This window comes from Capricornis sumatraensis, chromosome X (genome assembly GCF_032405125.1).
Source record: "Capricornis sumatraensis isolate serow.1 chromosome X, serow.2, whole genome shotgun sequence".
NCBI lineage: Eukaryota > Metazoa > Chordata > Mammalia > Artiodactyla > Bovidae > Capricornis > Capricornis sumatraensis.
Genome location: NC_091092.1, coordinates 14,283,415 through 14,427,593, shown reverse-complemented (window position 1 = coordinate 14,427,593; position 144,179 = coordinate 14,283,415). Strand labels below are relative to the sequence as shown.

General features: G+C 37.2%; 1 protein-coding gene across 1 annotated transcript; it reads left to right on the top strand.

Moving 5' to 3' along the window:
- Positions 1-29,892: 29,892 nt before the first annotated feature.
- On the top strand, positions 29,893-97,129 carry RBM41 (RNA binding motif protein 41). Its single transcript, XM_068962530.1, has 8 exons — positions 29,893-30,119; positions 32,661-32,777; positions 33,328-33,524; positions 33,985-34,185; positions 36,040-36,111; positions 69,745-70,148; positions 94,617-94,764; positions 96,963-97,129. Exons 1-8 carry the CDS (start codon positions 29,893-29,895, stop codon positions 97,127-97,129), a joined length of 1,533 nt encoding a protein of 510 aa, XP_068818631.1.
- The last annotated feature ends 47,050 nt before the right edge of the window (positions 97,130-144,179 follow it).

The window sequence follows — 144,179 nt, the reverse complement described above, 5'->3', positions numbered from 1 at the left end:
TTAAGGTTGTTAGTGCTACCAAGAACTTACTGTATTATGTAAATGAAGGAACTGTGGGTCAGAGAGGTTAAACGACTTCCCTAAGAACCCACAGTTAATTAGTGGGAGACCTCGGACCAGAATAATAATCAGAATAGTATTCTTTCTATTGGTATGCTCTTAAAACAATTCTGTGGGCATCACTGGATATAAAAACAAATCCCAATCATTTACTTAACAGTAGAGGTCATGGGTTTTCAAAATATAATGGTAGTACTTGGGTAGGATGTAAATTCTAGTGGTTTGGGTAAAGCTTCAGTCAACACAGTAAAAAAAAAAAAGGTAAGACAATAGAGAGTAATGATTACTTGGAGTTACTTTTCTGCTAAAGTTGAGTTGAGCTGAAGAGGCAATGAGAGCTCATACAGGTTCTCAAATGAGATGGAGAGGCCATGATAATGGAAAAAAGCCTAGAGATTATTGATACTGTGGGCTCCTTTTTTCTGTTCCTTCAAGAAACCTTTCTTTTTCATATCAGGAAAAGACATGATCAGAGAATGGAGAGTAGCAGGATTTAATTATGCTAAGAGGGTTTTTTTTTTTTTTGGTGGTGGTGGTGGTGGTTTATTTTACTTCTTAATAATTAATGGCATCATGTCTGCTGAAATGGTCTGTGGATTAAGAAATTTAAAGGTTAAACTTTTCAATGAATCTCTTTATTCACATCCAAATAATAGTTTTTAAAAAACCCAAAACATATGTTAACAGTAGAAATAAAAAAATTGTAAACAGAAATCTCTAACTGGCAGGTTTATCTAAAAAATATTTTAAAGCTGAAATCTATATTTTGAAACATTTCTGGGAAATATTTTTAGGATTTGGTATCTTTAATGACAGTACAGAATTTTTTTCTGCTATGAAACATAACTGTTGTGCTATATATTTAACTTAAAAATCAGTTTATCTTTAAAAGCGATTTGAAAATCACACATTACGCTTTATATAAATAAATTACATAGAACTTCCTTTAAATTACATAGAACTTCACTGATGGACCCAAACCAAGAAGAGGTAAGTATAAGAGTTTTGAGTGAGAGAGTGGCTTCCCAGGTGGCTCAGTGGTAAAGAACCCACCTGCCCAGTGCAGAAGACACAGGTGACACAATTTCGATCCCTGGGTCAGGAAGATCCTTTGGATGAGGAAGTGGCACCCACTCCAGTATTCTTGCCTGGAAAATCCCATGGACAGAGGAGCCTGGCGGGCTACAGTCTATGAGACACAAATAGTTGGACACAACTGAGTGACTGAGCACACTGAACATATATGCTGCTATTGTTGTTCAGTTGCAAAGTCGTGTCTGACTCTTTGCCACCCTATGGACTGCAGCATGCCAGGCTTCCCTGTCCTTCACTATCTCCTGGAATTTGCTCTAACTCATGTCCATTGAGTCGGTGATGCCATCCAACCATTTTGTCCTCTGTCATCCCCTTCTCCTCTTGCCCTCAATCTTTCCCAGCATCAGGGTCTTTTCCAATGAGTTGGCTCTTCTCATCAGGTGGCCAGAGTATTGGAGGTTCAGCTTTAGCATCAGTCCTTCCAGTGAATATTCAGTGTTGATTTCCTTTAGGATTGACTGGTTTGATTTCCTTGCCATCCAGAAGACTCTAAAGAGTCTTCTCCAGCACCACAGTTTGGAAGCTTCAGTTCTTCAGCACTCAGCTTTCTTTATGGTTCAACTCACATCGTACAGGACTACTGGAAAAACCATAGATTTGACTAGACGGACCTTTGTCAGCAAAGGGATGTCTCTGCGTTTTAATACACTGTCTGGTTTTGTCATAACTTTTCTTCCAGTTTTTTCAAATTTGATATTTATCTATTTTAGAAACATTTTCTATGCCTCTTTTCCTCATGATTAATATAGCTAACTGAAAATTAATAGTAACTATAGTCAAATACTGGTTCCTTCTCTTGTCTTTCTCTTTGTGCAAACTTATGTCATTATTTCAAGATTGGCTTGATGGCAGTGCTGCAGTCACACATCTGTCTTCTCAATTGTCAGTCACTGAAACTGCAGCAGCTCCAGCTCTGCTGGGACCACTTATGACAGGGTTGGCAATCAATCTGAGCCAACTTGTTATTCATTTTAAATGTATGAAGCTACTTCTTTTAGACCAGGTAGGTAGGGCTGAAGGTTAGGTGTTTTGTATTTCTTCATATAACTAACCTTGTCTTGTCTGTTAATATTTATCAAACACCATAATAAAGAGACAGGCAGTGCAAAATCTTATGCTTGTCATTATTTGAAAGTTCCTTGAGTATTTTGATGGCATTTGCTTCTTTCATGAAGTGTCCCAGAGCTTTATGATAATAATAAGTGACTAAAACATATTTTACCCATAATCATTGTAGTCTCTCATGGATTACCCCATAATTATTTAATAGTTGCTCACAACATTGAGACTGCTATTTATGACAGAAAGAGAAGAATCTTTAGAGTAACTAAAATGCCATAAGGAGTTTTGTGATATTTCTCCAATGTAGTTCTATTAGCACTGATCTGTGAACACCTTAATTATTTATTTTTGACATAAAACATATTTGTTCATCTAGCATGATTCTACTATCTTACATAAAATACCCTCAGGATCATTTTAGAGAAGCAACTTTTTGTGGTATGTCATAATCATACTTCACTTTTACCCAATATTAGCAGTTATTGTTTGAGAGATTATTTTAAATTGGATTTTTCAGGTCTGGGCATGTTTTTATCTTTTTAAAAAAATTGAGGTATATTTGACATGGAGCATTATATTAGTTTCAGATGTACCACATGATTCAATATTTGTACACATTACCAAATGATCACCACGACGTCTAGTTAACATCCGTCTCCTTACACAGTTACCAAAACATTTTTTTCTTGAGATGAAAACTTTTAAGATCTGCTCTCTTATTAACTTTCAAATATGCAATACAGTATTAGTAACTATCCTGGAGAAGGAAATGGCAGTGCATTCCAGTATTCTTGCCTGGAAAATCCCATGGACAGAGAAGCCTGGTGGGCTGCAGTCCATGGGCTCGCAGAGTTGGATGTGACTGAGCACTCATGCATACACGCACTAACTATAGTTACCGTGCTGTGTTTTTTAAGAAGCTTTGGCCCAGATAAGGAATGGTTAAAAATTTTTTTATTTATTACTTTTAGCCCTCTCATATCTGAAGCGTATCTAATGCTGAGATACCAAAAGACACCTTTGAATTCCAATCAAAGTGTCTTTTTCCTATTTCATCTTCTAGAGTAGAATCTGATTTACAGATTGAGCTGGTTTCTTTTACCTCTTTTTCTGAAATTCCTTGAGAAATCTTGGTGACGCATTAGTTGATTGATGAAATCATCTCTTGTGTTCTGGAGTATAATGTTCCACTTACATTTTAACGCAAAACCATACTGGGTGTCTATAGACATTGCCCCTCTTACTAGGGAGCTACTCTTTTTTTTATTTTTATTTTTACTTTATTTTACTTTACAGTACTGTATTAGGAGCTACTTTACTCTACAGTACTGTAGGGAGCTACTCTTAAGAGGTGGTACGCTTTATATTGAATGGCTTACAGTCCTTCTGGAGTCTGTGAACCAGAATTGTATAGCCTTCAGGTAACTGATTTAGTCAGTCTGAGTCAGTAAAATTCTCAGAAGAATATATTAATTTGGATTTGGGAAAAACAGCCTGTAGAGAGAATAAGGAAATGGCAACCCACTCCAGTATACTTACCTGGAGAATCCCATGGACGGAGGAGCCTGGTAGGCTACACTCCACAGGGTCGCAAAGAGTTGGACACAACTGAGCGACTTCACTTTCACTTTCAGATACTTCAGAGGTGAAAGCTCTTGATCTGTCAGAGATGTGGCAACAACACAAAGACTCACTTTAAAGGTCTCTTTAAGCTCATCAGAGACAGCTACTTACTTGCTTCTTCCCATTGCCTATTAATTGAAAGGTATTTTATATCTTTCCATTGTTTAATGAGCTACCCACTCATCTCTGTTCCCCATTACAGACAAAATAGATTTATTGTCACACGATTTCTCCTTGATTCTGAAGAATTTCTTGTAGGTTAGATTAGAGTACTAAGATTAAAAATGATCAAGTCTTCAGCTCCTGTTACCAAAGAATGCATGATGGTTAACATTCTCAGAGCTCCTCTTCCCAAACTTCTTTTCTATATGTAAATCCAGATTTGAAATACACTCAATACATCTGCAAAATTAGATTTCCACTAATCCTCCTTGTGTACATTTTGTGCCCAAGTGAATTTCCTCAAGCTGGAGCGTTTCCTCAGATGAATTATATGTAACATCATTTAAATCACTCCCAAATAGCAGAATTTATATTGTTTGTGAGATACAGATTTTTCTCCAAAGCAATTTTCTTCCTGTTAATGACTAAAAACTATAAATATACTGGAGCCTTGCTATAATGCAGTTTAGGGGCCCACACTCCATGGCTACCTCATCTATGAGGTAATTTATTTGTGTGGTACTTTATCTATAAAGTGGCCTGGTAGTATTTCACCAATGAAATCTCCCCAGTTGGAGTTTAGATAGGACTGCCCTATTTGGAGCACTTCAGTATGTGAAGGAATAACAAATAATGTTATGTTGTGATTTCAGTTAGTACATTTTATTTAAAATTTTCATAGCATTTGCCATACAGATGCATTGTAATAGAAAAAGCATTCTTAGATGGGCATATGAAGATATGAGTCGTGTTATCGATTTTCATTACTTTTGGCTTTTGGAAAGCCACTGAGCGTTCTGGAGTTTTTAGTTATTCTCTTCATCCTAAGCTGTTATGGGAATCAAATAAGGTAATATGCATAGGCATTTTGCTCAAGAGCTATATAATGGAAAGTGTTCTTTTAGATGCAAGTCAAAACCACAGAGTAGTGATTCTCAATGCAAAGCACCTACTATGTGTCAAGGTGTTCTCTTAAATCGGTGTAGGAGATATAAATATCAATGGCATACATCTCTGCCTTGAAAAGTTTCAAAGTGCAAGTGTGGGGTCAGTAAAGAAAGAGAAATCTATCTTCTGTTGGTTTCCTAGAAGAGCTAGAATTTGAAGTGAGACTTGAAGACTAAGTAACATTTCAACAGGATGACTGTCTGAGGACCACTTCAAATGTAATAATTCTACTATTTTTCTCCCACCCTAGCCTCCAAGAATTGACAATACCTTTACATCTTTTGTTTTTATTCCTTTCCTTGAAGTATATTTTTTATTTAATTTTGAATAAGCAGTAGTGCTATATATAAGCAGACTGTGTTATCATCATCACCATAATGTATCAGTGATAAGATCAGGATGAGAATTCTCATGGCAGAGTTGAGAGCTTTGTACATCCCTATAAACACTCTTCTTTCCATCAGGCCATAGTTAGCACTAAGAGTTCAAGTGTATTTATTCTGAGTGTTACTTTAGTTCAGTTCAGTCGCTCAGTCGTGTCCGACTCTTTGCGACCCAGGAATCGCAGCACGCCAGGCCTCCCTGTCCATCACCATCTCCCGGAGTTCACTCAGACTCACGTCCATCGAGTCCGTGATGCCATCCAGCCATCTCATCCTCGGTCGTCCCCTTCTCCTCCTGCTCCCAATCCCTCCCAGCATCAGAGTCTTTTCCAATGAATCAAATCTTGGCATGAGGTGGTCAAAGTACTGGAGCTTCAGCTTTAGCACCATTCCTTCCAAAGAAATCCCAGGGTTGATCTCCTTCAGAATGGACTTGTTGGATCTCCTTGCAGTCCATGGGACTCTCAAGAGTCTTCTCCAACACCACAGTTCCAAAGCATAAATTCTTCGGCGCTCAGCCTTCTTCACAGTCCAACTCTCACATCCATGCATGACCACAGGAAAAACCATAGCCTTGACTAGACGGACCTTAGTCGGCAAAGTAATGTCTCTGCTTTTGAATATACTATCTAGGTTGGTCATAACTTTTCTTCCAAGGAGTAAGTGTCTTTTAATTTCATGGCTGCAATCACCATCTGTAGTGATTTTGGAGCCCCCAAAAATAAAGTCTGACACTGTTTCCACTGTTTCCCCATCTATTTGCCATGAAGTGATGGGACCGGATGCCATGATCTTCGTTTTCTGAATGTTGAGCTTTAAGGCAACTTTTTCACTGTCCTCTTTCACTTTCATCAAGAGGCTTTTTAGCTCCTCTTCACTTTCTGCCATAAGGGTGGTGTCATCTGCATATCTGAGGTTATTGATATTTCTCCCAGCAATCTTGATTCCAGCCTGTGTTTCTTCCAGTCCAGCATTTCTCATGATGTACTCTGCATAGACGTTAAATAAGCAGGGTGACAGTATACAGCCTTGACGTACTCCTTTTCCTATTTGGAACCAGTCTGTTGTTCCATGTCCAGTTCTAACTGTTGCTTCCTGACCTGCATACAGATTTCTCAAGAGGCAGGTCAGGTGGTCTGGTATCCCCATCTCTTTCAGAATTTTCCACAGTTTCTTGTGATCCACACAGTCAAAGGCTTTGTCATAGTCAATAAAGCAGAAATAGATGTTTTTCTGGAACTCTCTTGCTTTTTCCATGATCCAGTGGATGTTGGCAATTTGATCTCTGGTTCCTCTGCCTTTTCTAAAACCAGCTTGAACGTCAGGAAGTTCACGGTTCACGTATTGCTGAAGCCTGGCTTGGAGAATTTTGAGCATTACTTTACTAGCATGTGAGATGAGTGCAATTGTGTGGTAGTTTGAGCATTCTTTGGCATTGCCTTTCTTTGGGATTGGAATGAAAACTGACCTTTTCCAGTCCTGTGGCCACTGCTGAGTTTTCCAAATTTGCTGGCATATTGAGTGCAGCACTTTCACAGCATCATCTTTCAGGATTTGAAACAGCTCAACTGGAATTCCGTCACCTCCACTAGTTTTGTTCGCAGTGATGCTTTCTAAGGCCCACTTGACTTCACTTTCCAAGATGTCTGGCTCTAGATGAGTGATCACATCATCATGATTATCTGGGTCGTGAAGATCTTTTTTGTACAGTTCTTCCGTGTATTCTTGCCACCTCTTCTTAATATCTTCTGCTTCTGTTAGGTCCATACCATTTCTGTCCTTTATCGAGCCCATCTTTGCATGAAATGTTCCCTTGGTATCTCTAATTTTCTTGAAGAGATCTCTAGTCTTTCCCATTCTGTTGTTTTCCTCTATTTCTTTGCATTGATCGCTGAAGAAGGCTTTCTTATCTCTTCTTGCTATTCTTTGGAACTCTGCATTCAGATGCTTATATCTTTCCTTTTCTCCTTTGCTTTTCACTTCCCTTCTTTTCACAGCTATTTGTAAGGCCTCCCCAGACAGCCATTTTGCTTTTTTTGCATTTCTTTTCCATGGGGATGGTCTTAATCCCTGTCTCCTGTACAATGTCACGAACCTCAGTCCATAGTTCATCAGGCACTCTATCTATCAGATCTAGGCCCTTAAATCTATTTCTCACTTCCACTGTATAATCATAAGGGATTTGATTTACGTCATACCTGAATGGTCTAGTCGTTTTCCCTACTTTCTTCAATTTCAGTCTGAATTTGGTAATGAGTTCATGATCTGAGCCACAGTCAGCTCCCAGTCTTGTTTTTGTTGACTGTATAGAGCTTCTTCATCTTTGGCTGCAAAGAATATAATCAGTCTGATTTTGGTGTTGACCATCTGGTGATGTCCATGTGTAGAGTCTTTTCTTGTGTTGTTGGAAGAGGGTGTTTGCTATGACCAGTGCATTTTCTTGGCAAAACTCTATTAGCCTTTGCCCTGCTTCATTCTGCAGTCCAAGGCCAAATTTGCCTGTTACTCCAGGTGTTTCTTGTCTTCCTACTTTTGCATTCCAGTCCCCTATAAGGAAAAGGACATCTTTTTGGGGCGTTAGTTCTAAAAGGTCTTGTAGGTCTTCATAGAACCGTTCAACTTCAGTTTCTTCAGCGTTACTGGTTGGGGCATAGACTTGGATAACTGTGATATTGAATGGTTTGCCTTGGAGACAAGCAGAGATCATTCTGTCGTTTTTGAGATTGCATCCAAGTACTACATCTGAGACTCTTTTGTTGATCATGATGGCTACTCCATTTCTTCTGAGGGATTCCTGCCCACAGTAGTAGATATAATGGTCATCTGAGTTAAATTCACCCATTCCAGTCCATTTTAGTTCACTGATTCCTAGAATGTCGACATTCACCCTTGCCATCTCTTGTTTGACCATTTCCAATTTGCCTTAATTCATGGACCTGACATTTCAGGTTCCTATGCAATATTGCTCTTTACAGCATTGGATCTTGCTTCTATCACCAGTCACATCCACAACTGGGTATTGTTTTTGCTTTGGGTCCATCCCTTCATTCTTTCTGGAGTTATTTCTCCACTGATCTCCAGTAGCATATTGGGCACCTAATGACCTGGGGAGTTCCTCTTTCGGTATCCTATCATTTTGCCTTTTCATACTATTCATGGGGTTCTCAAGGCAAGAATACTGAAGTGGCTTGCCATTCCCTTCTCCAGTGGACCACATTCTGTTACTTTAGTTTCAGTAACCTGGGAATCTTCTTAAAAGTACCAATGACAAGTAGGAGGATAGTGTTCTCTCTTTTTCTCCCTCCTTCCCTCTCTCTCTTTCTTCCTCTCTCCCTCCACCTCTCTTCCTCTTCCTACCTCCTTCTTCTTTTTGAATGAGAAATAAACCTTAATTAGGCTAAGCTCCTGAGATTTCAAGTTTGCTTTTAAACAGCAGCCTAACCTAGTATATCAGAGAAGGCAATGGCACCCAACTCCAGTACTCTTGCACCTGGAAAATCCCATGGACGGAGGAGCCTGGTAGGCTGCAGTCCATGGGGTCGCTAAGAGTCGGACACGACTGAGCGAGTTCACTTTCACTTTTCACTTTCCTGCATTGGAGAAGGAAATGGCAACCCACTCCAGTGTTCTTGCCTGGAGAATCCCAGGGATGGGGGAGTCTGGTGGGCTGCCGTCTCTGGGGTCACACAAAGTCGGACACGACTGAAGCGACTTACCAGCAGTAGCAGCAACCTAGTATATACTACAGTAACTAAAAACCTTTAAATGTGCCTTTGGCTTAGCAATCGTACGGCAGTGAAGAAACCCACATTGGAAGCTGAAAAGATGGCCAACCATACTAAGCAGTGAGAATAAATTTGTTAAAGCAGTTTGTTGCCTCACAAAAATTTGGGGTCATATTATGTGCCTAATCAGCAGGCACTTCTAGAGGAAGTTGGGACTCAAAACCTTATTTGTGTGGCTTAGTCTTTTACACTAATGAAATTTTTACTGAGCTAGTTGTGGATTCACATATAACATAGAAATAATATAGGTAATGAAGAAATAATGTAGAGTTCCTATTTCTTGTTACCTAGTTTTCCCCAGTGATAACATCTTACAAAACTGTAGTACTATATCACAACTGGGATATTAATATCAATAAAATCTGTCTTGTTCAAATTTCCACAGTTTTACTTGTGTGTGTTTGTTTAGTCATAAACAACTTTATATCCACAACCATAGTCAAAATGCAGAATAATTCTATCACCACAAGAATTCCTCATATTCCCCTTTTATTGCCACACCCACCTCTAATCCCCCTAATTGTTGCTCCCCAGTTCTTGGCAACCACTAATCTAGTCTCCCTTTCTAAATTTTGTGATTTTATAATACTATATAAAATGAAATCATATAGCATGGAAAATTTAGGGGCTGGATTTTTCTCATTCAGCTTAGTTCCCCAGAGATTCATCTAAATTTCTATGTATATTAATATCAATGATTTGATCCTTTTAGTTGCTCAGTACTTTTCCATGGTTTGGATGTACTACAATTTGTTTACACATTCACCTGTTATAGTACATCTTAGATGTTCTCAGTTTGGGGCTACTTATGAGTAAAGCTTCTATCAGTGTTTATGTACAGAGTCTGATGTGAACATAAGTTTTCATTTCTCTGGGATAGATGCCCAAGAGTGCAGTTGCTAGGTCATGTGGTAGTTGAGTGTTTAATTTTATAACAAACTGTTACACTGTTTTCCAGAGAGACTGTACCATTTTTTACATGCCCACCAGTGATGTACAAGTGATCTAATTTGTCTGTGTCCTAAACATTTGGTACTTTCACTATTTTTTTTTTTCATTTTAGCCATTCCGATAGATGTGTAGTGATATCATTGAAATTTTAATTTGCATTTTCCTATTGACTAATGATGTTGAACATCTTTTTCATGTGCTTATTTGTCATGAGCATGTCCTTTTTGATAAAATGTCAGTTTTCATCTTTTGTCCATTTTCTAATTGGATTTTTAAAAATTAATTGCAGTTGTTATTTGTAATGACATAGAACATATAGCAACCCAAATATCCACCAATAGGAGTATGCATAAATAAGTTGATGTTATATTTGTTCAGTGGGATATTGTACAAGTACTTAAAAATTCACATGAACAAACTTGACTTACATCAACGTAGGTTAATTTTAAAAACATAATGTGTGAAATGTGCAAGTTGAAGAATTATGTGTAGAATATAATATCTATTGTATCAAATATAAAAGTCTTCTGAATCACATTGTGTAATTTTTATGAAGATATATATATATTTAGCAAAATATAGTACCATTGCTGGCAATATTTAACCACAAATTCAAGTCTGTGATTATGGCAGGAAAGGTAAGAGGTATATGGTATGATTGTGGGGAGTTACACAAAGGGCATCATCACTAGCTGGAATCTCATTTTATTAAAAACAGGAAAAGAAATAAAGTTATCAGGGTAAGATAAAATGAACCTTTATGTGGGATATATCTGTATTTATTATATCATTACTTTTGTACTATGTGTCATTAAAATATTTTAAAATAAGAACGTACTTTTTAAAAATAATAAATTAATACCAATATGTAACTATATTTCAACTTTATACTTGTTTATTTATTTAGAACATTATGAAGCTTGATTAGATGATTAATTTGGTTACTGAGAATTATATATTGTTGGTTACTATTTTTTTAACTTTTTATCTTGTATTGGGGTATAGCTGATTAACAATGTTGTGATAGTTTCAGGTAAACAGCAAAGGGACTCAGCCATACATATACATGTATCCATTCTCCCCCAAATCCCCTCCCCATCCAGGCTGCCACATAACATTGACCAGAGTTCCATGTGCTATACAGTAGGTCCTTGTTGGTTATCCCTAACTGGATTTTTTTAACTGTTGTTTTGAGAGGTTATTGTGTATTCCAGCTACTACTAGTCCTTTGCTAGCTACATGGTTTGCAGATATTTTCTCCTACTCTGTAGCTTGTCTATTCTAAACACAGTTGTTCATAGTACGAAAGTTTTACAATTAAGTCCAGTTTATCAGTTTTTCCTTTTATGAATCATGCTTTTGGTGTCAAGTCTAAGAGCTTTTTGTGTAGTCCTATATCCCCCCCAATTTTCTACTGATTTTTTCCTACAAGTTTTATTGTTTTATATTTTACATTTAAGGCTATGATCCTTTTTGAGTTAATTTTTGTATAAGATGAGAGGTTTAGATCAACTTTTCTTCCCTTTATGGAAAATTTTCCCTTGTCAAATTGTTTCTTGGAATCACTGTTCCATAGATCTATGTCTTTCCCTCCACCAATGCCACACTCTCTTCATTAATGTAGCTATATAGTAAGCCTTAATATCTTGGAGACTGATATTATTTTTCTCCATCAAGGTTGTTTTAGCTATTTTAATTTGTTTGCATTTCTATAAAAGTTTGCTGGGCTGTGATTTGATAGGGATTACATTAAATTTATATCATTATGAGCTACCAGGGGCTTCCATGGTAGCTCAGATGGTAAAGAATCCGCCTGCAATGCGGGAGACCCGAGTTCTTTCCCTGGGTTGGGAAGATCTCCTGTAAGAGGGCATGACAACTCATTCCAGTATTCTTGCCTGGAGAATCTCCATGGACAGAGGAGCCTGGTGGGCTATAGTCCATGGGATTACAAAGAGTCGGGCACAACTGAGCGACTAAGCACACACACATTATAGATCAGTTTGAGGGGAAATGGACATCTTTCCCATGTAGAGTCTTCTCATGCATGAACATAGTATGTCTAAATATTTATTTAGGTCTTCTGTGATTTCTTTTATCAGCATTTTGTAATTTTCAGCACTCACATCATGTATATGTTTTGGTTTTGTTAGACTTATACTTAAGTGTTTCATTTTATTTGTAGTGATTATAAATGATACTGTGTTTTAAATTCTGGTTTCCACATGTTCATTTTTAGTACATAAAATCACAATTTTTAATGTTGATCTTGTATAGTTGCTGAATTCACTTCTTAGATCTAAGAGTTTGATTTGGGGAGTTTTGTTTTTTGTTTTTGATTCCTTGGGATTTTCTACAGAGGTAGTTACATCATCTGCAAAAAGGGACAGTTTTATTTCTTTCTTTCCAATTGGTATGCTATTTCTTTCTTTTTCTTGCATTGCACTGGCTAGAGCTTCAGTACCATGTTGAATAAGAGTGATGAGACTGAACATTTTTGCCTTGCCTCCGAGTTTAGTCTTTCACTAGAAGTATATGATTTTAGCTATAGGTTTTTTAATAGATGCTTTTTTAAATCAAATTGAGTTAATTCCACTCTTTTCCTGACTTCTTTTTAATCTCTAATTTTTATCATTCATGAATATTGGATTTTGTCAATGCTTTTTCTACACCAATCGATATAATCATATGATTTTTCTTCTTTAACTTGTTGATATGGTGGATTACATTGACATATTCTTTAAAAATATTTATTTATTTGGCTGTATCACATCTTAGTTGCAGTACACAGGATCTCTGTTGGGCTCCAGAACATGCAGGTTCAGAGGTTGCCATATGTGGGCTTAGCTGCCTCTGCAACATGTAGGGTCTTAGTTCCCTGACCAGAGATCAAACTTGCATCCTTACATTGCAAGGCAGATTCTTAACCACTGAACAACTGGGGAAGTCCCTACATTGACACTGTTTTAAACATCAAATGAATCAGCCTTACATTTATGGAATAAATTCTACTTGGTCCTAGTTTTTAGTTCCTTTTATATATTATTGGATTTGGTTTGCTAGAATTTTCTTGAGGATCTTTAAGTGTTTGAGAGATTTAAAAAATTTTATTTTACATTGGAATATAATTGATTTACAATGTTGTATTAGGTTCGGGTGTACAGCAAAGTGATTCAGTTATATATATCCATATATCCATTCTTCTTCGGATTATTTTCCCATATATGTTACTACAGATATCCATTCTTCTTCAGATTATTTTCCCATATATGTTACTACAGAGTATTGAGTAGAGTTCCCTGTGTTATACATAGGTCCTTGTTGATTATCTGTCTTTTATATAGTAGTGTGTATATCTTAATCCCAATCTCTTAATTTATCCCCCTCCATCTCTCTGGTGAGAGATTTTTAAATGTTCATGAGAGATGTTGATCTGTAGTTTTCTCCTTTTTTATACTGTCATTTTTAGTTTTGTTATTAGGATAATACTGGCTTCTGTTTTTAGAAGCATTTATGAACTGTTCTTGATTTTTCTTTAGGTATTTAGTATAATTCTCCAGTGAAACCACCTGGGCCTGGATATTTCTTTTGGGAAAGCTTTTTACATACAAAGTCAATTTCTTTAATGCTTCTAGGTCTATTCAGATTAGCTTGGTTGAATTATCATAAGTTGTGGTTATTATAATTTGTGGTGCACTTCTACTAGGTCATTTAATTTATAAGCATAAAGTTGTTCATAAGATTTTTATCCTTTTATTGGCTGCAGGGTCTGTAGTGATATACCCTGTTTTATTTCTATATTGGTGATTTGTGTTCTCTAGTTTATTTTTTTCTATCTTGGTAAAGGTTTATCAATTTTACTGATTATTTTTCTGAAGAATTAAGCTGCTTGTTTCATTGCTTTCACTCAGTAGTGTTCCTGGTTTCAATTTCATTGATAACTGGTCTTATCTTCATTATTTCCTTCCTTTTGCTTGCTTTGGGTTCATTTTACTCTTTTTCAGTTTTCTGGAATTAGGAAGTTAGATTTTCATTTGCAACCTCTCCTTGTTTCTAAAAGTATTCTCTTCTAAGACTTTCCTGATAATCAGCATTTTTGAAACCTCAGTTGTCATCTCTAACCGTCAGTTTCACTAATGTTTCTTTGACTATCTGTTCTAAAGCTTCATGTTTAACATCTGCACATAAGATATCCCATGGCACCTCAAATTAAACTTGTATAAAACTAAGCTCATTATTTTCACTCTCTCCTGGGCCTCTCAGGTCTGTAACTCCTACTTTTCTTTTTTTCAGTTGATTGCTGCTATTTATTCAGGACTTAAGGTAGGCTGATTAAATTTCATTCAGTTGAATCAGTTCAGTTGCTCAGTCATGTCCTACTCTTTATGACCCCATGGACTGCAGTGTGCCATGCTTCCCTGTCCATTGCCAACTCCCAGAGCTTGCTCAGACTCATGTCCATAGAGTCAATGATGCCATCCAACCATCTCATCCTCTGTCATCCCCTTCTCCTCCCACCTTCAATCTTTCCCAGCATCAGGGTCTTTTCCAGTGAGTCAGTTCTTTGCATCATGTAGCCAAAGTATTGAAGTTTCAGCTTCAGCATCAGTCCTTCCAATGAATGTTCAGGACTGATTTCCTTTAGGATGGACTGGGTGTATCTCCTTGTAGTCCAAGGGGCTCTCAAGAGTCTTCTCCAACACCACAGTTAAAAGCATCAATTCTTTGGTGCTCAACTGTCTTTATAGTCCAACTCTCACATCCATCCATGACTACTGAAAAGATCATAGCTTCAACTAGATGGACCTTTGTTGGCAAAGTCATATCTCTGCTTTTTAATATGCTGTCTAGGTTGTTCATAGCTTCTCTTCCAAGGAGCAAAGATCTTTTAATTTCATGGCTGCAATCAGCATCTGCAGTGATTTTGGAGCCCCAAAAAATAACGTCTCTGACTGTTTCCATTGTTTCCCCATCTATTTACCATGAAGTGATGGGACTGGATGCCATGATCTTAGTTTTTTGAATGTTGAGCTTTAAGCCAACTTTTTCACTCTCCTCTTTCACTTTCATCAAGAGGCTCTTTAGTTCCTCTTCACTTTTCTGCCATCAGGGTGTTGTCATCTGCATATCTGAGGTTATTGATATTTCTCCCGGCAACCTTGATTCCAGCTTGTGCTTCCTCCAGCCCAGAGTTTCTCATGATGTATACTCCGCACATAAGTTAAATAAGCAGGGTGACAATATACAGCCTTGACGTACTCCTTTCCAAATTTGGAACCAGTCTGTTGTTCCATGTCCAGTTCTAACTGTTACTTCTTGACCTGCATACAGATTTCTCAGGAGGCAGGTCAGGTGGTCTGGTATTCCCATCTCTTTAAGAATTTTCTACAGTTTATTGTGATGCACACAGTCAAAGGCTTTGGCAAAATCAATAAAGCAGAAGTAGATGTTTTTCTGGAACTGTCTTGTTTTTTTGATGATCCAACAGATGTTGGCAATTTGATCTCTGGCTCCTCTGCCTTTTCTAAATCCAGCTTGAACATCTCGAAGTTCATGGTTCACATACTGTTGAAGCCTGGCTTGGAGAATTTTGAGCATTACTTTGCTAGCATGTGAGATGAGTGCAATTGTGCGGTAGTTTGAACAATCTTTGGCATTGCCTTTCTTTGAGACTGGAATGAAAACTGACCTTTACCAGTCCTGTGGCCACTGCTGAGGTTTCCCAATTTGCTGGCATATTGAGTGCAGCACTTTCACAGCATCATCTTTTAGAATTTGAAGTAGGTCAACTGGAATTCCATCACCTCCACTAGATTTGTTTGTAGTGATGCTTCCTAAGACTCACTTGACTTCATAATCCAGGATGTCTGGCTCTTGGTGAGTGATCACACTATCATGGTTATCAGGGTCATGAAGATCTTTTTTGTACAGTTCTTCTGTGTATTCTTGCCACCTCTTCTTAATATCTTCTGCTTCTGTTAGGTCCAGACTATTTCTGTCCTTTATTTTGCCCATCTTTGCATGAAATGTTTGGTATCTCTAATTTTCCTGAAGAGATCTCTAGTCTTTCCCATTCTATTTTTCCTCTATTTCTTTGCATTGATCACTGAGGAAGGCTTTCTTATCTCTCCTTGCTATTCTTTGGAACTCTGCATTCAAATGGGTATATCTTTACTTTTCTCCTTTGCCTTTAGTGTCTCTTCTTTTCTCAGCTATTTGTAAGGCCTTCTCAGACAACCATTTTGCCTTTTTGCGTTTCTTTTTCTTGGAGATGGTCTTGATCACTGCCTCCTGTATAATGTCATGAACGTCCATCCATAGTTCTTCAGGTACTCCGTCTATCAGATCTAACGCCTTGAATCTATCTATCACTTCCACTGTATAATCATGAGGGATATGATTTAGGTCATACCTGTATGGTCTAGTGGTCTTACCCACTTTCTTCAATTTAAGTCTGAATTTGACAATAAGGAGTTCATGATCTGAGCCACACTCAGCTCCCAGTTTTGTTTTTGCTGACTGTTTAGAGCTTCTCCACTTTTGGCTGCAGAGAATATAATCAATCTTATTTCCATATTGACCATCTGGTGATGTCCATGTGTGGAGTGGTCTGTTGTGTTGTTGGAAGACAGTGTTTTTTATGACCAATGCATTCTCTTGGCAAAACTGTGTTTGCCTTTGCCCTGCTTCATTTTGTACTCCAAGCCCAAATTTTCTTGTTACTCCAGGTATCTCTTGACTTCCTACTTTTGCATTCCAGTCCCCTATAATGAAAAGGACATATTTTGGGTGTTAGTTCTAGAAGGTCTTGTAGGTATTCATAGAACCATTCAACTTCAGCTTCTTCAACATTACTGCTTAGGGCATAGACTTGGATTGAGTATTGATATTCAGCAATGAGCAAACCTATGTTTCTTGTGTCTCCTGCAGTGGCAGGTGGATTCTTTACTGCTCAGCCACCAGGGAAGCCCATTGATGATTATACTTTTTAAATATCTCTTGAATCTTTTCTTTTAAGTAGATTTCTGTTACTGCCTTATTTAAGGTCTTCTTCATCTCCTACCTTAAAAATAGAGCAGTTTTATTAGGTTTATGAAAAATATCAGCTCTTTGTCCACATCACATTTCCCATTCCCCAGAAACATATTCATTGTTTTAGCTGTTTTTTAAAAAAGCATTTCTATATCTGTAAAAACTGTATATACTATTGCTTTGTAGTTTTTCCATTTTAGGCCTTCTGTACTGACTTCCCAAAGTGAGGGGTGAGGATTTAACTCTTTTTACCACACCCATTTCCTTCTCTCTATCCATGTGTGTGTAATATATATTAATAAAATATGAATGTAATATGCAAGTATCTATATATATATAATTATGCAATACATATAATATATGTGGGGCTTCCCTGGTGGCTCTAATGGTAAAGAATCTGCCTGAGATGCAGGAGACCCCAGTTCGATTCCTGGGTTGGGAAGATCTCCTGGAGAAGGGATGGCAACCCACTACAGTATTCTTGCCTGGAGAATTCTATGGACAGAGCATCCTGGTGGGTTGCAATCCATGTGGTCACAAAGAGTCAGACATGACTGAGCAACTAACACCTCCTTTCATAATATATATACCACCATGGGTATATGGTGTTTATATATATATATATATATATATATCCCCTCCCGCCCCCCACCCCATCCCACCTTTCTAGATGATCACAAAGTACCAGGCTCGGCTCCCTGTGTTATACAGCAGCTTCCCACTAGCTACCTGTTTTATACATGATATTATATACATGTAAATGCTAGTTTCTCAATTGATCTTACCTTCTCCTCCTTCCCCCACTGTGTCCACATGTCTGTTCTCTATGTCTCTGTCTCTATTCCTGCCCTGCAAATAGGTTCATCAGTAGTATTTTTCTAGATTCCATATATATACATTAATATATGATATTTGTTTTTCTAACTTACTTTGCTCTGTATAACAGGGTCTAAGTTCATCCACCTCACTACAACTGACTCACATTCATTCCTTTTTATGACTGAGTAATATTCCATTGTATATGTGTACCACATCTTCTTCATCCATTCATCTGTCAATGAACATCTGGGTTGCTTCCATGTCCTAGCTGTTGTAAATAGTTCACCACCACTTTGAATTACCTTTTCCTGCTGATTCCAAATCCTTTCTAGAGTTCAGATGTTACAGTTTTCAAAATTTTGTTCTTGTCTACTTTCTTACATCTTTGTCCTTGTGGTTTTGTGCTTTTATGTTTTTCTTCTTTTTTTAAAATCTCCTTACTGCCATTTCACAAGTGTTTTGGAATGCAGCAGCAGTAAATGCATATGTTTACATCTTTAATTAGTCTTTTATTGGTCTCATTTTCCCAGTGTTACCCCAACCCAATTCACTTTTACACAACTGCCAGATTGATTTTGATATAATGATACTCTCTGCTAATCATGTCTTCAGTACTTCCCATTGCTGTATATTTTTTATTTGCATAATATACAGAGTGCCATGTATAATCTAGCCCCTACCTATTTTTCAGCCTCATCTTTTGTTTGCAGCATTACTTTTTAAAATTGAAGTATAGTTTATTTACAATATTGTGTTAGTTTCAGGAATACAGCATAATGATTCAGGTATCTTGCAGGTTATATTCCATTATAGGTTATTACAAAATATTGAGTATGGTTTCCTGTGCTATGCAGTAAATCCTCACTGCTTAACTGTTTTATGTATAGTGGATTGTATCTGTTAATCTCATACCCATAATTTGTCCCTCCTTTCCTTTCCACTTTGGTAACCATAAGTTTGTTTTCTATGTGTGTAAGTAATATTTATGGTTTTGCAAACACTCAGTATTCGTTTATCCATATTTTTAGATATTTAATTGATTCTCCCAGCATACCCCACCCCATCATTGTCTGCCTGGTAATTGCTCCCATGTCAAATAATCTCTTCTATGAAGCCTTCCTTGACTCCTATTTTTAATAGCTTGTTCTACATACAATAATGTCAACATTTATCATACACTGTTATAGTTATTTATTCACATATTTACCTTCATTACCAGAATTTGAGCTTCTTGATAATAGAGGTTTTATCTTAGTTATTTCTCTATCTTCAGAACTTAGCATTGTCTGAGATGAACTTGAGCTTCCCTGGTAGCTCAGACAGTAAAGCGTCTGCCTGCAGTGCAGGAGACCTGGGTTCAATCCCCGGGTCAGGAAGATCCCCTGAAGAAGGAAATGGAAAGCCATTCCAGTACTCTTGCCTGGAAAATTCCATGGATGGAGGAACCTGGTAGGCTACAGTCCATGAGACTGCAAAGAGTCATACATGACTGAGCAACCGGAGATGAACTTGGGGGCCTTTATATATGTTTTTAATTTATTTGTCCCCTGATATTTACACAGCACACTGTACTCAGTCTTTGATGGTAAAACAGATACAGAGGTAACAGACATGTGTACATGAATATTATACCTTATTATTAAATAGTCTGCATTTTAATGGTTGTTAAATTTTATATTATAAGGATACACTATTATTTGACTAGTACCTGTTGTTACATATTAGTTAATGTTTCTAGCTTTTTGTTTTTTTTTAAATTGTGCTTCGGTGAGCCCCAGTGTAGGTAAATTTTAGGATATATCCATGGTTATTGGATGTAGATAAAGTTCTTAGAAGTTAAAATGCTGAATTAGAAGTAATATTTGGCTTTTGACTTATGGTTCTTTCCAAGTAAGTTGCCCTAATTATATTTTCACCACCAATTCATTGTTGTTGTTCAGTCACTAAGTCGTGTCCTACTCTTTGCGACCCCATGAACAGCAGCATGCCAGGCTTCCCTGTCCTTCACTATCTCCTGGAGTTTGCTCAAACTCATATCCATTGAATCAATGATACCATTCAACCATCTCATCCTCTGTCATCCACTTTTCCCCCGCCTTCAAACTCTCCCAGCATCAGGGTCTTTTCCAGTGAGTCAGTTCTTCACATCAGGTGGCCAAAGTATTGGAGCTTCAGCCAGCATTAGTCCTCTCAATAAATATTCAGGGTTGATTTCCTTTAGGATTGACTGGTTTTACCTCCTTGCTGTCCAAGGGACTCTCTCAATAGTCTTCTCCAGCATCACAATTCAAAAGCATCAATTCTTTGGTCTCATCCTTCTTTATGGTCCAATTCTCACATCCATACAGTTAATTAGGTACCCATTTTTCTGCACCTGAAATCAACATCACTACCACCATCACCATTGTTATCATTCCTTGCTCAGAGTTATAGATGAAAATAATATTTCCCTTGTTTAATTTACATTCCTGTCATTATTAATGAGGTTGAGTCTTTTAAAAATGTTTATAAACAATTTCCTAGGAAACTTTGTTTCCTAAGTTGCCTATTTGTGTCTTTTGATCATTTTTTGTCAGATTATTTTTTCCTTTAATACCCCAATTGTTTTTCTAAAAGGAGAATAAGAGGTATACTATAGTAGTGTTTATGAGAATACTTTGATTCTGTTGATAGTGAATTTAATAGCATTTATGACACCACCCTTATGGCAGAAAGTGAAGAGGAGCTAAAAAGCCTCTTGATGAAAGTGAAAGAGAAGAGTGAAAAAGTTGGCTTAAAGCTCAACATACAGAAAACTAAGATCATGGCATCTGGTCCCATCACTTCATGGGAAATAGATGGGGAAACAGTGGAAACAGTGTCAGATTTTATTTTGGGGGGCTCCAAAATCACTGCAGATGGTGACTGCAGCCATGAAATTAAAAGACGCTTACTCCTTGGAAGAAAAGTTATGACCAACCTAGATAGCATATTGAAAAGCAGAGACATTACTTTGCCAACAAAGGTCCGTCTAGTCAAGGCTATGGTTTTTCCACTGATCATGTATGGATGTGAGAGTTCGATTGTGAAGAAAGCTGAGCACTGAAGAATTGATGCTTTTGAACTGTGGTGTTGGAGAAGACTCTTGAGAGTCCCTTGGACTGCAAGGAAATCCAACCAGTCCATTCTAAAGATCAGTCCTGGGTGTTCTTTGGAAGGAATGATGCTAAAGCTGAAACTCCAGTACTTTGGCCACCTCATGTGAAGAGTTGACTCATTGGAAAAGACTCTGATGCTGGAAGGGATTGGGGGCAGGAGGAGAAGGGGACGACAGAGGATGAGATGGCTGGATGGCATCACGGACTCGATGGACGTGAGTCTGAGTGAACTCCGGGAGTTGGTGATGAACAGGGAGGCCTGGCGTACTGTGATTCATGGGGTCGCAAAGAGTCGGACACAACTGAGCGACTGAACTGAACTGAACTGAATAATATTTATATGTATAACTTAAAAGTAATTACAGTAGAAGGCTATGCTTGTGTTTATTGACCAAATTGCTAATTTTCATAAATTTCTATGAAAATCTTGCAATTTTTATCTGAAATATTTGCAAGTAGACTAAGTAAGGTAAAGAAAACGTCTGTCCCTAAACAGAATGGAGCTAGCTGGAAGCAGTTTTACCAGAACCTTTTTGGGGGAAGTCATTTTTAAGAAATATTTTAAACACACAAATATGCTGTCTTAAATAATAACTGTTTAAAGATAGAGGCCTGTGCAAACATCACACCATCCACTTTTAGAACATTTCCATTACCTCTAAAAGTTTTCTCTAGCTTGTTTGTTGTTAATCCCCATTCCTACTCTGAACCCTAGGCAGGTACTTATTTACTTTCTGTCTTTACTGATTTGCCTTTTCTGGAGAGTTTAATTAATGGAATCATATTATATGTGATTTTCTGTCTGACCTAATGTTTTCTAGGTTCATCTGTGTTGTAACATATCTCTGTATTGTATTCCTCTTTGTTGCTGTGTAGTATTGGAGTGTATGGACATATCATATCTTGTTTATCCATTCATCGGTTGTTTGAAGTTTGTGTTTTGTCTTCCAAATATAATTTTAGCTCTTAGGTTTAACCAGTAGTCCACCTTGTTCATAGTTAGAGGTAGGAGTTCAACTTCATTTCCATGTAGACATGTCGTTGTCCTTGTATTATCTGTTGAAGACTATGCTTCCTCCATTGAATTATCTTGGCACCTTTGTTAAAAATGAATTGACCATAAATATAGGATTTTTTCTGGCCTTTTTTTCTGTTCCATTGATCTCTGTGGCTATCCTATGATAATACCATACTGTCTTGATTACTGTTGCTTTGTAATAAGTTTTAAAACTGGGTGATATAATTCCTATAATTTATTATTCTATTTCAGATTATTTTAGCTGTTTTGGGTCCTTTGTCTTTCCATGTAAATTTTAAAGCTTGTTTCTTTCTACAAAAAATAGCCTGCTGGAATTTTCATAGGCATTGCATTGAATTTGTAGATCAATTTGTGGAGAATTGACATCTTAAAACTATTGAGTCTTTCAGTCCATGAACATGGAATATCTTTTCATTTTTTTAGATCTTCTTAGTTTCTCTTAGCAGTGATTTATAGTTTTTATTGTACAAGTCTTATAGTTCATTTGCTGTTTATTCCTAAATTTATCTTTAGTTTATTTATTCCTGAGTATTTTAATTCCTTTTTATGCTATTGTGAATGGAGTTGTTTTATTAATTTCAATTTCATATTGTTCAGTACAGTTCCTTTGTAATAATGGCAAATGTGTATGGCGTATTTCCCATCAAATTTCAACTATTACTAGCATTTTACTTCTAGTATAGCACATAATTAAATAGGCCTGCAGCAGTAAAAGAATCTGCCTGCAATGCAGGAGTCACAGGAGACTCAGGTTTGATTCCCGAGTTGAAAAGATCCCCTGGAGGAAGAAGCAGCTACCCACTCCAGTGTTCTTGCCTGGGAAATCCCATGGACAGAAGCGCCTGGTGGGCTACAGTCTATAGAATCACAAAGAGTTGGACACCACTGTAATGGCTTAGCATGCACATATGCAGGGACTAATCACTGATGCATATCATGGGACCATTACTCTGGGCGGTTAAGTGCCTAAGTACAGTTCTTGCCCTTAAAGAATGACACTTCTGAAAAATATGAAGTATGTTAATACAGAAATAGTCTTGAGAATTCAATTTGAAAACATGACAAAATATTTATGGTAAGGCTTTCTTAATAATGCTGACTTGTGTTTCTCAACATTTCATTGATTTTTAAAAATGTTTATAAATTTACTCCTTTGCATTTAATATATATCAATCAGCAAATTAAGTAGATTGTGCTTATGTTGACACTTCTGGCCTCAAGTTAATGATTTGTTGTAGTGCTCATTTGTGCTTTTATCACGTTGAAAAATGTTATTTAGGGGGAAAAATTGCACCCTGCAGTTTGTTATTTCAACAGAAAGGAGATGTTTTTTGCCAGACTGTTTTCCTAGCCTTTCAGTAGACAACCATCATTTAAATCACTCACTCTTAAAAGATGTGATCTTATAGTGCCTGTATGTCATAAGATAAAATGAGGTATTATACTTCAAAAACTCTGTAACATCTGTTCTTTTCCAATTGGCTGAAGAAAATTAAAGTATAGTGCTCTACATTTTTTAGTTTTTCTCTTGTAAAATTTGTCTTAAATTTTTGGGCCCAGTTATTGCTTATCAGCCAGTGAGCATTAATGAACACTAAAACAAATGACCATATTTATTTATGCACATTAATAGAAAAACTCAGATTATCACACTTACTTCAACAGCTTATTTTTACTACAGAAAGTTACTGTTTTATATTGTAAAACTAATGGTATTTTGTGTTGCTCTGCTCTGAGCATATTTAAGGACCACCAAGTTAAATTAATCATTAGAATGAAATAGAAATATGAAGCTACTCAGTGTACTAATTTGCTTATAGGCAACAAAGATCTACACATTCAATTTCATGGCCATCCTATATGGCACTTTTAGGCTGTAATGAGTAAAAAGCAGTTAACACTTCTCTTCAGCAAAACATAAATATCAGGATAGACCATAATTTCCATGAAAGCTAGGGAGAGAAAATCAAGAACACTCTTGTCCAGTAGTTTCCTACCAGATAGACACATGTTTTTCTCTTAATACTTAACACTATTAAAATTGATATGTAAAGTTTTATCAATCATATGTTGAAGGGAGAATTAAGTTATTATGTTCCTGGGATATTTCTACCTCTGAGTAATGTTGTGTGCCTTTTCCCCTTATAGATATGCTGCAGAGGAAGGTAGAAGAGGTAACACAAATCCTAGAGGATCATCACTGGGAAGAATACAACGTCAAGATGGCTTTTGATTAAATGACCCTATTTTGAGCATGCTGTTTTTGGATTATACATTACCTTCAAATTTTGATGGTGTTCATTAGAATAGTATTTACAGCTACTATTCCCTCTTTGGTACAATAAAGTATGCATGTATTTTTTCCACTTAAATATTGTGTTATTTGAAAATGATACTGTAGTTTGGCTTTTAGTATTAGCAAATCAAAACTTTATCAGCTGTTCTGTCTAGGCAGCAACCTCTTTGATGTTGACCCTGTGTGTGTAATTAATTCATGGCTTACTGTCCTAGATACCATATCTTACTGCCAGTACGCATTGTCCTTTTCACTCCAGCCAGATCATAGAGTAATGTTTGCCAAAAAATAGATGCCAGCCAGTCTTTACTGGGTGCTTGTTAACATTCAGCATATAGTGTTAGCTACTGTGAAGTCTCTGTCCTCAAAGGCACTTACTGTCTCCTTTGAGATACAATTAATGCCTTCTGTATGAAAATAGTATAGACAATACAAGAAAGTGTGTTATGAATTACAGAAAGTATGCTATAGAAATTCGGAGAAGCGGGACTTCCCTAGTGATCCAGTGGCTCAGTCTCTGTACTCCCAATGCAAGGGGCCCAGGTTTGATCCCTGGTCAGGGAACTAGATCCCACATGCTACAGCTAAGTTCACATGCCACAACTAAAGAGTTCACATGCCACAATTGAAAGTCCTTGCATGCCACAACTAAAGATCCTGCCTGCCTTAACTGAGACCCAGCTCAGCCAAATAAATAAATACATTAAAAGAATTTCAGAGAAGGGAGGAAAAGTTAGAGTGGATTTAGGGCTTGAATTAGGCTATTTTTAAAGGTTCAGGCAGTTTATTTTTAATGTGCAAATAATCTGGCATTTTACTTGATTTTAGCATGTGATGAATACTTTTGGGGTTTATGTATTTATTTGTTTTTCAAGAAAAAGCCTTGTTCTTAGCTTCTGATTTCTTGTGTTTCGTGTTTTACCTGTCATAAATAAAGGTGATGCTCTGAAAAACAAAATAAACTACTTAAAAAGTTTTTGAATGACTAGTGCTAGTTGCTTGTCATTACTGCACTGAATTTCTGTTGTACTGACTGAACATGACCATTCTGAGGGAGACATATTATAGAAAGAATATTTTTGAAATGAATATTAGCAATTTAATTCACCTTATGAGTAAGCCAAATATCAATACTTACATGGCCTCTTTTTTTTTCCTATTCACACTTCTCAAAGTAGCAGCTTCTAATCAGATAAGTTTTTATTACCTCTCAAAATTATAGAATATGAAAACATTCAGAGGCCATTTAATTTTATGGATGATTTCTGTAGGTATACAGCTTTTGAGTATAATCTTGAGTAATCTTTAATGTTTGAGTACAATATTATTACTACTGTACCCTATATAACATTTTCTGTATTTTTTTGGCAATTCAACTCTTGTAGTCTGTAAATACATTGTTTCACATTCAGGAAAGAGAACATAATATATAGAAGAAAACACTGGGTTTATTCTTGTCCCTGCTTAATTAACTGGACAGATACTTTCATTTGAAGAATTATCTTTTGTCTACAACATAATAGAGTTGGACCATATGAAAGTTTTCTCAACTGGAATAAACTAGTTTCCACTTCTCTTAAGTTTTGTGGTTCCTTTATATCTTTTCACTACCAGTACATGCTTACTATAAAACTTCCTCAGTAAAATAAAGATGGGGCTATAGTTTTCCTGTTGACTTTGCATTGAGAGCACATAAAAGAGGCAAGAGAATGGCAAGTGACTTCTAAATCAGTGCAGTTACACTGTAAGCTTACTGGTGGATCTCTGTCCTGTTTGGAGCCTTAGACTAAATCGTCTTTAAGGTTACTTCTGACTGTGGTTCTAATATGTATCTAAAAGACGTGGCTTCCCTGATAGCTCTGTTGGTAAAGAATCTGCCTGAAGTGCAGGAGACCCCGGTTTGATTCCTGGGTCGAGAAGATCCCTTGGAGAGGGATAGGCTACCCACTCCAGTATTCTTGGGCTTCTCTATGACTCAGCTGATAAAGAATCCACCTGCAATGTGGGAGACCTGGATTCGATCCCTGGGTTGGAAAGGTCCCCTGGAGAAGGGAAAGGCTACCCTACCCAGTCCGGTATTCTGGCCTAGAGAATTCCGTGGACTGTATAGTCCATGGGGTTGCAAAGAGTCAGACATGACTGAGTGACTTATACTTTCACTTTTTCACTAACGTGTCTAAAAGATGTGACATTGTTGAGCAGACATGAATTACAAGATCAGAAATAACCTATTTGTGCCAGTAATTTTAAGTCTACATTTTTGTTAGGTACTGCATTCTTGAGACCCCTCCACCCCCCAACCTTTGTTAAAGACCAGCTGTATTAGCTGAAGGAGAATTCTTAAATTTGTCATGCTGACACTTTCCCAGTGCTTATCTACTTTTTTTTTTGTCCTTTGAAAAAGATGCTATATTTGTTCTCTCTATAATGGCATTTATGCTATCTAATTTGGAGAATTTGAAAGACATGCACAATTGTTTACTCTTAATATTAGATGAGTGATGTTCTCCCTCTTCAAGAGAAGATTTTTGGTTTTAGCATCTTCTTTCATATCTGGAAATTATAATTGCTTCATAATATATTCATCAAAAGTGTGTTGTGAACAAAGCACCTAAAAGGGACAAAGCCTGAAAATATGTCTATGTTAAGGAGGAACTTCTGGCTTAATTAAACTAACCTTGTTAAATTGTCAGAAAGATAAATGAGGCATATTTTTCAGCTTGTCATAAATTCTTCTGGGGTGAATTTGTTAAATTACCTCATGATAAGATCTCTGTGCCCATGAATAACATCTAGAAATCTCAAAGCTTTTTATATACTGTCCGATATCCTTATGAACTGGGGAGAGGATGCTGTGGGAAATGGAATAGCTATTATTCCACACTTAATAAATTTGGCAGAGCTAGAAATAGCCCAGTTTTCCTTCTAGTGCAATTTTCTAAGTGTTTGTCCCTTGGCACCTACCACTAAACTGGCTACAATTATACACAGGTACATAGAGCACTTCCTTTTGACCTTGCTTTCTAGTAATTCTACCTCGTATATGTCTTTTTAGCCATTCATTCTCCACTCATCCCACCTAGTGGACTTGTAGTGTGTATCACTTCAGTACCAATAGGATATATGTTTTATTAGAAGCTGTGTACAAGTCTGGTATGGTTGTCAGTGTAGTGTTTGTTCCACCCTTTGCTACCTTCCCAGGGGACAGATACACTAGCAACCTTGGTGTGTTTTTCCATTTCGTCCTTTATCACTGTGTCAACTGGACAGCTTGGTTGAGCAGCAGAATTCAGCCCCACCACCAAATAAAATTTACCTGGTGTGGACTATGATATGACCCACACTGTTTTTGCTCAGATTCCGACCCTGTTCTGTGCCAAAGCCACAAAAGGGCATGTTAGAGCTGTATCCATTTACCTGTGTGCTTTAGAAGCACAGTTTTTGCATATGCCAGGTTTTGCTTGGTGGATCAGACAGCAGTAAAGAATCTGCCTGTAATGCAGGAGACTGGGATTTGATCCCTGGGACAAGAAGATCCCCTGGAGAAGGGAATGTCTACCCACTCCAGTATTCATACCTGGAGAATCCCATGGATATAGGAGCCTGGCAGGATACGGTCCATGGGGTCACAGAGTTGGACACGACTGAGCAACTAATACACAAGGCCAGGTTTTGGATAACTCTAGTATTTGCCATGACAGTCTCATCTTTTAGAAATTCTCAGGATAGGAAGTATGTCTTTCTTTTCCTCAAGGTATTCTACTGCATATACAAGCAATGACACACAAGATAGGTTGCCTAGTATAGAATTCTGTATTCCTCCACTTAGTTTTAGTATTTACATCATATATAACTTGGTATATTTTTCACAGCTAATGAACCTCACTATTAACTAAAGTGCATAGTTTGTTCATATTTCCTTATTTTTTATTCAGGGCTCTTTTTCTGTTCCAGAATCCCATCCAGGATACCACATTACATTTAGTTATCATGTCCCTTTGATTCCTTTAGCTATGACAAGGACTTTTAATGGTTTGGTGACCTCGACAATTTGGAGGTGACTTTCACTTTTCACTTTCATGCATTGGAGAAGGAAATGGCAACCCACTCCAGTGTTCTTGCCTGGAGAATCCCAGGGGCAGGGGAGCCTCATGGGCTGCCGTCTCTGGGGTCGCACAGAGTCAGACACAACTCAAGCGACAGCAGCAGCAGCAGAGGTCAGATATTTCATAGTCCATGTACTTTGAAATTTACATGTCACTTATGAGTGAGATTAAACGTTTTTCTTTTCACATACTTAAGGACATAGTGGAGAAGGAAATGGCAACCCACTCCAGTATTCTTGCCTGGGAAATCCCACGGAGAGGAGCCTGGCAGGGTACAGTCCATAGTGCAAGAATTTGACACGACTTAGCAACTAAACCACCACCACCAAGGATATATGTATTTACATTTCTAGAAACTAGGAACCCATTATCTTAACTAGTATGCTCTACCACTCTCTTGAGTTATCTTAATTATCAATAAAAATATTCATGGGCTTGAATATATGTGGTTGTCTGATTCTCAGGAAGTACAATGTCTTGTAAGCCTCTGTTAGAGACAGAGGTGAACCATTGGTGCTAGTGATGTGGTCACTCTGATCACTCTGGCTAGACTGCAGAGGGTGGACCAGATACTCGACTGGAAATAGCAAGTAGGCAGGATGTGGGATAAGAAGTCCTTGAAAGCAGAAGCAGGGTTGATAGGGACACGTTCGAAGAAAATTAGAAGAGCCAGGATCTGGTGATACTGGATGAGAGTTAAGAAGTTAAAGGCGACTCCTAGGTTTATAAGCTGGATATTTTGGGTGTTATATTTAAGCTATACGAGAAATCCAAGAGAAATACTCGGGCAATTTAGAATATATCGCTTACTGAGTACGGGCTTTCGATTTCTAGCGCCGCAAGACTACAATTCCCAGAACACCGCGCTCCACCACAATCCCCTTCGAGTCGGCCGCGCAGAGTTCTGGGACTTGAAGTCCGCGGCCTGTTTTACCCAAGTTAGATCTGGGGGCCTGTGGAAACATGAAGAGGTAAGGGATTGTCTGAGAACAGACCGCGAAGGGCGCTCTGTTCTAGCTTTTGACTTTTCTAATGGCTTTTGTTACTTTGGGTTTGGGGTATGTCACGTTCTGAGGATAGGGTTTTGTGTGAGCGGGAAGACAGAGGAGGAGGGAAAAGGGGAGACGGGCTGGACAGGCCTGTAGGGCGAAGTTCAGGAAGGGCCGCCGCCGCTGCCGGTCCCCGTAGAGATGCCCTCCTGGCACAGGCACCTAGGCAACGGCGCTGGCCCCGGGACAGATGCTGTGGCTCCTTTCTGTTTCAGACCGACCCACTCAGGTAAAAGGGTCTTGATCGATTTATGAAACCAGTCTGTGCCGTAGAAACCCGGGCCAGATCCTGTCCCGCCCGACCTCCTCTCCATCCTCAGAAATGGGCTCAGGGTGGGCGCGTTAATGTGCAGTGTTTGTGTTTATAGCGGATTTTTTCGGGCTCAGAGACCGTTTAGTACTTTCAGACCTGGAAGTAAGCAAGCGGTACTTTGTTTCTCCAAATTTGGAAGCAAAGTACCAAACCCGTATCCATCTATTGTAAGAAAAGAAAGGCACCGCTGCGAGCAGTTCCCCCTACCGGTTCTGCAGGAAATGGCAGCTTTAACGTGGCTGATCTTTGTTGAAAGCCTGTACTTGCAATCGATTACTGACGGTACACGAAACCTTTTTTAAGTCTCCTTATCAAATTAGTTTTGTATTCATTCTGCAAGTAGAATAATCACTGGAATAAGGCGGTGCATTTAAATTCTTACAGGTATGATGCTCTCCTGCACCGTTAGTTTCTGCATCTTTAAAAAAAAAAGTAGTTTCTGATTTTCCCTGCTTCAAAATGCCTTAAAAATTGTTTATAATATCTCTCATACATGCAAAATTATGAATATATACAGGTTAAATAATAATAATAGAGTCGTCATCACTACAATAGAACATTACCAATATCAGAAGTCTGTTTGTATGCTCCTGAGTGTTTCTCTTCCCTCCCTGAGAGGATCACTATCCAGTATTTTGCCTTAATCATTTCTTTGCTTTTTCTTTTTAAATAGTTTTGCCACATATGAATTTATATCTAAACAAAATGTCGCTAGTGTTATTCCATTTTCAACTCTATATAGACACATATTGTATGAATTTTTCTGGCACTATTTTCACTCTACATTTCTTTTTGAAATTTATGTGTGCTGATGTATTTAGCTATGATTTATTCATTTCAAAGCCACTTCAAATTTAGCAAGAACTTTCAGAATTCTAAATAATAAGGAAATATTAAGATACTTGAAAGGAATTTTTTTTAAAACCCTGGACCTATGGATCTTTTAAAATTTCCCAAAGTTGTTATAAGTCTTTCTAGAGTATGAGAATTTTCTTTATAATTATGAGAGATACATCTGCTGCTGCTGCTAAATCACTTCAGTCGTGTCCGACTCTGCGACCCCATAGATGGCAGCCCACCAGGCTCCGCCGTCCCTGGGAGTCTCCAGGCAAGAACAGTGGAGTGGGTTGCCATTTCCTTCTCCAGTGCATGAAAGTAAAAAGTGAAAGTGAAGTCGCTCAGTCGTGTCTGACTCTTAGCAACCCCATGGACTGCAGCCTACCAGGCTTCTCCATCCATGGGATTTTCCAGGCAAGGGTACTGGAGTGGGGTGCCATTGCCTTCTCTAATACATCTTCTAGGTCTCATCATAACCCCAGTAGTAAAGGGCTAAGAAAGGTATTTAGTATTTATTTTCCTCATCGAGTTAACTCACTTAGCTTTTTTTCTTTTAAAATCTGTTCTTGCACACTTAAATGGTCCTGCTATTTCTTTATGCTCAGAGTTCTTCATTATTTAGCATTACCTAGATATCCACACAGTAGTGCTTAAGCTATAAAATGTTATGATCCCCTTCACCTTTGCTTCTATACTCTCTCTTTTGGGGATCTCCTCTCTCACAGCTCCACATCCTGACAATACAGCTGACTCAAGATTTCCATGTGCAGCCTCAGACTCTATACAACACTTCTCTCTCTCACTTTCCTTCTAGCCAATATCACCTTCTGTCACCTCAGGCTCAGTATGTCTTTGAAGCATTCCTGATACTTCATACTGGTATTTCAATTGTAATAGTTAGTGGACTCAACATGGCTAAAAGAAGAATGACTTCCCTTTCCCAAACCATTTACTCCATCTGGAACTTCCTCTTTAGTTCATTGGTCCCATCGCTCAGTTACACAGCTTGAAATTTGGGGTTATTTTTCATTTCTTCCTTACCCCTATGTTCAAAAGGCCTTTCTCATTTAAGTCTTCCTTTCTATTGTCACTATTAGCACACCACTTTGAACTTTCATCACCTCACGTTTGAAAAATTATATAGTTTCCTAACTAGTTCTTCTGGTTTTGTTCTTACTAATCCATAAGCCTTATTATAACCACATTCATTTTCCTAAACCATCGCTTATACCATGTCACTTAACTGCCTAATAAATTGCCTTCTAATACCTGTACATTAAGTTTGAGACCTCTTAGTTGGTGTATCTAAGGCCATTGACAGTCTAACTATCCTTCCAACATGATCTCCCAAGGTTGCCATACATGAATGCCAGATAAATGTCTTATTATCCCCCAGAACACACTTCTGTCTCTTCATGCTCTCTCTCCCTGTTCTTTCCTTCATCACACAGAGTCCTTCAAATGCCAGTGTAAGAATTACCTTTCCAAAGTCTTCATTTACTACCTTGCCTCCCAGTTATTTCTTCTGTGAACTCCTACTGATTTGGCATATGCTTCTTTATATCGTTCTTCTCTTCTTTCTTTCTTTCTCTCTCCTTCTCTCTGTCACTCTCTCCCTGTGCTTTTCATTCTCCCTCCCTCCCTCTCTCCTGCTCTGCCCTCTCCCCCAGGCACCTGCATACAACACATCCATATCTATTACTTTTCCCTAAATAAATTGCAGGCTTCTTAATGAGAGGGACTGTCTTGCATATCTTTGACTCCATCAATACCCAGCAGAGTGCATTCATTGTGTATAAACAGGTGCTTAGTTAATGTTTGTGGAATGAGTGATAAAGGGCAACAAATAGAGAAGTATCTTTGAACAAATGGGATCACTAATGGTAGATAATATAGCTAAAGAATATATTTTGAGATTCAGTGTCTCTTCTACTTTCCATATATATCCTTGTATCTATTCCAGGGTAAATAGCTGTGTCAAGAGTGATGAGCATGTCCTGGAGGAGCTGGAAACAGAAGGGGAGAGGCAGCTGAAAAGCCTCCTTCAGCATCAACTGGATACCTCTGTCTCCATTGAGGAGTAGGTATTGATTTTGCAAAAAGAGTATAATAGACCCTCAGCTCCAGGTGACAGATACCTCTTCAAGTCTGGGTGGAAGACTCCTCTCTTACCCCCCTTTCCTTGGCAGATTTCTACTGATTAGTCAGGGTTTTACTTCTGTGTCTCTTCTAGGAAGTCTTCCATATCCCACTCTGTCTGGGCTGAGTACCATTCCTGTGTCTTCCTTTAACATTCATAGTAATCCAGTAACGTTATTGCCTGCTTACTTGCCTCTCTTCTACAGTTCCTTGCACAAAGCAGAAACTGTTGTCTTTTTTACTGTTAAATCTGCAGCACCTGGCACAGTGTCTGATGCATAGTAAGTGCTCAGTAAATATTTGGTTCAGTCATTCGTTAGTCCTGGACTACTGGTGGAATTCCATATCATTGTAGTAGTGCTTTAACCTAGAAATAGGATGTAAGAGAGAAATTGCCCCTGAGTTTCACTGTGCCTTATAATGGCAAGCCCCATTTCTGTGCATTGTGGTAACTTGAAGATGTTCTTACTCTCTTCCTGCTTGTTTTGCAGATGTGTATCTAAGAAAGAGAGCTTTGCTCCTGGTACTATGTATAAGCCCTTTGGGAAGGAAGTAGCTGGGACTATGACTTTGTCCCAGTTCCAGACACTGCATGAGAAGGACCAGGAGACTGCTTCTCTCAGGGAACTGGGGCTTAATGAAACAGAAATCTTGATTTGGAAGAGCCATGTTTCAGGTGAAAAGGTGAGTGGGGCAATTTTTTTTCTAGAGAATAAAAAGGACAATTTCTTCATTTGATACTGAGAACCTTTTCGTTTTGAGTTCTCAAAACACTGAGCTTGTACCTAAATCTTCTTTGGTTTTTAAGGTAAGGACCTTGGTAAAAGAGATGCTGCTCCTTGACTTTTTTTTTTTTAACAAATGGGATTTTATTTTTTTAATTTTATTTATTTTTTTCTGTACCATGTGGCTTATGGGATCTTAGTTCCACAATCAGGGATTGAACCTGTACCCTCAGTAGTAAAAGCACAGAGTCCTAACCACTGGACCACCAGGGAATTCCCGCTCCTTGATTTCCTCGCTGACATATCTATAAATGACCATTTTGGGCCCCTGATCATTTTCTTTCTTGTTTAAGGTATCAGATTGTCACTTTCAGGGTGTGTCCTCTGTGATATATGCCATCTCATTTCTCCTATTTCAGAGAGCGAGACTTAGGGCAACCCCTGAAGCAATACAGAACCGTCTTCAAGATATTGAGGAAAGGATCTCAGAGCGTCAGCGCATCCTTTGCCTGCCACAGAGATTTGCAAAGAGCAAACAGCTGACCCGGCGAGAAATGGAAATAGAAAATTCTTTATTTCAGGGAGCTGATCGTCACTCTTTCCTCAAGGCTCTTTATTACCAAGGTATGTGATCACCACTGACTTGATACACTCTTTCACTGGCAGAAAGATTTAACATCAGGGCCTTAACTATGAAGAGTTAGTGGAGGGAGTGGGGGAAAGATGAACTATTGCTACTCCTGAGGAAGGTATATATAGTCCCATGAGAAAGACAAATATGTACCTAGTTAGTTACAGTACACCCTGGAAATTGCTATTGTAGAGATGTAAGTAAAATGCTGAGGGGACCTAAGACATAGAGCATCTAAGTCTAGTTGGGGGAGTCAGGAGTTTACATTTGTACTTGTACCAAGTCTTGATGGATCAACAGGCATTTGTCAGTAAATAGTGGGAAGAGAGCGTTGTGGATAGTAGGTGAGTAGGAACAAGATTGTGAAAGAACCTGGTGTGTCTAGGGAACAGTGAAAAGTTCATTGTGGCAGGATGTGTAGGACATGGTGAGGATGACACTGGAAAAGGTAGGTGAGGCTAGATTGTGAAGGGTCCTGAGGTGGAACTATAAATTAGCACAAAATATACAGATAAATGTGTGTCTTAGCCAGAAAGAGTGGATTTAACAGAGAAGTTTTGCTAGGCACTGTGGAAGGTATGCAGAAGTTTAAGAAATGACTTCTTGACTTTGTGCCAGTTGGAATCTAGTTGGAGAAAGTGCACAGCATTTAGTAACAAGGCTAGATACAGTTGTTAAGTGCTGTAGGGGTTCAGAGAAGGGAAAGGTCACCGTGCATTGATGTGGCTAAAGATGGCCTCTCAGAGGAGATAAGATTTAAATGTTCTTTTAATACTACCAAGTCTTCAGGAAGGAGAGGGAGGGACATTTCACTTGTAGCAGATGTCATGAGCAAAGTCATGTTTGGAGGTATTGTGAGAGACAAAGTTAAAAAGATGGCTAAAATTTTTGAACTTTATTTGGCAAGTAGTATAGCTCTACATGGAGTTAGTTATTCAGTTAGTCATTTTGGGTATAGTTAAGGTCTTTGAACCAGGAGTAAGATGATAAAAGCAGTATCTGAACTTGATGAATCTGGTGGCCAGTAAATCAAATACACGAGTGGGAGAACTGGAAGCAGGGAAAACAATTTGGGAGTAATCACAGTCATTTCTTCAGGAAGAGCTGCACTAGGATGATGGCAAAGAAATTGGGAAGAGAAGTAGGTATGGTTATAAGAGACATTACAAAAGAACAATTGGTAAAACTTGTTGACTGAGAATGAAGATTAGTGGAGAGGCCTGTGTCAAAGATATCCCAGGTGTTTCAAGGCTGTGTGACTTAACAGTTGGCAAAATTAAGAAAGCCTTTATGGGGAAATTTTGAGGAAAGATGATGAGTTTGATTTTAAACATGTTAAATTTTTGAGACTGCAGGATCATCCGGTGCAGATATTGAGGAGGCTGTTGGAAATGTAGCAGTGAAATTCCAGGGAGAGGGCAGAACTAGATCCATAGAATCAGGACTCCTCTATGCTTAGACAATAAAGTCAATAGAATGAATGAGTGGTTTGTTAGAGATAGAGAGACCATAGACATGGAAGAACAGTGGTGAAGGAAGGAATGAAGAAACAGCTTTTGTGGAGAGACATTATAGCTTGCTGATCAAGAACATGGGCTGTGGAGACAGACTGCTGGGAACATCCTGGCTCCCCCACTTACTATCTAAAGATGTGGGGCAAGTTACCATACCGTGCTTGATTTCCTTCAAGAGAATATGAATAGTAGCTGTATTGTAGGGTTGTTAGGATTAAGAGAGGTAATACATGTAAATCACTTAAAGCAGTACCTGGTATTTGGGGTGGGTGGGTAGTGTATGAATCTGTTCTGTTTCCTATCTTTGAAACTCCTTGCTTTACACCTTCACAGCATACCACAAAAAGACAAGTGCAGACAAGTACATGACCTCAATGAAGAGGAAGATAAAATTAGGCACAAAAGGCAAGTCGAGAGTTTTCTTACAGTGTTAGATTTAGGAATGTAACCTAGGGTCCCAGACTTCTAAGTTGAGTTCTTATTTAATTTCATATTCAGTATATGAAAATGTTTATAGGACATGATCCACAGGGAGCATATTATCCTGATACAGAATATTAAAGAGAGGAGTTAGAAGTTTAAAGCTTTAACATTTAGTGTTGTTGATTTTTTTCTCTATACCTTTTAAGTTATTGTACCAGACATAAAATGACCTTAATGTCTTTTTGATCCTATTTCATAATCCTGAATATTTTTAATCAGTAAAGTATAACTATTGATGATGATATAGTAGCTAATATTTTACTTTATTTTTGAAATGAACTTACAATAAAATTGCCTGTTTATTTGGGGGGGGAGGTGTGTATACAATTCTGTGAATTGTAAATCATGTTAATCACATAGATTCATGTAACCACTACCACAATCAGGATAGAGAACAGCTCCATCACCCTCAAACTCCTTCATACTATCCATTGAAGTCACTCCCAATTCCACTCATAATCTCTGGCAGTCAATCACTGATCTATTCTCCATCACTGTGATTTTGTCTTTTAGAGAATGTCATACAAATAGAATCATACGAAATGTAATCTTTTGAGAGTGACTTCTTTCATGCAGTGTAGTGCTTTTGAGATTCATCTAAGTTGTGTGTATCAATAGTTCATTTTTGCTGAGTAGCATTCCATTGTATGAATGTTCCAAAGTTTGTCTATCCACTCACCCATCAAGTGCATTTGGGCTGTTTCCAGGTTATGGTGATTATGAATAATACTGATATGAATATTCTTGTACAGGCTTTTGTGTGAACATAAAATTTTTATTTCTCTAAGGTAAATATCTAGGAGTGGGATTTCTGGGTCATATGGTAAGTGTTTGTTTAACTTTATAAGAAACTGCCAAACCATTTTCAAGAGTGGCTGAACCATTTTGCATTTTCACCAGCAATGTATGAGAGTTCCAATTGCTCTACATCTTTGTCAGCATTTGGTATTGTTGGTATTTATTTTAGTTATTCTACTAGCTGTGAAGTGGTATCTCATTGTAGTTTTAATTTGCATTTCCTTAATGGCTAATGATATTAAACATCTTTTCATATGCTTATGTGCCATCCTTATATCCTATTTGCTGAAGTGTCTGTTCAAATCTTTTGCTGTTTTTCATTTAGTTGTTTATTTTTTCCTGTTGACTTTTGAGAATTCTTTATATAGTCAAAACACAATTCTCTGTTGGATATATGATTTACAGATATTTTATCCCAGTGTGCAGCTTGTCTTTTCATTCTCTTAACAGTGTCTTCTACAGAGCAAACTTTCTTTTATTGCGGTAAAATATACCTAACATAAAATGGACCATTCTAACTATTTTTTAAGTGTACAGTTCTGTGGCATTAAGTATATTCACATTGTTCTGCAGCCATCATCGCCATCCATCTCCAGAACTTATTCATCTTCCCAAACTGAAACTCTGTACCCATTAAACACTAACTCCCCATTCTCTCCTTGCCTTATCTTCTGCCAGCCACCATTCTGCTCTCTCTCTCTATGAATTTGAATATTCTAGGTACCTCATGTAAACAGAATCATACAGTTTTTGCCTTTTTGTGTCTGGCTTATTTCACTTAGCATCCATATTATAGCATGTATCAGAATTTCCTCCCTTATATTTTATTGTATGTATCTACTACATTTTGTTAATCTATTCATCTGTCAGTGGGCACTTATGTAATTTCTGTCTTTTGGCTATTGTGAATAATGCTGCTGTGAACCTGGATGTACAACAGTCTGTTCCAGTCCCTGCTTTCATTCTTTTGAATATGTTAAGTGGAATTGCTGGATTATATGGTAATTCTATGTTTAATCTTTTGAGAAACCGCCATACTGTTTGCCATAGAGACTATACTGTTTTAAATTCATACCAGCAATGTACAAGAATGTCTTTTGCCCGTTTTTAAATGGGTTGTTTGTTGTTAAGTTGCAGGGGTTCTTTATGTATTCTGGATATTACTCCCTTTTCAGATATATGATTTGGAAATATTTTCTCCTGTTCTATGGGTTGCCTTCTTATTCTGTCAATAGTATCCTTTGATGCACAAAAGTTTTCATTTTTGATAAAGTCCAGTTTGTCTATTTTTTTGTTCCCTGTGCTTTTGTTGTTATATCCAGTAAATCTTGCCAAGTCTAATGTCATAAACTGTTTTTCTGATGTTATCTTCAAAAAGTTTTATAGTTTTGGCTCTTATGTTTAGGTCTTTGATCCATTTTGAGTTAACTTCATATATAAAGGGTCCAACTTCATTTTTTGCATGTTTGATATCCAGCTTTTCCAGTACTACTTGTTGAAATGACTGCCTTTCCTCATTGAATGGTCTTGGCACACTCTCTGAAAATCATTTAAGTGTAAATGAAAGAGTATATTTCCAGACTCTCCATTCTATTCCATTGGTATATATGTCTGTCTTTATGTTAGTACCACACTTTTTAAACTACTATAGATTTGTAGTAAACTTTGAAATCAGGAAGTATGAGACCTCCAACTTTGCTCTTCTTTTTCAAAATTGTTTTCATTGTTTGAGTCCCTTGAGATTCCATATGAATTTTAGGATAGATTTTTCGATTTCCTTTTTTTCTGCCATGCCACATGGTTTGTGGGATCTTAGTTTCCTTACCAGGGATCAAACCCAGGCCCACAGCAGTGAAAGCACCAAGTCTTTAACCACTGGACTGCCAGGGGATTCCCAGATTTTTCTATTTCTGCAAAAAACATCATTGAGATTTTGATGGTATTGCTTTGAGTTTGTATATCACTTTGGGTGGTACTGACAACAATACTTGATCTTCAGTCCATGAACACAGAATGTCTTTATATTTATTCACGTCTTTCAGCAAAATTTTGTAGTTTTCAGTATGCAAATTTTTTGCTTCAGAGCAAATATTTTAAATTTTGATAAAATCCAGTTTATCCATTTTTTCTTTTATGGATTGTGCTTTTTTATGTCTAAAAACACTAGATTTTATGAAAAAGGGTTTATTCCTTTATTTTCTTCTAACAGTTTTATAATTGTATATCTTACATTTAAGTCTATGATCCACTTTGACTTAATGTTTATATAAGGTGTGAGGTTTATGTAAAGGTTCACTTTTTTGCTTATGAATATCAGATTATCCAGTACTAATTGTTGAAAAGAGTGTTCTTTCTCCATTTACTTGTCTTTGCATTTTTGTCAGAAATCTATTGGCCATTATTTTTCTTAATAATTAACATCATAGTTAATGGTGAAAGATTGAAATTGTCCTTCCAATACCAAGAATAAGATAAGGATGTCCACTCTCACCACTTCTGTTTACAGTGAAATGAAATTAGAAATCAATAATAGATGGACATTTAGGAAATTTACAAATATGTGGAAATTATTTAACACTCTACCAAATAACCAAGGATCAAAAATAAGTTGCAAGGGACATTAGAAAATACTTTGAGATGAATGAAAACAAAATATACAAAAACTTCAGGAATGCAGTAGAAGAGGTACTCAAGGGGCTATTTAAAGCTGTAAATGCCTATATTAATAAAGAGGAAAAACCTCAAATTTATAACCTAAATTTCCACCTTAAGAAACTACAAAATTTTGTCCAAACTGATTGGATATATGATATATGATACCAAGAGTAAATGGTAAACTATAGACTTGGAGTAATTATGATGTGTCAGTGTAGGCTCATCAGTTGTAACAAATGTCCCACTCTGGTGGGAGGTAATGAGGGAGACTAAGCTTGTGTGGGATCAGGGGAATAGGTGGGAAATCTCTAACTTCCCCTCAATTTTGCTGTAAAGCTACAGCTACTCTAAAAAAAATTGAAGTTTAATGAAAAAAGCTACAAAAAGAAGGCAGATAAACCCATATCTAACTTAAGAAGTGAAAGAAAGATTAGAGCAAAAATAAATGAAAAATGAATAAAAAATAGAGAAAATCAAGAAAACCAAAAGTTGGCTCAATGGAAAAGGCAATAGAATTCACAGTCCTTTACCTAGACTTACCAAGGAAAAAAGGGAGACTCAAATTTCTTGTATTCTGCTTTACTTTCTTTTTTGCATCGAGTATCTTTTTCTATCCTTTTACTTTCAACTTTTTAAAAAACCAAAGTGTCTCTTGTAGACAGCAAGTAGTTATTTAAATCATGTTTTTTTTAAATCCCTGCTTCCAATTATGTAGAGTGTTAATTTATATTTAATGCATTTAAGTGGAGTCTGTTGATAAGGTAGGTTCTACATCTGCCATTCTGCTATTTATTTTTGATATGTCTATATCTTTTCGTTCCTCTATTACTCCATTCATTCCTTCATGTTAAATAAGCTTTTACAGTGTGTCATCTTAATTAACTTGTTGCTTCTTTTACTATTTTTGTTACTCTTTTAGTAATTTGCCCTGGGGATTATAATTAACACCTTAGCTTGAATAATTTTGTTTGTATTAGTGCCAACTTAATTTCAATAATGTTCAAAAACTTCATTCTTATTTACCTCTGTTCTGTCCTTTCTCTTTTGTACTAATTGTCATACAAATGACATCTTTCTAGATTTTAAGCCTACCAACAGAGTTTTATAATTATTGCTTTATGTGGTTATCTTTTAATCTTTTAAGTCAGATGGAACAACAACAACAAAAAAGAGTACAGGGATAAAAACGTTTATACTGTCTTTAATGTTTAGCTATGTAGTCAACTTTACTAGTGTCCTTTCTTTGAGTAAATTTGAGTTACTATTTAGTGTCCATTTATTTCACTCTAAAAGACTCCCTGTAATTTTTCTTATAGGACAGATCATCTTGTAGTGAACTCTGTTTATCTTGGGATGTTTTAATTTCTCCTTTAGTGTTACATTATAGTTTTTTGCTGGACATTGAATTTTTGTTTGGCAATCTTCTTCTTTTAGCAGATCAAATGTATCATCTCAACTGCCTTTTGGCCCCTTCTAATTTCTATTGAGAAGTCAACTATTAATCTCAGGACCCCTTGTCCATGGTGAACTTCTTCTTACTGCTTTCAAGGTCTGTTCTTCATCTTCTACTTTTGACAGTTTGACTTCTTGTCTAAGTGTCTCTTTGGACAGACTCCACATAGGCATCTTCGAATTCATCCTACGTGGAGTCTGTTGAAGTTCCATGATGTATGGATTAGTGTTTTTCATCAATTTGGGAAAGCTTTTGACCATTAACTCTGCAAATATTCTTTTTGTTTCTTCTTCTTCTGAGAGTCCATTATGCATGTGTTGGTATGCTTGCTTGTCTCCCATAGGTTCCCAAGGCTCCGTTGTCTTTTTCTTTCTGCTCCTCAAATTTAATAAGCTTCCTCAGATTATGTAGTTGACATATCTTCAGGTGTGATGATTCTGCTGTCAATTCACATCTCCTGTTGAGCCCCTCTAGTGTATTTTTCATCTCAGTTATACTGCTTGAAAATTTCTATTTGATTCTTTATTATAATTTCTATCTTTATTTTTATTCTCTATTTGGTAAGATATTCTGAAACATTCTTTAGTTCTTTATACATGGTTTCCTTTGTTTGAATAACTTGTAATAATGATTTAAAGTTTTGTTTTGTTTTTTTCTAAGAAGCCCAGTGTGCTTCCTCAGGAGAGTTTCTATCAACTGTTTCTTTTTTCCTGTGTATGGATCATACTTTCTTGGTTTTAAGGCGGGGGGTGTTTTGTTTTGTTTTGTTTTGTTTTCAATGCCTTTGTCATTTCAGGCTGCTATAACAAAGTACCAAACTGGGTGACCTATAAACAACAGAGATGTATTTCTCACAGTTCTAGAGGCTGGAAATCTAGGATCAAGGTTCCATTATGGTCTAGTTCCAATAAGAACCCTCTTATGGGTTTCAGACTGCTGAATTCTTACTGGATCCTCACCTGGTAGAGAGCAGAGAGAGGAAGCAAGCTCTCTGATGACTCTTACAAGGGCATTAATCCCATACATGAGGGTTCCACTCTTAGGAACTTATCTAATCCTAATTACTACTAAGCATCCCCACTTCCTGTTACTATCATATTGAAGGGTGGGAATTCAACATATGAATTCTCGGGGTCACAAATATTCAGTCCCTTACAGTCTTATAATTTTATTGTTGAAAATTAGACATTTAAAATAATATTATGTGACAACTCTGAAAAGCCAATCAACCCCTCCCCACCCAGGGTTTGTTGGTTGCTATTTGTTTGTTTAGTGATGTTCCTGGACCAATTCTGTCAATTTTTAATTCTTTGTCATGTAAAGTCACTGAAGTCTGTGTCCAGTTAGCGTAGTGAGCCACTAATGATTGGAGAGAGTTTTTCTTAAATGTCTTAAACCAAAAAGCATATGGGCCTTTATCAAGGAGCTCTGTGTGGGTGTGTTAAGTTACTCTTTTGGTGCTCAGGGAAGCAGTTTGCAACTCTGTCTTAGACTTCACTTCCTGCTTATGCTGAGCCTCAAGATCAGTTAGAAGTGAGAGATTAGTGACTTCTGAGGCCCTCACTTTCCTTGGCATACACTTACACATGCACATATATCTCATTGTGACTTTGATTTGCATTTCCCTGATGATTAATGACGGTGAGCACCTTTTCATGTACCTATACAAATGTTGGCCATTTGTATATCTGCTGTGGAGAAATGTCTATTCAAATACTTTGTCCGTTTTTTAATCAGGTTTTATTTTTATGTCATTGAGTTGTAGGTATTTCCTATACGTTTTGGATATTAACCCCTTAACAGATATGTAGTTTGCAAATACAGTTGACTCTTGAACAACATAGGGGCTGGGGGCACTGACACTCCAAGCAATCAAAAATCCATGTATAACTTTATAATCAGCATTCTGTATCCATGGTTTCACATCTATAGATTAAATCAACCACAAATCTTGTAGCACTGTAGTGTATATTTACTGCAAAAAGAAAATCTACATTAAGTGGACCTGTACAGTTCAAACTGGTGTTGTTCAAGGGTCTACTGTATATTCTCCCATTCTATAAGTTTCCTTTTTACTCTATTCTTTCTTTTGCTATGATAAAGCTTTTTAGTTTGATGTAGTCCCACTTCTCTATTTTTGCTTTCATTACCTGTGTTTTGGAGGTTATATTGCCAACACTAATGTCAAGAGGGTTTCTCCCTATGTTTTCAATAGGAGTTTTAGAATTCAGGTCTTATGTTTAAATCTTTAATCCATTTTGAATTGAGTTTTGTGATGGTAAGGGTACAGTTTCACTTTTTTTGCATGTGGATATAGACTTCCCTGGTGGCTCAGATGGTTAAGTGTCTGTCTACAATGTGGGAGACCCAGGTTTGATCCCTGGGTCGGGAAGATCCCCTAGAGAAGGAAATGGCAATCCACTCCAGTACTATTGCCTGGAAAATCCCATGGACAGAGGAGCCTGGTAGGCTACAGTCCATGGGGTCACAAGAGTCAGACACAACTGAGTGACTTCACTTTCACTTTCATATACTTTTCCCAGCACCATTTGTTGAAGAGACTATCCTTTCCTGATTGTGTTTTCTTGGCACCCTTGTCAAAGATCAGTTGACTATTCATGTGCAGTTTATTTCTGGGCTCTCTCTTCTTTTCCACTGGTTCACATATCTGTCTTTAAGCCACTACCATATTGTTTCAGTTGCTATAGCTTTGTAATCTATTTTGAAATCAGTGTGATCCTTATTCCCTATGTTTCCTTTTAAGTTTTGTTTGTTTATCAGCCTTCTCTTAGCTCTAGCTGGTAATGCCACTCAAGTACCTGCAGAGTTAAATAAGCTCCACTGATTGCTCTTGACATGATCTTGGTATGAACCAAGTCAAAGACAAACTCTCAGAATATAGCTTTTCAGTTCAATTCAGTCGCTCAGTCATGTTCAGCTCTTTACGACCACATGGACTGCAGCACACCAGGCTTCCCTGTCTATCACCAACTCCCAGAGCTTGCTCAAATTCATGTCCATCGAGTCGGTGATGCTATCCAACCATCTCATCCTCTGTCGTCCCCTTTTCCTCCTGCCTTCAAACTTTCCCAGCATCAGGGTCTTTTCCAGTGAGTCAGTTCTTCACATCAGGTGGTCAAAGTACTGGAGCTTCAGCTTTAGCAGCAGTCCTTCCAATGAATATTCAGGACTGATTTCCTTTAGGATTGACTGGTTTGATCTCTTTGCAATCCAAGGGACTCTCAAGAGTCTTCTCCAACACCACAGTTCAAAGGCATCAATTCTTGGTGCTCAGCTTTCTTTATAGTCTAATTCTCACATCTATACATGACTACTGGAAAAACCATAGCTTTGACTAGATGGACCTTTGTTGGCAAAGTAATGTCTCTGTTTTTCAATATGCTGTCTAGTTTTGTCATAGCTTTTCTTCCAAGGAGTAAGCGTCTTAATTTCATGGCTGCAATCACCATCTGCAGTGATTTTGGAGCCCAAAAAAGTAAAGTCTCTCACTGTTTCCATGGTTTCCCCATCTATTTGTCATGAAGTGATGGGACCAGATGCCATGATCTTAGTTTTTTGAATGTTGAGTTTCAAGCCAGCTTTTCACTCTCTGCTTTCACTTTCATCAAGAGGCTCCTCAGTTCCTCTTCACTTTCTGCCATAAGGATAATGTCATCTGCATATCTGAAGTTATTGATATTTCTCCTGGAAATCCTGATTCCAGCTTGTGATTCATCCAGCCTGGCATTTCTCCTGATGTACTCTGCATAAGAAGTTAAATAAGCAGGGTGATAATATACAGCCTTGATGTACTCCTTTGCCAATTTGGAACCAGTCTGTTGTTCCATGTCCAGTTCTAACTGTTGCTTCTTGACTTGCATACAGATTTCTCAGAAGGCAGGTAAGGTGGTCTGGTATTCCTCTCTTTAAGAATTTTCCACAGTTTATTGTGATCCACACAGTCAAAGGCCTTGATGTAGTCAATAAAGCAGAAGTAGAAGAAAGTCAAATAGTGATGTTTCTCTGAGGATGGAAACTCTGGAACTGCTCTGCTTCCTTCAATGTAAGTTAGGCTAATGCTTTTCACAACTATCATAGTAGCTGCTGAAAAACTGGAGAGAGGGAAATGGGATTATGGAAAGTTAAAATATAACAAATCTTACTGTTCTTACTGCAAATCAGCTGTTTTTCTTGAATACTGTTCCTTGTATTGTCATAAGCCTTTATTTAATTTCCAGACTTACCAAAAGTTTTATTTTGACTTTTCCCAGTGTTCTTTTTGCTTTTATGGAGCAGCAGATTTTCAGAGGTCTTTACTCCAACATTCCAGAATTACTTTCCATTTTACTTTTATCCTATTTATATTATATTTGAAAGTGAATTTCATATTTTGAAAAAAAACAAGTTTCTTATAGAATGTAATTGGATCCTTTTTTTCACTTCTTTATTGAGTTATAACTATTGAATGGTTCATATTAAATTACAGAATTGTTCAACCATCACTACAATTGAATTTTAGAACATTTTCATCACCCCAGAGATTGTTCTCAGTTACTGTTTTTACTCCCAACCCAGAGAGCCACTAATCTACTGCCTATCCGTATGGATTTGCCTATTCCAGACATTTCCTATAAATGGAATCACATAATATAATCATATCATATAATATATGGCCTTCTTTAACTTAACACAGTGTTTTAATTATTTCTAGAACTAGTATTTTTCCAAGTACTGAGGGATTTCCCAGTTCTGAAGGACTTTGTGTGCAAGCCAAGGACATCATCAACAGTCAACAAAGCAATTAACTCCATTGTAGCCTTCACTCCCTGCTTGCGCAGAAACTCAGTATTAGTCAGTGGTGAGAGCTCAGGGATTTTTCAGGTCTTTCCTGAGTACACACAAAGCTCTGGCCATGTGGACAGCTCTGTGCATGTGCATGGCCTTTTAGATTCTTCAAAATATGTCAGGGCCCCTAACGACGTTTTATACTCTAGGATTTCCTTCTAAGCATATTGGTAACCTATTGTTTGTCTCAACTCCACCACCTCAGCTAGCCACAAAATTCAACAAGTGTCTGATTGTTTTTGACAGAAGTTCTCAGGAGAAAGGCTGTTAGCACTGGATGAACTCTGAGCCAGGTCAGATAAAGAGAACATTGCTTGTGAGATTTACTAGATAGATCAAGTAATGACAGTTCTCTGGGAATGGGGCTTTGAAGGAACTCCAACTCTGTTTTCCTTCTTTAGTGGTTTTCTCTGTGACATAGGGTTGTTGGTTTTCCAGGTTACTACGGACCTGGGGAAAAACAATGAGGAAAAGGCAAGTTAAAATGCTATAAAACTTATTATTCTTACTGATATTCAGCTATTTTTCTTCAATAAATGTTTCCCAGATTACTACAAGCCTTTGATTAATTTTCAGAGTTCTGAAAACAAGTTGATTTTGACAGTTTCTGTCAGTGTTCTCCTTTAAGAGATTCTTAACTCTGCCATTTTCACTGATACCACCTTTCTTAACAGCATTTTCTGAAGCTTGAGAGTTTGTGATTTTGATGAAGTGTAATTTTTTTATGACTTCTGCTTTTGATCTTGTAACTAAGATTTCTTTCTAACCCAGGATCATAAAGATTTTCTTCATATGTGTTCTTCTAGAAGATATATAGTTTTAGGTCATACATTTATGTCTATGAACCATTTTGAATTAATTTCTGAATTACACATAGGGTGTAAGGTTGTGTGTGTGTGTGTACATGCTCAGTTGTGTCCTACTCTTCGTGACCCCTTGGACTGTAGCCCACCAGGCTCCTCTGTGCATGGGATTTCTCAGACAAGAATACTAGAGTGGGTTGCCATTTCTTTCTCCAGGGGATCTTCCCAACCCAGGGGTCAAACCCACATCTCCTGAATTGCAGGCAGATTCTTTACCACTGAGTCACCGGGAAGCCTGGTGTAAGGTTAGGGTTACATTAATCTCTTTGCATATGTATGTCCAATAGTCCTACCACTTTTCATTGAAAAGATGATCCTTTCCAAATTAAACTATCGTGGCACTTTTTAAAGAAAATCAATTAACCACAAATTTATGGGTTTTTAAACTTTTTGTCCTTATTCCTCTACTTTCTTTACCCTGTTTACTTTTCAGCAGTTTGATTATGATTATGCTGTGTCTGGACATGAGTTCTTTGTTATTTCAAGTTCTAAATTTCTTATCTATTCCAACTTTTGCTTTGTAGTTTTCACTGTTGTCATGTACTCTGTGTAGTCTCTCTAGTTTTATAGCTACATTCAGTGGGAGAGGCAAGGTGAAGTACCTTACCTGGAGAGAGAAGGTGAAGAATCTTATCTGGAGAAAGAATTCCTAATGGCTAATAATTTTGAGGACTTATTTGTACTAGTCCTTGTGCTTAGCATTTTGCACATTAACTCACTTAAACCTTACAGTAGCCCTATAAGATAGTATCTATATTACAGATAATGAAATAGAACTTCTGAAAGAATGAATTTCTCAAGGTCAGTTATTAAGTAACCAGGCTAGAACTTAAATCTAGCTCTGTTCAGTTCAGTTCAGTTCATTCGCTCAGTCGTGTCCGACTCTTTGCGATCCCATGAATCGCAGCACGCCAGGCCTCCCTGTCCATCACCAACTACCGGAGTTCACTCAGACTCATGTCCATCGAGTCCGTGATGCCATCCAGCCATCTCATCCTTGGTCGTCCCCTTCTCCTGCCCCTAGTCCCTCCCAGCATCAGAGTCTTTTCCAATGAGTCAACTCTTCGCATGAGGTGGCCAAAGTACTGGAGTTTCAGCTTTAGCATCATTCCTTCCAAAGAAATCCCAGGGCTGATCTCCTTCAGAATGGACTGGTTGGATCTCCTTGAAGTCCAAGGGACTCTCAAGAGTCTTCTCCAACACCACAGTTCAAACGCATCAATTCTTCAGCGCTCAGCCTTCTTCACAGTCCAACTCTCACATCCATACATGACCACAGGAAAAACCATAGCCTTGACTAGACGGACCTTAGTCAGCAAAGTAATGTCTCTGCTTTTGAATATACTATCTAGATTGGTCATAAAGCTCTGTTCTTAACATGGAAGTCTGTGCTCTTGATCATGGTATTTGTATACATGATTTTAAAAGATTTTTTGTTTTTTTTTTTAAGTGTGATTTTACTGTATCTTGAAATAACACTGTATTTAAGTAATACATATCCCATTTTCTAACCTTAAATCAGTGGGAAAACAACATATAGTCTCCCTAGAAATATACTTCTTCTGAAATCTTAAACTCCAGTATACTACTCTTAATCATAACCTTTCGCTTATCCTTCTGGCTCTCACAACTCTCTTAACAATCATTTTACCATTCCTTCAACCCTGTTAAAATCTCCAGCTCCTTGACCTTTGTTTTCCTCCCAATCTGTCATCCCCTTCCTGTTTCCTCTTCCTTTCACATCTCCCTTAGACTCCATCATGCATTATTTACCCAAGTTCTTGCCACTGAGTCATTTTCCTTGCTTCTTTTTTTGTGCATCATACCCACCCAGCAAATCCTCAACCCTGAATCAATCCAACTGATTACCTTCTTTATTGTTGCATGATGGATTTTGAGCACTACTAGAGAAAAGTAGTATAACTGTGTTGATTAGTACCTCTTCAAATTCCTCATCTCTGGTATCATCTAGAGCCTTCTTTCTTATTTGGCAATGTCTCCTAGTCTCTGGTCAGCTCTCTGTTTCATTCCTTAAAAATACTATTTTAGATCCTCATTACTATTTCCTATCCTACTGCTATTTCATTATTTTTAGCAGGTAATCTTCTTTTCCTATATCAAAGGAAACAATGCCATCAGTAAGAACCTTCATCTACTTTCTGCCTGACTGCTAACTTCTGTATCCTAGCTATCATTTTCTTCCATTTCAGCTCAGTGCTGAGGACATCCTTCCTGCCAAAGGTTACTATTTATTCCTTTGTGCTAGATCCTCTCCCTTTTATCTCCCCAGGGACCTCAGTCAGCTATCCCCAATATTGCTTTTTTCCTTTCAAGAATTTCACATGATTTGTACCATTTCCCAGTGTCCATGGTGTACATACTCCTACTGAGAACTATCTTTTAAAAAGTGATAAAAAAAATGCCCTTCAGTTGTTTTGCTACTTGAGCAAATAATACATTTAGATTCCCTCCCTTCACTGTATACCGTAACAAGTAGCAATTGGTTTAAATAATGAAATATAAAACTTGAAACCCAGAAAAGATAGGGCGAAAGTACATATGTTAATATTTTTAATATCCAAATGGGAAAATATTTTTCCAGTATTTAATGAAAAATTTTAAACCCACAGAAAGGTTGAAAGAATTTTATCACAAACACCCAGTGATGGCTATCTAGATTATATCATTAATATTTTACTGATTTATCACATCTGTCTATCCATCTATTAAACCATCTTACTTTATTGATTTATTTAAATGGATCACCAATGTAAACACATGTACCCCTAAATATGTCAGTATATATATTGTTAGCTAAAAATGTATATTAACATTTTTTCTTTTGATGTAAAATTTCCATGCAATGAAATGCACAAACCTTAAGTATTCATTTGCTGACTTTTGACTTGTGTATACATCTTTGTAGTGATGTGTGGGCAAATATTTAGCAGCCAGCTCTCTAGGAAAAAAGATTCTTATCTGTATTATTTGCAAGTTCATGATATACATATTCCTACAATGGCCAGTTTCAAGGTACTGATGTGTTATCACACAATCATTGGACCGACCATGTTCAACATACCTGCATCTGTGTGACCTAACACATAAAAGGTTACCATCACCCCCAGAAAATTTCATCATACTTCTTCTCAGTAACTCCCACTCCACTTCCCAGAGGCAACTAGTATTTTGATTTTTTTTCCATTATAGGTTAGTTTTGCCTGTTATAGAACTTCAGATAGCTGTAACCATACACTTATATTCTTTGCATAAGATTCCTTTAACTTACACAATGTTATAATGTATAATGTTTTTGAGATTCATTGATACCGTGTATATCAATAATTTTGCCTTCTCTCTATGAAGCAAAACTTCTTAGAAGAGTTTTCTAAAATCACTGTTAGTTTTCTAATGCTGCCATAACAAATCTAGTGGCTTAGAACAACAGAGATTTATCCTCTCATGGTGGCTAGAAGTCTGAAATCAAGGTGTTGACAAGGCTTTGCTCTTTCCTAAGGTTCTAGAAGAGGATCCTTCTTCATCTCTTTTAGCTTCTGGTGATTGCCAGCATTCCTTGGTGTTCCAAAAGCATCACTGTAGTCTCTGCCTCTGTTATAACGTGACAGTCTCCTTGTGTGTCTGTGTTTCTGTGTCTGCACATGCCTAGTGCTCAGTCACATCCGACTCTTTGTGACTGCATGGACTGTAGCCCGTCAGGCTCCTCTGTCCATGGCATTTCCCAAGCAAGAATCCTGGAGTGGGTTGCAATTTCCTCCTGCAGGGGATCTTCCCGACCCAGGGATCAAACCTGAGTCTCCTGCTTGGCAGATTAATTCCTTACCTCTGTGAGCCACCTGGGAAGCCATGTCTTTACATAGTATTCTTATTAAGGACACTAGTCTTTGGATTTAGGATCCATCCTAATCCAGTATGGCCTATGTTAACTAATTACATCTGTCAACCCCCTATTTCTGAATAAAGTCACATATTGAGAAGCTGAATGGACATGAATTTTGAGGGTTCACTATTCAACCCAGTATAATCAGCCCTCTGGCCTCCTCCATGAATTCATATCTGTCTTACATGGAAATACATTCACCTCATCACAACATCCCCTAAAGTCTTAACCTATTTCAGCATCAAGTCTAAGTCCCAAACCTCATCTAAATATTAACTCAAAAAGTCTGAAATCTCATTATCTAATTCATCTAAATCAGGTGTTGGTGGACTCTGAGTATGTTCCATTGGCAAAATTCCCTTCTGCCCAGAGACCTATGAAACTAGGCAATGGTGAGACAGGAGTAGGGTAGGCATTCCCATTCTGAAAGGGCAGAAAGGAAAGAATAAAGGGGTTACTGTTTTAAAGCAAGTTAGCAGCCCAACAGGGAAAATTCCATTAGATTTCAAGGCCTAAGAGTAATGTTTTGGCTTCAGGGCTCTGTCCTGTGGTCACCAGGGGTAGCCTTGCTCTCTGGGTACTCTGGGACAGCTCCATCATCTTAGCCTACCAGGCCAGCTGCAGCCCCACCCTCTCTGGCTTTTGTGGCTTCATTTTACCTTCCTTCATTTTAGCTTGTCTCTGTCACTTTTACGTCAGGCTGGCACTGTTTCTGCTCATATAAAATCCTTATAAACCTTCTTGGTTTCTTGTGTATGTCAAGAGAGCCACACCATTACATATGAGGATTCTTGACAGATCCTTTCTGGATAACCCCTTGTCTGTTCCTGGCTTCTGCTGAAAAGGTTGGCTGGATCCAGGAGTCACATACATAATCTCTTCAGTGAAAGATTGTCTAAAGTTTGTCTAGCCACATACCATTGGCCCTTTTTCTAGGGCTATCTAGATTGACTCAGAATTCTCCAGATCATCAAGTTCTGAATTTCTTTTTAAACAGGTATTTACTCAATTTAACTCACTCCTGTCTTATTTTACAATTATCAGTGAGAAACCAGGCTACGCCTTCCCCACTTTGCTTGGAAATCTCTTCAACTAAATATAGAAGAGATACCCCACGTCCAAGATAAGAGAAACCCAAGTAAGATGGTAGGTGCTGAGAGAGGGCATCAGAGGGCAGACAGACTGAAACCACAATCACAGACAACTAGCCAATCTGATCACACGGACCACAGCCTTGTCTAACTCAAAGAAACTAAGCCATGCCATGTGGGGCCACCCAAGACAGAGGGGTCATGGTGGGGAGGTCTGACAGAATGTGGTCCACTGGAGAAGGGAATGGTAAACCACTTCAGTATTCTTGCCTTGAGAACCCCAAGAACAGTATGAAAAGGCAAAAAGATAGGACACTGAAAGATGAACTCCCCAGGTCAGTAGGTGCCCAATATGTTACTGGAGATCAGTGGAGAAATAACTCCAGAAAGAATGAAGGGATGGAGCCAAAGCAAAACAACACCCAGATGTGGATGTGACTGGTGATAGAAGCAGGTTCGATCCTGTAAAGAGCAATATTGCATAGGAACCTGGAATGTTAGGTCCATGAATCAAGGCAAATTGGAAGTGGTCAAACAGGAGATGGCAAGAAGAACGTCGACATTCTAGGAATCAGCGAACTAAGATGGACTGGAATGGGTGAATTTAACTCAGATGACCATTATATCTACTACTGTGGGCAGGAATCCCTTAGAAGAAATGGAGTGGCCATCATAGTCAACAAAAGAGTCCAAAATGCAGTACTTAGGTGCAATCTCAAAAACAACAGAATGATCTCTGTTCATTTCCAAGGCAAAGCATTCAATATCAAGTAATCCAAGTCTATGCCCCAACCAGTAACTCTGTAGAAGCTGACGTTGAACAGTTCTATGAAGACTTACAAGACATTTTAGAACTAACACCCCAAAAAAGATGTCCTTTTCCTTATAGGGGACTGGAATGCAAAAGTAGGAAGTCAAGAAACACCTGGAGTAACAGGCAAATTTTGCCTTGGAGTACAAAATGAAGCAGGGCATTTGCCAAGAGAACACACTGGTCATAGCAAACACCCTCTTCCAACAACACAAGAGGAGACTCTACACATGGATATCACCAGATGGTCAACACCAAAATCAGACTGATTATATTCTTTGCAGCCAAAAGTGGAGAAGCTCTATACAGTCAGCAAAAACAAGACCAGGAGCTGACTGTGACTCAGATCATGAACTCCTCATTGCCAAATTCAGACTTAAATTGAAGAAAGTGGGAAAAACCACTAGGCCATTCAGGTATGACCTAAATCAAACCCCTTATGACTACACAGTGGAAATGAGAAATAGATTTAAGGGACTAGATCTGCTAGATAGAGTGCCTGATGAACTATGGATGGAGGTTCGTGACATTGTACAGGAGACAGGGATCAAGACCATCCCCAAGAAAAAGAAATGCAAAAAAGCAAAATGGCTTCCTGATGAGGCCTTACAAATAGCTGGGAAAAGAAGAGAAGCAAAAAGCAAAGGAGAAAAGGAAAGATATACCCATTTGAATGCAGAGTTCCAAAGAATAGCAAGGAGAGATAAGAAAGCCTTCCTCAGCGATCAATGCAAAGAAATAGAGGAAAACAATAGAATGTGAAAGACTAGAGATCTCTTCAAGAAAATTAGAGATACCAAGGGAACATTTCATGCAAAGATAGGCTCAATAAAGGACAGAAATGGTAAGGACCTAAGATATGCAGTAGATATTAAGAAGAGGTGGCAAGAATACACAGAAGAACTGTACAAAAAAGATCTTCATGACCCAGATAATCACGATGGTGTGACCACTCACACTCACCAAGAGCCAGACATCCTGGAATGTGAAGTCAAGTGGGCCTTAGGAAGCATCACTACAAACAAAACTAGTGGAAGTGATGGAATTCCAGTTGAGCTATTTCACATCCTGAAAGATGATACCGTGAACGTTTTGCACACAATATGTCTGCAAATTTGAAAAACTCAGTAGTGGCCTCAGGACTGGAAAAGGTCAGTTTTTATTCCAATCCCAAAGAAAGGCAATGCCAAAGAATGCTGAAACTACCACACGATTGCACTCGTCTCACATGCTAGCAAAGTAATCCTCAAAATTCTCCAAGACAGGCTTCAACAGTACATGAACTGTGAACTTCCAGATGTTCAAGCTGGATTTAGAAAAGGCAGAGGAACCAGAGATCAAATTGCCAACATCTGCTCGATCATCGAAAAAGCAAGAGAGTTCCAGAAGAAAACATCTATTTCTGCTTTATTGACTATGACAAAGCCTTTGACTGTGTGGATCACAATAAACTGTGGAAAATTCTGAAAAAGATGGGAATACCAGACCACCTGACCTGCCTCTTGAGAAACCTGTATCCAGGACAGGAAGCAACAGTTAGAACTGGACATGGAACAACAGACTAGTTCCAAATAGGAAAAGGAGTACGTCAAGGCTGTATATTGTCACCCTGCTTATTTAACTTCTATGCAGAGTACATCATGAGAAATACTGGGCTGGAGGAAGCACAAGGTTGAATCAAGATTGCCAGGAGAAATATCAATATCCTCAGATATGCAGATGATACCACCCTTATGGCAGAAAGTGAAGAAGAACAAAAGAGCCTCTTGATGAAGTGAAAGAGGAGAGTGAAAAAGTTGGCTTAAAGCTCAACTTTCAGAAAACTAAGATCATGGCATCTGGTCCCATCGCTTCATGTCAAATAGATGGGGAAACAGTGGAAACAGTGGCTGACTATTTTTCTGGGCTCCAAAATCACTGCAGATGGTGATTGCAGCCATGAAATTAAAAGACGCTTACTCTTTGGAAGGAAAGTTATGACCAATCTAGACAACATATTAAAAAGCAGAGACATTACTTTGCCAACAAAGGTCTGTCTAGTCAAGGCTATGGTTTTTCCAGTAGTCATGTATGGATGTGAGAGTTGGACTATAAAGAAAGCTGATTGCCAAAAAGTTGATGCTTTTGACCTGTGGTGTTCGCGAAGACTCTTGAGATTCCCTTGGACTGCAAGGAGATCCAATCAGTCCATTCTAAAGGAGATCAGTCCTGGGTGTTCATTGGTAGGACTGATGTTGAAGCTGAAACTCCAGTAGTTTGGCCACCTGATGTGAATAGCTGACTCATGTGAAAAGACCCTGATGCTGGAAAAGATTGAGGGCAGGAGGAGAAGGGGACGACAGAGGATGAGATGGTTGGATTGCATCACCGACACAATGGATATGGGTTTGATGGCCTCCGGGAGTTGGTGATAGACAGGGAGGCCTGGCATGCTACAGTTCATGCTGTTGCAAAGATTCGGACAGGACTGAGCAACTGAACTGAACTGAACTAAAATATGCAAGTTTATCATTTAAATTAAACTTTCTACCCAGCACCCGAACTCAATTCAGCCAAGTTTCTGCCACTTGATAACAAAGATCGCCTTTCTTTCAGTGTTCAATAGCATGTTCATCATTTCCTTCTAAGGCTTTACCAGCAGTACTTTTAATGTTCATATCTCTAGCAAAATTTTGTTCATGATGATATTGGTGTTCTCTAAGATGATAGAAGTTGATAGAAGTTTTCTTTACTGTCCTCTTTACTTCCTTCTGAGCACTCACCAGAACTGGAATTAGCATTCATTTTTCTACCAATGGTCCCTTCAAAGTAACCGATCTTTTACTATCACCTCAAAAATTCTTCCAACCTCTACCCATTACCCAATTTCAAAATCACTTCTACAGTTTTAGGTGTTAGTTTCCCAGGACTGCTTTAACAAAATACCACAAACTGGATGGCTTAAAACAACAGAAATTTATTCTTTCACAGTTCTGGAGGCTAGTTCAAATCAAAGGCGGCAAGGTTGGCTTCTTCTGGAGGCTGTGAGGATGAATCTGCTCGACACCTCTCTCCTAGCCTCTAGTGGTTGCTGACAGTTCTTGGCTTCTAGATGTTTCACCTGTCTATGCTCCTATCATCATATGATATTCTCCTTGTGTATCTGTGTCTTCACATGGTCTTCTTAAAAGGACATAAGTCATTGAATTTAGGGCCCACTCTAATCCACCATGACCTCATCTTACCTAATTATATATGCAAATACCCTATTTCCAAATAAGATTACATTCTCAGATTCTGGACATGTGGATGTTTCCATTTGTGGTGATGTAAGTATCCATGCTGCTACTGTGATCATTCTTGTATATGTATCTTGGGACACGTGCAGGAGTTTTTGGGGCTCTAAGAGTGGAGTTAAGGCGTGAAGAGTTTACATATCTTCAGCTTTAATAGATGTAAACTCTTTTATGAAGGAATTGTCCCAAGTTAAAATTCCACCAACCATGTGTGAAGGTTCAGATTGCTCCATATCTTTGTCCATGCTAGGTATTGTCAGACTCTAATAGGTATTTGCTGGTATTTTATTACAGTCTTTTTCCCTTTCTGAACACTTAGCATTCATTTATATTACTTTTTATTTTCTTAATCTTTAGTAAAGTGTTATTTTCCATGCTTTCTATTTTTAAAATTTTAAATGTGGAGAAAAATCGAAAGAATAGTACATCTATACCCCTCACCTACATTTAACAACTGTTGGTATTTTGCCACATTTGCTTTATGTCTCTGTTCATCTGCATGAGAATGGTGTATACATATATGTGTGGTTTGTTTATTGCTTAACTATTTGAAAATAAGAGACATTAAGTTTTACTCCTAAATACTTTGTTATGTATCTCCTAAGAACACATCCTCCTATGTTATCACAGTATTATGATCACTCTTAAGATATTTAGCACTGTTAAAATAATATTATCTAAAAGTTTATAATTAGATTTCTCAATTTTAAATCCAGGATGCAGTCAGGGATCACATATTACATTTAGTTTGCTTAAGGACAGTTTCCCTGACTGTGTATGTATGTGTATGTGCATGCAAGTGACTGTCTGTCTGTGTGTCTGGTTTTCAGGACATTGATATTTTTCAGGAGTCTAGGTCTATGTTGTTTGTTTCAACTGATTTTAATTTTATTTTCTTGATATCTAGTGAGGTCAGAAACCTTCTCAGACATTTATTGACCATTCAGATGGCCTCCTTTGTGAAATGGCTCTTTAGTTTTTTTGCCCATTTAGGAAATGTAGAAATGTCTTTTTCCTGCATGAATATCTTTCCATCTGTTTGTATCTGTGTCGAGATGCAGTCTCTTTTCTTTTTTAAAAACTTTTTAAAATTTTATATTGGAATATAGCTGATTAACTATGTTGTGATAGTTTCAGGTGGACAACAAAGAGACTCAGCCATACATATACATGTATCCATTCTCCCCCAAATTCCCATCCTATCCAGGCTGCCACATAACATTGAGCAGAGTTCCCTGTGCTATACCTTGTTGGTTATTCATTTTAAATATAGCAATGTGTATAACTAGTGAGGCTCTACTGTGCAGCACAGGGAACTCTGCTCAATGTTATGTGGCAGCCTGGATAGGATGGGAATTTGGGGGAGAATGGATACATGTATATGTATATGTATATATATGGCTGAGTCTCTTTGCTGTCCACCTGAAACTTTCACAACATAGTTAATTGGCTATACTCCAATACAAAATAAAAAGTTCAAAAATAAGTAAGTAAAGTGATGTGTACATGTTCACCCCAAACTAACTAAATATTCAGATGCAGTCTTGTTTCAGAGGTCACTAAGCATATATCAAAAGAATAGTTCATTGGTGGGAATGCAAACTAGTACAGCCACTATGGAGAACAGTGTGGAGATTCCTTAAAAAATTGAAAATAGAACTGCCTTATGACCCAGCAATCCCACTGCTGGGCATACACACCGAGGAAACCAGAATTGAAAGAGACACGTGTACCCCAAAGTTCATTGCAGCACTGTTTATAATAGCCGGGACATGGAAACAACCTAGATGTCCATCAGCAGATGAATGGATAAGAAAGCTGTGGTACATATACACAATGGAGCATTACTCAGCCATTAAAAAGAATACATTTGAATTAGTTCTAATGAGGTGGATGAAACTGGAGCCTATTATACAGAGTGAAGCCAGAAAGTAAAACACCAATACAGTATACTAACACATATATATGGAATTTAGAAAGATGATAATGATAACCCTCTATGCGAGATAGCAAAAGAGACACAGATGTATAGAATGGACTTTTAGACTCTGTGGGAGAGGGAGAGGGTGGGATGATTTGGGAGAATGGCATTGAAACATGTATACTATCAGGTAAGAAACGAATCGCCAGTCTATGTTCGATACAGGATACAGGATGCTTGGGGCTGGTGCACGGGGATGATCCAGAGAGATGATATGGGGTGGGAGGTGGAAGCAGGGTTCAGGATTGGGAACTCATGTACACCCGTGGCTGATTCATGTCAATGTATGGCAAAACCAATACAGTATTGTAAAGCAAAATAAAGTAAAAATAATTTAAAAAAAAACAAACAAACAATAGTTCAACCCCAAAGCCCTAGGATATGTATAGCAGATCTCAGTGATTACTACTTACTTCAGTACTGCTATAGAGAAGAGGATGTTAGAAATGTGTTGTGATTATATGTCATGAATAGTCCATCTCCAAATTTCATCTGTAATCTTATATGGATTTCTTATAAATTTGTACAAGTTCTTTATCATTTTGCATACTTACTTTTTGTTAACATATCTATTCCCATTTTTTGGCTTTTCATTTCACTGCCTTTATGGTATCTTTTGATGAATCAAAAGTTCATTTTTATGTAATAAAATTTATTAATTTCTCATTTCTGCTTAGTGCTTTTGTATTTTGATTAATCAATCCTTCCCTACATAGACTCAGGAAGATACTGTCCTTTATTATAAAAGCTTTATGATTTTTTCTTTTCACATTTAAGTCATTAAATTGATTGATTAATATTTATAATATGAAATAGGGATTCCAGTTTCTTTCTTTTTTTCATATAGATAACCCTCTATCCCAGCACCATACATTGAAAATATTGTCCCTGCACTGTTATAGTATTTCTAGCTCTGTTATATGTCAGGTATTCATATATGCCTGGGTGTTCTTCTGGGTTCCTTTGATCTTTTTAAATTTTACAGAATCAGTATCATAAGTTTAGCTTTTTTATGTCTTGATACCTTGTATAGCAGAAGGACAATTTCTTCTACCTCGTTCTTCAAAAAAGTTTTATCTACTTTTGACACTTTGCTTTTCCATGGAAATGTTAGAATCAGCATATCAAGTTACACGCACACACACACACGTGCGCGTGCATGCACACATTTACAAACATATACTCTCTCTGATGTGATTTTGATATTTATAATATGTATCTTCAAATCTTAGAATGTAAATATGATATATCTTTTCATTCATTCAATTGTTCTTTAATTTTTCAGTATATTTTCTTTATTCTGTTTCTTATAACATTTTATGAAACTGATTAGTTTTTCTTAATTTTTAAAGCAGCTTTTGTTGTTGTTTAATCGCTGAATTGTGTTCTCAACTCTTTGGGACCCCATGGGCTGCAGCACGCCAGGCTTCCCTGTCCTTCACTATTTCCTGGAGTTTGCTCAAACTCATGTCCATTGATTTGATGATGCCATCCAATCATCTCATCCTCTGCCTCCCTCTTCTTTTGCCTTCAATCTTTCCCAGCATCAGAGTCTTTTCCAAACAGTCTCCTCTGTTCATCAGGTGGCCAAAGTATTGGAGGTTCAGCTTTAGCCTCAGTCCTTCCAATGAATATCCAGGGTTGATTTCCTTTAGGATGGACTGGTTTGACCTCTTTGCAGTCCAAGGGACTCTCAGGAGTCTTCTCTAGCACCACAATTTGAAAGCATTAATTCTTCAGTGCTCAGTCTTCTTTATGGTCCAGCTATCACATCTCTACATGACTACTGGGAAAACCATAGCTTTGACTAGACAGACCTTTGTCAGCAAAATGATGTCTCTGCTTTTTAGTATATGATGTCTAGGTTTGTCATAACTTTCCTTCCAAGGAAGCATTTTTTTCATTTCATGACTTCAGTCACCATCCTCAGTGATTTTGGAGCCCAGGAAAATAAAATCTGTCACTGTTTCCACTTTTTCACTTTCTATTTTCCATGAAGTGATGAGAGCAGATGCCATGATCTTAGTTTTTTGAATGTTGAGTTTTAAGTCAACTTTTTCACTCTCCTCTTTCATTCTCATCAAGAGGCCCTTACACCCCCCATAAAGAGGTATAAGGCAGGTAAGGTAGTCTGGTATTCCCATCTCTTTAAGAGTTTTCCACAGTTTGTTATGATGCACACAATCAAAGGCTTTAGTGTAGTCAACAAAACAGGTAGATGTTTTTCTGGAATTTCCTTGTTTTCTCTATGATCCAACGAATGTTGGCAGTTTGATCTCTGGTTCCTCTGCCTTTTTGAAACCAGCTTGTACATCTGGAAGTTCTCAGTTCACGTACTACTGAAACCTAGCTTGAAGGATTCTTTTCTTTTTTAGTTTACAATATTGTATTGGTTTTGCCATACATCAACATGAATCCGCCATGGGTGTACACATGTCCCCCATCCTGAACCCCCCTCCCACCTCCCTCCCCGTACCATCCCTCTGGGTCATCCCAGTACACCAGCCCCAAGCATCCTGTATCCTGCATCGAACCTGGACTGGCGATTCATTTCTTATATGATATTATACATGTTTCAATGCCATTCTCCCAAATCATCCCACCCTCTCCCTCTCCCTCCCACAGAGTCCAAAAGACTGTTCTATACATCTGTGTCTCTTTTGCTGTCTCGCATAGAAGGTTATCATTACCGTCTTTCTAAATTCCATATATATGTGTTAGTATACTGTATTGGTGTTTTACTTTCTGGCTTACTTCACTCTGTATAATAGGCTCAATGGAGTATTACTCGGCCATTAACAAGGATACATTTGAATCAGTTCTAATGAGGTGGATGAAACTGGAGCCTATTATACAGAGTGAAGTAAGCTTGAAGGATTTTGAGCATAACCTTACTAGCATGCAAAATGGGCGCAATTGTGTGGTAGTTTGAACATTCTTTGCCACTGCCCTTCTGTGGGATTGGAATGAAAACTGACCTTTTCTAGTCCTGTGACCATTGCTGAATTTTCCGAATTTGCTGACGTATTGAGTGAAGCACTTTAACAGCATCATCTTTTAGGATTTGAAATAGCTCAGCTGGAATTCCATCACCTCCACTAGCTTTGTAGTAATGTTTCCTAAGTCCCACTTGACTTCACATTCCAGGATGTCTGCCTCTAGGTGAGTGACCACACCATTGTCGTTATGCTGGTCATTAAGACCTTTTTTCATATAGTTTCTTCTGTGTATTCAATTTACATATGATGAAATTCACCTACTGTGTTCAATTAGGTACCGTTTATTAAGTTTATTGAATAGTACAGTCATTACTACATCCAGTTTTAGGACTTTTCCTTGACTTTGCAAAATTCCCTTGAACTGATTTGTAGTAAATAAATTCCCATGTCTACCCTATATCTTTGTCTCTATGAATATATCATTTCTAAATATTTCATATAAATAAAATCTTACAATATTTGATGTTTGACATTTTGCTTCTTTCAGGTGGCATGATGTTTTTGAAGTTTGCTCATGTTGTAGCATGTATCATTAATTCATTCCTTTTTATTGCTAAATAGTTTTCCATTGTATAGATATACCACTTTTTGTTTATCCCTTCACCACTTGATGACACCAAGTTGTTTCCACTTTGGGGCTATTATGAACAATGCTATAAACATTTATTTGCAAGTTTTTGTGTGGATATGTTTTCATTTCTCCTGAGTGAATATTTTCTGGGTCAAACTCTATGTACAAATGTTTAAGGAACTGCCAAACGGTTTTCCAATATGAAAGTATCATTTTACCTTCTCATCAGTGATGTATGAGCATTCCTACGTCTCTATATCCTTGCCAACAATTGTTATTGCATATTTTTAAATCGTGTGCACTGGTATCTAATTTTAGTTTTATTTTTAATTTCTATAATAAATAATCTTGATGCTATTTCATGTGTTTATGAGCCATTTATATGTCTTTTTTGATGAAATGTCTATTCAAATCTTTTACCCAGGTTGGTGTTTTTTGCTTTTTTAATTATAAATTTATTTGTTTTAATTGAAGGATAATTGCTTTATAGAATTTTGTTGTTTTCTTTCAAACTTCAATATGAATCAGCCATAGGTATACATATATCCACTCCCTTTTGAACCTCCTTCCCATCTCCCTCCCCTTCCCACCCCTCCAGGGTGATACAGAGCCCTGTTTGAGTTTCCTGAGCCATACAGCAAATTCCTGTTGGCTATCTATTTTGCATATGGTAATGTAAGTTTCCACGTTACTCCTTCCATACATCTCACCCTCTCCTCCCCTCTCCCCACGTCCATAAGTCTATTCTCTATGTCTGTTTCTCCATTGCTGCCCAGTAAATAAATTCTTCTGTACCATTTTTCTAGATTCCATATATATGTGTTAGAATGATATTTATCTTTCTCTTTCTTACTTACTTCACTCTGTATAATAGGCTCAAGGTTCATCCACCTCATTAGAACTGACTCAAATGTGTTCCTTTTTATGGCTGAGTAATATTCCATTGTGTATTTGTACCACAACTTCTTTATCCATTCATCTGTTGATAGACATCTAGGTTGCTTCCATGTTCTAGCTATTGTAGATAGTGCTGCAGTGAACAATGGGATACATGTGTCTTTTTCAATTTTGATTTCCTCAGGGTATATGCCTAGGAGTGGGATTGCTGGGTCATATGGTTGTTTTATTCCCAGTTTTTTAAGGAATCTCCATACTGTGTTCCATAATGGCTGTATCAATTTATATTCCCACCAACAGTGCAAAGGGTTCCCTTTTCTCCACACCCTTTCCAGCATTTATTGTTTGTAGACTTTTTGATGATGGCCATTCTGACTGGTGTGAGGTGATATCTCATTGTAGTTTCAATTTGCATTTCTCTAATAATGAGCAATGTTGAGCATCTTTTCATGTGTTAGCCATCTGTATGTCTTCTTTGGAGAAATGTCTGTTTAGGTCTTTTTCCTCCTTTTTGACTGGGTTGTTTGTTTTTCTGACATTGAGTTGTATGAGCTGCTTGTGTATTTTAGAAATTAATCCTTTGTCAGTTGTTTCATTTGCTATTATTTTCTCCCATTCTGAGGGTTGTCTTTTCACCTTGCTTATAGTTTCCTTTGCTGTGCCAAAGCTTTTAAGTTTAATCAAGTCCCACCTGATTGTTTTTATTTTTATTGTTTTTATTTCCATTACTCTAGGAGGTGGGTCATAGAGGATCTTGCTTTGATTTGTGTCATTGAGTCTTCTGCCTAAGTTTTCCTCTAAGAGTTTTATAGTTTCTGTAAATCTTTTAGCCAGTTTTTGATTGGATTGTTTGCTTTCTTAGTATTGAGTGGTAAAGGTTCTTTGTATATTCTGAATGCAAGTCTTTTACAAGATATATCCTTTGCAAATATTTTCTTCTAGTCTGTTTCTTTTTATTTTCTTAATAATGTATTTTGAAGAACAAATTTTTAAAATTTTAATGAAGTTCAATTTATTGTTCTTTTATGACTTATGCTTTTGGTATTGTATCTAAGAAATCTTTGCTGAATTCAAGGTCAGAAAGAGATTCTCCTGTTTTCCTCTAGAATATTTATAGTTTTAGCCTTTACAGTTACATTTATTATCTATTTTTAAGTTCATTTTTCTGTGTTAAGATAAAGGATCGAAGTTCATATTTTATGCTTGAATATCCAGTTGTCCCAGCATTGTTTATTGTAAAGATTATTATTTCCCCATTGAATTGTCCCTGCACTTTTGCAGAAAAATGGTGATGGTGGTTTAGTCACTAAGTCATGTCCAACTCTTGCAACCCCGTGGACTATAGCCACCAGGCTCCTCTCTCCGTGGGATTTCCCAGACAAGAATACTGGAGTGGGTTGCTATTTCCTTCTCCAGGGTACCTTCCTCACCCAGGGATTGAACCTGGGTCTCCTGCAGTGCAAGCAGATTATTTACTGACTGAGACACCAAGGAAGATTTTTTTGTAGAAAAATCAGTTGATCAAAAATATAAGTGTTTGTTTCTGGACACTCAGTTTGGTTTCCTTGATGTATATGCCAATATATATGCCTGTCCTTACACTCTGAACCTCCTTACCTTTAGAGTAAGTTTCAAAATCAGATAGTATAATTCCTCCAATTTTGTTTCTCTTTCTCAAAATTGCTTTGGTTATTCTAGGTCCTTTATATTTCCATGTAAATTTAGAAGGAGCTTGACAATTTTTCTACAAAAAAAAAAAAGGCCTGCAGGAATTTTTATAAGGACTGTACTGAATCTGTAATTCAATTTTGGGGAAATTTCCATTTTAACAATATTGAATATTCTAATCCATGAATATGGAAGGTATCTTCCTTTATTTTGATTTTCTATAATTTATTTCAGCAATAGTGAGAGCAGACATCCTTGCCTTGTTCCCAGTCTTAGGGGGAAAACATTCAGTTTTTAACCATGAACTATGATCTTACCTCTAGATTTTTTGTGCATGCCTTTAGAAATATATTACTTTCTTATGGATGCTGTAACTAATTACCATAAATTTAACAGCTTAAAGCAACACAGAATTTTTCTCTTACAGTTGTAGAGGTCAGGTCCTAAAATCAAGATGTCCATAGGGCTGTATTCCTGCTGGGGTTCTCTAGGGGAGCCTTTTTCAGCTTCTGGAATCCACCTGCATTTCTTGGTTCATGGCCCCTTCCTCACATTACTCTTACCTCTACTTCCATCCTACATCTCCTACTGTTTCTGACCCTTCTTCCTCCTTCTTGTAAGGACCCTTATAATTTAGGGCCCACCTCCATAATCAGTGACAATCACTTCTGCAGAGTCCCTTTTACCATGAGACGTTTTCAAAGATCCCAGGGTGCAGGGTGCAGATATCTTTGGTGCCTACGCCATGCAAGTTGAAGAGGTTCCCTTCTATTCCTAGTTATTTGAGAGTTTTTTAAAAATCATGAATGTGTGTTAGATTTCGTTTACTGCTTTTTCTGCACTTACTGTAGTGAGTATGTGGTTTAAAGTTTTAGTCTGTTAATATGATGTTTTATTAACTGCTCTTTATATGTAAAAACAATCTTTCATTCCTGGGATAAACCCACTTACAAGTATATCATTATAATCATTTTTATATGTTGCTGGATTAGGCTTGCTAATATTTTATTGAGGATTTTTCGTCTATTTTCATGAGAGATATTGGCCTGTGATTTTTCTTTGCTTGTGGTATCTTTTTAAATTTTGGTTTCAGTGTACTAATGACATAATAGATAAGTTGGAAAATATTACCTCCTCCTTTATTTTCTGAAAGTGTACAGGATTGATGTTATTTCTTAAATATTTGGTAGAATTCACCAGTGAAACCATCTGAATCTGGACTTTTCTTTGTGAGCAGTTTGTTGACCACTAATTCAAGCTCTCTTACTATAAGGTTTTCAGCTATTCTTTTTCTTCTTAAGACTGCTTTGGTAATTCATATCTTCCTAGGAATTTGTTCACTCATCTAAGCTTTCTCATTTGTTGGCCTAAAGTTATATATAATTTTCCCTTTTAATTGTTTCTATTGGTATAGGATCAGTAATGATGCCTCCCTTTTAATTCTTGACTTTAGTCATTTTTGTCTTCCTTATTTTCTTGGTTTGTCTAGCTAAGAATTTGCCATTTTGTTAATCTTTTCAAAGAATCAGCTTTTGGTTTCACTGATTTTTCTCCTGTTTTCTGTTGCACTGATTCTGTAATCTGCAATCTGTAAAATTGCCACTGACATGTGGTATTAGTATTCTTTTTTATTTTTTGCCAATATGGTATTCCTTCTTAATTAGTATTTCCCTGAATTCTGATATTGAGCCAAAATTTGCTGACTTTTGTTGTAATATAGGATTTTATTATATAAACTTGCTACAGTTTTATAATTGATTCTTCCTAGATGGACACTTATATTTTTACTCATTTCAGGCTATTATAAATAGTACTGATCTAAATATTCTTATTATGTACCTTGTTGCACTATGCTCAAATTCTTCTAGGATATATTTGTAGAAGTGGAATTGATGGATCATATTATGAGCATATTCAGTGTCAGTAGATAATGTTATAGTGATTTGCACATCCTACCAGCAATGTATTTGCTCCACAACTTCACTGACATGTGGTATTAGTATTCTTTTTTATTTTTTGCCAATATGATATTCCCTTCTTAATTAGTATTTCCCTGAATTCTGATATTGAGCACGTTCCTTGTATTTATTAGCAAATGTATTTCCTCTTTTGCAAGGCACCTTTTTCTGTCTTTTGCCCATTTTCCTAGTGATTCTCTTCTTTATCAGTTATTTGTACAACAAATATCTTTCCTCATTCTGTAAGTTTTTTCTTTAGGATATTTTTGATGAACAGAATCTTTTAATTTTAATGTAGTTGAATTTGTCAATATATTCCTTAATAGTTACTGCTTTTTAGGTCTTAAGAAATCCTTTCATAAGTATTCTTATACCTTGCTGGTGGAAATACAGAATAATACAGTTCTTACAGAGTGAAATTTAGAAATACATAGAGAGAAATTTGTTATACATTTATCCTTTATGTCAGCAATGCCGGTTCTTAGAATCAATTTTAAAGACATACTGAGAAAATACAAAATCCTGTATGCACAGGCTGTTTGTCAGGGCATTATTCACAGTAGCAGTAAAGACTGGAAACAACACCAGCGTGCATCAGTAGGGGAGTAGTTGAATAAACTCTTGTACATCCACACAGTGAAGTACTATGCAGCTATAAGAAGGAAAGGGAAGAGCTCTATACATTAACATGGAATTATTACCAGGATATATTGTTAAGTGCAAAGAAGTAAGTTGTACAACAGTGTTTATAGTAAGTTACCTTTTATATAGGAGAAGGGGATATACTGAATTATATATATATATATATCAACCTACTCCAGTATTCTTACTTGGGAAATCCTGTGGACAGAGGAGCCTGGTGGGCTACAGTCCATGGGTTGCAAGAGTTGGACATGACTGACCAACTAAACAAAAACATAAATACACACACGTGTGTGTGTGCATGTGTTATGTGTTTGTGCCTATTTACTTATATTTCAAAAAAAACACAATGGAACCATAAAGCCAAAACTAGTAAAATTATCATTTATGGAGAAGGAAAGGAGTGGGATGAAATTTACAGAGATGGAAAGCGAGACTTCTTTGAAGGTACTGTATAATAAAGTTTTCACTTTAGTGAAGTGAAAGTGAAAGTTGCTCAGTCATGTCTGACTCTTTGTGACCCCATGGAATTCTCCAGGCCAGAATACTGGAGTGGGTAGCCTTTGCCTTCTCCAGGGGATCTTCCCAACCCAGGGACTGAACCCAGGTCTCCCACATTGCAGGTGAATTCTTTACCACCTAAGCCACAAGGCAAGCCCAAGAATACTAGAGTGGGTAGCCTATCCCTTCTCCAGCAGTTCTTCCCAACCCAAGAATCAAACTGGGGTCCCCTGCATTACAGGCAGATTCTTTACCAACTGAGCTATGAGGGAAGCCCTCATTTTCATTTTAGACCCATGTAAATGTTTTGCATAATTTTAAAAATTAATCAAAAGGGAAAAACTAAATCCCTAAAATTTATAAACAGCCTGAAGCAAATTAGCCTAACTATGAATAAAGTTGGGATCATAACCATGCAGAGAAAATGATTTAAAAGAATATTTTCATATTCCTAATGAGATATAATTTAAGGAAAAAAGTAACTGCAAAGAATTTTAAAACTATATTCAGTAGTTTTATTGTTGATAATCATGTTAGTATTGTTATTGACATTTTAAAATTCTATATGTTGTAGGAAATAGCTAATAAATAATTTTGTTAATATCATTAGGAGCCAGTATCCTAAGCACATGTGAGAGAGATACAAGTCAAAAATCATGGACTTGAGTAATAATCTTATAATCTTAATTTGAAGTAGAAATACCAGTATAAATTAATGGTTTATCTTTCATAAAAATTTTCCTACCTTGTTCACTGAAAAAGGCCTAGAAGCAACAACAACTCAACATTTATGAACAGATTTAGCAACATATTGTTGTTTCTAAATACTATTTCACATTAACAGGAGCCAGTGGTCCTTAGAGAAATATTTCAATTTTGAGTCAGGAAATAGGTAAGATGAACTTAAGGTATCTTGCTATGCCAGAAAGCTAGAAAGCAGTACAGGAGCCAATTTTAAGGGACTTTCACTGACCCTAGGGCTTCCCCAGTAGTTCAGCAATAAAGAATCTGCCTGTAATACAGGATCCTCAGGAGACATGGGTTCAATCCCTGGGTGGGGAAGATTTCCTGGAGGAGGGCATGGCAACCCACTCCAGTATTCTCACCTGGAGAATCCCCATGGACAGAGGAGCCTGGCAGGCTACATTCCATAGGGCTGTAAAGAGTTGGACACAACTAAAGCAACTTTGCATGCATGCACTGATCCTAAGTGGAATAACTTGATCACTAAAAAGAATGACTACATTTAATTGAAACACATCAAATATATGAAAATACATGTCTCACAATTATACTAAAAACATAATCATTGGTCACCATTGGACTACTTTAAAGTACCAACTCATTAAACTCTTATAGTTGAAAAATAATGGGAAACAAATCAAGCATTTGTCCTACTTTTCCTATATGAACTTATGTAGCAAAGCCAAATAGATGATGATAAGTCCATTATAGGATTCCAAATAATTAATACAGAAGAAATAATAGAAATAATAAGTACAAAATAAATAATAGAATTAGGGGAGCCCCACTTTACAACTCTTAATAAATTAATGGATTTAAGCAATGGTCATCAATGGATGCAAACCTCTTAGTTAAAAAGCAAATGGGAAAACTTCATAATGAAAGGATCAGACCAAAAGCACCTGAATCTACTGATCAATTTTAACATCACTAGAAATGGGACCACTGAACATTATGTGCCTAACAATATAATGTAATAGGAAATACACATCTATATAGTATATGGAGGATTCTTGCCTAAAAATATTGAACTCAAATCTAGACCAACAATATCCCATAAAACTTTTTACAATAATGTAAATGGTCTTTATTCTGCCCAGAATGATATCTAGTAGCCACATGTGCTTGTTGAACATTTGATATTCGTAGTTTAACAGAGGAACTAACATTTAAAAAATTAATTTAAATAGACTCATGTGGCTAGTGGCCACATGGTAGCATAGCTCTAGATTTGACTACCAGTTTGTAAGAAATGGAGGGGATTGAGGAACAAATTAAATAATAGCATGAGGAACAACCAATTAAATTCATTTGTTCTGAACAAATGATGTGGCTTCTCTAAAGAATAAGTGGGATTGGGGGAAAAAAGATTTGAGGGCTGAGAAAGAAGGGAAGCTTTGTATGTGTGTGTGTGTGTGTGTGTGTGTGTGTGTGTGTGTGTGTGTGTGTTTTAATGAGGCTTTAAAGACATAACAGCCAATGGCTGGTTTAGATCTTGAACCAAGTGTAAAAAGACATCTTTGAGAAAATCAGGGCCATTTGAATGTGAATTCAGTAGTAGATAATGGTAAGGAATTATTATTAATTTTGTGAAGTATGATAATGCTATACTAGTTACATTTTTTCAAATGCCTTTATCAATTAGATGCATGTACTTGCATGACCCTGAGAGTGAGCGCCTCAAATTTTGGACCCCAGGTGCCTCACTTGCCTCACCATAGTCCCGGGCTTGCCCAAGATGCGCTGTAATAATATAGCTATATATTATTGTCATTTTCACAGATTGTAAATACCTGCCCCAGCAGAGTTTCATTATCTGAGATTCAAGATTTAATTTTTATTAATTTGTCAAAGGTTGTTTTGGTAGGCTTTGTAGAACTTCCGTATCTCTTTGTCTTGATCCAGATGAACCCCAAAAGAAGAACAAAGGTGATCCCATGAACAAGCTGGAAAGTTTTTACCAAGAGATGATAATGAAAAAGCGTCTTGAAGAGTTCCAACTAATGAGAGGTGAACCCTTTGCTTCCCACTCACTGGTCTCAGCTACATCAGTGGGAGATAGTGGCACAGCTGAGAACCCGTCATTACTCCAGGACAAGGGAAAACAGGCAGCACAGGGTAAAGGTCCCAGTCTCCATGTGGCAAAAGTTATTGATAATTCACCTGAGCAGTGTTGGACTGGGCCCAAGAAGCTGACGCAGCCAATAGAATTTGTCCCAGAAGATGAGATCCAGAGAAATCGTTTGTCAGAGGAAGAGATCCGAAAAATTCCTATGTTTTCTTCATATAATCCAGGGGAGCCAAACAAGGTATAGGCCAAACCAAGAAAAAAAATGGGTTGTTTTCATTTTTATTAATCTCTACTTAAAGTAATACTTTTGTATTAGCTTTGATTATACCAAAGAATCATGACATAGGCACAGTGATTGTGTTTTTCTTTGACCTTTACTATTAATTCTCTGCTATATAAGTAGCTCTGACTATATAAGTAGCATATTTCCTATGATGTTCATTGTGGTTTTCTAACGTCGTAAGCTATCCTTAGAATTTTATTTAAAAAACAAGAATTTTAAAGAAATCTTGATCAGACTCTAGTCCATGCCCACTAGAAACCCTCAACTAAAGAAAAACTCATAGGCCCACCATATCTAGTAGCCATGTGCCTGGTTGTGAGTAGGGTTTGCTATACCACATGAGTTTTCTCTTCAGAATGCTCCACCTGGCTTTCATATGACATATGACTTAAATTGCTGGTAGCTTAGCAGCAAAGTGAAAGCACAGGGCCTCTAAGCCTTGAGGAATTGGCGAATATCTAAGAAAAGTTGTAAATAATCCTCATTTGGTTGATCGGATCATTATGTCACATTCATAGTATGTGTTACATCCAGAATTGAAAATTTCATTATCATGTCACTCAAAAAAGCAACACAGGCCCCTGGAGCATATACTTGTGTTCAATTTAAAAAACAAAACCAGAAAAATAATGTTAGCTTCTGGCTGTCCCTAAATTTTTAAAAAGGTGTTGTCGAGGATTATTAAGCAGTTTCCTTTGAGTGATTACATTTCTAATATATTCTTGATGTTCAAGGGTAGCTGGATTTTTATTTATTTTTTATTATGAAAATTATTAATTATGAAAAGTTACAGCGAATAATATAGCAAGAACCTTTGTACCTAACCAACTCTCTTTACCAATTCTTGCCTTTTTTTTTTTTTCCCCTTGGCCGCGCCGCACGACTTGTGGGATCTTAGTTCTCTGACCAGGATTGAACCCAGGCCCTTGGCAGTGAGAGTGCGGAACCCTAACCACTGGATTGCCGGGGAATTCCCTATCAATTCTTAACAATTTCCATATTTGGTTGATTTTTAAAAATAAGGCCTTACAGAGACACCTGGAAACTTTCATGTATCCCTCACCACTCCCATTCCCCTTTCTCTTTTCCAGTGGTAACCACTATCCTGTGTTTGCCATTTATCATTCCCACGCATGTTTTAAACTTTTACTATAAATCTGTATATTCATAAACAACATGTAATTTTATTTATATTTAAACTATCCTTCTACAACTTGCTTTTTGACTCAATATACATGTTTTTTAAATTTATTTCTAAAGATGTAAGGAACTGTGTAGTATTCCATTGTAGAAAGATACTATAATTCATTTGTCCATTCTCCTGAAAATTTTTTTTCTTTTTTTTCCATTCTAGACAGTTCTGCAACAAATACTATTGTACACATCTCCTGTTGCACATGTACAGGAGTTTCTCTAGGACAGTTTTACAAACTTTAGATTACTATTAGTAGGTCACAAGCAGCAGTTTTTTAAAGAAATAGAAAATATCAAAGTGCATTCCATAGAGTAGTAAGGATAATTATTGTTTTTTGAAGCTTTTGTTTATTGTGCTTTTGTGTGTGATATGTGTGTGGGCCAGAATACAAAATGCATTTCTTCCTATAGATCTCAGTCAAAAGGGCCAGAAAAACATTGCTCTATTGCAGTGATTCTCAAACGTTAGCATGTACCAGAATCCTCTGGAAGGCTTGTTAAAACACAGATTGCTGGGTTCTGCCCCTAGAATTTTTTGTTCTGTACATCTGGAGTAGGACCTGAGAATTTGCATTTCCAAGTTCCCAGGAGATACTGATGATGCTGCTGGTCTGAGTGATGTTTTAAGAATCACTGTTCTAGGTTATATATCTAGGAGTGGAATCACGGTAATATAGGATACATATATTTTCACCTCCATGAGCAGACTTTAAGAAATCTCTTTCATATCTTTGCTAAGACTTTAAAATATTTGACTTTTTATTTTGGCCAGTCTAATATATTCAAAAGGTATCTTGTGGTTTTAATTTCAGTGTTCCTGATTTCCAATGAAGTTATGCATGTATTCATACATTCATTAGCCTTTCAGGAACTGTCTGTGAATTGCCTGTTCTGTTTCTTTCCCATTATTTATTTAATTTTTAATAGTATTTATAGATTTTGATTATTTAGGTTTTAGTATATTACCTATAGATTTTATTTTAGAATTCTAGATACAAACCTTTGCTGCACCAGGTGAGTAGCTTGTATTTTTAACATTGTTTCTGATATCTTTTGTTAAGCAGAAGTCTTTCATTTTGACGTAATTAAATCATCAGTATTTTTTTGATGGTTTGTGCTTTTTGAGATATTTGAAGGAAATCTTTCTCTATAAATCAATAAGAAAGAGACAAGCAATCCAATAAAAATGGCCAGAAGATATGAACAGGCAGTTCATAGGGGAGAAAACACAAATGACCACTTAACATATAAAGTCAACCTTGGTAATCAGAAAAATGCAAAATAAACCTACAATGAGATACTATTTAATATCATTTAATACTTTTTTTACATTTGGCATACATTTAAAGGCCTGACAATGCCAAGTACTGGTGAATGTATGGAACAGTAAGAATTCTTTAATATACTGCTGGGTGAATAAAAATGAGTATAACCACTTTGAAGAACATTGTGGCAATACTCAGTAAAATGAAAGATGCTCAACACTGTAGGTCAGTAATCCCACTTCTTGGTATCTATCCTAGGGAAACTTTTACACATACACATTAGGAGATGTTATAAGGATGCTCATAGTAGCATTGATTGTGAACAACATGCATGTTCATAAGCAAGAGAATGGATAAAACATGGTGAATTCATAAAATAGAATATGATATGGAAGAAAAAATGAATGAAACAGAACTACAGGTATCAACATGGATGAAACAATGTTGAATGAAAAATGTTTTGTTTGAGACTTTGGGTTTCAGCGCCAACATGTAAACTGCTTAGAAGTCATCACTACTGTCTTACAGCAGGAAGAACAGCTGAACAGACTGAAAAATCAATGACTTTTCTTGGATTTATCAGAGATTTGAAGTCAGAGAGCAAACTGCAACCATGAAATCTGGAGAGACAGGCAATTACAAAGAATCACTTCCCAGATCTGCTTATCAGAAGCAGAAAGCACTGAGCCATAAATTGGTAGGAACACTTAAGTGGTAACTTTGACAAATTGCAGGAAACAGAGTATAGATTAGTGTTTGAGTAATAAACTTCTGGGGGCCACAGTCTAAGGGGGCCCCCACATTTTCATAACTTTTACCTTCAGGAACCCCACTGGGTTCTCAATGTAAAGAGCCAAGAATAAGTCTTCTGTTTCTGGCATGTTGATAGGAAAAGGAATCAACTTGAAATACATCCAGAGCGTCTACCTAACAAAGAGCTATCCAGAAAGTAAAACAACTTAACCAAAGCCTTCTCTAGTGTGGGAGAAGGGAAATTACTGAACTCCAGGCCCCTCTAGTCTTACTGTGTCATCTACAAGAAAGAGAATAAAAGCTATGAAATACTTGTGAAGGTTACAGGCTGGATACATGGGCACGGTAAATGCCTGAGACTTAATTATAAGATGCAGAATGTTTTCCCATACCCTGCACCTTACTACCACATCAACAGGTTTTCAGTATGATAACTATGAATTATAGCTGAAGAACCTGCAAGGCTCAAACTCTAAAATGTTTTTAGGGAAACTCAAAGAAAACAAGGGAGACAAAACAAGGATATTAGAGGAAACTAAAACCTCTGACACCTACAGTTAAAGCAAACATTAAACATAGCCCAACTTCTAGCCAGATTAACATAAAACCTCACATGAAGGGCCTGTTTATCTCAGTTTCTACTGTGTTACATATAATGTAACAAAAAAGAAATGATTTTTTCCTTTCAACAAAAAAGAAATGATATGGCTTACCAAAAGATAAACCACAGTCTCAAGAGACAAAACCAACATCAGAACCAAGCTCAGATATGACACGGGTTTTTAAAAAATAGCTATAACTAATATGCTAATGAGTCTGCTAGAAATAGTTTACAACATGCAAAAACAAATGGATAATATAAGCAGACAGATAGAAACTCTAGAAAGAAATGTAAGAAATCAAAAACAGTGTAACAGAAATGATGCCTTTGGGAGTTCCCTGTGGCCTAGTGGTTAGGATTCTGGGATTTCATTTCCAGGTTCAATCCCTGGTCAGGGAACTGAGATTCTGTAAACCATGTGGCATGGCCAAAGAAAAAAATAAAACACAAAAAAACGCCTTTGATAGGCTTATCAGCAGACCGGATACAGACAAGGAAAGCTTGAGTTAGTAGCTTGCTGCTGCTGCTAAGCCACTTCAGTCGTGTCCGACTCTGTGTGACCCCATAGACAGCAGCCCACCAGGCTCCCCCATCCCTGGGATTCTCCAGGCAAGAACACTGGAGTGGGTTGCCATTTCCTTCTCCAATGCATGAAAGTGAAAAGTGAAAGTGAAGTTGCTCGGTCATGTCCGACCCTCAGCGACCCCATGGACCACAGCTTTCCAGGCTCCTCCATCCATGGGATTTTCCAGGCAAGAGTACTGGAGTGGGGTGCCATTGCCTTCTCCAGTTAGTAGCTTGAAAACATGCCAGTAGGAACCTTCCAAACTGAAATGCAAAGATTGAAAAAAAAAAAGACTTTAAAAATGTAACAGAATATCCAAGAACAATTTCAAAAGGTGTACCATGCATATTATTGGAATAGTGGAAGAAGAAAGGAGCAGAAGGGGAAAAAAAGAAATATTTGAAGTAAGAGTGACTGAGAATTTTCCAAAATTAATGACAGACACTGCACTACAGATCCAGGATCCAAGCAAAGACAAAGTAGGATAAATAGCACCCCCAAAAAAAGACACCTAAGCATATCATGTTCAAACACAGAAAACTGAAGACCAAGAGAAAATCTTAGAAACTGCCAGAGAAAAACTCTTTACCAATAGAGAAATAAAGATAATAAGTACATTGGATTTCTCCTCAGAAATCATGCAAGCAAGAAGAGAGTGGAGTAAAATATTTAAAGTAATGAAAGGGAAAAATACCTACCTATAATTTAGTATCTAGGAAAAACAGTCATTCAAAAGTGGAGGAAAAATAAAGACTATCAAAGAAAAACTGAGGGAACTTGTCACCAGGAAACCTGCCTTACAAGAGATATTTCTGTTTAGAAGTTCTCCAGAGAGAAGGAAAAATTATATATGTCAGAAAATAAGATCTCTATAAAGAAAGGAAGAGTGTAGGAGAAAGGATACATGAAGGTGGAATAGAATTTTTAATTTCCTATTTTTAAATGATCTGAAACATAACTGTTCCAAGTAGTAATAGCAACATGATAGGTAATTAGAGGATATGAATAAGTGTAATGGATGGCAGAAATGATAGAATGAAGGATGGAAAGAAGGAATTTTATTTGGTGTGTATAACTGTTACAGGGTATCTCCACTATCTGTCAAGTGGTATCATATTATGTGATAGTGGACTTAGTTTTAAAGCTATATTGCAAACTCTAAGGTATTTTACTAACAATTATAAAAAGATATAATTGATACACTAAAAGAGAGCAGAAAATATCCATTTGCTACAGTCTTTTCCAGAAAATAGAAGCAGAAGAAATACTTTCTTACTGACTTTGAAACCAGCCTTAGATTAATACCAAAATCAGATAAAGATATTACAGTAAAGAAGGACCATGAACCAATATCTCTTTTGAGCATAGATGCAAAAGTCCTAAATAGAGTAGTCCCCTATTATCTTTAGGAGATGCATTCCAAGACCCCCATTGGATGCTTGAAATGACAGATTGTACTGAAACTTAGTTTTGTTTTTGTTTTTTTCTTATATACGGATGTGAGAGTTGGACCATAAAGATGGCTGAGTACAGAAGAATTGATGCTTTCAAAATGTGGTGCTAGAGAATACTCTTGAGAGTCCCTTGGACTGCAAGGGTATCAAATCAGTCAATCCTAAAGGAAATCAACCCTAAAAATTCATTGGAAGGACTGATGCTGAAGCTCTAATACTTTGGTCATTTAATGTGAAGAGCCAACACATTGGAAAAGACCCAGAAGCTGAGAAAGATGAGGGCATGAGGAGAAGGAGGCAACAGAAGATGAGATGGTTGGATGGCATCATTGACTCAATGGATATGAGTTTGAGCAAACTCCCGGAGATGGTGAAGGACAAGGAAGCCTGGCGTGCTGCAGTCCATGAGGTCATGACAAGTCAGACTTGACTGAGCGACTGAGCAACAGTACCTACCTATGAAAAATTTTAATTTATGGAATATCCAAATTGCCAGCATCTCTACTCTTGAGCTTTGTGGCCATTGTTAACTGATAGGTTACTTAAACATAAGCACTGCAATACTGTGATGGTTGATCTGATAACCAAGATGGCTACTTAATGGGGCATACAGGGTGGATATGCTGAACAAAGGCATGATTCATGTCCTGGGTGGGACAGAGCAGGATAGAGTGGGATGGTACAAGATTTCATCATACTACTCAGAACGGTGTACAGTTTAAAACTTATGTATTGTTTATTTCTGGAATTTTCCATTTAATATTTTCAGACCATAGATGACCTTTGTAACTGAAACCACAAAAATTGAAACTGGATAAAGGGGGACTATTGTATTAGGAAAATCAAAATATTTTTATTAAAAAATGAAATATTAGGAAATCAAATCCTACAATATATCACTATTAAATGGGATTTCTTCCAGATATCCAAGACTGATTCAACTTTTGAAAACCAATTAATGTAATCCACCACACCAACAGACTAAAGAAGAAAAATATTATTTCAGTTGATGTAGAAAAGGCATTTGACAAAATACAAACACCCGTTAATGACGCGAACTATCAGCAAACTAGGAATAGAGGGGAACATTTTCAACTTGGTAAAGTATATCAACAAAACCCCACAGCTAACATCATACTTAATGGTGAAAGCCTGAGTGTTTTCCCCTTTGATCAGAAACAATACAAGTATGTCCCCTCTTTCAATTTCTTTTCATCTCTGTATTGGAAATTCTAGCTAGTGCAAAAAGAGAAGGAAAGGAAATTAAAAAGCACACAGATTGGGAAAGAAAAAATAAAACTATCTTTGTTAACAGGTGACATGTATGTCTTTGTAGAAAATTCCAATCTATCAACAAGAACATGAAACAATTACTGGAACTAAGGAGTATATGAAAGTTGGAGGATATAAGATTTGTATTTGAAAATCAATTGCTTTCCTGTATACCAAGAAATGAACCATTAAAATTGAAATAAAAAGTACAACACCCTTTATAATACCACCACAAAATAGTGAAATACTAAGGTACAAATCTAACAAAATATGTGTAGGATCTATATGCAGAAAAATATAAAACCCTGGTGAAAAATTAAAGATATAAATAAATGCAGAGATATCCTCTGTTCATAGATTGGAACAGTCCCAGAAAAATCCCCAGCAAGCTATTATGTGGATATAGACACACTAATTCTAAGTTTATATGGAAAGAGAAAATATCTAGAATGCTCAACACAATACTGAAGAAGAACAAAGTTGAAAGACTGATGTTACCTAACTTTAAGGCTAACTACAATCAAGTAGTTTGATGCTGGTTGAAAACAAAATAAATTGAGTAAAATAAAGACTCCAGAAATAAACTTTCACAAATATAGTGAACTGATCTTTGATAAGGGAGCAAAAGCAACTCAATGGAGAAAGGATAATCTTTTCAAGAAATTTTGTTAGAACAACTGGATATCCACCTGTAAAAAAAAAAAAAAAGCTAGACACAGAGTTTACATTCTTCAAAAAATTAACTCAGACTAGATTATAGATTTAAATGTAAAACATAATATTATGAATCTTCTAGAAGAAAACAGAAAATTTAAGTGACATTGTGTTTGGTGATGTATTTATAGGTATAACACCAAAAGCATGATTTATGAGACAAAAAATTGATAAATCCTACTTTATTAAAATTATAAACTTTGCTATATGAAAGATGCTTTTAAGAGAATCAAAAGACAAACCACAGACTGAAAGAAAATATTTGCAAAACACATGTCTCATAAAGTACTTATATCCAAAATACAACAAAGAACTCCTAACACTCACCAGTAGTAAAACAAACTACCCAATTTAAAAATGAGCAAAGGAACAGACACCTTGCCAGAGAAGTTACATACATGTCAAATAGGCATATGAAAAGAAGCTCATCATCATTTGTCACCTGGAAATTGCAAAATAGAATAATAATGAGATGCCATTACACATCTATTAGAATGGCTAAAATTGACAATACCAAATACTATTGAGGATGCTAAACAACAGGAACTTTTATTCATTGCTCTTATGCAAAATGGCACAACCTCTTTGGAAGATAGTTTGGCAGTATCTTACCAAGTTAAACATGCTTTGCCACACAATCCAGTAATGAAGTTCCTAGTCATTTGCTCAATTGATTTAAAAACTTACATTCATACAAAAACCAGCATGTGACTGTTAACAGCAGTTTTATTCATAATTACCAGAAACTGGAAGCAATCAAGGTGTCCTTCGGTAGATGAGTGGATACATTCATCTTTGCTACATCTATACAATGGGATATAATTCAGCAATAAAAAGAAATAATCTGCCAAGTCACAAAAAGACAGGGGGACTATAAATGCTTATTAATAAGTGAAGGAAGCCAGTTTGAAAAGACTACATATTGTATGATTTCAATTATATGACATTCTTAAAAACACAAGACTGTAGGAACAGTAAACAATGGTTGCCAGGACTTCAGGAGGAGTAGAGAAGAGAGGAATGGGTAAACACAAAGGATTTTTAGGGCAGTATAAATTTTCTGTATGATAGTATAATAGTGGATGTGAGAAATGCATTTGTCAAAATCCATGAAACTGTACAGCATAAAGAATGACCCTTAATATAAATATTTTTTAAAAAATCATTTAGGAGATTGAGTAACCCCTGGAAAGAATGCAGACTGTGACGAGAATTTAACTATTACAAATATATAACAGAACTTCAATGAAGGAATGGGAGAAAAGATGCTGAGCGTGTTGTAGTGCAAGAAAGTAAGCAGGTGCTCAAAATAAGGTAAAAATATTGTTGGGGATATGTCAAAGGCACACAGGAGCCATCTGAGAGTTTCCAATAACTAAAGATAGAACAGTTTGTACAAAAATAAGTAAATTAATATTGGATTATAACCCAAAGTATAGAATATCTGTGAGTCAAAACTGATAATAAAATCATTGAGTGAATCAATAAATGAGGGAGAGGAGACAAATATCACATGAAGAATTGGAAGCAACCTAGATGTCCATTGGCAGACGAATGAATAAGAAAGTTATGGTATATATATGCAATGGAATATTACTGAGTTATTAAAAAGAATGCATTTGAGTCAGTTAATAATGTAGATGAAACTGGAGCCTATTATACAAAGTGAAAGAAAAGCACCAATACAGTATAACATATATAAAATTTAGAAAGATGGTAACAACGACCCTATGTGCAAGAGAGCAAAAGAGACAGAGATATAAAGAACAGACTTTTGGACTCTATGGGAGAAGGTGAGGGTGGGATGATTTGAGAGAATAGCATTGATAATGCTATTGGTAATATGGTGTATTACCATATGTGAATCAGATCACCAGCCCAAGTTTGATGCATGAAGCAGGGCTCTCAAAGCAGATGCACTGGGACAACCTAGAGGGATGGGATGGGGAGGGAGGTGGGAGGGAGGAGGGGGGTTCGGGATGGGTGGACACATGTACACCAGTGGCTGATTCATGTCAATGTGTGGTAAAAACCACCACAAAATTGTAACTACCCTCCAATTAAAATTAATTAATTAATTTTAAAAAATAGTTTATGTACTAGCAGATTCTCTGCCTCAAGGAAAGGAAGCATAACTCCCAACCACTTAATTTTGAGCTACTCTTAGTGACTTCTTTCCAAAGAGTACAGTTTGGAAATACAGGGGAAAAAAATCATGTTACAGTGTAGAAACCTAACAAACACTGCCCCAGTCAGGCAATCAAAGCAAAGGTCAGTCATAAATCATGTTGATAGTATGTATGCTTGATATAATGTGATCAGAGTTGCTTCTTTTTCTCTATAGTCTTCCTTCTAGTAATCCATAACCAGAATATAACCATGAGAAAACAGCAGAAAAATTCTAGTAATGGAACATCCTATAAAATATCTGACCAGTACTCCTCAAAAATGTCAAGATCATTAAAAACAAGAAAAGTTTGAGAAACTGCCACAGCAAAGAGGAGGCTAAAGACATATGAAAAATAAATGTACTATGATACCCTGGATGAAGTCCTGGAACACAAAATGGATGTTAGAGGAAAACTAAGGAAATCTAAATAAGCTGTGGACTTTATTGTTTTCTATTTTGGGGTGTTTTTTTTTTTTTTTTTGGAGTATAATTGCTTTACAATGTTGTGTTGGTTTCTGCTATACAACATGAATCAGCTGTAAATACATATATATCCTATTCCTGTTGAGCTTCCCTGCCACCCCAAATCCCATCCCACCCTTCTAGGTCATCACAGAACACTGGGCTGAGTTTCCTGTGTTATACAGCAGCTTCCCACTAGCTATCTGTTTTACACATGGTAGTGTATATAATGGCACTCCACTCTAGTACTCTTGCCTGGAAAATCCCATGGCCGGAGGAGCCTGGAGGGCTACAGTCCGTGTTGTCACTAAGAGTCGGACACAACTGAGCGACTTCACTTTCACTTTTCACTTTCATGCATTGGAGACGGAAATGGCAGCCCACTCCAGTGTTCTTGCCTGGAGAATCCCAGGGATGGGGGAGCCTGGTGGGCTGCCGTCTATGGGGTCGCACAGAGTCAGACACGACTGAAGCGACGCAGCAGCAGCAGCAGCAGTAGCAGTGTATATATGTCAATCCAACTCTCCCAGTTCATCTTACCTTCCCCTTCCTCTGCTGTGTCCACATGTCCATTCTCTATATCTGTATCTCTATTCCTGCCCTGCAAATAAGCTCATCTGTACCATCTTTCTAGATTCCATACATATACATTAATATCCGATATTTGTTTTTCTCTTTCTGACTTACTCTGTATCACAGACTCTAGGTCCATCCACATCACTACAAATGACCCAGTTTCATTCCTTTTTATAGCTAAGTATCACATTTGTATCCATTTATCTGTCAATGGGCATTTAGGTTGCCTTCATGTCCTGGCTATTGTAAATAGTGCTGCAGTGAACATTGAGGGTACATGTGCTTTTTTGCATTATAGTTTTCTCAGGGTATATGCCCAGTAGTGGGATTGCTGGATCATATGGTAGTTCTGTTTTCTGTTGTTTAGGGAACCTCCATAGGGTTCTCCATAGTGTTTGTATCAATTTATATTCCTACCAACGGTGCAAGAGGGTTCCCTTTTCTCCACACCCTCTCCAGCGTTTATTGTTTGTAGATTTTTTTGATGATCATTCTGATCAGTGTGAGGTGACATATCACTGTAGTTTTGATTTGCATGTCTCTAATAATGAGTGATGTTGAGCATCAAACAACTAGCAGGATAGGAACCCATTATCAGACAGGCTGCCTAAAGTCATACTAAGCTCACAGACACCCTGAAGCACACCAACTGACATGGCCTTGCCCATCAGAGGGATAAGATCCAACCTTCACCCACCAGAACAAAGGCACCAGTTCCCCACCACCACCAGGAAGCCTACCCAAACCACTGGACCAACCTCACCCACTTTGGGCAGACACCAGAAGCAAGAGGAACTATGACCCTGCAGCCTGTGGAAAGGAGACCCCAAACACAGTAAGTTAAACAAAATGAGGAGACAGAGAAATATGTTGCAGACAAAGGAGCAAGGTAAAAACCCACAAGACCAAATAAATGAAGAGTAAATAGGCAATCTACCTGAAAAAGAATTTAGAATAATGATAGTAAAGGTGGAAATATAATGGAGAAAAATACAAGAAATATTTAACAAGGACCTAGAAGAATTAAAGAACAAACAATGATGAACAGTACAATACTGAAATTAAACATACACTAAAATGAATCAATAGCAGATAGAGGAAGATCAAATAAGTGAGCTGGAAGATAGAATGGTAGAAATAATTGCCAAGGAACAGAATAAAGAAAAAAGAATGAAAAGAATTGAAGACAGTCTCAGAGACATCTGGGACAACATTAAATGCAACAACATTTGAATTATAGGGGTCCCAGAAGAAGAAAGAGAAAGAGTCTGATAAAATATTTGAAGAGATTATAGTCAAAAGCTCCCTAATATGAGAAAGGAAATAGTCAATCAAATCCAGGAAGCACAGAGTCCCAAACAGGACTTTAGTTAATAGTAATATACCAATATTTATTTATTTATTTTAAGAAATGTACTGTAATAATGTAAGATGTTAATTATAAGAGAAACTGGGTGTGGGGTGTATGGGAATTCTTTGTACTATCCCCTCAATTTTTCTATAAATCTAAAACTTTTAAAAATAAAGTGTATTTTTAAAAAATTTAAACAGGTAGATGCAGAAGAATGCATGCAGTATAACACCATTTATATAAAGTTCAAAACATATAAAACAATAATTGCAGAGGAATACCGGGAAGAGTTTCATCCTCTATTATCACTTAAAGTTTCTGTTTTTCTCTTTCACAGAAATATTTATCTTGTTTTTGAGCCTAGTTTTGTCTTTGTGTGTATCTTTGTATATATGAATATGTATGTATGTTGTAGATATATACATACATATATAACCATGTATATTGTATGTATGCATGCATACATATATGTATATTTTGGGAGCAGAGAAGATGCATCTATGCAAGAAGTGACCAAGCTATCTTGACCAGATGTCCTCTTGATTTTTTAAAAATGTTCATGTTAAAGGCAATAATCTTAGTATGGATCTTTCCTACTTGGTGAGAAACTTGCAAAATATTTCACATACCTCTCCCTTTCTATGGTTATTTAATTTAATGATATTTTTATAATGAGTATTTCAGAGCCAAAACTAGATCACCTGAAGTTACTCAAGTGAATCACCAGTCAGTTATTCTATGCCCTTGCCTTTAAGAGTATAGTTAAATGCTAAATATGTGAACATCCAGCTTGTAAAGGGTTTGAGACATAAAGAGTGTACTGCTTATTGCAATGTTCAACGTATTTACTCATACATTTCAGTGGATAAGTCATTTAAGCTGGCTCTGTTTTCTAGCTCTTTGCTTTTGCTGCTCCTATCTGAATTTTTTCTCAAGTTTTTTTAAGTTATAAAATAAGTAACTTATGCATCTCTTTTTCCTCCAGTGTAGTAAAATACATGTAACCTGAGATCTACCTTTAACAGTATTTCAAGTGTATATTACAGTATTGTAAACTACAGGCATAATGTTTTACAGCATATCTCTAGAATCTTTTCATCTTGCATGACGGAACTTTATACCCGCTGAACAGCAACTCCCCATTTCCTCATCCTCTCAAGTTTTGGCAACTACTATTCTATTTTCTGCTTCAGTGAGTTTAACTACAATAGATACCATATAAAGTGAAATTATGCAGTACTTTTTCTTCCGTGACTGGCTTATTTCGGCATAGTGCCCTCAAAGCTCATCTACGTCATAGCATATTACAAGGTTTCCTTCCTTTTTTCTAGCCAAATCATATTCCATTGTATGTATATGCCACATTTGTTGTTGTTGTTTTAATTCACTCATCTGTGATGGACATTTAGGTTGCTTCCACCTCTTGGCTATTGTGAACAGTGCTGCAATAAACACGTGAGTTCAGATATCTCTTCAAAATTCTGATTGTAATTATTTTGGATAAATAACTGGAAGTGGGATTCTTGAATCATATGGTAGTTCTATTTTTAATTCTTTGAGGAACCTCCATACTGTTCTGTATAGCAGCTGCACCATTTTCCATTCCTTCCAAAAGTGCACAAAGATTCAATTTCTCTCCATCCTCATCAACACTTATTTTATGTATGTGTTCTTTGAAGAATTGCCTATTTATGTCATTTGCCCATTTTTTCAGGTTATTTGTCTTTTTGCTATGGAGTTTTTGTATTTAATTATATATTTTAGATACCAACCTCTAATCAGATATATGGTTTCCAAATATTGTCTCCCATTCTGTAGGTTGCCTTTTCACTTTAGACTGGTTTCCTTTGCTGTGCAGAAGTGTTTTAGTGATACAGTACCACTTTACCTTTGCGTTTGTTACCTGTGCTTCTGCTGTAATATCGAAGAAATCATTGCCAAGGCCAGGATCATGAGGTTCCCCTCTATGCTATCTTCTAGAAGTTTTAGAGTTTCAGACCTTATGTTTAAATCTTTAATCCAATTTGAGCTGATTTTTGTGGATGATAAAAATGAGGCCAGTTTTATACTTTTGCATGTGGATATCAACTTTTCCCAACACTTTTGGTCAAAGGGACTATCCTTTCCCCATTGTGTATTCTTGCCCCAGCCCCCTGCCATTAATCAGTTGACTGTATATGTGTGGATTTATTTCTGGGCTTTATATTCTCTTCTATTAGTCTACATGTCTATCTTTATGCCAGTATCATACTGTTTTGATTACTGTAGATTTGTAACATATTTTGAAATTAAGAAATGTGAGGCCTCCCCAGTTTTGTTCTTTCTTCTCAAGATTGCTTGGCTGTTTAAGGTTCCCCTCTCATTCCTTATGAATCTTAGGGTTGTTTTTGTATTTCTACAAAAAATGTCATTGGGATTTTTATAGGAATTACATTAAATCTATTAACTGATTTGGATAGTATGTACATTTCAACAATTTATTCTTCAAGTCCATGAACATGAGACATCTTTTCATTTATTTGTGTTGTCTTTAATCTCTTTGAGTAGTGTATTGTGGTTTTCAGTATATAAGTCCTTCACTTCCTTGGTTAAGTTTTTTCTTTTTAACTGAAGTATGTTTGACATTATAAAAAAGCTGTGCATATTTAATGTATGCATTTTGTTGGGTTCGAAGGTACATATACACCATGAAACAATCACCAATACAATGCCCTAAACTTAACCATTACCTCCAGAAATTTCCTCCCTCCAGTTTTTCTTTTGATAAGAACATTTAACATAAGATCTATCCTTTTAACAAAATTTTAATTATCAAATACAGTATTGTTAACTATCTATGCTATGCTATATGATAGATCTATAGGATTTATTCATGTTGCATATGTAAAACTATATACCCTTTGATGAACACTTCCTTAGTTACGCCTCTTCCTAGCCCCTGGTAAGCATGATTCTACTCTCTGCTTCTATGAGTTTGACTACTTTAGATTCCTGATATAAGTGGGATCATGTAGTATTTTTTCTTCTGTTTCTGGTTGATTGCACTTAGCAGGTCTTCCAAGTTCACCTCAGTTCAGTTCAATTCAGTTCAGTCGCTCAGTCATGTCCGACTCTTTGTGACCCCATGAATCGCAGCACACCAGCCCTCCCTGTCCATCACCAACTCCCGGAGTTCACTCAGACTCCCCTACGTTGCAGCAAATGACAAGATTTTTTTTCATTTTTAAGGCTAGATAATATCCTTTTGTATTTATATACCATATTTCCTTTATCCCTTCATCTCGCAATGGACATTTAGATTGTTCCCATGTCTTTGCTTTTGTGAACAATGCTGCGGTGAATATGGGAATGCAGATTTTTCTTCCAGATTTTTATTCCAGTCCTTTTAGATATATAGCCAAAAGTGGGATTGCTGGATTATATGAGTTCTAGTTTAAATTTTTTAATGATCTTCCAACTGTTTTCCATTGTGGTTGTAACAGCTTAAACATTCCCACCAACATTGCATAAGGGATAAAATTTCTCCACATCCTCACCAGCACATCTCTTTTTTTTTCGCTTTTGAGTTTCAGGAGTCCCTTATACATTTTGGGCTTCCCACGTGGTGCTATTGGTGAAGAACCCGCCTGCAAATGCAGGAGAAAGAGACACGGATTAGATGTTAACCCTTTATTAGATATATGATTTGAAAATACTTTCTCCCATTTTGTAGGTCACCTTTTAACTTTACTGATTGTTTTCTTTGCTACGAATATGGGTTTGAGTTAATGACACTTGTCTGTGTTTGCTTTTGTTCGCTGTGCTTTTGATATCATATCCAACAAATTATTGCCAAGGCCAATGGTCAGGAAGATTTTTCTGTTTGCTTCTAGGAGTTTTGGAGTATCACATCTTATTTTTTAAGTATTTAATATTTTTAGTTGGGTTTTGTGTATGGTGTAAGAGAAGCATCTAATTTCATTTTTTGTCCTGGATATCCAGTTTTCCAAACACCATTTATTAAAGAGACTGTTTTTTCCCCATGTGTATTTTTGCCCTCCTTGTCTAACATCAGCTTACCATAAATGTGTGGTTAATTTCTAGGCCCTCTATTCTAGTCCATTGGTCAATATGTACTTTTTTATGCCAGTACCTTACTGTTTTGATTACTGTAGTTTGAAATCAGGATATATGACACATACTACTTTGTTCTTCTTCCTCAAGATTGCTTTGTCTATTCATGGTCTCTTGTGGTTCATATGAATTTTAGGATATTTTTATTTCCATAAAAATCATCATTGGTATTTTGATAAGAATTGCATTGAATCTGTAGATTGCTTTGATTAGTATTATATTTTGACAGTATTAATATTTCTAATCCTTGAGTATGGGATGTCTTTCCATTTATTTCTCTTCATTAATTTCTTTTTTATATTTTTTTACTGAAATATAGTTAATTTACAATGTTGTGTTAGTTTCTAGTGTATAACAAAGTGATTCAGTTTTATATATATATAAAACAACTTTTATATTTTTATATATATATAATTTTTAGATTATTTTCCATTATGGTTTGTTGCAAGATATCAAATATGGTTTCCTGTGCTGTATAGTAGGATCTTGTTGTTTATCTTTTTTATATATAGTAGTTTCTACCTGTTAATCCCAAACTCCTAGTTTATCCTTCCTCCCTGCCTTTTCTCTTTGATAACCATAAGTATGTTTTCTATGTCTGTGAGTCTATCTCTGTCTTGTGATTTGTATCATATTTTAGATTCCACATGTAAGTGATATCATATAATATTTTTATTTCTCTATCTGACCTACTTCACCTGCTATGACAATCTCTTGTTCCATCCATGTTGCCACAAATGGTATTATTTCATTATTTTTTATGGCTGAGTAGTATTCCACTGTATATATTAATATATACCACATCTTCTTCCCATTCATCTGTTGATGGATATTTAGTTTGCTTCCATATCTTGGCTATTATATAAAGTACTACTATGAGCATCGAGGTGCATGTATCTTTTTGAATTAGAGTTTTCTCCAGATGTATGCCCAAGAGTGGGATTGCTGGATCATATGGCAACTCTACTTTTAGTTTTTTAAGGAACCTCTGTAATGTTCTTCATATACACCAATTTACATTCCCACCAACAGTGTAAGAGGATTTTCTTTTCTCTACATACTCCAGCATTTATTATTTGTAGACTTTTTGTTGAAGTCATCCTGACCAGTGACATGATACCATATTGTAGTTTTGATTTGCATTTCTCTAATTAGCAGTGTTGAACATCTTTTCATGTGCTCATTGGCTATCCGTATGTCTTCTTTGGTGAAATATGTATTTAGATCTTCTGCCCATTTTTTGATTGGCTTGTTTTTTTTGTTATTGAGGTTTATGAGTTGCATGTATATTTTTTAAATTAACCCTTTGTTGGTCACATCTTTTGCAAATATTTTCTCCCAGTATGTAGGTTGTCTTTTAGTTTTGTTTATGGTTTCCTTTGCTGTACAAAAGCTTCTAAGTTTGATTAGGTTCCATTTGTTTATTTTTGCTTGTATTTCTATTGCCTTCAGAGACTGCCCTAAGAAAACATTGGCACGTTTTATGCCAGAGAATGTTTGCCTGTATTCTCTTCTAGGAGTTTTGTGGTGTCCTGTCTTATATGTAAATCTTAAAGCCATTTTGAGTTTTTTGTGTGTATGGTGTGAGGGGGTGTTCTAACTTTATTGATTTATATATGGCTGTCCAACTTTCCCAACACTACTTGCTGAAGAGACTGTTTTTTCTCCACTGTATAGCTTGCCTCCTTTATTGAAGATTAATTGACTGTAGGTGTGTGGGTTTATTTCTGGACTCTATTCTATTCTGTTAATCTAGATGTATGTTTTTGTGCCAGTACCACTCTTTTGATTACTGTAGCTTTCTAATTGTCTGAAGTCTTGGAGAGTTATGCCTTCTGCTTTGTTCTTTATCTTCAGGATTGTTTTGCCAATTCTGGGTCTTTTTTTGTTCATCATAAATATTAGACTTATTTGTTCTAGTCTGTGAAAAACATCATGGGTAATTTGATAGGGATGCATTAAACCTGTAGATTGCTTTGCGTACTATGGCCTTTTTAACCATATTAATTGTTCCAATCCAAGAATATGGTGTATCTTCCCATTTCTTAAAATCATCTTCTGGTTCTTTTATCAGTGTTTACAGTTTTCAGCATATAAGTCTTTCACTTCTTGGTCAAATTTTATTCCAAAGTATTTGATTTTTATGCAATCTTAAAAGGATTATTTTTTTCTATTTTCCCTTTCTGATATTTTTATTGTAAAGAAATGGAACAGGTTTCTGTAAGTTAATCTTGTATCCTGCTACTTTGCTGAATTTGCTTATTGGTTCTTTTTTTTAATTTAAATTTATTTATTTTAATTGGAGGCTAATTACTTTTCTTATATCTTGCTAATTTGCTGAATTTGCTTAGTAGATTTTGTGTGGAGTCTTTCAGTTCAGTTCAGTTCAGTCGCTCAGTTGTTTCTGACTCTTTGCAACCCCATGAACCATAGTACACCAGGCCTCCCTGTCCATCACCAACTCCCAGAGTTCACCCAAACCCATGTCCATTGAGTCAGTGATGCCATCCAACCATCTAATTCTCTGTCATTTTCAAATGAGTCAGCTCCTCTCATCAGGTGGCCTAAGTATTGGAGTTTCAGCTTCAACATCAGTGCTACCAGTGAACACCCAGGACTGATCTCCTTTGGGATGGACTGGTTGGATCTCCTTGCAGTCCAAGGGACTCTCAAGAGTCTTCGCCAACACCACAGTTCAAAAACATCTATTCTTCAGTGCTCAGTTTTCTTTGTAGTCCAACTCTCACATCCATACATGACCACTGGAAAAACCATAGCCTTGACTAGACGGACCTTTGTTGGCAAAGTAATGTCTCTGCTTTTCAATATGCTGTCTAGGTTGGTCATAACTTTCCTTCCAATGAGTAAGTTTCTTTCAATTTCATGGCTGCAATCACCATCTGCAGTGATTTTGGATCCAGAAAAATAAAGTCAGCCACTGTTTCCCCATCTATTTGCCATGAAATGATGGGCCCCAATGCCATGATCTTGGTTTTCTGAATGTTAAGCTTTAAGGCAACTTTTTCACTCTCCTCTTTCACTTTTATCAAGAGGTTCTTTACTTCTTCCTTAGTGTCTGCTATAAGAGTGGAGTCTTTAGGGTTTTCTATATGTAGTATGTCATCTGTATATAATGGCAATTTTACCTCTTCTCTTCCATTTTTGGATACCTTTTATTTCCTTTTCTTGTTTTATTGCTATGTCTAGAATACTATGTTGATTAGAAATGGTAATAGTGGGCATCATTGTCTTGTTCCAGATTTTAATAGGAAGGCTTTCAGCTTTTCACTATTGAGCAATGGCTGTGGGTTTGTCATAAATAGCTTTTACAGTATGTCCCCTACGTGCAAACCTTCAAGTTGCAAACTCTCAAAGATGTGAAAGTGTGTATCATCAATGTCAGGTGGGAGTGAAATTGTAACCTGGCCTCCATCTCCTATTTCTGATGATCCTTCAGCTCTTCCATCTCCCAGCTCTTCTCCCTCCTCCAGTCAGTAACTCTTCTTGCCTGTTCACTCAATGACAGCCCCTATATGCCAGCTATTGTACTGTACTACTGTACTTTTCAAGGTACTGTATTATAATATTAAAGATACCTTCTTTATTTTTTCTGCTTGTTTTTTATGTATTATTTGTGTGAAAAGTATTGTAAACCTATTACAATACAGTACTATTTAGCCAGTTGTGTTAAGTTGGGTACCTGGGCTAACTTTGTTGGACTTATGAACAAATTGGACTTATAATTGTGCTCTTAGAACAGAACTCATTTGTATGTAGGTGACTTACTGTATTATGTTGAGATATGTTCTCTCTAGACCCACTTTGATAAAGAGTTTTTTTTTATCATGAATGGATGCTGAATTTTATCAAATGCTTTTCTGCATCTATTGAGATGACTATGTGAGTTTTATCTTTTCTTACGCTGATGTGATGTATCACACTGAATGATTTACATATGTTGAACCATCCTTATGACCCTGGGATAAATCCTACTTGATCATGGTATATGATCTTTTTTTATGTGTTGTTGGATTTGGTTTGCTAACATTTGGTTAAGGATTTTTTGCATCCGTATTCATCAAAGATGAATGTAATTTTCTTTTTTGGTAGTGTTTTTGTCTGGATTTGGTATCAGAGTAATAGTGGCTTCATAGAATGACTTTGGTAGTATTCCTTCCTCTTCAGTCTTTTGGAAGAGTTTGAGAAGAATCAATATAAGTACTTTGTATGTTTGGTAGAATTCCCCAGTGAAGACATCCAGTCCTGAACTTCTGTTTGCAGGAAGGTTTTTTGTTGTTGTTGGTTTTTAATTACAGATTCTATTTCACTTCTAGTGATTGGTGTGTTCAAACTATCTATTTTTGATTCAGTTTTGGTGGGCTGTATGTTTCTAGAAACTTATCCATTTCTTCTAGCTTGTCCAGTTTGTTAGCAAATAACTGTTCATAGTATTCTCATGGTTTCTTTTGCATTTCTGCAATATCAGTTGTTATTTCTCCTCATTTAATTGGGGCCTTCCCTCTTAGTGAGCATGGCCAGAGATTTGTCAATTTTTGTTTACCTTTTCAATTCTTGTTTTCATTCATTTTTTTCTATTTTTATCTCTATTTTATTAATTTCCTCCCTGATTTTTATTATTTACTTCCTTCTGTTGACTTTAGATTGTTCTTTTTCTAATTCTTTTAGATGGTAGTTTAGGTTGTTTATTTGATATTTTTCTTGTTTTTTTTTTTTTTTTTTTAGGAAGACCTTTATCACTATGAAGTTCCCTCTTTGGACTGCCTTTTCTGCAACGGGTTGAGTTTTCATTGTCATTTGTCTCAAGATATTTTTTTAATTTCCTCTTTGATTACACTGTTAACCTATTAGTTTCTTTAGTAGCATGTTGTTATGTTTCCATGTAATCTTTTTTCCTCATTTCTCTTTCTGTGGCTGATTTCTAGTTTCATGCTATTGTAGTCAAAAAGATGCTTGAAATAATCCTTGGCCTCTTAAATTTCTTGAGGCCTATTTTGTGTCCTAGTTTGTGGTCTATTATAGAGAGTGTTTTATGTGCACTTGAAAAGAATGTGTATTCTGGGTTTATTTTTAATTTAATGTCCTGAAAATAGCAATTAAGTCTAGCTATTCTATTGTGTCATTTAGTATCTCTGTTGCCTTACTGATTTTCTGTCTGGAAGATCTGTCCATTGATGTCTATTGAAATGATTTGTGATTTTTATCCTTCATTCTATTAATGTGTTATATGATATTGATTGATTTTCATATGTTGAACCATCCTTGCACCCAGGGATAAATCACATTTGGCCATGATCCTTTTAATGTGCTTTTAAATTCAGTTTACTACTTTTCTGTTAAGAATTTTTACATGTGTATTCATCACAGATATTAGCCTATAGTTTTCATTTCTTATAATATCTTTTTCTGTTTTGGGTCATGTTAATGCTGGCCTGATAAAATTAGTTTGGGAGTGTTCCTGCCTCTTCAAATTTTTGGAAGAATTTTAGGAGGATTGGTATTCTTTAAATATTCGGTAGAATTCACCTGTGAAGCCGTCTGGTCCTGGGCTTATCTTTGTTGGGAGATTTTTGATTACTGAATAATTGTATTGCTAGTTATAAGTCTATTCAGATTTTCTGTTTCTTCATGATTTCATCTTGGTAGGTTTATGTTTCTAAGAATTTATCGTTTTCTCTAGATTATCCAATTTGTTGGCATATAATTGTCAGAGTAGTCTCTCATAATCCTTTTTTATTTTTGTGGCATCAGTTGTAAAGTCTCCTCTTTCACTTCAAATTTTATTTGAGTCTTCTCTTTTTTCTTAGCCTAGCTAAAAGTAGTCAATTTGGTTGATCTTTTTAAAAAACAGCTCTTAGTTTGGTTGATTTTTTTCTATTATTTTCCTAATCTCTATTTCAGTTATTTCTGTGTAATCTTTATCATTTCTGTCCAATAACTTTGAGCTTAGTTTGGGGTTTTTTTCCTAGCTCCTTGAAATGCAAAGTAGTTTGAGAGCTTTCCCCTTGTTTAATGTAGGCATTTAATGCTATATACTTCCTTTTTAGTATTGACCTAGTTGCATTCCATAAATTTTGGTATGTTGTAGTTTCATATTCCTTTGTATCAAGGTATTTTCTAATTTACCTTTTGATTTCTTCTTTGACCCATCGGTTGGTCTAGATTATGTTGTTTAGTTTCCACATATTTGTGAATTTTCTAGTTTTTCTTTTGCTACTGAAAGTGAGGTTTGAAATCTTCTACTAGTGTTGTGTTGCTATTTATAGCCCCCTTCAGTTTTCTCAATGTTTGCTCATATATTTAAGTGCTCTGATGTTGTGTGCATATATATTTATAGTCATTATATCTTCCTGGTAAACTGACCCTTTTATCATTATATAATGTCCTATTTTGTCTCTTTTGAAAATTTTTGATTTAAAGTCTATTTTATCTTGATTAAACATGGCCAACCTTATTCTTTTTTGGTTGCAATTTGTGTGGAATTTCTCTTTTTATCCTTTCTTTTCCAGCCTGTGTATGGCCTTAAGTCTAAAGTGAGTTTCTTGTAGACAGCACTTAGTCACATTTTGTTTTTTGTTTGTTTAACCACTCTATGTCTTTGACTAGGGAGTTTAATCCATTTATATGTAAAGTAATTATTGATAGAGAGGATTTACTATTGCCATTTATTAGTTGTTTTCTTTTTATAGCCCTTGTTGCTAATATTTTGGTAGTGACTTGCCTCTTTCCTCTCTCATTTTGTGTGCCTTCTCTAGGTATTTTAACTATGATTACACAGGTACTTACTTAAAACACCTTGTAATAATCTATTTTAAGCCAGTGAGAACTTAAGTTACATCACATTTAAGAGCTCTTTTTGTTTATTTTCTTGAATGTTTCTTTTTTAAAAGAGCATTTCATTCCTAATAGATGGAATATTTTCTCTTCTTTCTCTGAGGATATTAGTGATGGCTCTTTGAAGTTTTTTTTTTTTTCCTCCTTGCATAGTTTCTGTTTTCTCCCACTTGCTTTTATTTATTTTTTTGTTCTGTCTCTTTCACATTAGTTGCTTTTCTTAGATGCCTGATAATTTCTGCTCATATTTATGAGTAGGAGCCAAAAACGGATTGGAAGCTCTGATCAAATGAGTGATCCTTATTGAATTTAAGCTTCTTTAAAGTCTTCTGGCTCGTTCATTTGTTGGAGAAATTCCCCATTCTAAATCAGCATTTTTAGACCTTTCCTTTTGGGGCTGATTAGATTTCCCAGAGAAGACTTCAGAACTCTCACTTGGGGAGGGTACCACCAGCATTGTAGGAGCCAAATGAAGGAAAGTGTTTTGGATATCCCCATCATTCAGAATACAGCATTTCTCTTAAAGCCTAGTTTTCAGGAACAGTGTTCACATCCTCAATGGTGTCTAACATTCCCCATGTTCAGAGAATGAACCTCCAGTATACAGCAGGATTGGGAGTGGTCTTTACCCAGTAGCATTTTGTAGGGGAGGGTGTTTAAAGATATAATCTAATTTTTTAAGGAACTTTTAACATACCCACCTTATCTTAACTCCAGCTGTTTATATCCATTTCCAGAGACACTAGAATATATCAGTTCCTTAAATGTTTCAGGATTCTTAGATGTGGATTGGGTTAGTTCTTGGTTTCCCCCACTGCTGATTTAAGATTCAGCTTTCTCGAGTATGCTTGTTCAGTTATTTTACAGCTTCCAGAATATTGTTGCTATTGCCTCATTTCCTTGTTCTTCCTTACTTTTTTTTTAAAAGTCCGTATAGTTTTAAAGTTTTTTGGAGGGATTGAAATTAGATGCATGTATTCAATCCACCACCTTTATCTGAAACTAAGTCCTTCCACAATGAAATAGTTAGTTGCCTTATCTCCCTAACGTGATATTTCTGTTGATCCTTGGTTTGTATTAGGTGTTATACCTGAAGAACCTTAGCCCTCGGGTGACTGAAAGAGATCTAGTCTCATTATTCGCTCGGTTCCAGGAAAAGAAAGGACCTCCAATTCAATTCCGAATGATGACTGGACGAATGAGGGGACAGGCTTTTATCACTTTTCCCAGTAAGTAGCTTCATCTGGATAATTACTCAGTTATGGCTGAGTCACTAATAAGTTCATTAGCAACCACATGCCCTCTTTAATTTAAATATAGCCCACAAAAGAAGCACATAAGAGGAAGGGAATTAAGGAAAACATGTTCTTTTTTTTTCTATTCTCCCTTCTGTGTTTCCTCTCCTTATTTGACAGTGCACCACCACCTTACACCATTGTCCTCTCTTTTCCCCAGTCTTGGCACTTCCTACTCACTGTATCAAAATTTGCTTTCCCTCGGCTAAAAGTAATATTTTTAGTCCAAATTATAATTACATTAATTGTTAATATATTGATATTCTTATCAGAACACTTATAGTTACATTATGCTCTATTCCTTTGGGAGTAAGACTGCAAGCTATTGTGATATTATGCTATATTATGCTAATTCATTAGTAATTCATAATTAACTAGTGGGTGATATATTGTTCAACTGTTGTTTGCATCCTAATACATGACTTCAGTATTCTAAACCGTAGGGAAGATTAATATAGGCATGTCTCAGGGATACTGTAGATTCAATTCCAGACCACTGCAATAAGGTGAATTATCTCAATAAAGTGACTTGCATGAATTTTTTGTTTTCCTAGTACATATAAAAGTTATTATTACACTATCAGATGTAGATTATCACCATAGACTGGGAGAAAGGGTGCATGTATGCATGCACTGTCACTCAGTTGTGTCTGACTCTTGGCAACCCCATGGACTGTAGCCCACCAAGCTCCTCTCTCCATGGAATTTTCCAGGCAAGAATAGTGGAATAGGTTGCCATTCCCTCCTCCATGGGATCTTCCCAATGCAAGGATCAAACCCATGTCTCCTGTATCTCCTGCAGGCAGATTCTTTACCTCTGAGCCACCTAGGAAGCCTTGTGTTTATACTATACTGTAGTATATTAAGTGAGCAGTAGCATTTTGTCCAAAAAACAATGTACATACCTTAATTTAAAAATACTTTCTTAGTAAAAAATACTATCATCTAACAGTTCAGGGTTGCTAAAACCCTTCAATTTGGAAAAAACACATTATCTGCAAAGCATAATAAAACAAAGTGTAATTAAACAAGTTGTATCTCTATAGGAATTCCAGTTTCTATGACAGACCAGACTATCTTTCTTTTTTGGTGAAGGCTAGGTAGGAACTGTGCCTTTTATTATCCCTAAACTATCATAATTTATATATTGCATAGTAATGTATTTAAAGGCGAGTGCTTTTGCACATGAGCAATGCCGAATTCCCCTGCAGTCTTCTTATACAGCATTGTACCATCTTTCTTATCGCATTGAACGTTTTTGGATCCTCAGCTCTAGTGATTTTCAGTCTTTTCAAGTGTAAGAACCCCTTTAAACTTAAAATATTATTTCATGTACCCCCATCTAATATGATCCATTAGTTGAAAAAATATATAATAAAAAGGCTTTATACACTAAGTACTTTTAAATAAATAGCTGTTTTACTAGTTATGGATATATTTGAAAATTTGTAGAGCATACATATAAGACATAAATTGGTTCAATCTAAAACCATTGCTTGTCTACTTAGGATTTGACAGACTCTGGGCAATAAGTCCATTCCTTCCTAATTTCCCACATCTAGACTCTGAGACCCATAAATTAAATCCTCCTGCTATACCCTATATACTCTTACACCTCAAGCTTCCATATGCCTACAGGGATTCTTAAACTTATCCAAATGAGGGCTCTGACAACCACTCTCTAATCAAAAGGAAAAGTATTAATAGGAAAATGTCCCCAGTACCATAATAGCTTCTTTTGTGTTTTCTATTTTGAAAATTATTTCATTCTCTTAGCACCTATAATGTGTTATCTAAGATATAGATTTGTGTATTATTAGATATGGCTTAGCCCTCTTTAGCACACTGTCTGTATCCTTGTTTTGTTTCATTTTGTTTTTTTTACCTATATCCTTGAATTAGGAGACACTCTCAAGCATCCTTTTTAAGATTCTATTGTAATTATTCTTAGCCATTAGTTTAATCTTGCTGAGTTATACAAATTTGGGATTGTGGAAAACACAATAAACTCAAATAACTACATGGCCTTATAACCTACATTGTACTCCAAGGCAAAACAACATAAACTAGACTTGGAATAAAATTGAATTATTAAGCCATACGTAAACTGGTGGTTTTTCTTTCTCTTTTAGATACAGAAATAGCACGGCAAGCATTGCATCTAGTAAATGGATATAAGCTACGTGGGAAAATATTGGTGATAGAATTTGGAAAGAACAAAAAGCAACGGCCGGATCTCCAGGCTGCTTCCCTAATATCATCTACTACAGATAATACTACTGAAATCAGTGGCAGTTAGAAGATACAAAAACTGTGAGTCCCAGGAGGTCTTTTTTACATCAGAATTTAGGATCTAGGGTTTGTGTATAGATAGCAGTTTGTTTGGAATTGAAGAAGAGAAACTGAGGGAGAGAAAGCAAAATTAAGGCAATCCCTTTCAGCTTTTGGAAAGCATTGGCAGAATACATTTTCTATAATCAAAGATTATCTAGGATAGACAATATAATATAGAGTATAGAGGGTTGGGTATAAAGACTATCATTTTCTCAGGATAAATTACAGTAGATTACTTCCAAGGATTTTTAAAATCATTGTAATTTATATGAGGTCTTATATATTTGTCCCTAGAGATGACATTCTTTCTAAGACTGCCTCCTCTATATATATATATATAACTTAAAAAAACTAATTAAATATCTAGAGCCCACTTGTCCCTAATTTTATTCACCTAGTAAATAAGTGACCAGGGGCCTAAACATTGGCAAATGCTGTTGAATTAGACCTTCAGCAGTAACAGTAGGTAGTTTTCATAGGTTAGTCAGCAAATACTTAATGCACACTTCCCTATTAAGTTATCAGTATCTTCAAAAAGCTATTCATTTTTTCTAATGAAAGAATTTAGATAAAAACATTAATGTTCTCACAATTATTTACACTAGCTACCATTGAATAATGATTGAATTCAAAGCAATAAGCATTGAATCGTTGTCAGTACATGTTAGGGATTAAATATATGAATTTTAGAAGAGGAACATACTAGCAAAGAATACCAAAGGAGGGTAGAAAGAAAGAGCTTTCTAGAAGAGAGGCAGCCAGCCCCAAGTCCCCCAGTTGTTTGTTTATAGTTGCTGGAGAATAGAAAAATGACATGATAGAGGGAAAGTAGTATAAACTTTGAAATCAGACCTGTTTGAACTCCACAGCCATATTTAACCACTCTATGACTTTGGCAAGTCGTTAAATCTGAGCCTCAATTTTTTTATCTATAAAAATGAGGATAGTAATATTACTTCATTGGGTTGTGATGATTAAATGTGATCATATCCAGGATGAAGATCAGAAAGAAAAAAGAATGAAAACATAACAGAGTATACAACCATTAAGCACTCTTATGTACTTATAATGGGAATATCAGAGAAAGAAAGGAGCAGAAAAAAATATTCCAATAAATAATGGCTGTAAACACCTCAAATTTGATAAGAAACATTATCTACACATCCAAGAGATCTCAATGAATCGCAAGTAAAATAAACAAGAAATCTACAAACACACCACAATAAGAATGCTAAAACCCAAAGATGAAACTTTTGAAAGCAAAATGAGATAGATGAAGCATCATTTACAAGGAAACTTCAATAACAGATGACTTCTCATCAGAAACAAAGGAGGTGGCAGTGGGAAAACTTACTCAAAGTGATGAAATGAAAAAGAACTATCAACATAGATTCCATATTCAATAAAACTGTTTTTCAAAAATGAAGATGAAATAAAGACATTCCCACACAGTCAAAAACTGGGAGAATATGTTGCTGTCAGACCTGACTAGCAGGAAATATCAAAGGAAGTTCTTCAGGTAGAAAGCAGGTGACCTCAGACAGTAATTTGAATCTACACATACAAAAAATTGGCACTGGTAAAGGTAATTGTGTAATTATAAAAGATAGTCAAAATACATTTTTCTTTCTTAATTGATTTTAAAAGCTATTTTATCAAGCAATATATATGTAATTGCATTATTAGATCTATTACATATAAAACTAGTATATTTACCAATAGCAAGACAAAGGTAGAAACAAAGCTGTATTGAATTAATGACTCCAGGTGGTAACTCAAATCCATAGGAACAAATGAAAGAAACAAGAAATAGGCAATAAGGTTAATATAAAAAAAATCTATAAATAATATGCTTGCTCTTTCTTCTGTCAGCTTCTTTAAAAGACATAAAATTATACTAAGTAATAATTATAATGACATATTACTGGGTTTATATCATGTAGAGATAACACTACTAACAATAATATCATGAAAAATGAGAAAAGGAATAGGTTTACATAGGAATAAGGTTTTTATATCTCATTGGAATTTAGTTAGTATATAGCTAAAGCCAGTTAAGATGTGTATGGTAAACCCTAGAGCAACCACTAACAAAATAGCTAAAAATATTTAGTAAAAATATTAAATACACTTAAATGTCTTATTAGAAAATGTCTAATGCAAAAGAAAGTAAAAAGGAATGGAGAAATAAAAACTTGAGACATAAGTATGAATGGATTAAACAATCTAGTCAAAAGGCAGAGATCATCAAATGGGAAAAACAAACAAGACTTACCTCTATGCTATTTATTGTAGTCACACTTTAGATTCAAAGATACAGATTGAAGGTTAAAGGATAGAAATATCAGGCAAATGGCAATTATAAGAAAGCTGGAGTGGCTATACTATTATCTAAAGTCTATTTAAAATGAGCTTTAAAGCAAAAAAAATTGTTATAGATAGTGACATCTATTATAAACACATATGCATCTAACAACAGAGTACCAAAATACATGAATCAAAAGCTGAAATGAATGGAGAAATATAAAAGTATACAACAAAAAGTGGGGGATTAAGTATCCCATTTTCATTAATAACTAGACAGAATTATGAACAAAGGAATAGAAGACTTGAATAATGCTATAAATCAACTAGACCTTAAAGATTCTTATAGAACACTTCACCTAACAAGAGCAGAACACACATTCTTCTCAAATACACATGAAACATCTCCAGGATGGGCCATATCACATTTTGTTGTTGTTCAGTCACTCATTCTTGCCCAACTCTTTGCAACCCCATGGACTGTAACACACCAGACATCCCTGTCTTTCCCTGTCTCCCAGAATTTGCTCAAATACATGTCCATTGAGTCAGTGATGCCATCCAACCATCTCATCCTCTGTGACCCACTTCTCCTCCTGCCCTCAATCTTTCCCATCATCAGGGTCTTTTCAAATGAGTTGGTTCTTCACATCAGGTGGCCAAAGTGTTGGAGCTTCAGCATCAGTTCTTCCAATGAATATTCAGAGTTGATTTCCTTTAGGATTGTCTGATTTGATATCCTTGTAGTCCAAGGGACTTGCAAGAGTCTTCTGCAGCACCACGGTTTGAAAGCATCTGTTCTTCAGCACTCAGCCTTCTTTATGGTCCAGCTCTCACATCCAAACATGACTACTAGAAAAATCATAGCTGTATCACATACCATAAAATAAATCATGGTAAATTAAAGTGGATCAAACTATGCAAAGTATGTTCTCTGACCACATACAATGAAACTTGTTAGAAATCAATAACAGAAAGTCAGGAGACACAAATAGGAATTAGATACACTCTTAAATGACCAATATGTCAAAGAAGGAATTACAAGGTTAATTTGAGATGAATGAAAGTAAACATCAGTTCAGTTCAGTTCAGTCACTCAGTCGTGTCCAACTCTTTGCGACCCCATGAATCGCAGCACGCCAGGCCTCCCTGTCCATCACCATCTCCCAGAGTTCACTCAGATTCACGTCCATCGAGTCAGTGATGCCATCCAGCCATCTCATCCTCTGTTGTCCCCTTCTCCTCCTGCCCCCAATCCCTCCCAGCATCAGAGTCTTTTCCAATGAGTCAACTCTTCGCATGAGGTGGCCAAAGTACTGGATTTCAGCTTTAGCATCAGTCCTTCCAAAGAACACCCAGGACGGATCTCCTTCAGAATGGACTGGTTGGATCTCCTTGCAGTCCAAGGGACTCTCAAGAGTCTTCTCCAACACCACAGTTCAAAAGCATCAATTCTTCAGCGCTCAGCCTTCTTCACAGTCCAACTCTCACATCCATACATGACCACAGGAAAAACCATAGCCTTGACTAGACAGACCTTAGTCGGCAAAGTAATGTCTCTGCTTTTGAATATACTATCTAGGTTGGTCATAACTTTTCTTCCAAGGAGTAAGCGTCTTTTAATTTCATGGCTACAGTCACCATCTGCAGTGATTTTGGAGCCCAAAAAAATAAAGTCAGCCACTGTTTCCACTGTTTCCCCATCTATTTCCCATGAAGTGATGGGACCGGTTGCCATGATCTTTGTTTTCTGAATGTTGAGCTTTAAGGCAACTTTTTCACTGTCCTCTTTCACTTTCATCAAGAGGCTTTTTGGCTCCTCTTCACTTTCTGCCATAAGGGTGGTGTCATCTGCATATCTGAGGTTATTGATATTTCTCCCGGCAACCCTGATTCCAGCTTGTGTTTCTTCCAGTCCAGCATTTCTCATGATGTACTCTGCATATAAGTTAAATAAGCAGGGTGACAATATACAGCCTTGACGTACTCCTTTTCCTATTTGGAACCAGTCTGTTGTTCCATGTCCAGTTCTAACTGTTGCTTCCTGACCTGCATACAGATTTCTCAAGAGGCAGGTCAGGTGGTCTGGTATTCCCATCTCTTTCAGAATTTTCCACAGTTTATTGTGATCCACACAGTCAAAGTCTTTGGCATAGTCAATAAAGCAGAAATAGATGTTTTTCTGGAACTCTCTTGCTTTTTCCATGATCCAGTGGATGTTGGCAATTTGATCTCTGGTTCCTCTGCCTTCTCTAAAACCAGCTTGAACATCAGGGAGTTCACGGTTCACGTATTGCTGAAGCCTGGCTTGGAGAATTTTGAGCATTACTTTACTAGCATATGAGATGAGTGCAATTGTGCGGTAGTTTGAGCATTCTTTGGCATTGCCTTTCTTTGGGATTGGAATGAAAACTGATCTTTTCCAGTCCTGTGGCCACTGCTGAGTTTTCCAAATTTGCTGGCATATTGAGTGCAGCAGTTTCACAGCATCATCTTTCAGGATCTGAAACAGCTCAACTGGAATTCCATCACCTCCACTAACTTTGTTCATAGTGATGCTTTCTAAGACCCACTTGACTTCACATTCCAGGATGTCTGGCTCTAGATGAGTGATCACACCATCGTGATTATCTGGATCTTGAAGATCTTTTTTGTACAGTTCTTCTGTGTATTCTTGCCACCTCTTCTTAATATCTTCTGCTTCTCTTAGGTCCATACCATTTCTGTCCATTATCGAGCCCATCTTTGCATGAAATGTTCCCTTGGTATCTCTAATTTTCTTGAAAAGATCTCTAGTCTTTCCCATTCTGTTCTTTTCCTCTGTTTCTAAAACTTATGGAATGTACCTAAAGCAATGCTTAGAGAAAACTTTATAAGTGTAAATGCTTGTAATTAAAAAGAAGAAATATCACATATCAATAACCTCACTTTGTACAAGAAGAAAACTAGCTAGAAAAAGCAGAAGGAAGGAAATATGAAAGATTAGATAAGTAAATGGCATAGAGAAGAAAAAGTTAATGAAACCAGAAGTTGGCTCTATGTAAAGACCAACAATATTGAAAAAAAAAGACTCAAATTGCTAGGATCAGAAATGAAGGAGGGAAACATTACTACAAATCTTATAGAAATTTAAAGAAAATTATGAAGGAACATCATGAACAATTTTATGCCAATAGATTAGATAACTTATTTGTAATACATTCCTAGAAAGACACAAATTACTGAAACCAATTGTTGAGAAAGGGAGAACAAAGAAACTCTGAAAATACCTATAATAAGAGGTTAATTAAAACTTTTTAAGTACCCAAAAAGAAAAGCATAAACATAAATGGATTCTCAGATTAATTCTCACAAACATTAAAGAATTAATATAAATTCTTCAAAAATTCTTCCAAAAAGTAGAAGAGGAGTGAACATATCTGGTAAATATGCTATAATATGAAAGGATGCTGAAAACATGCTAAATGAAAGCAGCTATTCCAAAAGACTGTATATTATATGATTCCAAATATATAGTGACAGAAAGTAGATTGGTGGTTGCTTAGGGCTGGGGGCAATAGCTGAAGTGTATAGGGTTTCTTTAGGACTTGATGAAAATGTTCTAAAATTTATTGTGATGATGATTGTACAACTTGTTTATTATAGTACAAACCATGAATTATATACTTTAAATGGGTGAATTTTATGATATCCAAATTATATTTTAATAAAGTCACACACACGGAAATAGTGGATACAACCTAAATGTCCATCAGTGTGAGAATGGATAAATTATGATGCATCCATTTAGTGGAATACTATACAGCTGTTAAAATAATGGAGGTATATCTATTAATGCATTCTGATCTGTATAGTGTCTAGGATTTTGTAATAAGTTAAAAAGTAATATATATGTATCTGTGAATACTTTTTTATAAACAAAAGCATTTGTATATATATGATATATGTATATATAGACATTTCTGAATAAACTTAGGAAAAACCTGGGAAATATACATACCAAATTGTAAACCTTTTAGAGATGTGATTGGATAGACTGAAAAGGGACTTCTGCTTTATAAAATTTTTAAAGTGTGATTTGGGCTAATTTTTACTTTTTTCAGTGTTTTTTTAATAAAGAAAAATTTAATACTCTGCCAATGACTTGCATTCCAGAATATTTGTCAGGCCTGCTCTGAGGATATCATCTAACTATACTCAGGAAAAACATCTATTCCTTTGATAAACTGCTCACTTTGGATTAACTCCAATTTTAAATATAAAGGACAAGAAGTAAGTTATCCTGGTATAACCTTTTGCACACGTTACCCAGGAGCATACTTCTAAGGAGGACTTTTCAGAAGAAACTTCTTCCTATTGTATAAAATCTCACCTCTGCCCTTTACTAGACCTACAGACCATTAACAATAAGGGAAAATATAAACAGAGAATGTCCCTCAACTGGTGTGTAGATAAACTGTGGTATACCCATACAAGGGAATCCTACTCAGCAATAAAAACTATGATGAGCTATATGATACATGCAACAGCTTCGATAGAGTTCAAATGCATTTTGCTAAGTAAAAGGGCCAAACTCAAAAGGCTACTTACTGTTAGATTCCATTTATATAACATTCTGAAAAGGACAAAACTATGGGAACAGAACAAGTCAGTGGATGATGGGTTAAAAATAAAGAGACTGATTACAAAATGGTAGCACAAGGAATTTGTTTAATAATGGAAATTTTCTGTATCTTGATTATAATTACATGAGTGTATGCATTTGTGATAACTCCTAGAATTGTACACCAGAATGGATGAATTTTACTGTATGTAAATGTTTAAATAAATGTAACTTTTAATGGAGGAAAGAAAGTTTCTTAAAATCATTTCCATAAAATATTATTCCTATTCTGCTTTTGGATTACTATTGAAAACTTAAAGCCACTTGACTACTATTCCTTATTTTCTGCCTACAGGTCAGCAGAAATCATTTTTAAAAATCTATATACACATAAACACACTAACCCACCATAAAAAAAAATCAAAGGTCAAACTGGAAAATAATTTGCCACATACAGAAGCTAATTTCTTCAATATAGAATTCATATAGTTTTCTTAGTATACTAAAGTTAGTAATCCAATTAAAAAGTGGGTAAACAAAAAGAAAATTTATAGAGAAACAAATATAAATGATAAACAGAAAATTTAGAATGCTCAGAGTATTAATACAAATTAGGACAATTAGCTCTCTTTTTTGTTTTTTGTTGTTGTTTTGGCCATGCCGTGTGGCTTGTGGGATCTTAGTTCCCCAACTAGGGATTGAACCTGGGCCCTCCACTGTGAAAGCACGGAATCCTAACTACTAGACTGCCAGGAAATTTACAATTAGCTCTTTTTTAAAAAGCCTTTTTCGATTTATAGAAAAGTCAGATAGCAAAAGAGTTCCCATATATCCTTCACTTAGCTTCCCCAATGTTAACATCTTACATAACCATAGAAAAGTTAACTAAGAAAATAATATTGATGCAGTAATATTAACTAATGTGCAGACCTTATTTGATTTTTTCCATCTGTCCAACTAATGTATTTTTATGATCTAGGATCTCACATTGCACTTTATTATTGTGTATCCTTAATCTGTTCCTAACTGTGACAGTTCTCATTGGTCAGTTATTTTGTAGAATGTCCCTAATTGGGGTTTCTCTGATATTTTGTCATGATTAGATTGATGTTATGCATATTTGGTAAGGATACCACAGAAATGATGTTATGTCCTTTTTAGTACCAGTATCAGAGATATCTGATGCTGACATGTCTTAATACTGGTGACATGTAACCTTGATCACCTGGTTAAGGTAATGTCTGCTATGCTTCACTGTAAAGTTAATATTTTCCTCATTAGAATTAATAAATACCTTATAGGAAGATATATTGAAACCATTCAAACATTGTTTTCTCATTGAGAGGGTAACAGGCAGGAAGGCCAGGGGTCTCAAAATGGAGGAAATAGCCTGCAAGTGTCAGACATTTTTATCTCTCTTAAGCGGCAGGAGGCGGAGAAGGCAATGGCACCGCACTCCAGTACTCTTGCCTGGAAAATCTCATGGTGAAGGAGCCTGGTAGGCTACAGCCCATGGGGTTGCTAAAAGTCAAACACAACTGAGTGACTTCACTTTCACTTTTCACTTTCATGCATTGGAGAAGGAAATTGCAACCCACTCCAGTGTTCTTGCCTGGAGAGTCCGTCCCAGTGACGGCGGAGCCTGGTGGGCTGCCGTCTATGGGGTCACCCAGAGTCGGACACAACTGATGTGACTTAGCAGCAGCAGCAGCAGCAAGTGTCAGGAGGAAACAAACTAGTGATATTTTTTTTCTTCTCTATACAAATTTAAAAGGAGGTTTCTCTTAAAATACTGTGTTGCCATAATAACACTTGGTTTCACCTGAAGTTAACTGTTCTCAAACCTTGAGATAACCAATGCATTTTCCTTATGGACATGTTTGCCTTAAGCTATGTTAATGTACTATGCATTTACCCCAAACTCTGTCTTCAAGTTGGTTCCACCTAATGGCTCAGAACCTACTTGACAAACCATTATGTTATACTCAGATATTGTTCCCCTAATCTTTGTAAACAAAACTATTTGTATGGTGATCTGCCCTTCTACAAAATTCAAGCTAATCATTTTATGGCCCGGGATGAACCTTTTGGTGCCAAGATTATCCCAAAATGCATCTTATGGGTGAGGGGCCTGGTGCCATTCTGAATTTTAAGACATTCCTTTCTTTCATTAACAGACTGATAGTGACTATATAACATCCAGCTGAAGACTAGCAAGGGGATAATCTTTCTGCCCCCTTCTGATGCCTATGTCAGAAGCTTTCTCTATCTCCTTTATACTTTAATAAAACTTTATTACACAAAAGCTCTGAGCGATCAAGCCTCATCTCTGGCCCTGGATTGAATTCTCCTCCGGAGGCCAAGAATCCTGGTGTCTTTTCATTCAGCAACAACCTTTCATCATCATACTTTTGCCCACTAAGTTTAGCTTTCATCAGTGATTCTTATAATGACAATTAACTACTGTGGTGTTTACCTAATGGCGATTTTCTATTTCTTCTATTTCATCTGTTTTTATTAATTGAAATTCTAAAAAAAAAAAAAAAGAAAAGAAATTCTATGAGGAAGATGACCCTCCTTGCCCATTTATTCACATATTTACTTATAGCAGTGTAGACTAATGGATGTTTATTTTATGACTTATAACCTAATGCTATCATTGTTTTGTTGTTCAAATTGTTCCAGCTTTGGCCATTGGGAGCTTCTACGTTATTTTGATGTCTCCATTTTTTGACTACTTTATTTTCTGGCACTATAAGATTTTCCAGGTTCGTCTTGTGTATTCCCTACCCCAGTACTAGAATCAAACATTTCTATATGGTTCCCTAGTTCCTTTTATTGGAAAAAAGTGGCATTTAGAAACCAAGATCTGCACACTATGTGTTATGTTTCTACAACCTTCAGAAAGTCAATATTGTAAAGATTGATAACATTATATGTTTCCAAGGATATGGAAAATAGACACTCATATACATTGGATGGATGTATAAATAAGTGTAATCTTTTCAGAGGACAATTGGCAATATCTTTTAAAATTTTAATTGTGAAGATCTGGAAAATCTAATTCTAGAAGTCCATTATACATAAATACTTATAAATATGTTCAAATATTATATATATGTGTATATATATATATACACACACACAAGAATGTTCAAACTACCAAAAAACTGCACTCATCTCACATGCTAGCAAAGTAATGCTCAAAATTCTCTAAGCTAGACTTCAATAGTACGTGACCCAAGAACTTCAGATGTTAAAGCTGGATTTAGAAAAGGCAGAGGAACCAGAGATCAAATTGCCAACATCCCTTGGATCATAGAAAAAGCAACAGAGTTCCATAAGAACATCTACTGCTTCATTGACTGTGCTAAAGCCTTTGTGTGGATCACAACAAATTGTGGAAAATTCTTAAAGAGATGGAAATACTAGACCACCTTACCTGCCTCCTGAGAAATCTGTATGCAGGTCAAGAAGCAACAGTTAGAACTGGACATGGAACAACGAACTGGTTCCAAATTGGGAAAGAAGTACCTTAAGGATGTATATTGTCACCTTCCTTATTTAACTTATATGCAGAGTACATCTTGTGAAATGCCAGACTGGATGAAGCACAAACTGGAATCAAGATTGCAGGGAGAAATATCAATAACTTCAGATATGCAGATGACAGCACCCTTACGGCATAAAGTGAAAAGGAACTAAAGAGCCTCTTGATAAAGTGAAAGAGGAGAGTGAAAAAGTTGGCTTAAAACTCAGCATTCAAAAAACTAAGGTCATGGCGTCTGGTCTCATCGCTTCATGGCAAATAGATGGGGAAACAGTGGAAACAGGGACAGGCTTTATTTTCTTGGCCTCCAAAATCACTGCACATGGTGACTGCAGTGAAATTAAAAGACATTTGCTCCTTGGAAGAAAAGCTTTGACAAACCTAAACATCATATTATAAAGCAGAGACATTGCTTTACTAACAAAGCTATAGTTTTTCCAATAGTCATGTATGAATGTCAGAGTTTGACCGTAAAGAAAGCTGAGGGCCAAAGAATTGATGCTTTTGAACTGTGGTGTTGGAGAAGACTCTTGATAGTCCCTTGGACAGGAAGGAGATCCGACCAGTCCATCCTAATGGAACTCAGTCCTGAATATTCATTGGAAGGACTGATGCTGAAGCTCCGATACTTTGGCCACCTGATGCAAAGAACTGACTCATTGGAAAAGACTCTGATGCTGGGAAAGATTGAAGGCCAGAGGAAAAGGGGCCAAAAGAGGATGAGATGGTTGGATGGCATCACCGACTCAATGGACATGAGTTTGAGCAAGCTCCAGGAGTTGGTGATGGACAGGGAAGCCTGGAGTACTGCTGTCCATGGGCTCACAAAGAGTCAGACAGGACTGAGTGACTGAACTGAATATACACAAGAATATTTGTTGCAGCATTGTAATAACAAAAATCTACAAACAAAAGTTCCTTGATAGGGGACTTATTAGTTAAGTAATTAAATTGTGGCACAACCGTATGATAAAGTATCATGTTGGCATTAAAAGAAATGAGACTGTTCTATATATATTGATGTGGACCTTTGTTTCTTATTTCATTGTGTAAATAAAATCAATCAGATGATGGCTTCATCTTTTTATCACCAAATTTACTGTCTACTTATATTTGTGCCTACATTCTAGCATCCTCCATTCACTGTACAACAGTGTAGTTAAGAGTGTGGGATCTAATGCCATGTTCAAATACTGACTATAATTTACTGGCCGTGTGGCTTTGAACAAGTTAATCTTGCTATGCCTTAGGTTTTTTATTTTTAAAATTAATATGGGTAATAATAGTATCTTGGAGAAGGAAATGGCAACCCACTCCAGTATTCTTGCCTGGGAAATCCCATGGACAGAAGAGCCTGTTGGGCTACAGTCCATGGGGTCACAAAAGAGTCAGACACAACTTAGCGACTTAACAACAACAACAATAATAGTATCTACCCCATAGGGTTGTTTTGAGGACTACATGAATACCTATAAGGTATTGGAATAGTATCTGGTACATACTGTGAGTTCAATAAATGAAAGATTATTATTTACATCCCCTTTGTTTGTACTTTGGATTCCAGTTCTCTCATTTCTCAAGTCTTATGTGCATGTGTGCTCAGTCGCTTCAGTCATGTCTGACTCTTTGAGACCCTAGGAACTGTAGCCCACCAGGCCCCCTCTGTCCATGGGATTCTCCAGGCAAGTATACTGGAGTGGGTTGCCATGCCCTCCTCCAGGGGATCTTCCCTACCCAGGGATAGATCCCATGTCTCCTGCATTGCAGGTAGATTCTTTACCGCTGAGCCACTGGAGAAGCTCACTTCTCAAGGCTTAACACATGTATTTATACTCTGTGTCACCAGTCTATTATTTCCATCAGCATATATATATATGGTATATTTTGTCCCATTTATTTTTAAAAAATTACAACCAAGCTATTGCTCCTTTTCTCTATTCCACTCAGCACAATTTCTTGAAGTTCTCTATAAAGTCATTGTCTCCACTTTCATTTTCCCCTAAATTTGCTTCAGTAACACACCATTCTTTACTAGATCTTTGGTAACACCTCTCCCATCCATCTTGCCAAATCTGTGGTAATTTATGTCCTCATCTCAACTGCTCATCTACATCCAATGCAGTTTACCACTCCCTCTTTCTTGAAACACTCTATTCTCTTTTTTAAAAATATATTCAGGTATACAGCATTATAATTTGATATCTGTATATACTGCAAAATGATCACCACGAGGCTAGTTACCATCCATCACCATACAGTTGACTTCCTTCAGTTTCACTCACCCCTCCAGGCCCCTTCCCCTCTGAGATTAGATAGATTCCCACTAATCTCATCTATGAATTTTTGTTTTATTTTGTTTGTTCATTTGTATCCTTTCTTTAGATTACACATATGAATGAAATCATACAGTATTTGTGTTTCTCCATCTGACTTACTTCACTTAGCATAAGATCTTCAAGGTCCACCCACATTGTCACAAATGGCAGGATGTCTTTTTTGTAGCTGGCTAATATTCCATTCTGTGTATATACTACATCTTCCTTAACCATTCATCCATTAATGGACACTTAGGTTGTTACCATATCTTGGCTATTGTAAATAATGCTTCAGTGAACACAAGGATGCATTTATCTTTTTTAATTACTGTTTTCATGTTTTCATTCCACTCAGAAGTGGAATATATTCATAAGTATTTGAAGAACCTCCATACGGTTTTCCATAGTGACTGTACCAATTTACAGTCCCACAAAGAGTATACAAAGATTCCTTTTTCTACACATCCTCTCCAACATTTCTTATTTCTTGTCTTTTCAATAATAGCCATTCTAACAGTTCTGAGGTGATATCTCATTTTGGTTTTGATTTGGATATCCCTAATAATTAGTGATATTGAATATCTCTTAATGTGCCTGTTGGCCATCTCTATGTCTTTGGAATATGGTCTATTTAGATCCTTTGCCCATTTTTAATTGGGTTGGTTTTTTTGTTGTTGTTGAGTTATATGAATTCTTTTTGGATACTAACTCTTTATTGGCTATATGATTTGCAAATATCTACTCCCATTCAATAGGTTGCATTTTCATTTTGATGATGGTTTGCTTCACTGTGCAGAAGCTTTTTAGATTAATGTAATCCTTTGTTTATTTTTGCTTGTTTCCTTTTTATTTGGAGTCCGATCCACAGAAACATTACTAAGACTGGTGTCAGTGAGGTTACCATCTATGTTTTCTTCTAGGAATTTTATGGTCTCAGGTATTGCATTCAAGTCTTTAATCCATTTTGAGTTAGTTTTTGTGTATGATGTAAGATAGTGGTTCAGTTTAATTCTTTTGCATGTGGTTGTCCAGATTTCCTATGGCAGAGACTATCATTTCTCCCATGTATTCTTCTTGATCCTTTGTTGCAGATTAATTGTTCACATACCTGTGGGTTCATTTCCAATCTCTCACTTCTGTTCCACTAATCTGTGTCTGTGTTTTTGTGCCAATACCATACTGTGTTGATTACTGTAATTTTGTAGGATAGTTTAAAATCAGGGAGAGTAATAGCTCCAGTTTCATTCTTACCTCTTAAGACATTTTAGCTATTTGGGATATTTTGTAATTCCATATAAATTTTTAGAATTGTTTTGTTCTAGTTCTGTAAAACATGCCATTAGAAATTTGAAAGGGATATCATTGAATCTGTAGATTGTTTTGGGTGGTATGGTCATTTTAACAATATTAAGTCTACCAATTTGTGATAATCAAATATCTTTTCCGTTTATTTGTGACTCTTCAATTTCTTTCATTGGTGTTTTATACTTTTCAGTGTACAGAACTTTCATCTCCTTGGTTAAATTTTTCCTGTGCTTTTTATTCTTCTTAATGCAAATTGCCAACATCTGCTGGATCATTGACTATGCCAAAGCCTTTGACTGTGTGGATCAAAATAAACTGTGGAAAATTCTGAAAGAGATGGGAATACCAGACCACCTGACCTGCCTCTTGAGAAACCTATATGCAGGTCAGGAAGTAACAGTTAGAACTGGACATGGAACAACAGACTGGTTCCAAATAGGAAAAGGAGTACATCAAGGCTGTATATTTTCACCCTGCTTATTTAACTTACATGCAGAGTACATCATGAGAAACACTGGGCTGGAAGAAGTACAAGCTGGAATCAAGATTGCAAGGAGAAATATCAATAACCTCAGATATGCAGATGACACCACCCTTATGGCAGAAAGTGAAGAAGAACTAAAAAGCCTCTTGATGAAAGTGAAAGAGGAGAGTGAAAAAGTTGGCTTAAAGCTCAACATTCAGAAAACGAAGATCATGGCATCTGGTCCTATCACTTCATGGAAAATACATGGGAAACAGTGGAAACAGTGTCAGACTTCATTTTGGGGGGCTACAAAATCACTGCAGATGGTGACTGTAGCCATGAAATTAAAAGACACTTTTTCCTTGGAAGGAAAGTTATGACCAACCTAGATAGCATATTGAAAAGCAGAGACATTACTTTGTTGACTAAGGTCCATCTAGTCAAGGCTATGGTTTTTCCTGTGGTCATGTATGGATGTGAGAGTTGGACTGTGAAGAAAGCGGAGCACCAAAGAATTGATGCTTTTGAACGGTGGCATTGGAGAAGACTCTTGAGAGTCCCTTGGACTGCAAGGAGATCCAACCAGTCCATTCTGAAGGAGATCCGTCCTGGGTGTTCTTTGGAAGGACTGATGCTAAAGCTGAATCTCCAGTACTTTGGCCACCTCATGTGAAGAGTTGACTCATTGGAAAAGACTCTGATGCTGAGAGGGATTGGGGGCAGGAGGAGAAGGGGACGACAGAGGATGAGATGGCTGGATGGCATCACCGACTCAATGGACATGAGTTTGGGTGAACTCTGGGAGATGGTGATGGACAGGGAGGCCTGGCGTGCTGCGATTCATGGGGTCTCAAAGAGTTGGACATGACTGAGCGACTGAACTGAACTGAACTGAAGGCAATTGTAAATAAGATTGTTTCCTTCACTTGTCTTTCTGATAGTTCATTATTATTGTATAGAAATACTGCAGATTTTTGTATATTGATTTTTTATCCTGTGACTTTACTGAATTCATTTATTAGTTCTAACAGTGTTTTGGTGGAATCTTTAGGGTCCTTGCCATAGAGTTATCATGTCATCTACAGATAGTGACAGCTTTATTTCTTCTTTCCCAATTTGGATGCTTTTAATTTATTTTTTTTGCCTAATTGCTGTGGCTAAAACTTCCAATACTACATTGAATGAAAGTAGCCAGAGTGAGTTTCTTTGTCTTGTTTCTGAACTCAGAAAACTTCCAGCTTTTCACCATTGAGTATGATATTAGCTGTTGCTTTATTATATATGGTGCTTATTACTTTGAGTTATTGTCCATCTATACCTACAACTTTGTTGAGAGTTTTCTTTTTATCATAAATGGATGTTTAATTTTGTTAAATGCTTTTTCTGCATCTATTGAGATGATTATGTTATTTTTATCCTTCATTTTGTTAATGGGATATATCATGTTGATTGATTTGCAAATGTTGAACCATCCTTGCATCCCTAGAATTAATTCCATGTGATTGTGGCATATGATCCTTTTAAAGTACTGCTGGATTTGGTTTGCTAATATTTTGTTGAGGATTTTGCATATATGTTCATCAGGGATGTTGGCCTGTCATTTTCTTTTTTGTGTGTGTTATTCTTGTCTGGTTTTGGTGTCAGTATAATGCTGGTTTTGCAAAATGTGCTTATAAGGTTTTTCTCCCCTTCAGTTTTTTGGAAGAGTTTGAGAAACATAGGTATTAAATTTAATTTGAATGTTTTTTAGAAGTCAGCAGTGAAACTATCTGGTCCTGGGGTTTTGTTTGTTGGAAGTTTTCTGATAATTATTTCCATCTCCTTACTAGTAATCCATCTATTCAGATTTTCTATTTCTTCATAATTCAGTCTTGGAGTACTGTATTCTTCTAGGAATTTATCCATGTATTCTAGTTTATTCAATACATTGGCATATAATTGCTTATAGTAGTCTCTTGTCATGTTTTGTATTTCTGTGATATCAACTGTAACTTCTCTTTCTTTCCTGATGTATTTGAGTTCTCTTTTTTTTTCTTGGTTAGTCTAGATAAAGGTTTGTCGATTTTGTTAATCTTTTCGAAGAACAAACTCTTAGTCTCACTGATCTTTTCTACATTTGTTTTTTAGTCTATATTTCATTTATTTCCACTCTGATCTTTATTATTTCCTTCATTCTAATTTTGGGCTTCTTTTGTTATTCTTCTTCTAGTTCCTTTAGTTATAAAGTTAGATTATTTATTTGGGATTTTTCTTGTTTCTTGAGGTAGTCCTGCATTGCTATCACCAAGGAAGCCCTATTTTATTCATACCTTAAGTAATTATTGTAATTTTAGTTAATTTTATTGCTTTTGACTTTTAACCTTTATGCTTGCTTTAGAAATGATTGATCCACTACCTTTATTATATATTTACCATTTCCAGTGAGATTTTTACAATTATATGATTCCTGATTAGTGTCATTTCTTTTTCAGCTTAAAGAAATCCCTTTAACATGTCATAAAGGGCCAATTTAGTGGTGATGAACTCTTTTAACTTTTGCTTATCTGGGGAACTCTTGATCTCTTCTTTAATTCTGAATGATAATCTTTCCAGGTAGAGAATTCTTGGTTGGAAGTGTTTTTTTTTTAATTTTCCTCTCAGCACTTTGAAATATGTCATGCCAGTCCCTTCTAGCCTGTACAGTTTCTGCTTAAAAATATGCAGATAGCTTTATGGGGTTTCCCTTTACATGACAAGTTATTTTTTCTGTTGCTAATTTTAGTATTCCTTCTCTATCCTTAACTTTTCCAGTGTACCTTGGTGTATGTTTCTTTCTTTTTTTTTTTTTTTTACTTTATTTTACTTTACAATACTGTATTGGTTTTGCCATACATTGACATGAATCCACCACGGGTGTACATGTGTTCCCAAACATGAACCCCCCTCCCACCTCCCTCCCCATAACATCTCTCTGGGTCATCACCGTGCACCAGCCCCAAGCATGCTGTATCCTGCATCGGACATAGACTGGCGATTCGATTCTTACATGATAGCATACATGTTACAATGCCATCTCCCAAATCATCCCACCCTCTCCCTCTCCCTCTGAGTCCAAAAGTCCGTTATACACATCTGTGTCTTTTTTGCTGTCTTGCATACAGGGTCATCATTGCCATCTTTCTAAATTCCATATATATGTGTTAGTATACTGTATTGGTGTTTTTCTTTCTGGCTTACTTCACTCTGTATAATCGGCTCCAGTTTCATCCATCTCATCAGAACTGATTCAAATGTATTCTTTTTAACAGCTGAGTAATACTCCATTGTGTATATGTACCACAGCTTTCTTATCCATTCATCTGCTGATGGACATCTAGGTTGTTTCCATGTCCTGGCTATTATAAACAGTGCTGCGATGAACATTGGGGTACATGTGTCTCTTTCAATTCTGGTTTCCTCGGTGTGTATGCCCAGCAGTGGGATTGCTGGGTCATAAGGTAGTTCTATTTGCAATTTTTTAAGGAATCTCCACACTGTTCTCCAAAGTGGCTGTACTAGTTTGCATTCCCACCAACAGTGTAGGAGGGTTCCCTTTTCTCCACACCCTCTCCAGCATTTATTGCTTGCAGATTTTTGGATCGCAGACATTCTGACTGGTGTGAAGTGGTACCTCATTGTGGTTTTGATTTGCATTTCTCTGATAATGAGTGATGTTGAGCATCTTTTCATGTGTTTGTTAGCCATCCATATGTCTTCTTTGGAGAAATGTCTATTTAGTTCTTTGGCCCATTTTTTGATTGGGTCGTTTATTTTTCTGGAATTGAGCTGTATAAGTTGCTTGTATATTTTTGAGATTAGTTGTTGTCAGTTGCTTCATTTGCTATTATTTTCTCCCATTCTGAAAGACATTCTCCCATGTCTTTTCATCTTGCTTATACTTTCCTTTGTTGTGCAGAAGGTGTATGTTTCTTTATGTTCATCTTATTTTGAGTTCTCTGCTCTTCCTGGATCTAGCTGTCTGTTTCCCTCCCCAGACTTGGAAATTTATTAGCCACTGTTTCTTCAAATAATTTTTTGTCCCTTTATCTCTCTCTTCTCCTTCTGAGATTTCTATAATGTGAATGTTATTCTTGATGTTGCCCCTAAGGTCCCTTAATGTATCTTTACTTCTTTAAATTATTATTATTTTTTTTTTTGCTTCTCTATCTGGGTGAGTTCCATTGTCTTGTCTTCCAGGTCACTGATTGGTTCTTCTACATCATCCAATCTGCTATTAAACCTCTTCTACATCATCCAGTCTGCTATTGAACCCCTCCAGTGTATTTTTCATTTCAGTTATAACTTCTGTTTGGTACTTTCTTATATTTTCTATTTCTTTGCTGAAGTTCTTACTCTGTTCATCCATTCTTCTCCCATATTTGATGAGCATCTTTATGACCATTACTTTGAACAATTATATCAGGTAGATTGCTTTTCTCCGTTTAATTTAACCAATTTTTTGAGATTCATCTTGGTCTTTCTATTGGAACATATTCCTCTGTCTCCTCATTTGGCCTAATTATCTGTATTTGTTTCTATGTATTATATAAATCATGGCTTCTCATGTGGCTCAGTGGTAAAGAATCCACTTGCCAATTCAGAAGATGTGAGTTTGATCCCTGGGTTGGGAAGATCCCCTGGAGAAGGAAATGGCAACCCACTCCAATATTCTTGCCTGGGAAATCCCATGGGCAGAGGAACCTGGTAAGTTACAGTCCGTAGGGTCACAGGAGTTGGACATGACTTTAGCATCTAAGCAACAACAATTATGTAAATCAGCTGTATCTTCCAGTCTTGAAGGAGTGGCCTTATTTAAGATACGTCGTATGGAGCTCAGAGGCACAATTTCACCTGGCCACCAGACTCAGGCACTGAAGTAGGGTCTCTTATGTGGGCTGAATACACTCTCCTTTCTTGGCAAGGATGCAGCTACTGCTGCAGTCTCTAGGTGGGTGAAGTTGGTCCCTGGAATTACTGTGAAGCCTGATTGCAGCTGCAAGAGTACACTGGTGGACACAGATACCCCCAGATTGGCTGCAGGACCTGGCTGTGGCTACTGCATGCACTGGTTGGCATGAATATGACTTGGTTGACTGTGAGGCCTAACTAAGGTGCATGGGTGGGTGGGACTCTTAACTGTATGTGCCCATTTGTGCTCACAGTATAATTAACTGGATGTGCCCATTTGTGCTCAGTATAAAAGAAAAACTTCATAATGGTGTCCACCAGCACTGGCATTAGCAAGATAGCCTGAGATCACATCAATTGCTTCTTCCAATGTACAATTCCCACATAGCATCCCAGCTAATTTATGTCTTTCTGGAAGATACTTAAAGATTAGTAAATGTGTCCCTTTTACTTAGGATCCATGCAATTTTTATTTATTTATTTATTTTTGTTGAGTGAGTCTGTACAGGGGCCTTTAAGAGAGGATTCTCCATTCCCTATAGTTATATTTTTTCCTGGACCTAGTTCTCATTGATTTTCAAAGCCAGATGTTTGAGGGGCTCATCTGTCTTGGGCAGGATATAGCAGTTGGGGTACCTGGTGTGGAGCTCAAATCCCTTGCTCCCCTGGCAAATGATATGTATTTTTGTGATCACTCCTGATTGTGAATCAACCATGGATATAATGCGCTTTTATCCTTGGCAAGAACACATCTTTGTCTTTTCTGTCCATCTCAATGCTGTCCTTTGATGCTTTGTTGTGAAGGCTCTGATTACTTAGTTTTCAGGTCCCTTTCTGGAGGAACTATCCATATGCAGTTGCAGATTTGTTGTGTCCATGTGATGAGGTGAGCTCAGAATCTTCCTATGACATGATCTTGAACCCTTTCCTCTGAAACACTAGTTTCTTAACTTCTATACACCACAATCCTGGTTTACTTCCTACTTCATTGATAAATTCTCTGTCTCCTTTATGACCCATTCTCTGCTTCTTTAAATATTATACTGCCCAGGTCTCCCTCCCTAACCTGTTCTTTTCTGACTTTTTTTCTCTCCTTGAAGGCTCTCAACTAGTTTCATGACTTATACTACTATCTATAGGCTTATGACTCACATATCTACTGTTTACTTCCAGCTTAAACCTGTCTATTGAGGTACAGATTCTTATATCCATATCTTATATGGATATTCTTATATCCATATCTTATATCCCTGATAAGGCAACCTGAGTGTCTAAAGCTATCTCAAATGTAACATGTCCAAAATAGAAGAATATTTACTTCCTCCAATGAAAGCTTAGAACAACCAGGGTGTTGCTTGATGAAGAAGGAGGCTGCTGAGTTCTAGTAAGAGAGTGTTATGACATTTTTCCTACCTGCCCCCAATCAACAGCTCGCTGACAATTATGGAATGGTGAGCTTATGGGTGCCAAAATGAGAAATGCAAAACTTTTTCTCAAAGAATAGTGGTTTGGGGTTTTGACTGCCTGATTGCTCACCAAGAGATCAGCTAAGGGACTTGCCTGTGTTTTGCCATCCCCTGCCTCCAAACTCTCCAGACTGGAGTCACCGCTTGGGTGGTGATTTTTCACAATTAAAAAAAAAAAACTGTAGTAAAATATACATAACATAAAATATGCCATCTTAATCATTTTTAAGTGTATGGTTCAGTGCCATTCAATAAATGAATGAATGAATGAATGAAGTCGCTCACTCGTGTCTGACTCTTTGTGACCCCATGGACTGTAGCCTACCAGGCTCCTCTATCCATGGGATTTTCCAGGCAATGGTACTGGAGTGGATTGCCACTTCCTTCTCCAGCGGATCTTCCCAACCCAGGGATCGAACCTGGGTCCCCCACATTGTAGACAGACGCTTTACTGTCTGAGCCACTAGCACATTCATATTTTGGGGAGCATCACCACCATCCATCTCCAGAACTCTTTTCATTTTGCAAAACTGAAGTTCTATAAACAGTAATTCCCAATTCCTCCCTCCAAACAACCGCTGGCAACCACCATTCTAATTTATATCTCTATGAATTTGACAAGCCTAAGTAATTCATACAAGTGGAATAATACAGTATTTGCATTTTTATGACTGGCTTATTTCATTTAGCATAATGTCCTCAAGCTTCATCCATGTTCTGACACACATCAGAATTTTCTTCCTTCTTTAAAACTAAATAATATTCCATTGTATGTATATGCCATATTATGCTTATACATTCTTCCATCAATAGACATTTGCATCACTTCCATCTTTTAGCTATTGTGAATAATGCTGCTGCTGCTATGAACATGAGTGTATAAATATCTCTTCAAGGTTCAGCTTTAAATTTGGGGAATATATTCCCAGAAGACGAATCACTGAATTATATGATAATTCATTTTTAACTTTTTGAGGAACCAACAGTTCTCCTCAGTGGCTGTACCATTTTACATTCCCATGAACAGGGTACTAGTGTTCCAGTTTCTCCACTTCCTTGCCAATCCAATACTTGTTATTCTTTTTCTTTTTAAAAATATTTGTCAATCTAGCTGGTGTAAGATAGCATCTCGTTGTTGTTTTTATTTTGAGTGGCAATTTTATAAAACATATAAAAGCATATGGTAGAACTTCCCTGGTGGCACAGTGGATAAGAATCTGCCTGCCAATGCAGGGAACATGGGTTCAATCCCTGGTCCAGGAGGATTCCAGACGTCACAGAGCAACTGAGCCCGTGTGCCACTGCTACTGAGCTTGCATGCCACAACTACTGAGACTGTGTGACACAACTAATGAACCCTGCATGCCCTAGAGCCTGTGATCCACAAGAGAAGCACTGCAATGAGAAGCCTGCACATCACAACTAGAGAAAGCCCGTGCAAAGCAACAAAGACCCAGCACAGCCAAAAAAATTAAAATTTAAAAAAAATTTAAAAGTGTATGGTAGCTGTAGCTGCTTGAGGCAAGGTTGGATAGAAGGTACAACTCAGGAGGAGGGATAGTACTTTGAAAGTTCCTACATATACTGAAGGATCTAGAAGACCATGCATGTTCAGTAATAAACATGTGCTCAGAAAAGACTACAGAAACCCTAAGATGTCACCTTTGGCTGATATTTATTCTGTGTAAATGGGAAATAAAGACTAAGGCAGAGTTGTAAATACCGTTGCTAAGCATTGAAGGAGGACACCAACCTAGAGTCAATTTATAAAGACCAAGGCACTATTTTTATTTGGTTTGCTTTTTTGCTCTAGATATTTAAGGAAATCACTAAGCTAACAGAACAGAGCCTTCAGTGACCACATACAACAAACACAGTCATTATAAAAATATCTTAGAAAAGTCACTACATAAATAACTGCTACTGCTGCTGCTGCTGCTGCTAAGTCACTTCAGTCGTGTCTGACTCTGTGTGACCCCATAGACAGCAGCCCACCAGGCTCCCCTGTCCCTGGGATTCTCCAGGCAAGAACACTGGAGTGGGTTGCCATTTCCTTCTCCAGTGCATGAAAGTGAAAAGTGAAAGTGAAGTCACTCAGTTGTGTCCGACTCTTAGCGACCCCATGGACTGCAGCCTACCAGGCTCCTCCATCCATGGGATTTTCCAGGCAAGAGTACTGGAGTGGGGTGCCATTGCCTTCTCTGATATAAATAACTAACACATCACAAATGGCAACAACAAATTATGGTAAGGAGGGATAATCTATTATTTAGGGTTGTAATGTTATACTTTCCAAAATATCCAATTTTCAACAAAAATTATGAGATATGCAAAGAAATAAGAAACTGGGGTCCACAGGAAAAATATATTACAAACTACCCCTGAGGAAGCCCAGAAATTGGACTTACTACCCAAAGCCTTTAAAATAACAATCTTTTTTTTAAGACTAAGATTTTTTTGATGCAGACCATTTTTAAAGTCTTTATTAAATTCGTTGCAATATTGCTTCTTTTTTATGTTTTGGTTTTATGGCCTTGAGGCATGTGGGATCTTAGTTACCCAACAAGGGATTGAACCCATACCCCCTGCATTGGAAGGTGAAGTCTTAACCACTGTACTGCCAGGGAAGTCCATAAAATACCACTTTTAAATATGCTCAAAAAGCTAAGGGAAACAATGCACAAAGAAACAAAGGAAACAGATAGAACAATGTCTCACCAAATAGATAATATGAAAATGGATAAATTATAAAGGTAAATCTGGAGCTGAAAAAGTAAAACCACTAAAGGGGTTCAACAGCATTTATGAGTAGGCTGAAGAAAGAATCAGTAATTTCAAGACATAATGGTTGAAATCATACAGGCTAGGTGCAGAAAGAAAGAAAGGAGAAAAATGAACAGGGGTAGAAAAGCCTAGGTAATAAAAGAGGAAAATCTACCAAAAGGGAAGGCTCTGTAAAAATTTTGCTCTTAAGACTTTTAATTATAACTAAGCTGTCACAGCGGCTGCGTGATGGCACAGGAGCGGCCGAGAGGAGCTACCCCACATCCAAGGTAAGGAGCAGTGGCTGCACTTTGCTGGAGCAGCCCTGAAGAGATACTCCACGTCCAAGGTAAGAGAAACCCAAGTAAAACGGTAGGCGCTGAGAGAGGACATCAGAGGGCAGACAGACTGAAACCACAATCACAGACAACTAGCCAATCTGATCACATGGACCAAGCTTGTCTAACTCAATGAAACCAAGTCATGTCGTGTGGGGCCACCCAAAACGGAGGGGTCATGGTGGGGAGGTCTGACAGAATGTGGTCCACTAGAGGAGGGAATGGCAAACCACTTCAGTATTCTTGCCTTGAGAACCCCATGAACAGTATGAAAAGGCAGAAAGACAGGACACTGAAAGAGGAACTCCCCAGGTCGGTAGGTGCCCAATATGCTACTGGAGATCAGTGGAGAAATAACTCCAGATACAATGAAGGGATGGAGCCAAAGCAAAAACAACACCCAGTTGTGGATGTGACTGGTGATAGAAGTGAGGCCTGATGCTGTAAGGAGCAATATAGCATAGGAACCTGGAATGTTAGGTCTATGAATCAAGGCAAATTGGAAGTGGTCAAACAGGAGATGGCAAGAAGGAACGTCGACATTCTAGGAATCAGCAAACTAAGATGGACTGGAATGGGTGAATTTAACTCAGATGACCATTATATCTACTACTGTGGGCAGGAATCCCTCAGAAGAAGTGGAGTAGCCATCATAGTCAACAAAAGAGTCCAAAATGCAGTACTTGGATGCAATCTCAAAAATGACAGAATGATCTCTGTTCGTTTCCAAGGCAAACCATTCAATATCACAGTAATCCAAGTCTATGCCCTGACCAGTAATGCTGAAGAAGCTGAATTTGAACGGTTCTATGAAGACCTACAAGACTTTCTAGAAGTAACACCCAATAAAGATGTCCTTTTCATTATAGGGGACTGGAATGCAAAAGTAGGAAGTCAAGAAACACCTGGAGTAACAGGCAAATTTGGCCTTGGAGTACAGGATGAAGCAGGGCAAAGGCTAATAGAGTTTTGCCAAGAGAACACACTGATCATCACAAACATGCTCTTCTAACAACACAAGAGAAGACTCTACACATGGACATCACCAGATGGCCAACACCAAAATCAGATTGATTATATTCTTTGCAGCCAAAGTAGGAGAAGCTCTATACATTCAGCAAAAACAACACTGGGGGCTGACTGTGTCTCAGATCATGAACTCCTTATAGCCAAATTCAGACTCAAATTGAAGAAAGTAGGGAAAACCACTAGACCATTCAGGTATGACCTAAATCAAATCCCTTATGATTATACAGTGGAAGTGAGAAATAGGGACTAGATTTGATAGAGTGGCTGATGAACTATGGATGGAGTTTCGTGACATTGTACAGGAGACAGGAATCAAGACCATCCCCAAGGAAAAGAAATGCAAAAAAGGAAAATGGCTGTCTGAGGAGGCCTTACAAATAGCTGTGAAAAGAAGAGAAGCGAAAAGCAAAGGGAGAAAAGAAATACCCATTTGAATGCAGAGTTCCAAAAAATAGCAAGGAGAGATAAGAAAGCCTTCCTCAGTGATCAATGCAAAGAAATAGAGGAAAACAATAGAATAGGAAAGATTAGAGATCTCTTCAAGAAAATTAGAGATACCAAGGGAACATTTCATGCAAAGATGGGTTCAATAAAGGACATAAATGGTAGGGACCTAACAGAAGCAGAAGATATTAAGAAGAGGTGGCAAGAATACACAGAAGAACTGTACAAAAAAGATCTTCAAGATCCAGATAATCACGATGGTGTGATCACTCACCTAGAGCCAGTCATCATGGAATGTGAAGTCAAGTGGACTTTGGGAAGTATCACTGTGAACAAAGCTAGTGGAGGTGATGGAATTCCAGTTGAGCTATTCCAAATCCTAAAAGATGATGCAGTGAAAGTGCTGCACTCAATATGCCAACAAATTTGGAAAACTCAGCAGTGGCCACAGGACTGGAAAAGATCAGTTTTCATTCCAATCCCAAAGAAAGCCAATGCCAAAGAATGCTCAAACTACCGCACAATTGCACTCATCTCACATGCTAGTAAAGTAATGCTCAAAATTCTCCAAGCCAGGCTTCAGCAGTACATGAACTGTGAACTTCCAGATGTTCAAGCTGGATTTAGAAAAGACAGAGGAACCAGAGATCAAATTGCCAACATCTGCTGGATCATGGAAAAAGCAAGAGAGTTCCAGAAAAACATCTATTTCTGCTCTATTGACATGTCAATGCCTTTGACTGTGTGAATCACAATAAACTGTGGAAAATTCTGAAAGAGATGGAAATACCAGGTCACCTGACCTGCCTCTTGAGAAACCTGTATGCAGGTCAGGAAGCAAAAGATAGAACTGGACATGGAACAACAGACTGGTTCCAAATAGGAAAAGGAGTATGTCAAGGCTGTATATTGTCACCCTGCTTATTTAACATATATATTTATATGTATATGTATATGTACATATATATGTATATATAACATATATATTTAACATATATGAGAAACACTGGGCTGGATGAAGCATAAGCTGGAATCAAGATTGCTGGGAGAAATATCAATATACTCAGATATGCAGATGACACCACCCTTATGGCAGAAAGTGAAGAAGAACTAAAGAGCCTCTTGATGAAAGTGAAAGAGGAGAATGAAAAAGTTGGCTTATAGCTCAACATTCAGAAAACGAAGATCATGGCATCCGGTCCCATCATTTCATGGCAAATAGATGGGGAAACAGTGGAAACAGTGGCTGACTTTATGTTTTTGAACTCCAAAACCACGGCAGATGGTGACTGCAGCCATGAAATTAAAAGACGCTTACTCCTTGGAAGGAAAGTTATGACCAACCTAGACAGCATATTCAAAAGCAGAGACATTACTTTGCCAACAAAGGTCCATCTAGTCAAGGCTATGGTTTTTCCTGTGGTCATGTATGGATGTGAGAGTTGGACTATAAAGAAAGCTGAGCACCGAAGAATTGATGCTTTTGAACTGTGATGTTGAAGACCCTTGAGAATCCCTTGGACTGCAAGGAGATCCAACCAGTCCATCCTAAAGGAAATCAGTCCTGGGTGTTCATTGGTGGGACTGATGTTGAAGCTGAAACTCCAGTATTTTGGCCACCTGATGCAAAAAGCTGACTCATTTGAAAAGACCCTGATGTTGGGAAAGATTGAGGGCAGGAGGTAAAAGGGACGACAGAGCATGAAATGGTTAGATGACATCACCGACTCATTGGACATGAATTTGAGTGAACTCCGGGAGTTGGTAATGGACAGGGAGGCGTGGCGTGCTGCGGTTCATGGGGTCACAAAGAATCGGACACGACTGAGTGACCGAACTGAAGCAGAATTGTAACTAAGTAGGGCTCCCCTGATAGCTCAGCTGGTAAAGAATCCACCTGCAATGCAAGAGACCCCAGTTTGATTCCTGGCATGGGAAGATCTCCTGAAGAAGGGTTTGGCTACCCACTCCAGTATTATTGGCCTTCTCTGGTGGCTCAGATGGTAAAGAATCCCCCTGGAATGCAGGAGACCTGGGTTTGATCCTTGGGTTGGGAAGATTCCTTGGAGAAGGGAATGGCTACCCACTCTAGTATTCCAGCTTGGAGAATTCCATGGACTGTATAGTCCATGGTGTTGCAAAGAGTCAAAGATGACTGAGAGACTTTCACTCACTTGCTCAAACAGAATTATAACCACAATAATGCTAACCTAGCTCAGTTCCTAATTGGTTTGAGATGATTAGCTCTTTACTCACTTCCCTGACAAAGAAAAGACCTTATCCTCTTTGGGAGGAAAAACAAAATTTGGCATCAGACTCTATGGTGATTTTAGGCACATGTTGAGCATACAGAGAATTATGAGGCACATAAAGACACAGGACAGTGTGACCCATATCAAGAGGAAAAACAGTCAATAGAAGTAGACCCACTGTAATCTGGATGTTGCATCCACTCATACATGCTACAACATGGCTGTACCTGAAAACATTATGCTAAGTGAAAGAAGCCTGACACAAAAGATCATAGCATTTGATTATACATGTTTGAAATCCCCAGAATAGATAAATACATAGAGACAGAAAACATATCGGTGGTTGCTAGGGTCTAGGAGAAAAGGAGAATGGGGAGTGACTAATTTATGAAGTTTTATTTGAGGCGATTAAAAAGTTTTGAAACTAAAGATAGTGATATCACATCATTGTGAGTGTACTAAATGCCACTGAACTAGCACCTTAAAATTGTGTTTCTATATATCATGTCAATTAAAACAAGTAATTTCTCAAATGGGTTTATTAGCAGGCAGATGAGAGGAATCAGTTCAGTCACTCAGTCTTGTTCAACTTGTGACCCCATGGACTGCAGTGTTCCAGGCTTCCCTGTCCATCACCAACTCCTGGAGCTTGCTCAAACTCATGTCCATCGAGTCAGTGATGCCATCCAACCATCTTATCCTCAGTTGTCACCTTCTCCTCCTGCCTTCAATCTTTCCCAGCATCGGGGTCTTTTCCAATGAGTCAGTTCTTCACATCAGGTGGCCAAAGTATTGGAGCTTCAGCTTCAGCATCAGTCCTTCCAATGAATATTCAGGACTTATTTCCTTTAGGATGTACTGGTTGAATCTCCTTTCAGTCCAAGGGACTCTCAAGAGTCTTCTCCAACACCACAGTTCAAAAGCATCAATTCTTCTGTGCTCAGCTTTCTTTATATTCCAACTCTCTCACATCCATACATGACTACTGGGAAAACCATAGCCTGGACTATATGGACCTTTGTTGACAAAGTAATGTCTCTGCTGTCTAGTTTGGTCATAACTTTTCTTCCAAGGAGCAAGCATCTTTTAATTTCATGGCTTCAGTCACCATCTGCAGTGATTTTGGAGGCCAAGAAAATAAAGCCTGTCACTGTTTCCATTGTTTCCCCATCTATTTGCCATGAAGTGATGGGACCAGATACCATGATCTTAGTTTTCTGAATGTTGAGCTTTAAGCCAACTTTTTCACTCTCCTCTTTCACTTTCATCAAGAGGCTCTTTAGTTCTACTTTGCTTTTTGCCATAAGGGCAGTGTCATTTGCCTATCTGAGGTTATTGATATTTCTCCTGGCAATCTTGATGAGAGGAATAGTGAACTTAAAATCAGTCCAATAAAAGCAAATATTGTGTATTAACACATATATATGGAATCTAGCAAAATGGTACTGATAAGCCTATTTGCAGGGCAAGAATAGAGATACAGACTAGTGGACACAATGGGGGAAGTAGAGGGTGGGACGAATTGAGAAAGTAGCTTTGAAACATACACATTGCCATATGTAAAATAGATAGCTAGCAGAAAGTTACTGTATAACACAGGAAGCTCAACCCGGTGCTCTATGACAATCTAGAGGGGTGGATGGCAGCAGGAGTGAGCGGGAGGTTCAAGAGGGAGGGCATATATTTATACTTATGATTGGTTCATGTTGTTGCATGGCAGAAACCAACACTATGTTGTAAATCAATTATCCTCCAATTAAAAATAAATTTTCAAAAATCAATTCAATAGAAATGATTCAGATTTAAACATGAAAAAAATTGTGGAAAGAAGAGGGAAAAAAGCATAATAAATTCATGGTAGATTGTTGGGCAGTTTAATATATGTGTAATTAAAATCCCAGGAGGAGAGGAGCATGAGAATGAGGCAGGAAAAAAAAAGAATTGATCAATCCCGATGATCAAATGATGTAGTGATAATACTCTCCCCTGAAGCTAAGCAGTGGCCGGGAGTTGAACCCACAGCCATTCTGTTTTTCACTTTCAGTACAGTATTCATTATATTACATGAGATATTCAACACTGTTCTAAAATAGGTTTTGTGTTAGATGATTTTGCTCAACTATAATTTAATATAAATGTTCGGAAAACATTAAAGGTAGACGAGGCCACGCTATGATTTTCAGTAGGTTAGGTGTATTAAATGCATCTTTTCCATATGGTATTTCAATTTATGATATCCTTATCTGTATGGAACCCCATCATAAGTTGAGGAAGATCTATAAAAATTTATTATTTAAGGTAACAATAATATCAGTGCCTTGTGGTCAAATGCATATAGAAGTGAAATATATGATAAGAGACCAAATAATAGGAGCAGATAAATGGATCTTTACTGTTGTATAATTTTTGCATTTGTCATAAAGTGGCAACATGCTAATTTAAGGTAAACTAATAATAAATCAAGGACACGTGATGTAATTTCTAACCTTCTGTAGCAAGAATTCTAAACCCTGTCACTCTCTGGTAGCTCTTTGTTGTGGGGGTTCTGTTGTATACTGCAAGACTTTTAACTTTAAGAGTTTTAGCCTCTACCCAGTAGACGCCACTAGCACCCCTGCTACAAAGTGTGATAACTAAAAATATCTCCAGACACTGCAAAAAGTATCTCCAGACATAGGAGCAAAATCACCCCTGAATGTCTATAATAACAACTGAAAACACTAGAAAATGATATAAACAAAATAGCATAAGAAGAAGAAACGTGATTAATCCAAGGTAAGTCAGGATAAGAGGAGCAAAGAAACAATGGACAGATGAAACAAACAGAAAACAATAAAAATGCAACTGCATTATTAATTATATTCATATAAACAAACTAAATGCTATTTACCAGAAACATTTTACATATAAAGATACAAACAGATTGAAAGTTAAAGGATGGAAAAAATACTATGCAAACACCACCACCAACAACAAAGCTGTCATGGTTATATTAATGTCAGACAAAATAGTCTTTAAGGCAAGAGGTATTACTGGAGATAAAGAGGCACATTTTGTAATGACAAAAGTGTTAATTCAAAAGGAAGACAACAGTCCTCATTCTATGAGGTAGATACTATATTTTTATTATTCCAATTTTTATAGGTGAAGAATCTAAATCACAGAAACATTATGAGACCTACACAGTACATAATGGATCGAGAACAAGCTTCTGCTTTTAAATACTACACAGTATTCTCTGGCAAAAACAAAAATGAAATGAACCAAAACAGAAAAACAAATCATTTCTTTTCCTGATTGAAATTGAAGGATTGCAGGACCCAAGGAACAATGTCACTTTTCTATATTTCTTTAGAGAAGCAGAGCGATTTCCTCACAAAGGCATTAATGACTTAAATTTAAACTTCAACCAAAATGAGGTCTTGGGATCTCGTTTCAGTTGTGAAAGTAACAGAAAAATGTTCTATGATACCATATCCTAAGTGTGTGTATTCAGCACAGCTGTGGTCTAGGATCCCCATAGAACTCTTCAAGCTACTTCCAAAAATCAAGTTCAAGCATCACTTTTTAGATTGCTGTAAAATAAAGAGGGAACTTTCTTTTTCCATTACTACTTAAACTGTTTGAACAAAGCAAGTCCTATACTCCTGAGAGGGAAGCATAGAAAGGATATGAGTGAAATTTAATTTTCTCAGAAAAGTAAATAAAAAAATACATTTCCAGTAAGTCATATCCCTCTGTTCTCTGGGAAATAACATTTTCAGTGTCTGAATCTCCTGAAAGAGGCTCTGGACAGGTTGCAAAGCCACTAATCTTCAGAGAGTCATTTGGTCCTTGGCATAATTTTTCTACATTTAAAATGTATTATTAGTTATTTTATTATAGAACTAGTACATACCTGGAAAGGGAAAAACAAACTTTAATGTGGAGAACCTTGAGAAATACCACTTTAACCAAGAGATCAATGTTAACATCAGCAGTGATAAAGCATGTTGATTTTATCATGTACTCTTATCTAATGCAAAGGAGACATATCACTTCTGTAGTATTAAAAAAAAAACCACCTCATAACCCTAGTCTAATCATGATTAAAATAGCAGATAAACACAAACTAAGGGGCATCCTACAAAATATCTGCCCAGTACTTCTCAAAACTGTCAAGGTCATGAAAAACAAGGGAAGTGTTACAAACCAGAGCTGACTAAGGAGACATGGCAACTAAATGCAATGTGGCATGCTGCATTAGATCCTGGAAATGAAAAACAAAATTAGTAGAAAAACTGGTAAATTATTATTTAAGTCTGAGGTTCAGTACCCTTGTTGCATTCCTAATTTTGATAAATATGCCATGGTACAGAAACTGTGTACAGGAAACTGCAACTTTTCTGTGAATCTAAAATTATTCTGAAATAAACAGTGTATTTTAAACTGTACTACATGACTGTGGTGGAAAGAAAAAAATGAAAGAATAAAAAAGCAAAAGAATGAAATGGGACACAGGAGGGAGGGAGGGAAGGAAGGAAGGCAGAAAAGAACAAAACAATAACAAATGTAAAAAGTAAATAATGTAAAAGGCAAACAATTATATAAAAGTTTTTGTGTATAATTCCAAACCTTTCTTCCATACACTGAGGCATATTCAGATAATATGGTTTTTTATACAAAGAAAGATGCATGTCTTATAACTTGATTTTTCACTTAATATATAAGGACTGTATTTCCATTAATTCATACATTGATTTAGTCAGCAAATATATAGTGACTATTTCCCTGATGCTGGGAAAGGTTGAAGGCAAAAGGAGAAAGGGAGAGGCAGAGGATGAGATGGTTAGATAGCATCACCGACTCAATGGACATGAATTTCCACCAACTCTGGGAAGTAGTGGAGGACAGAGGAGGCTGGCATGTTGCAGTCCATGGGTTTGCAAAGAGTCAGACATGACTTAGCAACTGAACAACAACAGCAAATTATTCAAGAGGAGAAAGTATTGAATATGGCTTTTAGCATTTCCTGAAGGTATTCTGCAAGTCATGAGAGGTATCAGAGAAAGAAAAGAGACGAGTTGAGTACATAGTGAGTATTTTTTAAGACTGAATCTTTGACAAAGGATTCAGAGGGAGGGACAGATATTATTTGATGTGCCCAGATTCCTTAGATATGAAGACACTTCTACAGCCTAAAGTCTAGTCATTTCACATGAAAATCTAGACCTGTTCTTGGGATGGTTGGTGGGGAAACAATTTAGCCTCTTGTGAATCATGAGGGATGAAAGACTTAGGATTATAGCTATAGCCAGTGTTAAGTCCACCTGAAAGTGAGACTCAGTTTCCTATTTGAAAAATAGAATGCTTGATTTTAAAATGAGCTCTTACCCAGAGTATGTTTACATTGTGCCTTTTCAGATGTACTGCTGACCTAGATGTACGGCTGATGAATGCCAAGCTAAGTGATGTTGGCAGTAGCACTAATAAAATTTAATTTCATTATTCAATAGAGTATTTTCTATAGATCTGGGCCCAAGACTAAGATATTGATGACTCATAAATGAGTCTCTCATAGCACATACCAACAGATTATTTAAACTATCTCCAATGAACGGTTCAGGGCAATCTGTAGCTCTCAAAGTACAGGACACTTGAGTGAAAAATTGCCAAAAGCTTGGGGCTGCTGCCTCCAGAGATCTATGGTGGTGAGCAACTCTATAGTCATGGCAGTTTGTGTCAATGTCCCAACTAAGAGTAAGTCCTGAAGGAAAGGACAATGGACAAAAGGCAACTTAAAATGGTACGTGCATGCTCAGTTGTTCTGTCATGTCCAACTCTTTGGACCAGAGTCCTCCAGGCTCCTCTGTCCATGGGATTCTCCAGGCAAGAATACTAGAATGGGTTGTCATGCCCTCCTCCAGGGGATCTTCCCAACCCAGGGATTGAACCTGCCTCTCTTAAGTCTCCTGCATTGGCAGGCAGGTTCTTTACCACTAGCGCCACCTGGGAAGCCCTAAAATGATGAGTTAAAGGAAAAGCCAAAGGTCTCCCAGGAGAAACTTACATAAACTATCTCTGCTTATAAATACTTTTGTTTGAAGAATAGCATAAATGAGTGCTGCTTAATGCAATACTACATGTGTCACGACTGAGCGATTAACACTAACACTACTATCCTGTGCAAGGACAAGGGAAACAATTGATTATACCTCAAGAATGCTATTTATTTCTGAGGTTGTTAGAGTTTCTCATGATGGCATTAGCTGTTTGGGAAAGGAAAGAACTGTAGACATAGGATCTAGTTTGGGGCTGAAAATAACTAAGGGCACCAGAGTCAAATGTGAAACTTCTCTCTGCATTTGGTGTAAAATGTTGCCACCTCTTCTGCCATGGGAGTATACAACCGGCAGCCTGGAACCCAGAAGAGGGCTCCCTCACTGGACCATCTGTTCTCAGTTGCTCAGTCGTGTCCAACTCCTTGTGACGCTATGAACTATAGCTTGTCAGGCTTCCCTGTCCATGGGATTTTCCAGGCAAGAATACTGGAGTGGGTTGCCATTTTCTCCTCCAGAGCATGTTTCTGACCCAGGGATCAAACCCATGTCTCCTGCATCTCCTGCATTAACAGGTGGATTCTTTACCACTGAGCCACCATGCTGACACCTTTCCAGCCTCTAGAACTTTTGAGACATCAGAAGTCTGAAATCAGTTTTGCTGCACTAAAGTCAAAACATTGACAGGACAAGGATCCCAGTCCCATAGCTGCAAGGAACTAAATTCTGCCAGCGGTGAGCTTGGAAGAGGATTATAAGCCTTGGATGAGAAAGCAGCACAGACTGACATGCTGATTGCAGTATCGTGGGACCCTGAAAGGAGGACTTGGTCAAGATGCACTTGACTAAAGACCCATGGAAATTGTGAGTTAATAAACTAGTACGGGGAAAAAAAGGTGTTTTTTTTTTTTTTTAAATGTTGCCAACACAGCAGCTTCCCTGGAAGTCATTCAAAGCCAAATACTCTTCGAGTTGGTAAGTGTCACTTATTTACTGTGCCCTGAATACCAAAACGGAACACAATAAAATGCATCCCCAAAGAGACAAATCTTATTCTTAGCCAATGAGCCATGTGCCTAGAATCCACAATGTGTAAGAAAGGTTTCCCTTTGCAGGAGAACTTAAAGTAACTTTTCCAGCACTAAGCAGCTCATCCTGCCAGCTCTACTACACGTGTGTGTTGAATCTTTGTCTTGATTCTTGGAGCCACTCATGTAGTCACCTTTCTCCTAGGGAATCTCTTCCCTTTGGGAGTATTAGTTCTTCCCCCAGTACTCCACAGGTCCCTCCTGCTCTTAAACCTCTTTGCTTTCATCTTCTGTGTCCACTTTCTGTTTGCTTCAGTCTTTAATCCAGGTTGTTTGTCATTTGTTCCGTCTAGTTCTCTCATAAAAAATGGAAAAATCTTTAAATCCATGGAGAAGATAGGATGAAGGAAGCCACTCTGATCCATCTGGCATGTAAACATAACTTCTATGAGTTATTATGTTAACAGAGCCCCAGTCTCTTTAGTCTATTTATTGTTGCATTTCAAATAGCACTCTTTTATTATCTTATTTCCTGTGTATTTGTGTCCACACCCCCATACACACACACACAACACACACATCATTCTAAGAAAGGATCAAGTAAATCAAATGATTGTAAATTGTACTGTTGTGAAATGATAATGGAAAATTTGTGCTGGTTGAAGCTAGTGTAGTGAACTCCCTGTTCACTCTCCACAACTCAGAATCCATTTATCTCCATCATAAACTAGGAGAGGTTTTTGTTTTTGTTTTGATTATCGGGAGAGGAACCAAAAGAGATGAAGAAAGAGGATAGAGGTGATGATATAGAACATATCTCCAGCCCTGTGGACAGAGTGACCTCTTGTGGTTATAGAGGGTGAGAAAGCTAGAAAAATTGAAGAAAGATTCTGGGGAATTCCCTGGTGGTCCAGGGGTTAGAACTTGGTGCTTTCACTGCCAGGCCCCGGTTTGATCCCTGGTTGGGGAACTACAATTCCACAAGCCAGGGAGCTCGCGGCCCCTTGCCTCCCCAAAAAAGGCTCTGAAATTCTGGGTACTAACAAGTCAACTTTAGAACACAGACAATGCAGTGTAACACAGAGTAAGGAGGCTCTTTCCTTTGCCTCTTCAGGGGACCCTGTACAGGTCTGGCACAACAAAGATTGGGCATTTTAGAAGCATCCCAGGTGGCACAAGAGGTAAAGAAACCACCTGCCTATGAAGGACACCTGGGTTTGATCCCTGGGTGGGGAAGATTCCTTGGAGGATGACAATGGCAACCCACTCCAGCATTCTTGCCTGGAGAATATCATGGACAAAGGAGCCTGGTGGGCTACAGTCCATGGGGTCACAGAGTCAGAAATGACTTAGTGACTGAACAATAATAACAACAACCATGTTGTTATCAAAAGAAATGAACCTACAACTTGAAAGTGGCCCTTTCTCCTTAAAGGCCTCTACCTTGAAGTTGTCCTGGAAGATGTCATAGTATCTGTCTTTCTGGCTCTCAGCTGGTGGACATGAAAGTGGTTCTTGAGGATAAAAGAAATTCAGGAGTCATACAAGATCAGGAGAAAAACTTTAAAAGGATCAGAAAGAATGTATTGCTCAGGCAGGTGCAGAAGCTATAAATTCAATGAAAGAGGGTTTTATTTACAAGATTAATGATACAAACCAACTGGCATTAAGCACATAGAAAGGAAGTAGAGGAAACCAAGACAATTTGATGACAGCAGCTCACTGTGTAATCCCGTATGATTCAAGTGACAAATAGACTGAGGGATTAGATCTGATAGACAGAGTGCCTGGAGAACTATGGATGGAGATTGATGACATTGTACAGGAGGCAGGGATCAAGACCATTCCCAAGAAAAAGAAATGCAAAAAGGCAAAATGGTTGTCTGCCTTACAAGTAGCTATGAAAAGAAGAGAAGCGAAAGGCAAAGGAGAAAAGGAAAGATGTACCCATTTGAATGCAGAATTCCAAAGAAGAGCAAAGAGAGATAAGAAAGACTTCCTCAGTGATCAATGCAAAGAAATAGAGAAAAACAACAGAATGGGAAAGACTAGAGATCTCTTCAAGAAAATGAGAGATACCAAGGAAATATTTCATGCAAATATGCGCACAATAAAGGACAAAAATTGTATGGACCTAACAGAAGCAGAAGATATTAAGAAGAGGTGGCAAGACTACACAGAAGAACTGTACAAAAAAAGATCTTCATGACCCAGATAATCATGATGCTGTGGTCACTCACCTAGAGCCAGACATCCTGGAATGCAAAGTCAAGTGAGCCTTAGGAAGCATCACTATGAACAAAGCTAGTGGAGGTGATGGAATTCCAGTTGAGCTGTTTCAAATTCTAAAAGATGATGCTGTGAAAGTGCTGCACTCAATATGCCAGCAAATTTGGAAAACTCAGCAGTGGCCACAGGACTAGAAAAGGTCAGTTTTCATTCCAATCCCAAAGAAAGGCAATGCCAAAGAATGCTCCAACTACCATACAATTGCACTCATCTCACATGCTAGTAAAGTAATGCTCAAAATTCTCCAAGCCAGGCTTCAGCAATACATAACTGTGAACTTCAAGATGTTCAAGCTGGTTTTACAAAAGGCAGAGGAACCAGAGATCAAATTGCCAACATCTGCTGGATCGTCAAAAAAGCAAGAGAGTTCCAGAAAAACATCTATTTCTGCTTTATTGACTATGCCAAAGCCTTTGACTGTGTGGATCACAATAAACGGTGGAAAATTCTGAAAGAGATGGGAATACCAGACCACCTGACCTGCCTCTTGAGAAACCTATATGCAGGTCAGGAAGCAACAGTTAGAGCTGGACTTGGACCAGCAAACTGGTTCCAAATAGGAAAAGGAGTACGTCAAGGCTGTATATTGTCACCCTGCTTATTTAACTTATATGCAGAGTACATCATGAGAAATGCTGGACTGGAAGAAACACAAGCTGGAATCAAGATTGCCAAGAGAAATATCAATAACCTCAGATATGCAGATGACACCACCCTTATGGCAGAAAGTGAAGAGGAACTAAAAAGCCTCTTGATGAAAGTGAAAGTAGAGAGTGAAAAAGTTGGCTTAAATCTCAACATTCAGAAAATGAAGATCATGGCATCTGGTCCCATCACTTCATGGGAAATAGATGGGGAAACAGTGGAAACAGTGGCTGGCTTTATTTTGGGGGACTCCAAAATCACTGCAGATGGTGACTGCAGCCATGAAATTGAAAGACGCTTACTCCTTGGAAGAAAAGTTATGACCAACCTAGATAGCATATTCAAAAGCAGAGACACTACTTTGCCAACAAAGGTCCATCTAGTCAAGGCTATGGTTTTTCCTGTGGTCATGTATGGATGTGAGAGTTGGACTGTGAGGAAAGCTGAGTGCTGCAGAATTGATGCTTTTGAACTGTGGTGTTGGAGAAGACTCTTGAGAGTCCCTTGGACTGCAAGGAGATCCAACCAGTCCATTCTGAAGGAGATCAGCCCTGGGATTTCTTTGGAAGGAATGATGCTAAAGCTGAAGCTCCAGTACTTTGGCCACCTCATGAGAAGAGTTGACTCATTGGAAAAGACTCTGATGCTGGGAGGGATTGGGGGCAGGAGGAGAAGGGGAAGCCAGAGGATGAGATGGCTGGATGGCATCACCGACTCAATGGATGAGAGTCTGAGTGAACTCTGGGAGTTGGTGATGGACAGGGAGGCCTGGCGTGCTGCGATTCATGGGGTCTCAAAGAGTCGGACACGACAGAGCGACTGAACTGAACTGAACTGAAAATCACTGCAGATGGTGACTGCAGGCATGAAATTAAAAGATGCTTGCTCCTTGAAAGAAAAGTTATGACCAACCTAGACAGCATATTAAGAAGCAGAGACATTACTTTGTCAACAAAGGTCCATTTAGTCAAAGCTATGATTTTTCCAGTAGTCATGTATGGATGTCGAGTTGGACTATAAAGAAAGCTGAGCACAGAAAAATTGATGCTTTTGAACTGTGGTGTTGGAGAAGACTCTTGAGAGTCCCTTGGACTGCAAGGAGAACCAACCAGTCTATCCTAAAGGAAACCAGTCCTGAATATCATTGGAAGGACTGATGCTGAAGCTGAAACTCCAATTCTTTGGTCATCTGATGTGAAGAACCAATTCATTGGAAAAGACTCTGATGCTGGGAAATATTGAAGGTGGGAGGAAAAGGGGACGACAGAGAATGAGTTGGTTGGATCGCATCACCGACTCAATGGACATGATTTTGAGTAAACTCCAGGAGTTGGTGATGGACAGGGAGGTCTGGCGTGCTGCAGTCCATGGGGTTGCAGAGTTGGACACAACTGAGCAACTGAACCGAACTGTTCACTGTGTGCTTGAAAAGTAGCCAAGAGGAGCTTAAGGGGGACAATTCTAGGTCCAAATTGTTGTAAGGTGGTTACTGGGCTTCCCAGCTAGGGCTAGTGGTAAAGAATTCACCTGCAATGAAGAGCCACAGGAGACAGACGTTGGATCCCTATGTCAGGAAGATCATCTGGAGGAAGGCATGGAAACCCATTCCAGTATTCTTGCCTAGAGAATCTCATGGACAGAGGAGTCTGGTGAGTTACAATCCATAGGGTACTGCAAAAAGTCAGACATATCTGAAGCAACTTAGCACACACATGCACACATAAGGTGCATACATAGTGCAATTGTGGAAATTACATAGCACACTGTGTATGGAGTAAGTGGAGAAAAGAGTATAAAGTCAGAAAAGAGCCGTGTCCATTGGGGAAAGAGAAAGTTACCTTATAAATACCATGTGTTATTGGGCTGCATTCTCTGCTGTAGGAAAAAGCAAAAAAACAGCTCTGAAAAATTGCTGTAACATACACACAAATAATTGTGACTAGTTGTACTTGAAATTATACACCCTATAAAGTGTGGTATAAAAGAGTTTCAAGTGCCAAATTATTCCCAAGGAACACTAGGCTCATTAGAGCAAACAACTTTTCAAACCCTGAATGCGATCTCTATCACTTAGCTATTTGTTTGGCTGTGGTTTCTATTTCTAAATAATCATTGTACACAGATGGACAGGGTAAACATGGAATCAGTACAATAAGTTGCCTGTCTTGTAAACCGGAAAAGAGAATATTTATTTCATTTTGATGTTTTAAGGTTCTCTGGTGGTTAGAAAAATTGACTTTACTGAAATTCTAATTGTTTAAAAATATAAACATATATGTACCTACCAGGTCAGATATCTTAGTTTATACTGACTACTTCTAGGTAAATTATATAAGGAAAGCCCCTAAATGTTATGTGCGTGCCTGTGTGCTCAGGTGATAAGTCATGTCCGACTCTTTGCGACCCCATGGACTGTAGCTCATCAGGCTCCTCTCTCCACGGACTTTTCCAGGCAAGAATACTGGAGCGGGTTGCCATTTCCTCCTCCAGGGGATCTTCCTGACCCAGGGATCAAACCTGCATCTCCTGTGTCTCCTGCATTGGCAGGTGGATTCTTGAGCCACTGGGGAAGCCCAAACATTGTGTACAGCAAGGTAAAGAAAAAGAAATGTTCATAATCATTTCTCAGTGGTAAAACTTAGAAATTGGTGGTCTCTCCCTACAGAATTCTGCCTTTCCAAACAGAGTTTAGTTTGAAAGACATGAATGTAATCTAACTTTTGTGCTGAAAGAGAATAGTCCCTGTGGTGCTTAAGTACTCTGTTTCTTGCTGTGGAATACTCTTCACAAAGACCTAGATCAAGTATGACTAATCGATAACATTTTGATGAGGGTAATTTACTCCTGGTAACCTCCTGTTACAAATATCTGAGAGTGAGAGATTCCTGCTTCTTACCACATTGTGTAACTCCAATTCAATGGCAGGTGTACATATATGTGTCAAGGCAAATACCCCCTCATGTACTAGTCTTGATGTATTTGGATATTTTCTGCAGGTGTCTGCAGATGGCATATTTAAATATTTAATGAATCATGTTCTAAGGAGCAATACTTTAAGACATCACCACCTGATCAATTTATTTATAGGCTATTCATTATTCGTCGATTTGATCTCATCTACATATTTGCAATGATCAGCATATATATGTCCCACAGAAAATGTTCACAAACTAAAAGTTATTTCGGTGGGTTTATATTAAGATAGATGTTGTAGAAATCAGCCCTTTTCCAATGGGAAGGCAATCTGACTAATGAAGGCAAAATCTCTCCAAGTGAAGAGAACAGTGTCATCAGACACTTAAAAACAATGAAGTTCATTTAATTGACTTTTGTGTTTAAAAGCAATTGAGTTCATGGAATAGTAAGCTTTAAAAAATATTCAGTTGAAGTTTTTCATTACTTTTAGTATTTCTCCACACTAAACACAATTGAAAATATGTCTAATTTTTTTCTCAAGAGAGAACAAAATAAACTTTGTCCCTTTTAATCTATGAATTTATATGAAGTCAAGTAGGTTGAACTAGCCAATTTGCAAATGGGACATTTCTTTCAGGTAGGGCTTAATATTCACACATTATTTCTCCTGTTGAGTAATTCCATGATACTCCTTGCTACAGGTCATTAGACTTCAAGTATTATTGTTGATCTGTGCTTCCTCCTTCAGCATCAGTAGCCCTTGAATTATCTGTTAGGTCCTTGGAGGACTCTTAGGTTTATAGCAGGGTCAGGAGAAAACTGTATGGGAGTCAAAGCAATATACAGATGAAAGAACTTCCTCCCTACAAGGGAATATGCGGTTCTGTTTCACCCAGAAGGAAGGAGGAAATAGGTCTGGTTGGAGTTTTCACAGTAATAAGGGAGGGACCATTCAGAAATCTGCTGCTGTACTAAAATAAATAATTCCTCTGTTGCTATGGCTTTATAATTTATCCAACAAACATCTAGAGAGATATCAACATGTTCCAAAAAAGCTTAGACATGTTTTTAAAAGTTTTATATTTATTCGTAAGGGAGATTTTGGTGTATTACATATGCCAATGTTTTATGTTATCCTAATGCCTTCAGAGACTCTGCTTAGAGTTAGTAAGCCTTCTGATATGGTTTTAATTCAAGTTCCAATAAAAGTGTTTTCCCCTTTTCTGTGATCATGACTGAAGCCAGGGAAAAATGATGTCTGGATGCGCACATACACACACATACACATTCACACATGCACACAAGGGAATCAAGGGAACATGATTCTCCATTTTGATAATACCAAGGAGTTCTGACAGCTTTGAGATTTTCTCATTTGACTCTTAAGAGAAGTTTTCTGACCACTGGAGTACACTTTTAAAGGCTCTGGCAGTAACATACATGTAAATAGATGGGGCCTATTTAAAAAGGTCATTGGAAATTTCCTTCCAAGTGTAATTTTAGAGGCCATTTCATTCATTCATTGGTTCATTCAAAGGAAAAAAATTATGTAAAACCCCATGAGGTGCTGGAGACAATAATGGTCAATAATACAGACTTTGGCCCCAAAAGTCACTCAGACTAGTTGGCAAGACAAAGTAAACACTCAATTTAAAATATATATATATATTTTTATTTATTTGGCTGTGCTGGGTCTTAGTTGTGGCATGCAAAGTCCTTGTTGCGGAATGTGGGATCTAGTTCCCTGATGAATGCAGGCCCCCTGCATTGGGAGAATGGAGTCTTAGCCACTGGACCACCAGCAAAGTCCCTAAACCCTTGATTTTAATACAGTATGATAAATACCAAAATAGTGATGAGATGAATGAATTAGAAATTACATTAGGAATCCTCTTAGGAGCTTGAAGAGGAGTTATTTGGAATCCCTCTCTCCTCAGCGAGAAGGACTGCACATGACCTCAACTTTCCCCAAAGGCCTCTAGGTATTGAGAAACTGGCATTACCAGCAGCTTCTAGGAAAACTGACACCTAAGCTCAGATCATTTGGTGTAAGATCTTGAGCTCTTTTTGGTCTTCTGATAAGGCTGCTCCCTCACAAGCTCTATAAAAAGGGATAGCAACAGGGGCCTGATTTGTTTTCCTAGAGCACAGACCCAAGTTGTCTAGCTGCATCTGGCCTTAGAACAGCTCTCCCCAGGATTTCAGTAGAACAGGGAACTGTGTAGCTACTCCTTGCGGCCACCTGAGTGCTTTGTGTATGGCATGTGAGAGTTCAATGGAAGCAATTAGAAGTTCCCACTCTGTATGGGTCATGGATGCTTCTCAGAGGCAGTGATGTCTAAAATTAAGCCATCAGGATGAGAAGTTACTTAGGTAAGGAGGAGGAAAAGCAAGATGAGAACACCTCAGGCAGAAGGAACACCAGGCTGGCAGACTTGAAGATGAACAAGTTAGTGTCTTAGGGAAGGAGACACTGGTTCAGCATGGCAGAACTATCTTGAGAAGAATGAAGAAATATGAGGCCTCAGAGGTTAGCAAAGGATGAATATTAATTAAGTCATAGCAAAGATTTGGGAGTACAGCTTAAAAGCAGTGAGAGTGTGACTGTACGTTTTTAAGAAGGAAATGATCTTGATCAAAATTATGCTTTAGAGGGTCATCCCTGGTGGTCCAGTGGCTAATACTCCATGCTCCCAGTCTAGTGGGCCCAAGGTTCGATCCCTGGTCAGGGAACTAGATCCTGCATGCTGCAACTAAGAATTTGCATGCCACAACGAAGACCCAGTGAAGCCAAATGCATTAAAATATTTTTTCGTTTAATACTATTTAAAGAACACTATGCTTTAAATAGACCACTCTGTCTCAAATATGGAGAATGGATTAAGAGGAACTAGATAGGCAATCTGATTGCTTATATAGTCATTCAGTAAATGTGTATTGAGCACCTACTAGGTGCTAGACATTGTTCTAGACTCTGAAGATATGGACGTGTACAACAAAGAGAAGATCCTTGTATTCATGGAGCTTCTTACATTCTAGCAAACCATCAACAAATAAATGAAAAGGGAAAAAAAATTAAGTTGTAATAAGTGATAAGTAATACGTTAAAATAAAGCAGTGTGATTGAAAGTGGGCTTAGAGCTGAGTGGCAGGAAGGAATCAGCAAAGTGAAAATCAAGGTAAAAGCATTCCAGGTGAAGAGAATGGCTAGAGTAAAACTGGGTGCCATTGGACATGTCTAGAAAGACCCATATGAATTAATAAATATAGAATCATGTAGAATAGTGACTGGTACATATTAAACACCATTTCAGTATTATCTGTTACTGTGGTGATGATGATGATGATTAAGTTTTACTAAAGTATAACATAAATATGAAAATAAGGCTTAACTATTGTATGCTCAATTGACAACATATTTGCTAACTGACAACTGATGAAGAAACAGAACAACCCACACACAGAATCCTCCTTGTGCTTTCTTCTGTCACTACCTGCCCCACGGGTAACAACCAGCCTGGCTTCTAATAATTCAAATGGGTTTTGCTCGTTTTTGTACTTTGTCAAAGTGAAATAATACAGGTTGTGCTTTTTTGCATCTAGCTTTTTCAGCTCAATGTCACTTCTAAAAGTCATCCATGTTTTGGATATAGTTGCATGTTTTCCATTTTCATTACTATAAACTATCCTATTGAAAACGAAGATCATGGCATCTGGTCCCATCACTTCATGGGAAATACATGGGGAAACAGTGGAAACAGTGGCTGACTTTATTTTTTTGGGCTCCAAAATCACTGCAGATGGTGACTGCAGCCATGAAATTAAAAGACGCTTACTCCTTGGAAGAAAAGTTATGACCAACCTAGATAGCATATTCAAAAGCAGAGATATTACTTTGCCAACAAAGGTCCGTCTAGTCAAGCCTGTGGTTTTTCCAGTAGTCATGTGTGGATGTGAGAGTTGGACTGTGAAGAAAGCTGAGCACTGAAGAATTGATGCTTTTGAACTGTGGTGTTGGAGAAGACTTTTGAGAGTCCCTTGGACTGCAAGGAGATCCAACCAGTCCATTCTGAAGGAGATCAGCCCTGGGATGTCTTTGGAAGGAATGATGCTAAAGCTGAAACTCCAGTACTTTGGCCACCTCATGAGAAGAGTTGACTCATTGGAAAAGACTCTGATGCTGGGAGGGATTGGGGGCAGGAGGAGAAGGGGATGCCAGAGGATGAGATGGCTGGATGGCATCACCGACTCAATGGACGTGAGTCTGAGTGAACTCCGGGAGTTGGTGATGGACAGGGAGGCCTGGTGTGCTGCAATTCATGGGGTCGCAAAGAGTCGGACACAACTGAGCTAGTGAACTGAACTGAACTGAACTGATCTTATTGTGTAAATATACAACAATCTGTATTTTTGCTCTACTGTTTATTTTAATTTTATTTTTAAAATTATTTTATGAATTATCAAAATATCACTAGGTAAAGAAATGGCTAAAAGTGGATATCTGTTTTGCATTGTAAACCTTTCCATTTTATTAATTTTTAACATATGCATACATTACCTCTACATATTTATTAATAGTTGAAGAAGTAGCTACCACTTTACACTTTACCCCTGAATAATGCAGGGGTCAGGGGCACTGACCCTCTACACAGTTGAAAATCCATGTACAACTTATGTTTGTCCCTCCCTCTATGTGGTTCCTCCATATCTGTGGTTCCACATCTGTGGATTCAACTAACTGCAGATCATGCAATACTGTAGTATTTACTACTGAAAAAAAATCCACATAAAAGTGAGCCTGTTCAGTTCAAATCCGTGTTGTTCAAGGATCAACTGTATATTTATTCCTTCATTTTAAAAATTTATCAATTTTACATATTATGATATTACAATCATATCATTCTGAGTCTGTGAATGATGACCCTGTTCTTAATTTTAGTGTTTTATTATTTTTTGTCTTTGTAAACTAAATAATACACTTGAATTTTCCTATCTAATTTTATCTTAACAGTATCTATTATCTCCCACTCTGTGAAATAAAGATATTGGTACCCAGGCTCCTACCTCACTTTCACCATCCTGATACATACCAGCTTACCGTCTTGGAAAAATTAACGTTATATTCTGTTTTATAACCAGGTTAAGTCTGCCATGCTTTGTCTATGTGTTGATTCTAAAGTTTAAAAACAAAAACCCACCTACCACTTCTTTAAGCATCTCAACAACTTTTTACAGGCAAAATGCTTCCACAACCAGCAGGAGGCAGAAAATGCTTTCCAAGAGTTTGTCTATCCCGAAGCATAGATTTTTATGCTACAGAAATAAACAAACTTATTTCTCATTGGCAAAAAAGTGTTGATTGTAATGTTTCCTACTTTGATTAACAAAGATGTGTTTGAGCCTATAAAAATAACTAAAAACCAAAACCCAACATTACATAATGATAACTACCTGAATACTCATCACTTATAGGTTGAGGGGTTTGCCAGGTTATATTCTTATTTCTGCAGGTCCAGTATTAATCCCATGTCCAGTTTCCCCATTGCCCAAAATGATGCAGTATACTTGGACACCTTTCTGGGTTTTCCTATAGTTTCTAGTTGCTTTACTCACTTTCAAAGAATCTAAAAAAAATTCCAAGAAGAACTTTAGGGCCCTGGTCCGTAAATTCAGCTCAGTATATTCCCCAGAAATCCCCTCTATATTTTTAGTTTTATAAATTCTCAGCCAAGTGCTTGTTCCAGATAAATTCTATTGAGACTATTGATGTGAGTCTGGGTCCAATATGTATGCCTTATCATTCCCACAGAGTTGCTGTGTGCCTTTGCATGTTTGAGTTGATGATATATCCTCAGTTCTTTGCTTGAAATTCACTTATTAATGGAGCCAACTTTATGACTCAGCAGTTTCCTCAGAGGCTCAGAGTCAGCCAGGTCCCAGCAACAGTCTGTGTCCTGGAGAAAGTTGCTGGCTTGCTTTCTTCCTGCTCAAAATTGAGCTCTGGGGCTTCTCAGACTGGTCATGTTTGTCATCCTTTTCCTAGTACTTCATCCAGCTGAAAAAGGCTGTTCTCTGTGGGCTTTTATCAGTTGGATTTCCAGAATGAAATGAAGCTGAACTTACTACCAATCCTACAGTAAAATGGGCTATGATACCTCGGGGTATCTGCATGCTGAGAACAAAAGAACTTGATCTCTTTGACTTGTCCAGTCATCAAATCTTCAGGTAGATGTGGACTGTTTATTTAACACTTAATGTGGGATATCAGAAAAAAAAAAAAAAAAGGAAACCCAGAATTTTGCCACTCCATAAAAATAATGGTAAAAATGACAAAAGCC

What these genes read in the sequence shown, in the direction of transcription:
- RBM41 (XM_068962530.1), top strand. Translation starts at nt 29,893, where the DNA reads ATGTGCAGTGTTTGTGTTTATAGCGGATTTTTTCGGGCTCAGAGACCG. An exon ending in CTGATCTTTGTTGAAAGCCT is followed by an intron (nt 30,120 to 32,660) that starts GTACTTGCAATC and finishes TATCTATTCCAG; the next exon opens with GGTAAATAGCTGTGTCAAGA. An exon ending in ACCTCTGTCTCCATTGAGGA is followed by an intron (nt 32,778 to 33,327) that starts GTAGGTATTGAT and finishes CTTGTTTTGCAG; the next exon opens with ATGTGTATCTAAGAAAGAGA.